The 144,179-nt window shown below is 32.0% G+C and overlaps 5 protein-coding genes across 16 annotated transcripts; 3 read left to right on the forward strand and 2 right to left on the reverse strand.

The window, feature by feature from the left end:
• The first annotated feature begins 38,682 nt into the window (after window positions 1–38,682).
• LOC129291742 (pentatricopeptide repeat-containing protein At2g35030, mitochondrial) lies at window positions 38,683–44,284 on the forward strand. 6 transcript variants are annotated; one of them, XM_054929258.1, is made up of 4 exons: window positions 38,683–38,839; window positions 41,550–41,637; window positions 41,742–41,813; window positions 41,913–44,284. In XM_054929258.1, exon 4 carries the CDS (start codon window positions 42,223–42,225, stop codon window positions 44,128–44,130), a length of 1,908 nt encoding a protein of 635 aa, XP_054785233.1. In that variant the 5' UTR covers window positions 38,683–38,839; window positions 41,550–41,637; window positions 41,742–41,813; window positions 41,913–42,222; the 3' UTR covers window positions 44,131–44,284. The 6 variants fall into 6 exon arrangements, with proteins under 6 accessions (XP_054785233.1, XP_054785235.1, XP_054785234.1 ...); XM_054929260.1 differs by having other exon boundaries at window positions 41,932–44,284; XM_054929259.1 differs by having other exon boundaries at window positions 41,747–41,813.
• Window positions 44,285–47,621: 3,337 nt separating this feature from the next.
• On the forward strand, window positions 47,622–52,033 carry LOC129290450 (elongator complex protein 4). Of its 2 annotated transcripts, none has more exons than XM_054927221.1 (9): window positions 47,622–47,739; window positions 47,985–48,180; window positions 48,293–48,519; window positions 48,597–48,672; window positions 49,244–49,400; window positions 49,843–49,933; window positions 50,049–50,208; window positions 50,382–50,473; window positions 51,649–52,033. In XM_054927221.1, exons 2-9 carry the CDS (start codon window positions 48,048–48,050, stop codon window positions 51,814–51,816), a joined length of 1,104 nt encoding a protein of 367 aa, XP_054783196.1. In that variant the 5' UTR covers window positions 47,622–47,739; window positions 47,985–48,047; the 3' UTR covers window positions 51,817–52,033. The 2 variants fall into 2 exon arrangements, with proteins under 2 accessions (XP_054783196.1, XP_054783197.1); XM_054927222.1 differs by having other exon boundaries at window positions 49,855–49,933.
• Window positions 52,034–59,079: 7,046 nt separating this feature from the next.
• LOC129290181 (putative pentatricopeptide repeat-containing protein At1g02420) lies at window positions 59,080–62,732 on the forward strand. Its single transcript, XM_054926890.1, is given in 5 exon segments — window positions 59,080–59,248; window positions 60,023–60,485; window positions 61,065–61,637; window positions 61,639–61,704; window positions 61,706–62,732. Coding segments are annotated over 4 exon segments (1,461 nt in total). The 5' UTR covers window positions 59,080–59,248; window positions 60,023–60,195; the 3' UTR covers window positions 62,238–62,732.
• Window positions 62,733–70,789: 8,057 nt separating this feature from the next.
• Window positions 70,790–87,511, reverse strand: LOC129290711 (SNF2 domain-containing protein CLASSY 1-like). 5 transcript variants are annotated; one of them, XM_054927601.1, is made up of 7 exons: window positions 87,217–87,511; window positions 85,791–85,890; window positions 85,290–85,540; window positions 82,873–84,399; window positions 82,545–82,691; window positions 80,296–82,224; window positions 70,790–71,397 (listed from the first exon to the last, which is right to left on the reverse strand). In XM_054927601.1, exons 2-6 carry the CDS (start codon window positions 85,840–85,842, stop codon window positions 80,302–80,304), a joined length of 3,900 nt encoding a protein of 1,299 aa, XP_054783576.1. In that variant the 5' UTR covers window positions 85,843–85,890; window positions 87,217–87,511; the 3' UTR covers window positions 70,790–71,397; window positions 80,296–80,301. The 5 variants fall into 5 exon arrangements, with proteins under 5 accessions (XP_054783576.1, XP_054783573.1, XP_054783575.1 ...); XM_054927598.1 differs by having other exon boundaries at window positions 70,790–71,405; window positions 87,217–87,510; XM_054927600.1 differs by having other exon boundaries at window positions 70,790–71,405; window positions 85,791–85,899; window positions 87,217–87,510.
• A 17,572-nt stretch (window positions 87,512–105,083) lies between these two features.
• Window positions 105,084–115,626, reverse strand: LOC129290338 (uncharacterized). Of its 2 annotated transcripts, none has more exons than XM_054927085.1 (9): window positions 115,059–115,626; window positions 113,041–113,150; window positions 112,107–112,175; window positions 111,819–111,934; window positions 111,674–111,728; window positions 110,391–110,511; window positions 106,876–106,923; window positions 106,520–106,614; window positions 105,084–105,625 (listed from the first exon to the last, which is right to left on the reverse strand). In XM_054927085.1, the coding sequence occupies exons 1-9, from the start codon at window positions 115,141–115,143 to the stop codon at window positions 105,524–105,526; spliced, it is 801 nt and encodes a 266-aa protein (XP_054783060.1). In that variant the 5' UTR covers window positions 115,144–115,626; the 3' UTR covers window positions 105,084–105,523. The 2 variants fall into 2 exon arrangements, with proteins under 2 accessions (XP_054783060.1, XP_054783059.1); XM_054927084.1 differs by having other exon boundaries at window positions 115,053–115,626.
• Between the last annotated feature and the right edge of the window lie 28,553 nt (window positions 115,627–144,179).

Raw genomic sequence — 144,179 nt, forward strand, 5'->3', positions numbered from 1 at the left:
GCGTCTCTCTTTCCTTTTGCGTTTCAGCGTTTTCTTTCTTCTGTTTGAAAAAAACAAAAAACTGATTTAAAATAAAAACGAGAAATGACCAAAATGGCCCAATAATTTCTTAAAAACACAAAAACTAAAGCTAAATTAATCTAATTGAACCAACTAAAGTCTTAAAAAATGAGAATAAAATTTTTTCAAGTAATAAAATGTGCTAAGAAATTGAAATTTCAAATTAAAAATAATTAATTTCAATAAAATGTAAAAAATGATTAAAATACTCTTAATGCCAAAACTCAATAAAAATGAGCCTATGATCAAAATCAATGATAAAATCATGCATATAAGAGTCTAAATTAATAAAAATGGTCATAAATATAAAAGAAAAGTGTGCAAAATATGTGATTTATCAAAATCAAAGGATATTGTTGAGAATTTTTAGCCAATGTTCCTATGAAGAAACTTAGATTAGACACAATCTTCTCAATAGGCCCAGTAGGTTGGTGATCATCATTTAACAATACTTGTGCTCGCTCTTCAAGACTTCTTGCATAAATATTCTTGTATGTAGTTTTTTCCTTAAGTTCTTTTTGTTGTTGTTCATATTTTCGTTGTAATTATGTCAACATAATAATATATAGAACTTTTAACATCTAAATAATATATACACACAATAAAAAGAAAAGCTATAAATGACTTACCTTTTACAATATCATTGTCTTCCTCTTCTTCATTGATATCCGTATCAACTTGTTCAAAATCATTTTTGCCACCAAGTTCATTTTCTTCTTGTCTCAAATTGTCTTCCCTTATAGCTTTTTCAAGTTCAGAAATGCTGTGGCATTAACAGCATTTTGCATTATCATGATCAAGCAATCTCCTTCTATGAACCCCCTAGTCCAGTAACTCCTATACATTTCCTTGTTTTAAATTTTACATGTTTATTGGGAAATAGTATATCTTAGTAAAATGGTAGAGTTTGGATTGTTGATTTTTAATGGTCTCTAAAGAAAGAACCATCAAGTGGTTGATTTTTAGAGTCTATTTAATAGAAATAATAAATAGGTATGTTTAATTTATTTTTCTGCTGCTTACAAGTGGATAAATAATGAAAAGGAAAAAGCCTAAGTGGAAAGAAAAAGAGGAGAGTATATAATATTTGAGAGAATTGCTGTTCACATGCTTTCATGTCTTCAAAGTCAAAGGGTTGCAATTGATAGAATCCAAAATCACTTACACGTGTTGAGGTAGAGGATCAAAGCAAAAGCTCTTAAATATGAAAGCAGCCACAGACATTTGGTAGGAACCATTTGGCAGTTAATATTTAAATAAGACGTTTTCTCTGCTTTGATTATAACATAACAGAGTTGGGATTATTAATTTGAACGCGCAATAGAACAAAGATCCCTCTCATAAATCCTTGTTTTTTTCATGTGCATGTGAACAATATTGTACAATTCAGCAGTAGAAAGTCCATGACATGTATAATACATAAAATTCATATCACTTCTATACTTTCAAAGAGAAGCATATCTAACCATATAAATAAAAATCTCCCATAAATTAGATTTGAGGCAGCGATGAGTAAGACATTAGTTCATATGAACAAGAGTTGTACCAGGTTCATAAACTTATAGGTAGACCTTCAATTGGGCCAAGATAGGATCTAAAGTTCTTTACAAATTCAGTACCAACTGGCTTTTCTTTCAAAACTTCAACTTCTCTATCGACAAAAAAGAAAGTTACCCATAAAGAGACAGGCCATGGTATCATAAATAAGCCATTGTATTGTATTTTACAAAGAGTCAATTGGTTTGGTATTATTGAAAAGTATAAAAATGTCGTCAAGTTGAAAAAAGGCCATATTAGCAAGTTATAGAGCAGAAAAATTACCTTAAAAATAATATACTTGAGAGATACATGGATCAAATATTAAATGCTAAAGTTGATTGGATTGATCAATAGAACAATCAAATTTGTTGGATAAAATTCTAGTAGTATACACACAAACATATATCTATAAGAAATTTAATCATTATAGATATGTCATCGAGGGATATTTTTACCATCAATACTCCAAGTTATGAAAAATTCTACAATTGAAATAGCAACATGTGTAACTGTCGGATAGGGAGGCACATCGGAAGATTAAAATTTTTAAAGTCCCTATTCTGATATGGACCGAACGAACTCGTTTAAGTTAAGGTGGATAGAAAGTTACCTTTTAATTATTTGAAGTTGGCGCATGTTTGGATCTCAAGAGCTGACAACATAGATATGCTCCCTCTATCGGTATCCACACGAACAGCTCTCTAACTCAAACAGAGTGCTACTCTCAGCATCCGTTCTTTTTTGAACGTTAATTTTTCTTTCTATAGGGTGTTTTGTGGCTCTCAGAGTGTTTTTGTCATCAAAACTTTTCTAACTCTCTCTCACTTCATAAGGACGTCCCTACCTATATATAGTATATAGATAAGGGTTTTTGTCTTCCACTTAAAAGCTCACAAAAATTTAATTAAATTTATCTCATAAATTTAATCCATAATATCATATCTAATTCGAGTTTATCTTATAAATTCAAATTATAAAACTCACATGATATTCTCTCTTATCATGTTAGTTATTAAATTTAATCTATTATATAAAATTAAATTTAAAACTAACTAACATAATATAATATAATATAATATATATATCACATATACATATTATATTATATATATAGGATATATATATATACACATATATATTTCAAAAATACACACACACACATATATAAAATTATATTTTGAATTTTATGTTTCATATAAATATATATAAATATAAATATATATATATATATATTTAGCAAATAAATATTCAAATATATGTATATATGTATAAAATTTATTCACCCTATATTACATTCATTGAATCTAGACATATTCTAGATTCAATGAACTTAGACATTATAATTTGAGTTAGGTGTTCTTGTGTATGACCCTGTAGGCCCATATGAAATTGGCAGTAGGCTAATTACGCTATTAGCCCACAAGTCACAAGTGGCCTCTAGCAAGACATTGTAACTACCTAATTCACATGGGGATCGATGATCCAATGTAACTTATCATGCAACCATATCATATCCCTTTTGTCACGTGATATTTTGATCAAGTATGAGACATAAAATTGTCATTCTCCTTTACCTGACCGTTACTTTCTCGATCTCTGAGTAGACTGACAGTAGCAATGAAAAAACTCTTTTCATTTCATTGTAGTATGGCCATACATTTTCTCAGTCTTACTTATCGAGGGGCCAAGTAATATCTCTCACTTAATGTGAGGAACAAATTTCATCTTCACCACTCATATTCCTCTGCATGAATATTACTAAATTCAATCATAGCCTTTATGATCATCTGGTTAAAGGTGACTTTTGATTAAGTCAAAGTTCAGTGGTCATCATGTAGGAATTCATGATAATCTTAGGTCAAAGGGCTTAGTGATATAGTTATATATGAGATAAGCTTATGACTTGTACCATGCAGCTTTCTTATAGCGAGTCGGTCCAACACCTCATACTCTTTCAAGTGCTTATGACTTTAATTTGTATCTCTATAAATAATCAAAGTCATACTAGTCTTATTTCATCTATGATCCCTCAAAGATGATCGATCAAGGATATTTAGGACAATCATTATAGTTTCTCCAGGGATACAGTTATCATATTGAACATGCAATTGTTATGACACAAAAAGAGAAATTCATTAAATAACAATGTACATAGTATAATGATTGGCCCTATGGCACAAACTTCAACATCCTCCCACTTGCACTAGGTACAATCATTAATTTGTCTAATTCCCATTGTCTGACATGACGCTCATGTTTCACCTATGCAAGTAGCTTTGTAAGAGGATCAACAACATTGTCTTCTCCTGCTACTTTGCATATTTTTATATCACCTCTATTTTTGATTTCTCTGATAAGGTAAAAATGCCCGAGTATATGCTTGATCTTTTAGTGTGACCTTGGCTCCTTGCTCTGTGCAATTGCATCGCTATTGTCATACAAAAAGTTTATTGGATCTGAGAAGCTAGGCACCACTTCTAGTTCAGCAATGAACTTCTTGATCCAAACAGCTTCCTTAGCTGTATCTGATGCTACTATATATTCAGCTTCTATTGCAAAATTAGCTGTTGTGCTCTACTTTGAGCTCTTCTAGCTTATTGCCCCATCATTTAAGACGAACACATATCTTGATTGCAATTTAAGGTTATCTTAGTTTGGAAGCTTGCATTTATGTAACCTGTTATAATTGGGTCATCATCCAATTTTCCATATATCAAGAATAAATCCTTAATCCTTCTTAAGTACTTTAGGATATTCTTGACAGTAGTCTAATGATCTTCTCCTTGATCTGCTTGGTATCTGCTGGTCATACTTAAGGTAAATGAAACATCCAATCAACTGCACAGCATGGCATACATGATAGATCTAATTGCCGAGGCATATGGAACCTTACTCATGTGATCTCGCTGATTTTGTATACTAGGACACCAGCCTTTGCTGAGATAAATGCCATGAGACATGGGGATGAAACCCCTCTTTAAATCCTGTATACTGAACCCATGCAGTATCTTGTCCATGTATGTGCTCTGACTTAGGCCTATTAGCTTTTTGGATCTATCTCTATAGATCTTAATCCCAAGGAGGTATGTGGCTTCACCTAAGTCCTTCATTGAGAAAGATTTTCCTAACCAAGACTTGACATTCTGCAAGGTAGGAATGTCATTCCCAATGAGTAGGATATCATCGACATCTAGCACTAGAAATATAATTGTGCTGCCATTAACCCTTTTATAAACACAAGGTTCATTAATGTTTTGAATGAATCCAAAATCCTTCATTTCTTCATCAAAACATTGATTCCAGATCTGAGATGCTTGCTTCAATCCATAAATGGATCTTTGAAGCTTGCACACCTTTCTAGAGTCCTTTGGATGCACAAAACCTTTAGGTTGTGTCATGTACATTTCTTCAAGTAGACGTCCATTAAGGAATGCTGTTTAACATCCATCTGCCATGTTTTATAGTCATAATATACTGTAATGGCAAGGGGCATTCTGATTGATTTGGCCATTGCGACCGATAAAAAGGTTTCATCATAGTCTACACCATAAGTTTGGGTGAATCCTTTTGTAACCAATCGTGCCTTGAAGACATTTACTTTTCCATCCATGTCAGTTTTCTCCTTAAAAACTCACTTGCACCTGATGGTTTTTATTCCTTCAGGTGGATTGATCAAGGTCCATACCTTATTATCGTACATGGATTGCATTTCAGACTTCATGGCATTTAGCCATTTCTTAAAATTTGGTCCTACTATGACTTCTTGGTAGGTGGTTAGTTCATTATGTTCAATGAGCAACACATCATGACATTCGTTATCAAAAATCTATATCTCTGAGGATAATGCCGTGTTCTATCAAACTTTCATGGGACTAGTGTTATTTGAGTAGGCTCATTTACTTCTTGTAAATCTTCTCGGTTTTCTATCTATGACTCTGTGCTTTTTTGTTGTTCTCGAACTTTTTCAAGATGTATATTACTCCTACCGGTTCTTTTAGAGATAAATTCTCTTTCTAAAAAGATACCATTTCGAATTACAAACACTTTGTTATTAGTAGGATTGTAGACATATTATCGCTTTGTTTCTTTAAGATATCCTATAAAAAGGAACTTTGTGAATTTAGGTACTAACTTGTCTGAGGCTTATTTCTTAACATAAACCTCACTTCCCCAAATCTTGAGAAAAGACAAACTAGGTTTTTCCCAGTCCATATCTCATATGGTGTCTTGTCAATTGCCTTAGATGGAACATGGTTCAGTGTGAACGTAGCTGTTTCTAGTGCATGGCCCTAAAAGGATGGTGGAAGATCTACTTGACTCATCATGAATCAAACCATGTTTAATAGTGTCCGATTTCTTCGCTCAGAAACACCATTCCATTGTAGTGCTGGAGGAGTTAATTGTGAGATTATCCCACAATTCTTGAGATGATCAATGAATTCTTAGCTCAAATATTCACCTCCTCGATCGGATCGAAGAGTTTTAATAGTCTTGGCAAGTTGATTTTGTACTTCATTTTGGAATACTTTGAACATTTCAAAAGATTCAGATTTGTGTTTCATTAAGTAGATGTATCTATATCTATTATAGTCATCAATAAAGGTAATGAAATACAAATAACCTCCTCTGACAATTGTACTCATTGGTCCACATACATCTATATGTATAAGTCCCAATAAGTCATTAGACCTCTTACTATGCCCAGTAAAAGGTGCTTTTGTCATCTTTCCTAATAAACAAGATTTATAAGTATCATAAGATTCAAAATCAAACGAGTTGAGAAGTCCATCTTGATAGAGCTTAGAAATGCATTTCTCATTTATATGGCCGAGACAACAATGCCATAGGTAGGTTGGATTCAAATTGTTCAATTTGATCCTTTTGGTAGTTACATTATAAATGTCTTCATTACTAGGATGTTCTAGATTTAAAAGATAATGACCAAAATGCAAATCACCATTAGCATAAAAAATGTCATTTTGATAAATAGAACATTTACCATTCCTAATAATGGAAGTAAAACCTTCCCTATCCAATAAGAAAGAGAAACAATGTTGGTACTCAATGCAGGAACATAATAGCAATTGTTTAAAACTAACAAAAATCCACTGGGCAAAAGTAATTCATAAGTACCTATAGCTAAAGCAGCAGCTCTTGCTCTATTTCCAACTTATAGGTCTACTTCACCCTTTATCAACTTTTTACTGTTTCTGAGACCTTGCACATTTGTACAAATGTGAGAACCACATGCAGTATCTAATACCTATGCAGAAGAAGTAGAAAGGTGAATGTCTATAACATAAATACCTGAAGGAGTAGCCTCGCTATCCTTCTTTTTTAGATCTTCCAGGTAGAGCTTACAGTTTCTCTTCCAATGACCCAGCTCATTGTAAAAGAAGTAAACTCCTTCCTTTAAAGGCTTTGCCTTCTTAGCTGGAGGCTTGGTTTACGGCTTGTTTGAATCTTTGGTCTTACCATCTGAGCCTTTACCCTTTTCCTTGCCCTTGCCTTTGCCTTTCTTTTTCATACCCTTTTCTTTCTAAACCATCAAAACAGTGCTAGGTTTTTTCTTAATGTTTTGCTCAATAGTTTTAAGCATCCCATGCAGTTCAAAAATAGATTTCTCTATGTCATTTATGTTATAGTCCATAACAAACTAGTCATAACTTTTCAGGAGCAAGTTCAAGATCAAATCTGTAGCCAACTCCTAGCTTAAGGGAAATCCAAGCCTCTCAAGGTGATCAATATAGCTCTTCATCTTTAAAACATGAGTGCTAATCGATACACCCTCAGCCATCTTGCAGGAGTGTAAGGCCTTTGTGGTCTCATGCCTTTCTTACCTTGTATGTTGCTGGAACATTTCCTTAACATGTACAATCATCTCATAAGCCTCCATGTGTTCCAAATTTCTTTAAAGTTTTGGAACCATGGTAACTAGCATTAGGCATCTTACGTCTACCGAGCCATTGTTATGCTTTGTGTAAGCATCCCTTTGAGCTCTTGAAGCATTAGCTGCAGGCTCCTCAGGAATAGGTTCATCTAGGACATAAGCCTTTCTTTCTTGCTTGAGAACAATTCTCAAGTTCCTGAACTAATTAAGAAAGTTCATCCTATTGAGTGTCCTTCTCAAGGACTGATTGCAACAATAGTGTAACAGTATTACTAGTCGACATGATTCTACAATAAAATACACAAAGTTAATTTTATATCTCCTACTAAAACTAACAACCCTAAAATTTGATTAGTGGGCTAAGACCCATATTTTACTTAAATTTAAGTTGCTTTGGCAGGACGCTTAAAATTAAGTTATTTAGGTAATAACTCATTTACCAATTACATCACATGTAACTCTTAGATCTTTATGGGATTCAATCATTATATGATCTGGCATGTTCAATCCCATCTAATGACTTGAGATCCAAAACTGTTTTGATAGTTTTAATTAAGTCAGACAATAATGAATCTTTGTGAGGAGCACAATTACTCACGCTTGTCTCACCAAGATAACCTAAATGTATCCACTTTAGTGGATCTTACATTTGAATAATCTAGGTTTTAATAAGTATTCATTAATTGACAACATTGTGAATTAAGATTTTGATTAGAGGGTTTGATTTATTAATTTAATAATCATGTAAAGTAAAAGCAATTGTATCTCATACAAAATCATGCATATTATGATCTAATCAAAAGCATAATTAAATGTGACATAATATGGCTCACCTAACCTATGTCCATCTTAAGCTAATTAGAGGACCTCTCTAAGAAGATAAACTACATCAAGAAATCTCATTTATTCATATGAGGGGATTGAGATGAAAAGAGAATGTACATTCAGAGTTTATAAAGAGACGCACGACACGCATGCCGTATTTAAAATTTACAACCTTTGTAAAACTAGAGCCATATGTGTTATCATACCTAAACAACTTCAAGGCAAAGAAAACACAATAAATAAACAATTCATATATAACAAAAGGCTATAAATTGTGAATTAGGTTTTGAAAAGCTTATTCTCTTTGAATGAGTTGTTGCCTCAGACCTTTTGGATTCATCAATCATATTGACAGTCCAGTTTAAATCATATGAGAACACAAACGAACAATAATGACATTGAGAACGCACATAATATGAACGAACATTGGTCATATTGAGAATGCACATCATATAGCTAAATATTAATCATATTAATTTATTTAAATTCATATAAATTTAAATATATATAAAACGAGTTTATAAATATATATATTTCAAAAACATCACATGAAAAAAATATATATAGATTTCGAAAATATCACATATAAATTTTGAAAATTTTAAAGCAACGTTCATCCAAAAAAGTTCATCACATGAAGATTTAAGAACGTAATCAACCAAAACCCAACTTAAATAAAAATTCGACCGAGCTCTGATACCACTGTTGGATATGGACACACAGCGGAAGATTAAAATTTTTAAAGTCTCTATCCTGATATGGACCGAACAAATCCGTTTAAGTCAAGGTGAATAGAAAAGTTACCTTTTAATTTTTTAAAGTTGGCGCACGTTTAGATCTCAAGAGCTAACAACGTAGATCTGCTTCCTTTACCGGTATCTACATGAACAGCTCTCTAACTTGAACAGCGCGCTAGCACTCTCAGCGTTCGTTCTTCTTTGAACGTTAATTTTCCTTTCTGTAAGATGTATCGTGGCTCTCAGAGTGTTTTTTACTGTCAGAATTTTTCTAACTCTCTCTCACTTCATAAGGACGTCCCTATCTATATATAGTATATAGATAAGGGTTTTCGTCTTTCACTTAAAAGCTCACAAAAATTTAATTAAATTTATCTCATAAATTTAATCCATAATATCATATCTAATTTAAATTTATCTTATAAATTTTAATTATAAAAACTGACATGATATTCTCTCTTATCATGTTAGTTATTAAATTTAATTTATCATATAAAATTAAATTAGAACTAATGTAAGATAATATAATATAATATAATATATATCACACACACACACACACACACACATATATATATTATATTATTTATAGATACGAATATATATATTTCAAATATATATATATATATATTATATTATCTATATTTAATTTATATATCATATACATATATCATATATATATATATATATATATCTGAGATCTATATACATACATATATGGATATATATATATATATATATCGAAAACACACACACACATAAAATTATTTTTTAAATTTTATATTTCATATATATATATATATATATAAATATTTATCAAATTAATATTTAAATATATATATATATATATATATAAATTCATTCACCTTGTATTATATTTATTGAATTTAGACATATTCTAGATTCAACGAACTTGAATATTATGGCTCGAGTTCGGCCGTTCTTGCCTGCGACCTTGTAGGCCCATATAAAATTAGCAGTATGCTAATTACGCTAATAGCCTACAAGTCACAAGTTGCCTTTAGCAAGACATTATAACTACCCAATTCACAGAGGGATCGATGATCCAATGTAACCTATCATGCAACCATATCATATCCCTTTTGTCATGTGATATTTCAATCAAGTATGAGATATGAAATTGTCATTCTCCTTTACCTGACTGTTACTTTCTCGATCTCTGAGTAGATTGACAGTAGCAATGGAAAAATGCTTTTCATTATAGTATTGCCATACATTTTCTCAGTTTTACTCATCGAGGGGCCCAGTAATATCTCTCACTTAATGTGAGGGACAAATTTCATCTTGACCACTCATATTCCTCTGCATGAATATCACTAAATTCAATCATAGCCTTTATGATCACCCAGTCAAAGGTGACTTTTGACTAGGTCAAAGTTCAATGATCATCATGTAGGAATCCATGATGATCTCAGGTCAAAGGGCTTAGTAATAGAGTTACATATGATATAAGCTTATGACTTGTACCATGTAACTTTCTCATAGCGAGTCAATTCAGCATCTCGTACTCTTTCAAGTGCTTATGACTTTAATTTGCATCTTTATAATTAATCAAAGTCCTACTAGTCTCATTTCATCTATGATCCCTCAAAGATGACCGACCAGGGACATTTATGACAATCACTATAGTTTATTTAGGAATACAGTTATCATATTGAACATGCAATTGTTATGACATAAAAGAGAAATTTATTAAATAATAATATACATAATACAATGATTGATCATAAGGAACAATTTCTAACAATAACTACACATGATACATACAAAAGCTAACCTACATAAATCCCCTCTATAATTAAATTGACTCTCTTTTTTTGTTTTTGACCAACTGCTTTTGCTTTTTCGCTCTCTTTGATAAGATCAAGAGTGGCACTGATGTGACCATCAAAAAAACATGTTGGTGTTGGTCAAAGATTATTTTATATCTTGAGGGAAGGAATTAGTTAAACACGATGTGTGTCTCAAAAACCCAAAAACTACATTGCTAATAATATTATCTATGAATCCGTATATTACGTGTTTCAATATCACGAGAAGGCACAAGAATTAACTAGAGGAGATACGGCTTAGAATCACTTACCCCTTTCAAGAGATAACCCATGAACAATTGAAAGCTGAAGCATAAGTGGTGAACTCTGAACCAGCAACAACAGCCAAACAATCAAAAAAGTGCTTAAGAACTAACGGCGACATATTGCTTCAATGTGGGCTAGAAGAAGTGATAGCTACATTTCAAATAGAGGGTTTGGGAGCACAAGAAGTCGATGACGAGGGAAAAAATTTTCAAAGGCGTGCAAACGAAGTTTGAAATTTTTGCTGTGACAATTTTTGGGAGAATTTGAAGCATTTTCTTTAAATGAAAACACGTAATTTTCATATAAAATAATCAATATAATTAATATAAATAAATATAATTAATAAAAAATAATAAATGCCAAATACAAGAGAATCCCGTATTAATTAGTACTAGCAAATAAGGAACAATTTCTTATTGTTAAAAAATCAACAACAGTTTTTTTTTTTCCGTTCTTCATTTGAAACAAAATTAGTAACAAGTATAATATTATTATTTTTTCTACAATAGGCAACAATTCTCTCATGTTACTTAGAATTTGTTGCTTAAAGTGGTAGTAAAAAATTACAGTCTAAAAATGTTGCCTATTCTTATTACAGGCAACACTTTTTTGCCTATTACAAAGTAAACTGTTGCCATAGCTTATAAATGTTGTAGTGTTTTGTCAACTTTGTGAAAAAATTTTTAAAAATTTATAAGCTTTCATTATTATTACATTACTCTTTTACAGAGTTATTATTGTGAAAAGGTTTTATTATTGTTTAGAAATCTTAAAAAGATATTTTTCTAAGTGATTATACTTTATAATATCCACCTTAATATTACCAATTAATCACCACAAATAGGTAATTAGGAGTCATTAAACCTCTAAGTTTACCTTAATCAATAAAGATTAAAATGTATAAAATAATTCTTTAAAAATATTGAGACCCCAAAAATCTTTCAAAAACATGTTTAAACTCAAAATAATAAGTATTTGTGCATAGTGGAAACAAATATGAATGCAAAATCACATTACATAATGAAATAAGGGCAGAAAGGTCATTTTTGCCCAAACAAGCACATATGCCACAACTTGTGCACATGTGCCACGGAATGTGGTACAAAGATTTGTACCATGAGCCTTGGCATGTGATTCTTGCACCAAGGCAGACGCACTCATGACAACACAAAGCTATCATGATAACTTTTTTAGTCCAATTTTGAATGTGCACCATTTTCACATATGATATCCAATTGGGTAATTCAAGGGCCCACATGAAGTTCATTTCACAATCTATCTAATGATGTAAAATTCACCTCAATTCGATATTTCATTTGAAATTTGGATACCCAATTTAAAATGACCCACTTTATGCTATTACACTGCATCCAAGCACCTTAAATCATAAACTTATGTCATTAACCACAAAAAGGGGCCTTAACCACATTTGACGGACCATTACACATCCAATTAAATAGTTATATCATCAATCACATGCACAATTAAATTTGGAGAACTAAACACCTTCATTCACATCAAAATATGGCCAGTTTGCATATTTGCACATGATCATCATCTTGGCTAATTTAACACATCATAACAACTCAAACTTATAAACCTACACTTGCATTAGTATCTCAACCCTTCAGCCACTTTTATCACGAAACATATCATAGGGCTAAGATATGATACACACGCAATACAATTGTATAAGTGCAAGCAAAATGATTATGCATTCATATGGTAACTTATAAACATAACTTATACATATTCATTACACAATACAATATAGACCCATAAAATAGCAGCACTACTCATGGCTCGAATCTTTTCCCTTGTTCCTATCTGTACTTGAACTTGTAAAATAATAACAATAGGATGGGACAAAGTCCTAGTAACCAAAATAATATGCAATTATCTATTAACAAGTATAACCATAAATAAATATATAAAACATTATTATAAATCATATGCTTATATACACACAGAGTTATATAATCAATATCACATGCATGATCATACTATCCATCTAAATTTTTACTTCTACCTTTGACTGAATCTGTATGTTACACATTGGACCAATTTTGTATAAACTGATCCAAGTTTACCTTTCATGGGAGAACTATCTGGCCAAAAGTGTTTTATCCCACTTTGAAACTACATACTCCCCCTATTACACATGTAATTGGGGCATTATATACATACTCGTACTTTCAATTGTGGTGGTTTTTGCACTGAAGATTTGATGCCATTATCTTTATGGAACAGAGTTCAGGGTCTTCAGCAACCATAAAAGTTTCAAGTACCTGATGGATCAAAAAGAGCTGAACATGAGACAGAGACGTTGGGTAGAGTTTCTCAAGGATTATAATTTTGAATTTAAGTATTATTTGGGGAATGTAAATGTGGTAGCAGATAATCTTAGTCGCAAGAACTTACATGTGGCCTATTTAATGGTTCGGGAGCATAGATTGATGAAGTCTTTGGTCGAGACTTTGCTGGGTATGACTGTATTCTCCTTGAATGGTCTTAAAAATATGGTTATTTCTAATGAATTTTGGAAAGAGATACGAGATGCTCAACTTCAAGATTCAATTTTATTAAAAATAATTCAAGACATTGAGAATGGTGGGACAATAGACTATTAGTTTAGTGATGATGGGTATGTGGTTTTCAAGGATAGGGTGTGTGTTCCTAATAATGAGTCTATTCGGAAGTGATTGTTGGATCAGGCGTATCATAGTAACTATACTCTTTATGCCAATGCTATTAAGATGTATCATGACATACAGTGTCATTGGTGGTGGCCAGGAATGAAAAAGGATGTCACATAGTATGTTAATAATTGTTTGACCTATCAGAAGGTCAAGATAGAGTACCAGAAGTCATCAGGGTTGTTACAGCCTTTGAAAATTCCTAAATAGAAATGGGACAGTATTTAAATGAATTTTGTATTTGGTTTGCTGAGAATACAGGCTAGTTTTGACTTTATCTAGGTGATTGTAGATTGTTTGACTAAGTTAGCACAGTTCTTACCTATTAAGACCACCTATACGATTGATAAATATCATGAGATCTACATCAAGGATATTGTGTAACTACACAAGGTACCGAGGGATATTATTTCAGACCGTGATCCTTGGTTTACATCGAATTTATGGCAAGCTATGCAAAGGGCTATAGGCATGGATCTAAAGTTTAGTATGTCTTATCATCCATGGACGGATGGATAAACTGAGCGGACAATCTAAACATTAGAGAATTTGTTGAGATCGTATGCCCTAGAGCTTTAGGAAAGCTGGATAAGTATTTGACTCTGACAGAGTTTGCTTATAATAATCATTATCATGCCAGTGTTTAGATGGCTCCTTATGAAGTAATGTATGGTAGATGGTATAGGTTACTTATTTGTTGGTATAAGTCAAGTGAGAAGATACTGATGGGATCGGATGTGATAGATGAGACCATAAAGAAAATCAAATTGATCTAATAAAAGCTTTTTACAGTATATAATAGATAAAAAAGTTATGCAAATAATCATCATAAGAACCTGTCTTTTGAGGTTAGGGATCATGTGTTTCTCAAGGTTTCCCTATTGACGGGCGTTGGACACTTAATTTGAGCAAAAAAGTTATCTCTAAGATATATGGGTCCTTTTGAGGTTTTGAAGAAAGTTGGGCCAATGGCTTAGCAATTGGCATTGCCGACCTAATTAGTGGATTTACACAATGTGTTTTATGTGTCACGATTAAAGAAGTACTAGCTAGACCCATTACATGTGATAGAACCTGAAGAAGTTGAAATTCAAGAGAATTTAACTTACTGAACTGAACCAGATTGTATATGGATACTAAGGATAAGCAGCTTAGAAATAAGACAATTTAGTTGGTAAAAGTAATCTAAAAAGGGATGGCTCCGGGAGATGCAACATGGGAGATTGAGGATCAAATGAGGAAGGAGTATCCATAGTTCTTACCTTAAGTATGTTTCTCTCTTTGATTCATGAGTTAGTTTAGATTTTGGGGACAAAATCCTTATTAAAGGATAGGAGAATGTAACATCCCAAAAATTTTAAAACTTGAATTTATTTTAAAATAAAATATCTATAATTAAATTAAAATTAAAAATAATTTGATAGAAGTCCACAGTTTAAATTTTACTAAGTAAAAGTTTATTTTTATTTCATTTTTAACTATGAAAAAAATTATCAAAGTTGACCTAAGCTTTTGTGCTATGATAAAGAAATGTTAGGCCCTTCTTTGTAATTTTTTGCAATATGTTTAGATCAATTTTTTAAAAGGAAAAACATGCAGAAACAAAAAACAAAAGCAAAGAAGCAACGAACAAGAGTTTGAGAGAGAGAGAGAGAGAGAGAGGAAGAGGAGGAGGAAGAGAGGGAGTTAGGTTCGTATCTAAGAGGTTTTGCGGTCGTTGTGAGTTTGGCTACACGATAGGTAAACTCCCTATTTCAATCCTCTTCCTTCCCTCTTGGTTTTCTTCAGTTTTTGGAAGAGGTAAATTTTGAATTTTGATCCCAAAGGTTTTGTTCTTATAAGCTTTGGTTTTCTTGGGTCCTAGGGTTGAGTTTTTATATAATGCTCTAATATTTTGAATGAGTAATTGGGTGAGAGGAGGAAGTTTTGGGCAAAATTCAAACCTGAAGAGATCAGATTTCACTCTTCAATTTTGTTATAATTGTGTTATTTGAATCCAATAAGATTTAAATTAAGCTTTGATTTTTATTACAAGGGCTAATTGTTAAAGTTGGTAACACTAATTAAAGGTTTCTAGTTGATTAAAAATTATGTGATTTGAAAATTGGCCTAGTGGTGGCTAATAAATGGTTTTGGTGGTTAAGTGATACTATGTAAATGGTTGGGTTAATATATGGACCATTAGGATGGATTATGGCTCATTGACCTAAGTTGTGTGGTATGGGTTATAGTTTTCATTAATGCTATTTACCATGAAAAGTGATGTGAATCACTTATATGTTGTAGGAAATTGTTGGTGAAACTTATTGAGAAATTAAGGAACAAGCAAAGTCTTATTTTTGTTCAAGAGGGAACCCTTTTGGTACAAAAAGGGTTAAGGTAATAGGAAAATATATATTTCTTATTACTTTATTTAGCTATTTTTGAATAAATATTATTAGCTATCATGCATTACATGTTTTAAATGATTAAATGCAATTAATTGTATTTTATAAAGACTTATGAGGTACTGCTTGGATAATAGTACATGTATGTTTTCTATTTGTTTAACAATAATATTTTTATGGAAATGAGATTGTTTGCATGCATTGTAATTATAAAAAATGAAAGTTGCACTTTAGGATGTGTAACTAGGCTAAACACCTTACATAGGCTAAGGAACCACTTAAGGGAGAAATAATATTTGTTATACTACTTTAGAGTGTTGATGTAACCTCTTTGAGGTTAAACCACAATTAACTCCAAATCATAGTTATCCAAGGTTTTAAAAGACTTCCTCAAAAATTATCTCACAGGAATCCCAATTTTCCATTTCAAATCTCAAACATAAGTTAGGGACTCCAAATCAAAGTTTTAAAAACAAAGCAAAAGCTTGAAAATTAAATGGGACCCAAATAATGAGTTTTAAAGCTCAAAAACAAATTCTATGCAGAAAAGGACATGTGCGTTGCAGCTTACGGCTCATGCGTCACGGCGTGAGACGCCATGCGCTGCGGCATATTGCACAAATTTTGATAGATCAGTGCTGTCATTTGACAACACAGGGAGCAAACTTTTGATATGTCCCAAATCTCTGTTAGACGTCCAATTAAGGTGGTTTCACTATTTGCACGGAGCTTTCTCTTAGCTCTAGCTAACGCCACTAGTTTCATACTCAAATTCATTTTCTAAAAAAAGTTGGACACCAAAACCTATTTTCACAAAATCTCTCAAATGAGGTGTACCAACTCAACCATACATGCTAATAGCCTACACCAACCTTCTGACCATACTCAATGGACTCTTGCGGACTCATGCAACACACCACACACAATCAAACACACTTATTTCACAAAATTACCACTCAACCCCAATTTTTCACAAAACATAGAAGGGGAGGAAAAGTTGCACAAAATCAACCATTTCATTCATATTTCTTAAAAATACAAATGTTTTTAATTGCACAAGTATTTTGGCCCTATCTATTAGTTTACAATAAAAACTCACTAACCCAGGGCTCAAAATACACTAGCTAAATACAAAATCATGCAAGTAGTGTACTAAACATGACAATTAATCCTAGTTGGCAATTACATTGACAAATACACATGTAAATAGCAAAAGAGAGGCATATAGAGAATTTACTCCACCAATCCTAAGCCTCAGTATGTTTTCCTAACTTAGATCCAATACACTAGGTCCTGAAAATAATCAGAATTGAGGGTAAAGTACAACCACTCAGTAACCAAGTTTCACTTAACCTTACAGTTACATATTAATTGTAAATAGATATAATTAGGCACATAAACACATATATCACATAACATTAGGCTATGGTTTATAAAACTAACAACCATATAATCGGGCTTGCCACAAAACACCATATCATGATATTTTCTCAAGAACATAACATAAGGTCACAAAATAACAACCATATACCCTTAACACATGTTGGACCACAAAACTAACAATCATGTGGCTGGACTTATATGCATGATCATATGCCAACCTTATATCCTCCTGTTACCTCCGACATAAAATCGGTGGCTATCACATGGCTATGTTCTTCACAGACTAACCTAGCCTTCCACTTGCGAGGAGCTACCAGGCTAGGGTTAACTCACTCATTTATGTAATCCGGTTTTCCCCAATACTAACAACCATGGAGTGTCGTATCTCTAAACTAGCCTCCTCATGAATCGCTGGAGACTAATTAGATTTGAGTCCTTCATAGAATAAGTAGGACAGTCTCAAGTCAACCATGGGATAAAGGCTACCTCCCAAATCAATGGTTGGTGCTAAAGCTAGTTCCCAATTCTAATGGTTACTGCCAATACCACGTGAATTTCAACCAATCTACTCCTCTCCCTAGGCGAACTCCCGCCAATAATCATGCTATGCACATTTCACACATAATATGCATTTTCAACAATCATTTCTCGACACATGAACTCACATAACACATATGCTCATAATTAACTTATATTTCATCACAATTCTCTACCCATAGTAATAAATCACAAGTAATTTTACAAAACATCAAGGGTGATAGAATCAAGGTTTTCTCTTTCCCAAAACCATTTCACAATCAAGTATTTGCCAATATACATCATCAATTTAAACTCATAAATCACATTTCACAAACACAATTAACATTCAACTATAAAAATTAAATTTTTCCCGGTTACCTCAAACCTTTAAGAGGTCAAAGGTTTACCCCTCACTATATCAACTTTCTAAAGCTTCAACAAGCTTGAATGGTGCCAAAATGAACCTCTATTCATCCAAACCAAAAGAACATCATCATTGCTAGAACATAAAACTCTATAAACACTATTTTAACTGACTCATAATCACTACCCATTCATACTCAATGGGCTCATTAGATTCCATTAATGCACATTATCATTAATATCACCTCAAATCATCATTAATGTACATTATCATTAATATCACCTTAAACCATCATTAATGCACATTAACCTCTCCCAACTACCTCATAAATATCAATTTTCAGACATTCAATGCTCCCATGGACAAACCACTTGCAAAATCATCAATGTGGTATTCCAATACATTAGATCACTCCCATTAGTCTTATTTTAACTAATGGAATTGGACCCATACTCCTATAGATCAAAAATCTATCTCTAACTCAAACCCTACCATAAATAATCATAAATAAAGGAGAGAAAGGAAGAAAAAAGTACCACAAGCTTACCTTGGGTATTTAGGAGCTTCAATCTATCAACAATAAGACCAAAAGTTGTGCCCTAGCAAAGCCAAAACTGAGCTCTTCATTTTCCTCTTCTTTCTCTCTTTTGTTTTCACGCAGCTCACGAGCTGATTTATTTGATTTTTAGTCGTGCATTGTAGTGCACGATGCCCTTCGTAATGGCACATGGCACAGAGGAGCCCGTTACATTTGAATTGCCTTTGTGCGCTGTGGCAGATCAACCACGTACCGCGACGTGTGGCACAAAACACAACTCTTTACTTTTTCATCCTCTTTCCTTGCTCGGGTGGCCTATCATCAATACAGACCCACTTCTAGACCTAAATCACATCAATTATGCTAAGTTAAGCCCCTTTAGCTACACACCTCATTAACTCACTAACTACCCTAATTAGGTTAACAAATCAGGGTTAAAATTTTTTGAATGTTATAGTTGAAGTAGTCAGTTCACCAATGGGAGGTGTGGACTTATGATATTCTATGGTACACTACTAGTACTCAGTGCTGCCTTTCATATTGTGGGCTCAGTATACTAAAGTGGTTAGTGGATTGAGTATTCGATACCTCTTAATAGGGGAGGGAATTTGAAATATGAAGTATGAGATTGAGTGCCTAGAATAAGGTAGCCCTCACATAGAGAGTAAGTTGGGCTGTCTTTGGGAAAGAGCTAGCTTCGATTGCTCAGAATTCATGTCAAAGGAGCACAAACAGTTAGGTGGATTCGATCATGCCTTAGGTTATGTTTTGTGCCTATAGAGGTACAAGTGGATATAAGGTTTACCTGTAAGCTAAAGAGTGTTAAGGGGCATTTTGTCAGTCAGAAAAGGCTATACTAGCCTATGTCATGTATTCATGCATTTTAAATGATTAAATTATATGTTATGTTTAATATATTATTCATTTATTTGACTATAGATTACTTTATAATAATAAATATAGATTTCTCTGTTACTGAGACTGTGGTTGTCTCACCTTTTTTTTTTCAATATTTTCAGGTCCAGGTGAAGGATCTGGTAGTAAATGGGGAAAAAAGTAGAGCTAAAAGTTGTTTGTGGATTGTAAAGAACTGCAACTCCTTTCTTTTAAGAAAATCTATTATAATGTATTTAGGATTAAGGTGCCAGTAAAATGTGATTGTGTGTGTGTGTGTGTGAATATGTGTGGATTGTATGGCTTTGTATGAATTTTTGTTTACTTGCGGACTTGTGACTAAAAAACTTGAATATGGTGTGTAGTTTTGATGAATTTATTTAATAGACCAAGTTTTCACTACAAACAAATGTTTATTATGGTATATATGTGATTCTCTAAGCTAATGTAAAGTGGTTGCATTGCGAATGGCGTGCTATAAGCAAACATACAACTTGGATAGAGAGAGTAGATGTGTGGGCCCCACAGGAATCTCTGAGCCAAGTGAAAATATTTAACATGTGTATTCATATGTGTATATGGTGTTTGAAATGGTTTTTGGCCACTTTTGTGTGATTTGTGAATTTCGGGGGCTCAGGGTCCATTTTAGGAAATGGCACCTGAGTAGTCAAAATTTAATATAAAGGGTTTTTCCATCATTTAAAGGGTTTATCAAGTACCCCTAGTCCCATTTGACATATCCAAAGTGTTCCCACAAGTTTGTGAACATTAGGATGGGATTTGGATAATTTTGAAAATGGTTTTTACTAAAAAATTGTACTTTTGCATATGGGTGTCTAAATTTCAATCTGACCGATGGATTTTTCTGAAATTTAGGTCACAAGTAAAACATTTTATAATCTTCATGTGGGATTTGAAATCACCTTGATTGATCATCTGATGGAGAAATGGTGCAACTTAAAAGTTGGTCCAAAGGTGTTGTTATGACAGCTATTTAATGCTGTCATGATAGCAAAGTTGTTGAAGTTATGCTATGCATGAATTTCAATTTGTCCGTTGGATCTTTCCAAAATTTGGTATGGTATGCTAATAGTACTCTTTAAAAGTGACATGTGAGCTCTAGAATCACTTCGATCAGAGGTTGGATGATGAAATGGTGTACTCTAAAAGTTTGTCCAGAAGTGCTGTCATGACAGCAACTTTGTCCGATCTTATAAATTGTCTAAATTCTAATACGACTGTTAGATCTTTTTGAAATTTGGTAGACTACTATTAATCATTAAAATTGATGTGTAAGATTTAAAATCACTTTGATTAGAAGTCAAATGGTGGAATAGAGCTTCTTGGAAGTTGGCCTGGGAAGACTATCATGACAGTAATTTAATACTATTATGACAACAGTTTTTTACCCCGCTTTCACCTAGCTTGCTTCCATACGCTATAAGTAGAACTTGTAAATTTTTCTAAAGGTTTTAAATGTTTATTTTGCAATGGTATATTTGCTTAGTGATTTTAATGATTTGTCTCCTAAATTGGTTTTAGGATCAACTCCTTAACCACACTTAGTTTATTTGAATTGTGTAATTTTTGGGTAACACTCAGGGCAAGTGTTACAAGATATCCCATAGTGTCAGCCCAACTATATGGATTTTCATACTACTTCACCTAAGGTGAACTCTTGTAATGTCTGCTTTGATATTACTAAAACATGCCACACAACACTATCATGATAACCATAATTAAGTAAATCCATGCTAGGTTATCATAATAAGCAAGGGTTTAGGTTTATAAGTAATAAAAATTGGGATCCTAAGAAAATTCCTTTGTAGAAAGTGTTTGAGCTCAAAAAAAACGTTTAAAACATAAATAAAAGAGACACAAAAGCATGGCAAAAGAAACGAAAACAACATACATCAAATGATGCACCCTTGTTGTAATGACAGTAATGAGTTGTCATGACAGAACTCTAGGACTAACTTTTGAAGTGCCATTTTGCTATTTGACATTCAATTCAAGCAATTCAGGTGTTTGCATGTAGCTAGTTAAGCCACCTAACTGTTGGTATTGGTTCCATAATAAAATACTTAAAAACAGGACACCAAGTGCTAAAGTCACTTTCCCCCTTTCAAAACATCCCCAAAGGTGTCCAAAATCACAAACCAAGTACCAATAGCCTTGAAAACACTTAAACTAACTCACATGGATCATAATGCACTTAATAGAACAATTATACTCATACACATACATCTCAAACACAATTTGACAATCAAAACCTCAATTTAACATTAATTAAGAGGTAAGAGCATAGTTTAACATAGCAATTCTATAGTCATCCATAAACATACAATTACCATAATAATGACACTTGCATTAGTATTTTAATCTCTTACAACAATTTCCATCGTAAATACAACAATCTAGGCCGAAATACACTAAAATAACATCATATTATCATGCAAATACACCAAAAAAATGTATGTCCTAAGTTAGCGTAGACACACATGCACACACACATATTTAGTTACCCAATTACCAAATGAATACAACTATAAAATCAATAGCTCCTTTAACTATTGGTCGTGTCTTCCTTTCCTTTGCCTTATCGGAGCCTTTATCTATAAAATATAACCACAGGGGTGAGAATAATGTCTCGGTAAGTAAATAATCTAATTTATCTACTAGTACAATAAAATAGTACATGAGCATGTGAAGTGGTAGATAAAACAAGTTATACAAATACATATACAACATACTAATATAATTGTATCCTAAACAATACATGATCAATACCATCTTATATCCTCCTTATTTTCTCTGACTGAATATGTGGGCTAACCATTCAATAGGACTAAATCCATGTGATCGGACCAGCCCAAGCTCACCAATTATAGGAGGCAACTTGATCAAAGACGCCTTCACCTATCCTTAAACCAAAAGTTCCCCCTTTCCAAACATCTAAGTTGTCATGTGCCTAATCTATTGCAAGGATAGTTTTAGGACTTTCAAACAAGTATGACTGAGCATGAGGGCCTCCAAGGTGCTAACGAGTACTATATGGATTTCAAACAGCAACTACCCTAAGGTGAACTCTCATCCTCTCACAATAAGCATGCTCATATAATCCAAATATGTATAAACATAACTAATCACAATGGATTTCTAAACAATACATTAACACATCAGACTTTATAATCAACTTCACAAATATTTATAGATAGATATATATATATATAGTTATACTTAAAAACAACATTTCAAATGTGTGCTCCATTTCACATAGGCTTTTCAAAAACACTTAACAACATTCATTCTAAAGAAAATGTTAATTTGAACCATAGAGTAAATATATATATATATATATCTTTGCAAACTCATAACTATTCAAACACATAAGTAAAAAGATTAAATTATCTGGTAACCTCAATCCTTTTGTAACAAAAAGGATTACCTTGGCAATTATCAACTCCTTTAGCCTCCACTAGCTCAAAAGGATTCAATCAATATTTAATCTACAAGTTTAAACACTAATCATCAATTTATAAATCTAATAACAACCTTCTAGCCTAAATTTGGGTACCCATAAAGCCCATTTATATGCCGCAGCATGCGGCACAGCTAGCTGCTACACCATTTGGGCCTTTTACTCAGATTTGGCTAACACAAATTCTATTCTAGCTCACTTTTAAAATTGTCTAAAGGTCCGTTAAACTTACTACTATTGAGCTCTTGTTAAAACTTTAAATTCCAATTTTTGAATTTTCAGGATGTTACAACTCCTATCCTTTATCATGATCATGACTTTTACAAACACAATGCACTATTATAGTTTCATAAACAATGCAGTTCACACACTTTATCATATTCAAATTTCTTATCTCTTTATTATTTAGTTAGAAATAATAAGTAATCATAGAGTATTTTTCTCAAATAATTTCCTTTTCTCTTTAGAATTCTAGTTCATACTACTTATATATATATATATATATATATATAATAACATATAAAATTACAATTTAATTGTAAATAGTTAAACCAATCAATAAATAACATGAATTATCCAACTACCTCTACTCTTCTGTTAAAAGGGATTACATGTGATACTTTTGCCTTTTAACTATCAAATACTCAGGATAATCATGAGCCATGCCAATCTACACGATTAAGTACTATATGGTAATTTCAAATTGAACACAAGTACTTATTAGTACAATTAATGCTAACTTAAGCTTTTAATCTCTTCCGTTATGCAACTTAAAGTCCCAACTAACTTCTATAGACTTCGTATAACTTCTACTAACTTCCACTAACACCAATATAAAGTTTTCACAACTTAAACCTTCCTCTTGAGGCTAATTGAGCCAAAGCCTTAAAACTCCATCATCAACCACTAAACCAGTTACAAATTTTTAATTTAACTTCCAAAAACTCTTTTATGGGTATTGGGCTAGAAAAAACTTCTCAAAACCTCACAATTCTATTTCTCTATAAGTCAAACCAAGAGAAAATAAGCTAGAACAGGAGAGTAAGAAGATATTAAGTTTAGCTAATAGTTGGTAGGTCAAAACAAACTCTTAATTGCCTGAAAATTGATACCCTAACAAAGCTTCCTTTTCTTCCTCATATGATTTTTCCCTTTTTCCTTCTAAAATCACGAGTTGATCCTTTTATTAAAAGTTAATTTTTTTACTCGTGCATCACAACACATGGCAAAGTAGGCAAACTCCCTTTTTAACTCTCCCACTCGATCCTAGTCAGCTCTGCATTTTTCCTAATCTGATTATACAATCTTCCAATGACCTAAAATGATAATTAACAATCCAAAATCATGATTAAATTAATTAATCCACTAATTTACTATTTACCCTTAATCGGCAATTAGTTTCCAGATTAAGAATTCAAGATGTTACATACTTACCTAGAGATTTGCCTTTGAAAAGCCAATTCAAGCACATGGTGTGGATAAAACAAGCTTAAATTGCACTTGCCTAAAGATTTGCCTTTAAAGTGGCAAATCCAATTCAAGCAAGATTTGGTTCAAGTACAAGAGTGAAATGACTCATAGAGATCAACCTCATAATACGTGGCCAAAAAAAGTGTGCCCTCTAAGAGAATCAAGTGTGAAATGGAAGATAGAAGCAATATAAAACTCATTCAACCATTTCAAATATGACTTCATGATGAATCAAGTATGATTCAAGTAAGTCTTTAAATGTTTTAAAATTGTGTAAAAAGAATTCTTGTAGCTAGTTCAAGCATAAATAAATTTGAGTTCAAGTGTGAATTTACCTTTAGAATAGTTTGAAGCCAATTTAAGCGTGACTCCATGCATGAATCATAATCTCTCTCTCTCTCTATATTTGCTTGCTTGTTTCTCTCTTACTCAAGTGTGTTTCTTCCAACGGTCATCTATTTAGCTGCTATGCACTCTTTCACTCTCAACTCACTTTCTAAGCTTTGTGATCAGTATCTAGCACTCAACACAATCATTTCTCTTCTACTCCAAATCCCTTTAAACCACATTTAATCCTTGACCTAATTCATTTTTCTTGAGAAACCAAAACCTGCATATGTAACTAAAATATGGCAAGAACTAAGGATATTAGTTAAAGAAATAAAGTTGAGCCCTTAAAGAAAAGAAAGAGAAATGAGGAATTAATAAAGTGCTAGAACTTCTTCCTCCTAACTAGTCAAGAACTCCAAGATAAAGGAAGGAGACTACACAGATTAAAACTATGTAACCTGTAGTAGAAGAACCTAAATGGATTAGAATTAGGAAGGAGTTGTTAAAGGATGCAAGTAATGAACCTCCTAGATAGATGACTAAGGCAAAACCTTTTAATGGGAGATTAATTGCTAAGGAGTACAAGGCCAATTTTGAGAAGCATTTTGCATATGTGAAGCTGGCTAAAAGATACTTTATAAAGTATGACTCTTTCATCAATGGTGATAACTTTGACACTGATGCATATGTCCATCCTTATAAGGGTCTTATGGAAATCAATTTTGATTATTCACCCAAGGTAGTAAAGGCTTTCTACTCAAGTTTTAGCTTGGATAAAGAAAGGAAATCTTACAAAGCCACTATGAGAAATTTCCATATGTTTCTTACTCCCAAGATTTTGCCACACATTATGGGCTTGAAACATCACTCAAATGCATTAGAGATTCAAGAGTTTTTAAGGTTAGAGCAGAAGGACAATCAAAGATTTGACACCTTGAAGGAAAGCTATAAAGCTATATATATGTGGTCAATGAAGTTCCAGATTTTGTTAAGCCTATATTTAGCTTTAGACCTTCTACCTTTTTCCTTCAAGCATAGGATGCTAGCCTGTGTAGCGGCTAGGTTCTTTATAAACAAAAGAACAATCTTTAAAACTTACAGTAAAATTGAAGTGGAAATGATGACCTAGATGATCCAAGGCAAGAAAATCAACATGGGTCATTCATATTGAACAAGATGTTCAATGTAATAACCTCCTTTATTAACCCCTAATTAAACTAAACAACCATGGTTTAACAAAGACTTTCTTAATGAAAAGCAATCTGTATATATAAGATCCCAAAACTAAATTAAAAATATAGTTATGTTATTAATCAAGAAATTAGAGTATATTTAATTATGTGAAAAGATGGCAAAGGAGAAAATCAAATAAAGAAATTGATATAAAGGGAAGAATTTTCATTTTTGGAAAAATGTGCTAGCATACCGTAGCTAAGTACTCCTTCACCGTGATTTACTATACATTGACTCACTCGCTACAACAAACGTCACTTTTATTGTGGCCAACACTACATTGGCATCCTCACTATTACTATTACTACTACCACTTATGCTGCAACTTATGGCATAGAGGCTTTCTTGCTGTGGCTAAACGTGTTATTCATCATAGTGAACTTCACAATATCAACATAGTAACATTGCCAATAGGAATATTATTCCCAAATGAAAATAAGAAATTTAAATTCATGCATAAGCTACTCTAAAACTAATATACCAAATTATGACAAGAAGTAAGGGTCATCAATCCCGTCAATACCTTTACATGGATAGTCTTTCTAAAGACATAAGATCAAGCAATCACAAATACCCAAGTTAAATGATAGGCTTATACAATGGAAACATGATCAAAACATGCACAATCCCTAATGTTGGCAATAGTAAGTATTTAATTACACCAACTAAACAGCTAGAGCTAGACTTTGTTTATGTAGCTAAGTGTCTCTAGACCTTAATGCTTTCACCTTTGCATTACTCTTAGCATTCTTGGAAAAATATTAACAAGTGAGAGTAAGATTATATAATCTCAATAACCAAGACACATAAATTCAATTACATAAAAGTATGGCAAATACAAGCACATCAGGTAGGGAATCACATGTAACAATCTTTCCATATTCAACATGTACAATGAGACTAATGATTGGTAACTAAAAGGTATATAATGCAATAATAATAAATTATGCTTGATCATATGTGTTCCATTCTTATTCCTCTCCTTATATCTTCTACTTGAATTCATAGGCTATCAAATCATATAGGACCAACCCATGTGATCGAATTGGGCTCATCTCTAATTATGAGAGGTGACCTAGCCAAGGCTTTATACTCACTCTTGAGCCATGAATTCCCCCATTCCAAACTCATGGGATGTCATTTTGTCCAGTCCAGGGTAATAGTCAAGAACTAAAACACCGAGGCCTCGCAGTGCTAGTGAGTACCACCTAGATTTCCTTATCATCCTACTCTCTTGGGTAGACTCTTATTCATTCATGATCATGCAACATGCTCATATTACTCAATGACATGTCAAAAATGCAAGCTTGATTAATTTATCTCATAATCAAGTGCATGCTATCCAGTCATGCATAGTTAACCATTACTTAAGCTTTATGCCAATATCATAAACTCATACACAATGCTATATCATCAATATATACTTTACAAATTTTCTCATGCATATGATGTTTTCCTCAAATCAAATACCTTACTCAACTCATAACATCGTACCATAAGTACTTAATCACTTAATCAAACCCTTACATTTTCATACTAATGCTTATAAGTTCACATACCAAAACGTGTTTGTCAATTATAATGGTCGCAATATTAGTATTACATTGTACTTAATAACCACATCAAAAATAATTCAATTGCTCAATAATATATCCACATTCTCATACCAATGCCCATAAATTTACATGTCATAAACAATACTCATTAAGATTTCACTAGTTACCATGTCCTTATCATATCATGCTTAACAACTATATAGAACTTCATTTAATCATTCCATACAATTTATACCATTAACAAGCTCATGACTACAAGTCACATGATTCATAACAATCATTACCAACATGCTTGCATATTTACATCAACATTTTCATTACAATCAATAACAAACAACTCATAATTGTAAATAACAATTATCTATAAGAATTTATCTTTCGGTTGCCTTAACTCTTGGGTTATTACCTTAAGAGTACACTTTGGATTCTAAGGGAGCTCTTAAGTAATCAACAAGCTCCAATAATAATCAAATTTACAATTAGAATAATTAAATCTCATTAATAGCTAATCATTATTAATTAGCCATTTAATCACGAGTAAGGCCTAATACCCTCATTAATCGTGATTAAGCAAAATAAACATTAAAAATCACTTCCAATAACTTATTTAACCTTCATTATACTTAAACTTAGTTATTTAGCATTAGGGTTAAGTCTAAATCACTATCATTAGCTTAATCTAACCCAAAAAAACTCTAAGGTTTCGGATTAAGCACCCCCTTATGATAAATATAATCCAAACAACCTAAATAACACTTAATTAACTCCAAACAACCCAAATAACTTGAACCTAATGGATGTACTTACTTCAGATTCAAACCCTAACCTTAATCACTAGTTAAACATGCTTAAAAAGGAGATTAGAGGGTAGGAGATAGATTAGAAGTATTACTTTGAGTGATTAAGAGCTAGAATTCATTCCCTTAGCATTAAGAACTCCAAAACCCTAGTAGAGCTCTTCAAAAATTGCCCCTAAATCTCTCAAAACTCAATTTTATGTGTATAGTTCATGAACAAAATTTAAATCTAATTTTGGCCATTCACTGCAGCCAAAAGTGCCTCTTGATAGGGCTAACGGTATAGCTTTATTGGCCCAACTTTAAAAATTAATAATTAATTCTACATATTTCTAAAAATTATGAATTAAAACTTTATAGAAAGACTGAGATTTCAAATATCTAATGTGAAAAAAATTACTCAAAAATATTATCATTTTACCTTCAAAAAGTTTTCATTACAAAGATAGCTCATTTTTTATCTTCTTCCAAACCCTAATTGATTATAAATCTTCTTCCAAGGTATTTAAATCCCATAAAAATCTCTCAAAACATTATTAACCTAATTAAATTGAAGGGTAAGAATTTGGGATCTTAAATTCTATGTTGCCATAATAGACACCAAGAAGTAAAGGAGAAAATGGAAAGAAATCTAAACTATCTTACTGTAATCTTTGAAATTTTAAAGAGATTTAATGTCAATTATCTTAAAGGAGTAGTGAAGCATCTAGAAGTATTCAAGGATATTACTCTGTATAGGATGAAATTTAAGAAAGTTGGCAATATTTTTGTGGCAACTAAGGAAGAAGAAGCAGATGTGGAGGTTGAACATCTATAAGAAAGAAGAAGGGTAAGAAGGTAGTAACTGAAGGACCTTCATCCTCTCAACAAGTGCCCCCAAAGCCTCAAAGATCTTTAGTACCTCAATAGAAAATGTCCATTGCATTCTTGTATAAGGTATTGAATGGTATTGAAGGGAAGTTGGATCAGGCAGTACGCCATCTAAAGAGTGACATTACTAGACTTGGTGAAATGATGATCTACTTGAATGACAAATTAGATTGAATTCTATAGCATTTGGGTTTGGAAGAAAATCAGAATGAGGAAGTTGTAAGGATAGATGAAGCTGGTCCTTCAAAGGAGCACGAAAGAGTAGTATATGATGTCTCCTCTTCCTCAACCTCCAGAACACCCACAGCCTTACCCAAGGCTAAAACTCTCCTACATATGGGTTCTCCATCTTCCTCACCTTCTAAACAATCCCTTTTCTAAATGCCTTCACCCCACCCTTTATATGAACAAAACCAAGAGCCTAAGATTCAATCCTAGATCTAACTAAAAAATTAAGACTAACCTACAACTCCTTATACATAACCTAAAATTCAATATATATCTGAGTCTCAACCCCAAAACTAAATCCATCAAGAGAAAGAAACTAAAATTCATCCATTTAATGGCATGCCTTAAGTTAAACTCCCCTCTCCATCAAAATTCTCTAATACACCTACTAAAGATGCATACACTTATAAGGACATTGATGAGATGAGTATTAACAAATTGGTTGAAAAACTCACTAAAAATGTTGGTGAACCATAAACTCCTTCATCCATGCCTAATCCTTTTTCTTCACTTACAAATCTTCTTATAGCACAAATTGTGACCAAAACCTTCCAAAGGAAGAAATCTCAAACCAAATCCAAAACCTATAAACCTACCAAAAAGTCTATCCCTATCCTAGTTGGGGAGACTATCAATAAAGAAGGGGAAACTTCAATTGGCAAGGGTTCTAAAAAAGTGGCTACTGAAGGCTAGTTGGGTTCTGAGAAAGGGAAAGAAGAAGGCAATAGAGATTATGTGTGTTTTGTTAAAATGAATTATTGTCTAAAAAATATTATATTAGAAAAATGTGCATTTATTGTTCAGAAAACTTAATTACTAAGTGGAATATTAATTGTGTGTGTGTGTGTGTATTATCATGAAAAGAATATGTGTGGAAGCATGATTTTTTGTGTGAAAATTTCTTTTGTCTGGAAAACTTTTAATGCATGAATGGTCGAGTTTGTTTTGAAATTTATATGGTAAGGGAATTTTTTGAAGATTACTTATCATGTGGTAAGCTGTCATTAGACCTAAAGAATAGTTATTAGCTTGGACCAACTCACCTTTAGTTAGGAGACTTGGCTTTAGGAACAGTGTATGGAAGGATATAAGGTGTAGTCATGGAAACTTATTTTTGTTTATATTGTATGGATATCATATGTATTGTAAAGCAATAGCATGATTAGTTGCATTGCACACATTGTAGAATTTTATTATTGGGTACTAGGACCTTTGTGTATCATTCCCCATTGTTAACATTTATGCAGGATGAGTTCAGCCAAAGGAGCACCAAATGCTAGTTTTGGTGTTTGAAGCACTAGTTCCTTTTGTTTTGCCTCTTTTTGGGTAAGTAATATATATTTGCCAACCTATGATAATTATGATTATGGTTAAGCATACAGACTCTATATTTTGATTAATTTAATATATGGTGCCATGAAGATTCTTTCTGTCCCTCAAGGCCTTTGATTGACTCAGCATACTATACCATAAGGATTATGACTATCATTCATAGTAGGGATTATTTACTTGAAACATTGATGCTATGATGCAAAAGCAATATTTTAGGGGGGAAATGACTTTTTTTTAGGGGCAAGTGGAAACTTTCCCTATTATAACTAAGATATGTCATTGTGTTAGTGGGGGTAGCTACCCCTCTTGCTTAGACGTAGCTCTGTCCTTATAAAGAGGATTGTTTACTTTTTTTTTTTGCATATGCATATGATTGACTATGTGTATGTTTAATGATAATTTTTTTTTGGAAAATGATATAACTATTTGTAAAATTGTATTGCCAAGTGGGATGAAAGTACATACATACATACATATATGTTTTTTTGTATAGTAAATAAAATGTTTAAAAGATTATCATTTGTTTGGAATTGTGCATTGTGATTTATCTTGTATGTGTGGCTTGCTTGGGCTGGGAATTATTGGGGGAGAAATGTTTTAATTGTCATAGTGACACATGGTACGCCTTTATTGCAATGAGTGACTTGTTAGAGTTCAAACTAACTTACCTTTGGCTAGGTTAGTTAGTGCCGAGAGAGCACTTAGGTCCAAAGAAAGAAAGATATAAGGTTGGTGGTCATGCATATCATTTATTGTTCAAATTAATCTTGTATTGTTTGGAATATGTGTGAATATTTTTCATTATTCCCTACTTAACAATCACATGATTAGTTGCATGATATATATAATTACATCTTACTTTTAATTACTAGAACTTTTGAATCTCATAATTTTTAAGAGAGAGTCCATTCAGAGGAGCACTTGAGGCTAAGTGGTGTGTGTGACACCACCTTTTTTGTCTATTATGGTAACTTTATATGCAAAAATTGTTTGATCTTTTTTATATCATGGTAATTATTTAAAAGAGATTATTTTGCTTCTAATTATTGTGGTAGGAAATTTTTTGTCATGGTAAAGTTAAATTATATGGATTGAAAAAAAATAGAGCGTATAGTCAAAATGCCCTTCAAGCCTTAATTAAAAAGACACATAGTAGATACTATTAGAAAATAATTAAAGTATATCAATATAGTTAGAAAGATAGACAAAAGAATGAAAGAAAAATTTTAGTAGAGTCCACAAACCTTTGTCCCTTTTACTTCGAACTTGAAGACCAACTTATACATCAAAATAAATGTTGTATTTTCAATTAAGAAATTGTATACTTTTACTAGTTTTAATTAACTTAGTATAGTAAGAGTATGTTTGGGAGGATGTTCTATCCCTTAATTTTGCACTTTGTTGTAGCAAGACATTGAAGTATTATGCATATCATGTATTATTGATTGTTATTTATGTGTTGTATTATGGATATATGCAAATGGCCAAATATTGAAAATTAATTAAATTTAAAATGCTATCTTAATAGCCAACAAACATCTTATTAATGTGTTATTTATTCCACACAGGACTTCAAATGATAGGCCCAAAGTCATGATCTTGTCTCGAGAAATCTATTAAACTACAATGTCATGGAATAGTCCACCATAGTGGAAAGAGCTTTCACTGTAATGGATGACCCACAATGTAATAGAGCCTATAGGCAACTAAAAATTTGAACATCATATAGATAACTCAGTAGCCCAATATAAAAGAATCATGAGATATTACACTAATACCCCATTTGGTACAAAGATGTGTGTGTGTGTGTTTTTTTTTTATGGAAGTAAAAGTAGAAGTGGGATGCAAAAATATATGTTGGTGCATATAGAAATGAGATTAAAATTTTGTTTCATATTGTATTTATATTTTGAAAAGACTAAAATATCCTTAATTTAAAAAAAAACATTAAACCACAAAGCACCTGAAGTGACTACCATAGAAACAACTATTAGAGAAAAAACCATCATCCATAATAAAAATTGAGGAAGATGAAAACAATACTCAATCAATAAAGCATTCAAACATAAAATAATTAAAAATCAAATTTCATAAAATCAATTCTAAAAATCATAGAACACATTCAAACACAAATTTGTGACCTCGAGGAGAGAATGGAGATCTGTAGCTCATATTTGAGTGAATGCTAAAGAGAACCAGAGCAGGATTCATAAGCAAGAAAATAATGCAAAGAAATTAATGACAATTATCTCATGCTTTTAAACACACATTCAGGCATGGCCTACTTTAAAAGCACCTATATTCTTAAACATTAGAAAGTTTTTGATGAGTATGGGAGTAAGGTAGAGGAGAAGAAAGAAGATGAGGGATTAAAGAAGAAACAAAGCCAAATGAACATTCTCAAATTTGCAACCCAAATGAAGATTCCTCCATCTATATGCAACCCAAATCTATACTGTAACTTGAATCATAGCTTTCATCATTGTTGCAAGATGACCATCACTAGTGGAGGTCTATTATTAGTGGAGGTAAGGATCGGTGAGAGTAGGCAAGGACATGGAAGAGGGAAGGAGAAGGGAGGGGTAAAAGTGTCTAACCAAGAAATGGAACCCAATTCCATCAAGTGAGGTATGGAACTCACTTCCATCAATTTTGATGGAATTGGGTTCCACCAAAAAATTGCTTCCATCATACCAAATGGACAAAAATATTAGTTCCACTTTCACTTCTATTTCTCTTCCTCCAATTCCTTGCTACCAAACAAGCCATAATACATTTAGCTGAATACAATAAATAAAAATGTCAGGTTAAGTGGCAATACACCAAGATTAGTCTAGTCTTATCTTTGTGTGGAAAGAGCCACAATTATAGGTATTATTAGTGAGCTAAGCTAGAGTTATCACCAAAAAGATATTAGAATAATGGGCAAAGATATACAATCCCAAGCATTGAAGTTGACATCACACACACCATTGAAAGGAAGGGAAAATAGAAAGGAAAGACTGCTGAAAAAAAATTTATATCAATCAAGAGTTAATTGTTGTCAAAATTCAAATGGAAAAAAGCGTGAATAGATTGTTGTTAATTTATAATAAGTTATTGTTAAAACCTGAATGGATACTTACTGATAAAAGACTAACCCCAATTGACAACCATCATTCGAGTTTTGACAATAAATAATTCTTGACTGATATAAAATTTTTTAAGCGGTCCTTGATTGATATTTTTCCTTAATTATTATTTAAATATATTTCAAAAAAAAATTTTGTCTTTTTGTAAAAAGTAGGAGGAAAAATTGTAACATCCAATATTTCTTACACTAAAGTAATGCACAAAGGTGCCTAATTATGGTATTATGTACCATAATGTGCGTTACAGGTGACTACACTCTTCATGAGAAGCCTCCGATCACATAAAGATGAGTAAAGTTAGAGTGTACACTTTACGAGGCAAGAAATTAACAAGAAATGAGAAAAGAGAATTTAATGCACGTTTTACGGTACAAAAAGATAAGTATTTATGTGCATAAGTATGGAAAAATAAATATTATTTTAATGCACATAAATCAAGGACACATTTTACAAGGAAGCCAAATGTTCTAATAGGGACTTATATGAGCACAGTTTTTGGCAAGCAAAATGAGGCAAGGTTTAGCCTGAGTAATATATTTGGAAAAATTATCCATATCAAAATTAATGAAGTACATGTAAAAGCATGCATCTAATAAGCACAATTCTCAATGAATCCAGTAAAAGACAACAGTTGGCCCTATAGTTGAAAAGTGTGTCAAGAAGTCAAAGTAGGCCCCCCACCTAACACAAGATCATGCCACTTGTCATCACATGAGTAAAGATGATTCAAAATTCATATTCATATTTGAATTAAATTAAAGAAAGTGAAAAAATGGATTAAAAGAAGACATCATGCAAGCCAAAATTATCTAGCATGCCATTAATGAAGCTTGCAAAGGAAGTCTAGCGTTTTAAAGTGAAAACCAATTCCTCTTTCCTTCTTCATTTTTCAATTTCATGTAGAACCTTTAGAGACAAAGAAAGAGAGGATTTTAGAGAGAAGAGGAAGAGGGAGATCTTGAAGCTCCCTGCCAAATCTCAAAAGTAAACCATGAATTCTTCAAGTTCTCTTCTATTTCCTCTTAGTTTCCAAGCTTGAATGTGAGTTTTGCTAGCTCAATATCTTTCTCCTTCATGTTGGACGTTGAGTTTAGAGGCTGAAAATGGCAGAAAAGTATGTGTTGAAGATGTGTATGGCATTGCATGTTGAGAATCTTAATGAAAACCATAAGATTAGAAGCTCGCATATGATTTTTATCTTGGGTGTTATGTTGTCTAAATTTTCATTTTGTTTTCTGGACTTGGATGAAGTTTTGGGAACCTTGGAAGTGATATTTAATGTTGATTCATGTGTGTATTTATGGGCTGGAAGTTTCTAAGAGCTTGTATGAGATTCAAACCCTAAGTTAATCTATGAGATCTAAACACAAGTTCATTACTGTCTAGATTCAAGTTTGCCTTATTGCATGGTAGTTTTAGAAATTTGTATTTTGAATCAGAACACAAAATTTGGGACACTAGTAGAAGACGCATTAACCTTTAAAAGAGTCTTGTTTCACCTAAATCAAAGATGTACAGAATTAGTTATGAATTTTACAATTTAAGGCTAAAAGTCTGGAAGTGACAAGAAGAGATTTTTGTGATGATGAACTTTGTGTGCGATTTTGGAAATGTATGTTTGATGAATTGTCCAATTTGTATTTCTGCTATATAATTGAGTTAAAGGGTTTAATTATACAATAGAATCAGGCTTACATGATTCTTAATGAATAAGTTATGAATTTTCAAATTTGGGATTTGAAATCTGGAAAATGTATTGGCGAATTTAAAACATTATAATTCTCGAGTTTATGAGTTGTCTATAGTGCATAGGGTCTATTGGAAATTATTTTTTCATTGAAGAGGACTTCTCAAGGTTTAATTCTAGACCTAGATTATGCTGAAATGATTTTTTAAAAATTAGTTATGATTTTTCAAATTTAAGGTATAATTCTAGAATAGAAATTAATTGGACAGAAACTTGAAAATTTACAAGTCCAAAGTTAATGGACCTTATGTTCCATTATGGGTTTAGACTAATCTTGAATTTTAAGGGCACTTGTTGCCACCTAAAGCTAGTCTTGATGGGCCAAAGAAGTCAAGATAAAGTTAAGTTCCTTTTGAGGCCAATAATTTAAGGACTCCAAGTCATGAAAGTTATATAGTAAAGTTAAGTTATGTAACCGAATGGTATCTTAGAGGTCTAAGGAATTTGTGCAAGTATGTTCACCAAGTATAAGATATTAGTACATGACATATACTAGCATTGACTTGAGGTTAAAGTTTATCTTTCCATGGCTTTGAAATTTATGTAATGGATGCAAATGAATGTATGAGTCCTATGATAGCTCCAAGAGGCCTAAGGATCAAGTACTTAGCCAAGAGCATGAGGCCAATTTTATGATTTCTCAAGCTTTGTCTATGTTAAAGAATGTATATATTTTCTTATATGTTATTGGATAGTGGGATGTTAATGAATGATACCCAATCTAGTCACTTAGAGCATGACAAGCTTGAAAGGCATGCAAGAGAATTTTAATGAAATTATAGGTTGAGAGAGAAGTCTCCCTTAAAGCCATTTGATACTAAGCCAATTGCTATTTAGAGTTAAAGTTGTAATGCCATATTTAATCTTATATACAGTCAAATGTCCATATGCTTGTGTAGGTCACCTGATTTAGTCCCTAACTTAAGTTAGGTTAGGGTAGGCTAGGGTGCATTCTTTAATTATTAAAGAAGTTTTATGTTCATGTTAACCCTAGTATTAAATTTCTATGATAAGATTTGATATTTGTGAACATACCCTAAGGTCAAAAGCTTAAGAGGAATTTGCTGAGACAGATAGCAAATTACTATGAAACTCTTATATTTATTTCATGAGCACGTTATAAGATGATCTACTTGCCATGTATGGTTATGAATGTTAAATTCATAAAATGTTTATGATGATGATGTTATGTTGGATTCTTTGGCCAATGTGATTTTCCATGCTATGATTATGATATTCATAACATGGCTTTGAATGTTTATGAAAAGCATATCATGCTTTAAGTGCTTGAGTTATATAGTTTTGCTACTGAAATTCCCCCAAATCTCATTCCCTCTGACTAACCTTTTAGGTACCAATGGGACTAATAAAGGAAATACTGATGTATAAGTTGGGTGACTTGCAAGCATATAATAGTTTACTATTGCCTAAGTTTTTATGTAATAGGGCGTTACTTAGTCGACCTATCCTTTGGACAATAAGGTGCCATATAAGTTATGGTATAAAGATGTTATAATATTTATTTATAAATTGTGTATATAAGTATGCCATAATGTTATAAGAGGATAAAGGTGCGCGGTAAGGAAAAGAGAGTAAGAGACTGGGCTAAATTAAGAAAGAAAGAAATGAGAAAGATAATGATAAAAATTTTACTAAGACTCAAAGGACATGATTAAGTATAAAAGAAGAGTTCTTTTTAAAAGTTGTACTGGGTTAGATAGTGATTTGACTTTCCTTATCTATCTTCCTTATGTATGCCATGCTTCACAAGAGGTAAATATGAGTTTAATCAATCAAGAAACAAAAGAGTATAGTTTTAAAGAGTAGTTAAGAAAGGAATTTCTTTTAAAAGTTTCACTGTGTGTGCTTTATAAGTACTTTTTTATTAACTTTTCAGTGTTTAATAGAATAATTAAAATATGAAAAATATGATGTGGCAAAAATAATGGGACATAGAGCCGCCAAAATTGAGACTCCCCAACAATTGTTTTGTCCCCTTCTCTTATTTGAGATACGAAAATGGGAGGTAACATTTTGCCTCTCCTTCCCTCCCCTCCAAACCTTTTCCTCCAAATGAGAGGTTATGGAGAGAGGTAGGGGTCAATATTAGTTGGTTTGATTTAATATTAAAATACATAAACTAATTAACCAAACAATATTTAAAGCTTGAACCAAATGAAATAGAACTAGGATTAAATTGAATTTTAATGATTTGATTTGATTAATTCAATTTTGAGCTTTACATTATACTACCTGAATGTATGTTACTTTTTTTTTGGTTCTTTTTTTTTTTAATATTATACCTTGATCTTTGTTACTATTTGTCATCCCTTTTCCATATGACCGATATTCTCAAACTGATAAAAGCATATATTTTATTGTGCATATGTGTGTGTATAATTCGCAGAAGGAATCTAATGATCAACCGAAATTTAAAAAAAAAAATTCGAATCCAACTAATTAACCAAATCAATCAAATCAAATATATTGAATTCAATTTAATTTGGTTTGATTTTCAGTTTTGCTCATCATAATTCTGCTGTATTGTGACTAATTTACTCATATCACATTTTCATAATCTAAAAATGCACCTCCTAAATAAACCTATTCTTCCCCATTGACTATTATCTTCGACCGTTCCTCTCGCGCGCGCGCCATAGTCCCTGACCTGCAGCAGTGTCATCGCAGCCTACGTCTTCGTCGCCGTCGCCGTCGCCGTCCCGGTCGCCACAGGTTTCACTCGTTTCTCCATCACCTGCCTTATCTTTTCTGTTTGTCTGCAGGATAATTTCAAAGTAATCAAGCACTTTTAATTTTTTAAATTTTTAGAAGTAAAATCCTTAGAAAGCTTGATGAACTGAACTTGTTGAAATCTACAACAAATCATAATGTGTGATGTTAAAACGTGATTCATTGTTCTGTAGCCTTGACAAAATTTCCAATTCAAGCGTGTTCTGTGTTTGAGCTTATAGTCTCTTAACGATTATATCTATTGTAGTTATTTGTTTTCCTTGTTTTGCTAGAATTTCCGAGCTACTACCTTGTGTTATTAGAAAACTTGTCCGTTCCCTTACTTTAAGGATGAATAGTTCACGATTCATTCTGTTTTCCCATGGTATGTATAAGAAACAATGCTTTGTGCTTGTATAAATAATATTCTTTCAATCACGGTTCTTCTGTCATAGAGTTGGCGCATCAAAGGCTTTCTTTTTTCTTATTGTTTGGTTAAATCAAGTGTTCCTTCCCTATTCTCTGAGATACATAGTTATTTTAGGGAGAAACTTTCGTGTTGTGCTTCCCTGGAAAATGCTTCATCAGTGGTGTAAATTGAGGATCTTTAGGTTTTTAAACCTTACATGAACTGAAAGGACAGGTTTCTGTGGTTAATTTGACATCACTTCATCACAGAATAGGATTGAATTCCCCTGAAACTGGGTTGAACTGTCATATTCTTTGGATTCTTAATTAAGATTCTCTGTTTTAAATTGCACTATTACAAACCCGTTCAATGTTTGCTCCTTGCCTCCTTCATTTTGATTCTGAAATCAAACCTCATTGTCATCGCTATCACCTACCTCGTGGTCCTCCATTCGCATTGGCATTCTGTCGTGGTCCAGCTCAAGCTTTTGCTGCTGCTCGAAATGCACTGCCATTTGCATTCTGTAGTAGTTGCTGCCTGCTTCTTTCTCTCAGCTCTCATCTGCTTCTTTCCTGCTCCAAGTTCATTAACTTCCTTATTCTGGTTTTATTTTTACTGTGAGATATGGGTTGAATGTTTTCTGCTTAAATGATTGAAAGATTGAAGCTATGGGTGTTTAAATTTTGGCTCTGGATGACTGTGTCCTAAGTTTCGATTGAAGCTCTGTGATTAAAAATGGTACAGCTCTGATTGAAGCTCTGTACGATTGCATCCTAAGTTTTGATTGAAGCTCTGTGATTAAAAATGGCACATCTTTGGTTAAAGCTCTATATGACTGACTGTATCATAAATTGGTAAGTAGCTAATTAGCCGTTCTTCAACACTATATGCTCTAGCCATCTAGTGTCCTTATGATGCAGTTCCTTCTGGGATGCAACTGAGAAAGTTGTGTAGGGGATCATTTAAACTATTCAAGCTCTCTTTTTCTTTAGATTCAAAGCTGATGGATTTGATCATTTTCATTATCTGACTATCACTCCTTTGATGATGCCTGCTATTAGCAATCTGCATATACTTTCATAATTTTGCATCCATTCCTTGCTGGTCTCTGAAGGAAAATTAATATAATACAACCTTAATGGAAATATTTTAGGTAAGTAAATTTTGTTTTTACCTTGTTAGAAGCTTCGCAGGTATGGTATTATTTGTGTTGGACAGATTGCACTTTATTGATACTGATATTTTTTTCAGTTCAATGTCGTATGATTGATGTTTTTGGAGATTTGTTACTATTTTGAATTTTTATCAGAGAATCTAAACGAACATGTAGGAAAATTTCCCCAAGTTTTCTCCTTTTTCTTGCCAAGGTGGCGCGGGAGCCTTGTAAAATATAATCTAAAATGTTAAATTTTGTCATTTAATTGTCCTTTCTTTCTTTTATTGTTTGTTCAAGGGTAACTTCTTTCTTTGTCTTTGATGGATCTTGTAGTTTCATAAATTGTGTGATACTTATATTTCCTCTTTATTTCATCATCTTTTGTCTTTCTCCTTTATCTCTCTTAATGCTTCATATCAGTCCCTTCTATAAATCTAAATGATTCAGATTGTCCAATAGTGGAGTCTAGACTTGTCATTATGTTGATGATTTCACTGCTTCCTTCATTTCCTTGATTTCATGTAATCAAGCACACAAGTAGCATCCATGGTTTATCAGATTGTTGTGCTGTATTGTTCCAATAATTTGGATTTATTTGAAAATTTCTATTTGGATTTATCCCAGGTTTTACTTTAATTTAATAGCATGTAGGCTTTAAATAGGCTTTGACTAGGCTTTAATATCTAAGCCTTTTTAGAGCCTACACATTGTTGGCTTTGAAGCCTACTTAAAAACTTTAAGGCTTGATTCTAGAAGCCTTTTTAAAGGCCTACTTAATATGTAGGCCGGCCATACCTATCACAATTTGCTGGCTCAAGCTTGAGGCCCCTGTTGTGCGCTCAAGCTTGTTTTCATCCCTACCCGCTTTCTTCTCTTCTTTGGTTGAACTCATTCTTCTCGGGGTTTGAACCTTCACTGGCCACTTTTGTATCTTTAATTCACTCAGATCACTGACACTGCCTGTTCTAAGCTCAAGGTGGAGGGGTCTTTGCATTTTTGTCACTCTTTTTCTTCCCCCCCCCTTTGTAGGTTTTTTTTTAATTTGTTATTTTGCTTTAATTCGTCATGCTGATATTTAATGCTGCATCTGTCAGAAACAAGTGTTTGATTCGGGTCTAATGTAGTTGTGTGATTTTGCTGGTTTTTAGTTATTGTTGAAGATACAGAGAAGTCAAAACAAGCCCATGACATGAAAACCAAAAGCCACTTTGCTGCAGAAACATAGCAAGATGCACGGTATGTGGTCTGCATCTCTCTCTTAAAATGCAGAGGATTTGGAAGCCCAACAAAAAAATAGAGGAATGAAAGTCTGAATTGAAGATGACACATTCTTGTGGTAGAAAAGAGAGCATAATTGAAAGAGTGGGAGGCAACCAATTCTTCTGGAATGAGATAGAGAATACAAAACAAAGGTGATTATGACCAGTTCTAACTAAGTCTGGACAGCTGTTGCCTGTCCTAAACTCTAAAGCTTTGGTGCCAAATTGAGCAGAGTTGACTCTTTCATGCAGTCCTTCTTTTTGTCCCTAGGAAAAGAGCAGCAGGCAGCACTGTGTTTGCAGCCTCCACTTCTTTGACCTTCATGGACAATGATGGACATCTTTGAGCACAAGGACCTCTCAAAGTGGGCAAGTTGTGCATCAGCTTTCTAACAAAAGGAATTTCTTTTGGTTGTGTGACTATATTGAGGTCAGGGCTTTTCATAGGTTTAACTTTAGTTGTCATTATCATTATTGTAGTTGGTATATTATTTTGTACACTATAAAATATGGATGCTTGTCTATAAACATGTACGACATTTGATGGGCCATTGAGTTTGAAATGCTGGCAAGCTTTCGATCACCATTCACTTTGATCCAAGCTTTTGAGATTAATAGACTTCTACTCATAAATGGCATGGTTAGGTGGAGATCTATGACCAGTCTTCCAAGTGACTCTCTGGCCATCACATTTCCTGAGAAAGGGGGTGCAAATTTGGAAATGAAACATTCTAATATGTTAATCTCAAATCTCTGCAAGGAAGGCAGGATAGATGAAGCACGCAAGCTGTTTGAGGGAATGGTTGAACGGGATGTTGTTTTATGGACAACTATGATATCTGGATATGTCAAATGTGGGATGATGAAGGAAGCAAGGAGGCTGTTTGATAGAGTGGATGCCAAAAACAATGTTGTCACATGGACTGCCATGGTTGCTGGTTATATAAGGTTCAAGCAAATAAAAGAAGCTGAGAGGTTATTTTATGCAATGCCTTTGAGAAATGTCGTGTCTTGGAACACAATGATTGACGGATATGCACGAAATGATCAAATTGAGTTGGCTTTAGATTTGTTTAGGAGAATGCCTGAGAAAAATGTAGTTTCATGGAATACTATCATTACAGCATTGTCTCAATGTGGGAGGATTGAGGATGCATGTAAGCTTTTTAATCATATGCCAAAAAGGGATGTGATTTCATGGACTGCCTTGGTTGTAGGATTGTCAAAAAATGGTAGAATTGATGAAGCTCGTGCTCTTTTTGATAATATGCCTGTGCGTAATGTGGTCTCATGGAATGCAATGATTGCCAGTTATGCCCAGAATAAAAGGTTTGATGAAGCTATAGAATTGTTTGAGAGAATGCCTGAACGAGACACACCTTCTTGGAATGCAATGATCACAGGTTTCATTCAGAATGGGAACTTAGATAGGGCTGAAAAGCTATTCAATGAAATGCCACAAAAAAATGTCATTACATGGACTGCAATGATGACAGGTTATGTGCAACATGGGCGAAGTGAAGAAGCATTGAGAATGCTTAACAAAATGCTGGCTATTGACTGGATTAAACCGAACACAGGAACCTTTGTGACTGTCTTGGGTGCTTGCAGTGACTTAGCTGGTCTTTGTGAGGGACAACAAATTCATCAACTTATAAGTAAAACAGTCTATCAGGACAACACATGTGTGGTATCTGCGCTGATAAATATGTACTCAAAGTGTGGAGAGTTAAGTGCTGCTAGGAAGTTGTTTGATGATGATTTATCAGGCCAAAGGGATTTGATATCTTGGAATGGCATGATTGCTGCATACGCACACCATGGATGTGGTAAGGAGGCGATTAACCTATTCAATGAAATGCAAGAATCTGGGCACCATGCAAATGATGTCACGTATGTGGAATTGCTCTCTGCTTGCAGTCATTCTGGTTTAGTGGAGGAGGGGTTGAAATTCTTTGATAATCTTGTAAAAGACAAGTCCATCCAAGTCAAAGAAGATCATTACACATGTTTGATTGATCTTTGTGGTCGAGCAGGAAGATTGAAAGAAGCTTATAATATCATTGAAGGACTTGGAGAAAAGGCATCATTGTCTATTTGGGGTGCTCTCCTTGCTGGATGTAATGTCCATGGAAATGCTGATATTGGTAAACTAGCTGCAAAAAAGATTTTTAAAATTGAACCTGAAAATGCTGGAACTTATTCTTTACTATCTAACATGTATGCATCAGTGGGAAAGTGGAAAGAAGCTGCTATCATGAGGATGAAAATGAAGGACAAAGGATTAAAGAAGCAACCTGGTTGTAGTTGGATAGAAGTCAACAATAAAGTGCAAGTATTTGTTGTTAGTGATAAGTCACATTCTCAATCAGAGGAGATGAACTATTTGCTTATTGCTCTACATGCGAAAATGAAGAAGATTGGGGACACACCAGATGATGATTTATTAGTTCATGTGGAATTTGAGTAGCATGAACTTGTATTGCCTGATATTTCAATAATCTAGAATGGAGATGAACTGTGAGAAAGATCATTGGTGAGAGATATTAACATGCTTCTAGCCCAAATATTGTTTGCATTAGTTATGGATATACATACTAAAACCACCATTCTTTTTCGACCAATCAGTCAAAGTTTTGATCATTGCCCCTTTCATTCTTAAATTTTATATATACTATATGTGTGTGTGTGTTATAATAATTCTAACAAAATGTTTTATTCATGAATTATGAATATTATGATTCACTTTTCAGACTCCATACAATGGGAAGGACCCACACTAGGTTTAGGTAAAGATTAGATGGCATGTGCTGGCAGTGATGGCAAGCATGATGAGATTTCATTGACATGGTTCTCAGCACTTTATGACGAAAGTTAAGTTTGTAATGAAATTTATATTTAAATATGTATTTTTTTAAAAATTTAATTTGATAAATTGAAAGTTTTTTGAATTGATATAATAAAAAATACTTTTGAATGTACTATTACTAAAAAAACATTGATTTTTATAATTTGTAGTTTTAGTTATACAAACATGATGCATTAGAAATGTTTAAAAAATATGTGATAAAAATTTTAAATAACATAAAATTTGATATTAAATAATGATAAGAATAAAAAATATATAGCTTAATATGTTGGCCAAAACTTATAGAAATAATTCAATATATATTAGCACTAAAAATCAATATGATTAGTTATTTAGTCTGTAATCTACAATCTGGTCAATTTAAAAGTTAAATACACATTTTTAACTTAATCATTAATCATTATTAATACCCAACATTCAAATGTAATTTTAAAAAGTTACCCTAGAGCCATTCTCAATGGCTTTCAGAATGGACTTCAAATTAGATTTTCTTACCAAATTTTTCACCCAAAAGCATTTTCTAAAAGCTAAAAGCTGTTTACCCAATCGTTGCCTAAGTCATATTTCCCATCTCTTCGGTAATTTCTAGTTCTCTCTGTTTTTTGATGTTGACGGTTCTTCTTGTCTACTTTCTGGACTGTTGCTTGGTTGATGAGGGAAAGTGCACATTTTGTGCTTGGGCTCACTTTGGGTTTAGAATTTAGAGTAATTCAAGTTGTCTGTTTTGTTCCGTCCTATATACTTATTGTTGTTTGCTTGTTTGTTTTTTTTTTTTTTTGATAAAGAAGGCTAAGCCCAATACATTAAAAAGAAATTACACACAGGAGGATTGAAATCCCAATCTATCATAAAAGACTAAGCTCCTTAAGAATTCTGGAGCAACTTCAAATAAAGAAAAGTAAGACATTCCTTCCTTTGCTAGCTTGTCTGCCCCTTGATTTTGATTCCTCAACACATGCTGTATTTTAATTTCCCAGTCATATTATGAATTCCAGAAGAGCCATGCTGCCCTTGTTGCTATATTCTTTTCCCCTGTTAATCTGCTCAACAAGGGTTTCACAATCAAATTCAAGAAGAACCTTCCTAAAGCCAAAATCCCAGACCAGTCAAAGGCATTTCATTATTGCCCATTTCTCAGCTTCATAAGCATTACATAATCCTAGATTATGACAGAATCCCACAATCCAGTGGCCCCTGTGATCCATCAACACACATCCACGCCCGGCAGCTTTGTAAGTAGTGGGATCCATAGCTCCATCAGCATTAACCTTAACATACTCAGTAGGTGGAGGGGGCACCCAACCATCAAAATGATTTTGTGAAATGAGCAACTAAGATCCTCCAAAGTGTAATTAGAGACATAATTTCCCAAGCAGACAAACTAACCATTAAAGGGTCGTGAGGTTTTTTGAAAATCTGGGTCAAAAACTTATTAAGCCCCGCTGTATTTTTGCTTGCCATGGTAAAGCTTGAAGCCTATATATTATTATTGATCATGTTCGAGTTCTGTGAATTGCTACGTTCATGGGCTTTTGGATTAGTTTTGATATGTTATCTGCTCATGAGATGCAGTGATATTTTTAGAACCAGACGCAATAATCTTGTTTTCAGTGGCATACTATCCATCGTTGTCTGGTCACATGGGTTAATGATTTTTTTATCGTGTATCCAATGATTCTTAGTTAGAGGAGAATAATGTTAGATGTTTATAGAGCTATTAACGGGTCCTAAAAGGCTAAGGCCTAAACAGATTAGGCATGACTCCATTTTGTTCAGTTCAGCTTTAGTCTTTAACGCCTCAACTCTATATTTTTTATTTTTTAATTTAAAAATAAAAAACATATTTAAAATCTCAAAAAATTATTACATTTAACAATAAGCTTAGAAAAACAAATTTAAGTCTAACAAAAAACAACATCATCATAAAATCAACCTTGATAACAATCAAATTTTGTTAGCATTATTAGCTAAATCTTGATGACTTTCATTATCATCAGCATCAATATATTTTCATTCTTCTCCTTGTAGAGCTCCATCAGTGGCAAAAATATTAAACTTTTCATATATTCCTTCGTCACTTTTATGAAATAAGACTAGGGTTTAGAATTAGTATAGTATTTAATTTTTTTAATATCAAAATTTTTTAAAAAAATTAAAAAGGACTTAAAAGAGCCAACCTTAGTCCTAAAAGGCCAACCAATTTGTCTTAGGATTTAAAAAGGTGTAATTATTATTTTACATTTTAAAATAACAACTTGCCTTAAATTTTTTTGGTTTAAAAAAGTTGACCCTACAAACTCGACTTTAGTTGATGGCTTTAGATGTTCAGTGTGACTCTAGTCACATTTGCAAAATTACGCATGAGGCTTGTTTGAGCTCATTTGTGAAATTATATTCATTTGATTGACATTTATGTTAAGATATTTGTTTATGTTCAAACATTTGCAAAATAATCAATATTTTTATAATTTATATATACTTTGAATTATTATCTTCACCATTGATATATACTTCTTCCATTTAAAAATATAATATATTTTAATTGAGTGTCATCTTTTAATAAAATAGTTAATTATCTTCAAACTAACACTATATTTTTATATTTATCCTTATTTAATACAACATTTTATTTTAAAATAAATATAAAATAATTTATTTATTATGAATACTTCTAGAAAAAACATATTAACTATACCATGTTATACTAAAAATACTTTATATTTTTTAACATTTAACCTTTCAAAAAATACTATATATTTTTAAATTGAGAAAGTGTATATTTTGTGTTGATATAAAATTATGTGTTAAATTATGTTTTCATCTGCTTTATTTTCTTTAGTCAACTATTTCTTTTACCCGTTCAATGAAGTAGAGGGCTAAAATTCATTTTATTTATTTGAAAAATTTTGAAAGAATATTTAGTATGAGAAAAGGAATGGGAAGGTGAAAAAAAAAATTCAGGAAAAAAAAAGGTGAAAAAATAATAATTTTAAAAGCATATTTAGTATTGTCAAAATTTTAACAAAATTCTTGTAAAAATCTCATAAATTTTTGTAATACTGTTTTACATTTTACCTAAAATTAATTATATCCCCGACTAAACACAACGAGTAGCAGTTCCAGTTCTGTTTCCCTTCGTCGACGAACAAGCATTTCACAGTCGTCGACGCCGTCTACTGTTGTCGGCCCTGCATGGTTGGTCTGGGTCCGGTGAGATTCATTTGTTCTCTCTGCCTTTGTATTTAGATTTGAATCTGTTCCCCGCGGCGGTTATTCTTGCTTTGTTTAAAATTTTTCATTTTAATTTGGCTCTGAATCTGTTCGTTTGATAGTTTGAATATCGACGCTTTTGAATTTGGGAATATTTACGGATTGAGTTGTTTTAGTTATGGTTTTTTCTTGAATGGTGTGTAATTGGCTGTTGTACTTCTGCCATTGTTTATTTGGAGTTGCAGTGCATTGGACTGGCCTTCATCTACTACTTTGCTATAGTTTGCATATAGACTGTTGATGCAGCTATGTCTGCAACCAAGGCTCGAGTTAGTAGCTTTTCTCGCAATGTTCCTAACATAACGTCTTCTCAGAATCCTGGACTTAAGCATGGTCCTAATGGAACAACGTTTTTATCATCTGGCATTCCAGATTTAGACAGTAATTTCTCTCTTTCTCACTATTCTCAAAGCATCTAGAGTACATGAATGTGTTCAATTTATTTTTGTGATTTATGTTTAGTCTCTACTCATAGAACCTTTTCCTTTTCTAGAGATTTTAGGTGGCGGCTTTTCTCTGGGTAGCCTTGTCATGGTGATGGAAGATGCTGAAGCACCTCATCATATGCTTCTATTGAGAAATTTTATGTCTCAGGGACTTGTCCACAAGCAACCACTCTTTTATGCTAGCCCATCTAGAGATCCTAGAGGATTTTTGGGTACTTTGCCTAATCCACGGTCACTTGAAGATGACAAATCTCGTGAACATGATCCTAATCATGTAACGTACTTTGTTCATTTCTTCTGTTACGCATTTATTTTCTTTTATTTTGCTGTTCATGTTGTGTGTAATTTCAGGATAAAGATTTGAGAATTGCTTGGCAATACAAGAAGTATTTTTGTGAGCCACAGCTAAACACTGGCTCTGGCAATGGTAAGCTTGTTTGATCTTAAATACATTCTAATGTTATCTCTTGGATGGTTTTAATTTTGCTTGTCTTGATGAAAAAGCACAAAAGCATCTATTGTCCTTGGTTACTTATTGCTATGCTCATATGGAGCTTCATGCATAATATAGTTATTTTCTTGCTCAAAAAGTAAGAACTTTTACCTTTCTCATGGATTTCTAACCATGAAATTTTGCATTATAAAGTTGCATGTATTATAAAATCAAGTTTCTTTGTTAGTTTTTTGGTCACTGATAAATTGTTTTTCCAGTAGTTACAAATAATATTACTGTCATTTAAGCAAAACAAATTACATATGGTGGCATGTGCTTTGAGAATGAATATGATGCAATTGTCATAGATTTTCTGATTGTACAAAAATGTCAACAATCTATGTCTATCTGAGTGTGTTAAAAATAGAGATGAATCTCTGTCAATATATTAAAAAAAGTAGGAGAAACTGGCAATGTATAACGTACAACCTTGTACTTGCAGACGAGTCACCAATTCAACCCATTACAAATATTAAGCATGCACATTTCACATAATACAATGCAGGTGCCAGGCATGATTACTGTAATGACTTTGATTTGCGGAAGCCTCTGGAAAGGCAATTTTTCAACAGTGCCCTTGTAGATTGTTTCAGTACCAAAGATTTGATGAATCTTACTCTCCTTCAAGACCAATGTGCAACATTCTTAGCACAATTCTCAAGGTGTTTTGATGGTTGAGAACTCTAGCTCTAGTTAGTCCATTTAACATGTTTGATGTTAGAAGTTTGTTCAACTATTCATCCATGTCATCATTTGGAGACACTGCAGGAACAAAAATAATGATCCAAGGATTACGTGCATGACCAGGAATTTTTGTAGGAAATTCTGTTTATCAAGCAAAATAGCAAAGTTGCTTTAAAAATCATTTTGGGCCCAAATTTTCTGCTTGGAACTGTTTCTTCTGTCATTTATTCAACCTGTTAAAAGTAAATTGAAAGTGTAGCATTGCACTTCTGTTAATTTGATCTATCTTGGTGCTGATCCTGGACGTTTCTCTGGCCCTAATTTTTGATAAAGACTGCACCTTGGGATTTCTGAGATTTTGATGAATTAATCATTCTTGATGAACTCTTTGTCTATTTTGAATTTTCTGACATTATATAGTGACATAATCAGACATGAAAGCAGCATTTGTCCAGCTGGTCGGATTGCCATTCAATCATTCTGTTCTCCACAATGTAAATATTCAAACATGGTGAGTATCTATGTCATTATCTCTTTAAGGTTTAAATGATTTTCACTTTTGTCTTATTACCTAATTTTTTATGCTTTTATATTTTTCATTGCCAATGTAACAATTATTACCACAGGAGTGGCAGATGCTTTCCTTTATTAGGTCTCTGAAAGGCTTGACCAGGTCTTCAAATGCTGTTGTTGTTGTAACTTTTCCACCTTCACTTCTTTCTCCATCTTGCTCAAAAAGATTGCAACATATGGCAGACACTTTGTTATCTGTTAGGGCAATTCCAGGTTCTTATTCAGTGATGATCTTTAATTTTGTGTTGTTTTATTATAAGGTTGTGCTATAGAGTGTTTGAAATTTACAGCCGTCGGATCATTCTCATGATTCACGCATGATAATATGTCATGAATAGCCCATCCCTATAAAAGTTTGCCTTAAAGGCGTTGTTATATTGTTTTAGATGAGGACAAGGAAATGGCAAAACTCCTTACTGGTTACCAGGACATGGTTGGGCTCTTAAATATACACAAAGTGGCGCGCATTAATACACAGGTCAATCTATTTAATCCTAATTTTTGATGTATCTAGAGTGCGTCTGTACGTTTAGTTTGTTTACTCTTTTTATGTGTTTGCCTATGGCACACTCTTGTGCTTCGTCACATCTGCTTCTTAAGTTTATACAGTTGTGCCCTGCCTAATTTATTCCATTATTAGTTCTTATTTTTGATAATGGACAAGTGATTATTTTTGGATCTGCATTTCCACTCTGCAAAGATGATAGAAATTATGCATTTTTGAAATGAACTACGGTCTAATTAAAAAACGGATACATGAACTTTGAAATTTAACAACAATACCTCAGAAGTTTAACCTAAACTGACATGATCTCCAGTTAAAATTGACTGCAAGCGACTGCTATATTGAGAAGAAAATTTTAGTTAAAGACCATGCGACTTGCAGTTAATTTTAGTTAATACTTCTTCCGGTCTAAAATATAATCCTTTTCTTCTAGTTATTATTGGTCTTAAACATACGCAACTTAGCAGTTGTAGAATTTTTTTCCTCCATTTTACCTATTGTATTTATTAATTTAGATTCTTGTGTGAATTTACGATTTTTTTTTTCACTCATCACTAGTATTTAGGACTAAGGGTAAAAAAGAAAAATAATATATATTTTTTATTAGAATAGAGATTTTATTGTTATGCAGATTATTTGAAATGTAACAACAATACCTCAGAATTTTAACCTGAACTGAAATGATCTCCAGTTAAAATTGACTGCAAGCGACAGGTAGATTGAGAAGAAAATTTTAGTTAAAGATCATGCGACTTCTTGCAGTTAATTTTAGTTAATGCTTCTTCAGGTCCAAAATATAATCCTTTTATTCTAGTTATTATTGGTCTAAAACACAAGCAACTTAGTAGTTGTAGAATTATTTTTTTTCCCATTTTACCTATTATATTTATTAACCTAGATTCTTATGTGAATTTATGATTTTTTTTTTTCACTCATCACTGATAATTAGGACTAAGGGTAAAAGTGAAAAATAATATATATTTTTATTAGAATAGAGATTTTATTGACATGCAGATTATTGTTGAAAGCTGCATATATTTTGAATCTGGGAGTAATTCCCAAAGCCTGTGATTGAGATTTCTCTTTTTCTCTGTTTTCAAGGCATTCTATCTGAACAAGCTTAATTTACTCTTAATTTCAAATCTCAGGTTCCTCTGATTCTTGAAGCCACCACATTCTCAATAAAGTTGCAAAAACGAAGGTTTTTGGTTTTAGAATGTCTAAATCAAGCTCCTGTTGATGGCTCATCTGGGAATTCGTATGGCACGTCTAGTGGTTGTTCTGGGTCAACTAAAGCTGGGCGACTTGATTTTTAGATGGCACTTGTTTTATTTGCATTCATGTCTACGACAGCTTATTTCCAAGTTGGTGTAAAGCACCAGTATCTAAAGGATTGTTTGGTTTTGTTTTTTATTTTTAGAGCCGAAGTATAAATCTGAAGTTTTCAGGATAGCACAATTGATATCCTTCCGTTTTAAAAGCCGTGATGTTGCTCTCATGCTTTTTAAAATCAAACAATTTTTCTCGTACTAACACAGTTTTCTAATGGTGTTAATCTTGAAAGATGTGATCCATAAATTGTTGCCACATGTTTTGACCATTGCTTTTTGTTAGCTCATCTTCATCTTTCCCAATCTTGCTCGCCTTTATCCTTATCACGCATCACTTCTTCGTTTTAATCTCGATTCATGATTCCTTTGATTTTCATTGCTATATTACTCTCAACTACTATATCTTCTTCTTCATCCCCAATCTTGCTCACCTTTATTCTCATCACACGCTTCTTCGTCTTAATCCCGATTCGTGATTCCTTTGATTTTCATTGCTATACTGCTCTCAACTTTTGCATCTTCTTTTTCATCTTTCCCAATCTTGCTCACCTTTATTCTCATCACACACTTCTTCATCTTAATCTCAATTCGTGGTTCCTTTGATTTCCATCGCTATACTACTCTCAACTACTACATCTTCTTCATCTTCCCCAATCTTGCTCATCTTTATCCTCATCACACACTTCTTCGTCTTAATCCCGATTTATGATTCTTTTGATTTTCATCGCTATGCTACTCTCAACTATTGCAGCTAGGACTTGCTTAACATTCTCAACACCCACCCTTTACGTTCAACACTGCACTTATTGGTCACTCTATCTCCACTATGATTGGCTCTTCACTAAGCTCATCTTCTATGGCCGACGAGCCTCTTTACTAAGCTCGTCCTCATCCATGCTTTCTCAAAGTGAAGTGAATTCAATTACGGATTAGCTTCTCACCCGCTCAACCATATTCAATTCTCTCACAACCTTCTCATCTTTGCTTTGACCTCACGTTTTTTTTTATTCATATATTTAAACGACTTCGTCTGTTGTGCGTCGTGTTTCTCTCCATTCAACAATCTAGAATGAACTCATCTGGATTCAAATCACCTTTCATTCTTCTATGTCCCCATCCGCCATCATGTTCACCCATTATGCCCACTTTCTGAACCTCTTGAACAGGTCATTGATGTATGATGTATCTATTTGAGTTCTCATGACTATGTGGTTGATTTTGGAGGAATTTGCATTTTAGTAAATGTGGAGTATTTAGTGGTTAATAATGAAAATGGGAATTTTGCACTTGTTTTCTGGGTTTGTTTGTGTACATATATTTTTAATTATTTATCCTTATTTATGGAGGAGATTGAGGCGTATTTCTAGCCTGTATGCATATATTGCATACCAGAGTTTCTGGTAGGGCTGCACAAAGGACTGGACGGCACTGGACTTCACCCTAACCCGAAGTCCGGTCTCTTTCATGAAAAAGACTGGGTTAGGCAACCCGTAGTCCAGTCTTGTCCAGTGATAACCCGAAGATTAACAGGACCGGACTTGGTCCATAGGACTGGGAGACTGGTCCTGTCAGTCCAGTACTCACTTAGCTTTTTTTTCCTCTTTTTATTCTATGAGAGGCAATAATCCATTCCAACATAATAAACTCAATTAAGATAGTAAAAATACTTATAATAATAATAAATCCATAATAATTTCTAATAATAAGAAAAAAAATATTTTTGTTATAGTCTAAATTATTTAAATTTATAAACTTTAATAAAAACAGTACTCAAAAAATTCAACAACACTATATTACAATAACAATTTAGAAACAAACTTAATAAATCTTTATGCAATCATCTCCTTAGCATCAATTACACTTTAAACATTTGTCAAAAATAAATTAATTATAATTATAATAAAAAAAATTAATAGGACTGGACTGGACCAAGTGGTCCGGATGCCTGGTCTCTTGTCCAGTCCAACCCGAAAAATAGTCTGGTCTTTTTAGTCCTTTTGGTCCTGAAGGACCAGTGACTATACAGACCGAACAAGACTGAGACCATCTCGGGTTGGACTGGACCAGACAGGACTGGGAGACTTTTGCACAGCCCTAGTTTCTGGCTTGTACGCATATATATATGTATTGGGATTGGAAATCTCTCCCCCCCCCCCCAAAATTCAAGCAAAAAGGGGAAGAAGAAGCCCAGGCAAGTCGTCGTTGATGATGGAGGAAGATGAAGATAACAATGGAGAGGTGAGGAGGAAGATGAAAGGGCACGGGAGAAGATGAGGAAAAACTAGCTTGCTTTGGCAATAGTCAAAAAGTCTCTCGAGCATGTTGCAACATTGTATGGATCCATCTCACAAGATTAACACTGTTAGGTTATTTTATTAATTCATGATAAACTTGTTCGATTTAAAAAAATGTGGAGACGATATTACGTCGTCAAAAACATGAGAATACCAATTGTGCCTTTTAAAGGTTTTCGAGACAAATTTATACTTTAGCCTTATTTTTATATTCTCAAAATACTTTTGTAGAATAGTTTTTCAAAATAAGCTTTGGAAACAAAAGTTTTAAAAAAAAATCTGTATAAATTATTATGTTGAAAAACATATCTAAATGGGTGAAAAAAAAAAGATGAATGAATAATATATTTTAATAATATAGTTGTTATTAATAAAATTATGATATTTTCTGTCTTCTCTCTAGTTTTGTGGAACAAAAAATAATAAAACATTTAAAAGATATTCTAGTTTTTTAGTCTTTCATAATAACTTTTAACTTTTTGTTCTTTGGAATTGATGACAGAAAATACATTTTAAACAATTTTTTTCCTCTTTCTTTTTGTTTTTCAAAACAAAAAATTGTTTAAAAAGAGGTAACCAAACGGGCTCTAAAATTGAAGTCTTGTTGTATATATTTTAGAGCACTGTTTTATTTTTTAAAAGAACTAGTCAAAAATTTGAGTGATGAATCTTGTTATTTGTATATTCAAACCCAATATTTAAGAGTGGATTATTTACTTGATAAACGTTCAGCTCTAGAATAACATGTTTTCAAGAATTAAAAGTTACACTCTTTAAGAATTCCTAGGAACATTATTGGAAAATTATACAGGTTTGAAAGGACCAAAAAAAATTCAAATTATGTCGAAGAATCACTGATAGGCCATTATCCCCTTGTTAAAGAATCAAGTTGTTGTATTTCGCTGTCTTCCTTTGTTATCTTTGTCTCTGTTTTATTCTGCGGTGCTCACCGTTTGGCATTCATCTACTTGGGACCACGCTTAACATTCTAGTCTCTAGTGAGACGTGAAAGCCACAACCCACAAGGGAGGTTAGTTACTCATGAAACACATCCCCTTTTTCATAAAATATGAACGTTGCTGCAAATAAAGTGCAAATGTTCACGAGAGAGTGACAGTGATAACAGTTTGGGCCCTTTAAGTGTTATTTCAAGATTCAATTTTTGAAAGTGTGTATTAAAAAATTACTTAAGAGAAGATGACTCCTTAAATGATATTCAAATTCCTTAAAAGATTAGTCTCATGGATGTTAGTTGTGAGGATGCCTTGTGCCAATAAAAAAGTGCAAATGAATACCACCAATAGGTTGGGTCAAGTGGGAATAATTTCTCATAATATAATGAACCATATTTGAACTTCTATTAAAAGAAATGTTCACATTTAATGTTTAATCATATCTTAAATAAAATTATCTCTCATAAAAGAATACTTGTGAATACTTAAAAAAAAAAAAAAAAGTGGGGATGAACACCATTAGGATCTGATTTTTTTCTATTTGTATTATACACTAATAATTTTGGTCCTAAATTGCCTGTGCTAGCGGGGATGGGAACATTTCAGATTTCTTTTGTCAGCCTTTGGATGATTGACATGGTTGGGGTTTGGCTGTTTGAAGCAGCTGACATGTTTACATGTTTTTAGACATTGTTAGGAGCATTTTATCTAAACTTAAAAAGGCCCAGATTTATTTGTTTAAGTGTGGTTTGCAAACCTGACCTATTTGTATATAAACCATTAAGGAAAGTGGATCAAGTAGAGTACAAAAAGTTTAAAACAACGATACATATGACCTTATTATTTAAAAGGAATGTACAAAATACTTATAAAGAGGGTAAAGGGAGATATGAGAGAAGAAAAGAAAATTACAAGTGGATGGTTAAGAGATGAAAAGATGAGTTTTACAAATTGAGAAGGAGAGTCTCTAAAATGATGTATGTAAATGGAGAAATCTTCTTTATTTATAGACTTTTGAATAACAGTGATTTAATTTAGATTAACTCACTTTGATTAATTTGTTTTTTGAACTTGATATTTTTTCTTTTGACTTTCTTGTTACTTCATCGGTCACATTTTTTTTATAACTTGTTTTTCTTTTTTTGTCTCTTTTCTTCTATTACTTTTTTTATGACTTTCTTGCTACTTTATCGGCCACATTTTCTTTTTCTTTTGTCACTTCATTTCTTTTTATTTTTGTTAGGCATCATTTCCTTCTTTTTCTTTGAAATATCTACTAGCACTTGTTTAAACGACCAATGAAACTCTTCATAATTAGCTTCAAAAATGTCATCATCTTTTACTTTTTGAGTTGAGGACCCCACGTCTGGTGCAACCTAGGATGCTCGAGAATTATAAATTATCATAAATCAATATCCTTTTTGTTCATTGCATGTTCAAAAGTATATTTCAAAAGCACAAATTTTTATTAATTTAAACAACTTCAGTTTGTCAAACTAACTTTTAAAAAAATATATCTAAACACAAATTCTATTATAACAACTGATTTTTATTAAATTGACTTTTGTCAAATAAATTTTGATCAAATTAACTTTTGACAAACTGAAATAAACACACATTAAGGCTCATTCCTCTTTTGTCTTGACAACTACCAACTGAGTCATCAATTTAATCTTTTCAATTAGAAATGCAACTTGTTCTTTAATTTGCTATGGGATAGCTTTAATAGTGGTTTTAATCCATCTAATAACTACTTTTGTGTTGGCAAAGTCTTGATTGTATTTGTCCCACCATTTTACTCTAAATCTTTAAACTAAATAATTGACTATAGGGCATGTGGTTTTTTAATTATTATTAAGAAGCACCAATTCATAACCCATGATACTCTCATATGGTAAAAGAAATAAAATAGCTTTTCATTTTATTTTTTCTTTGAAACATTTATGCCCTTCTGCCACCTTCAAGGGAGTATCTTCTTTACTGTTATAAATACATGAAATCATTCAAAGAACTATTTTGAAAAATAAAAAAAAATCTTATATTTTTATACTTTTTATAGGAATTTTGTATATATGTTCTTTTTTTTTAATTTTGCCTAGAAAGAGCTTGCATTTTTTAAACTCCTACTGTTCAAAAAATTTTCCAAATTATAATTTCCCTTATTTTGTTTCACTATATATTCTTTGCGTTACATAATTTTAAAACTATACTATTTATAATATTAATTATCTATTCATATATCAATAACCATACTTATTATTCCTACGAATATATATAAAAATATTAATTTATTTTTTTATATTTATTTTCTAATTTAAATCATCTATTTAATTAATATATATATACTATCTCTAATTAATTTGTTTATTTTTTTTTTATCTTATTCCTACCTTAATCGTAATGAAGCAGGCGCTTCCCCCCTCCGTTCGCATTATGGGGTGCTGATAAGCTGCAAGGCTCAGCACTTAATTTTAAATTGAATTAATCTTTACCGTTTATTTTAAATTTATTTTTTATATATTTAATATTATATTATTAAAATAAAAATTTTAATATTAAATTTAGATTGTTTTTTTGCTCACCAAGGATAACTTTCATGTTATCAATAATTAATTGGGGCTTTTACATTAATAGCCTATATTATAAGACCAAGTAAAAAAAAAACCTATCATTTTTTAATTTTTAAAAATAACTTTTTTAATATTTAAATTATAATTAATTTATAAAATTAGCCTTTTTAATATTTTTTTTAAATACCAGGAGATTTAAAACGCAAGAAATCTCTAGAATGAGAGAGAAGAAGGAACTCAAAATAAGAGAGATGAATGCGAGACAACAGAGCAGTGTGAATGAGCCACAGTTACAACGGCGAGAGACAAACTCAATGTGAGATTCATCGACGAACGGAGCACACCAGTGGGAAAATAGAGTTATAGATTCATGATTTTTTATTTTATTAGTTGAGGAATTTGATTCTCTATAATAAGTTAAAAGTTCAAAATTTTTTTGACCATGTTTGATCTATTTTGAGTAAATGATTATGTATTTTTTGTGTTACTGATATGCAATACTACATCATTAATATATGACTGTATATCAATTAAAATAAGTTTATATTTAATTGTCTGATTATATTAATCTATGATAGTATATCAGTGATGTACTATCATATATCACTGATATATAAGTTATATTAGTGAAAACTTATCCATTTGTCTATTATTGATATACAATTATATATCAATGATATAGTATCACAAATCAATAATAAAGTTTTTTCTTTAATGTCTATTGTCCTCTTTGTAATATTTGAGAAAAACAAAGAGAAGAGAGAGGAAAACTCTATGATGAAAATAGTGATTCAGGCAAATCATATCAAAAATTTGATAAAGAAAAGCACCGTATGAAATGAATATGATGATCCAGAAAAATTAAATCAAAAAATATGATAAAGAAAATATTTAAAGATGATAAATCAGAAATGAAGCACGCACAATACGATTTTTGATAATAAAAATGAAAGATCTAGTCAGTTAAAGATTATCAAATCAATATATTCTGTTTTAATAATAAATTTATTTTGAGGATAAAAAAGGAAAAGCACATCTAATTAATTTTATGAATGAACCATATCCTAAAATATTCAAAAACTTCATACATAATTTATGAGAGTTGTATTTTTTAATTTTATTGAGCTAATTTTCTCTAACTAATTTAACATTAAAATTATTTATAATTTTATAAGTTGACTATCCAAATATATATTGAATAGTACAGATATAATTGAGGAGATTTAATTTAATATTAATTTTTTTATAATTTTTATAAATTAATTATTTAGTTATACTTTGCACATAGATTTAATGTTCCAATTTCATTATTTTTTATTAATTTTTATTTTAATAATATAATATTAAAAATATTAAAAAAATAATTTTAAAATAAAGTGTACAGATTAATTAAAAATGAATTCAATATCCTAGATGTGCCCGGGGCTGGCGAGCACCCTGTGCCTTCTTCTGACCGCTCCGGCGCTTCCCATATTCATCTCTTCGAAACTGAGAGGCTAAGAGAGCAGAGTACGGCGCGTTGGTGCCTCCTTCCTTTCACCGCTTCTCGTCTTGGTCTTTGAAACTGAGTTCGCGTGGCTGTTCGTCCTTCATTGCTGCTGTTAGTGTTTGTTGTTCATCCTTCATTGCTGTTGTTCCTTGCACTTTTGCTGTTCGTATTTGCATTTTTCTTGTTTGATTTTGTTCTGAAATCTGAAAATAACTGAATCTAGTGTTGTGAATACTTTCTGCTTGAATTGTAGCTTCTAATTTTTACTTCTGCTAATGCCTTCTACTATTCTTGTTAGCTTTGATTTTTATTTTCCCTGTCAATGATCGAATTCCAGTATTGTGAATGCCTTCTCCTTATTCTGATTTGCTTAAAACCATCATTTTCTTCATTAGTTGGTATGCAAATCTGTCTTCTTTCAGTCTGATCTCGTAATCTTAAGGAAGAGGTCACGGTGACGACTCCTTAAATTTCAAGCTCAACAGACCTTAACCGGAATGCAGGGTTCTCTCTTCTTTTCTGTTTGTTCCCCGATGTTATTTTCCTGTTTGGTTTCAAATTAATCAACTCTTGCTTCTTTTACTTTGGGGAAAGAGAATTCACTATGAGGATACATAAGCTTCCTCTTCTGATATTTTAAGTTGAGGAAGATTGATGGCAGAATCGAACCAAATCGCACAGGATTAATAAGTTTTAAAGTTTTTTTTTTTTTAGTTTCGACAAAACTTGTGAAAGACTAATTATTCATTATCTTTGCTTAAATACTTTTAAAATATGATAATTAATAAATGAATAATATATTTATTTTAATATTATAATTAATCTTCTATTAAATTAAATAAATGAATGATATTAAGCTGATTAAGTATATTATTTAATGCGCAGGGGCTTATGTGAAATATCGTTGGCTAGAAGGTAAAAGAAGAGGCCCTGAGTGCAAAGCTGCTGGGAGAATCAACGGGATTACGGGAGCCACCGGTTAGTAGCTTAGCCGGCGGAAGGTCGTTGTCAGAGTTACCTTGGAATGACTTCTAATTGAACCAATCTTAGCCTCACGGATGTTGCTGAGGCCTCTCTCATTTGCTTCGCCATCCAGGTACTATCTTTGTGTCTCAGTCCAATCTGCTTGCTTTTGCTCCGCAAATCCCAATTTGCGTGACGACGTTGAAACAGTATTCCGCATCATCTCTTCCTCTTCATCTCCCGAAGTCCTCAAGCAATCTTTGAAATCAACTGGAGTTTTCCTCTCCAACGACTTAGTTGATGCAGTTTTGAAAAGGGTTAGATTTAGTCATTCCAGCCCCTTGCAAGCTTTGGAATTTTTCTTTTACACTGGCAAAAGACGAGGGTTTTTTCACTCTTCCTTCTCCCCTGGATACTATGCTTTATATTTTTAGGACGAAGTCGTATGTTTGGCCATATTTGGGACCTCTTGCTTGAAATACGACGGAAAGATCATCCATAATAACCCCTCGCACCCTTATGGTTGTCTTAGCTAGAGTAGCTAAAGTGTGTGTCCGTGAGGGGAGACAGTGGAGTCTTTTAGGAGGTTTGTAAAAAGCTTGTTCCAGAATTCAATACGACCTGTTAATGCTTTGTTGAGAACCTTGTGCCAAGAGAAGAGTACCAATCTTAGCCTCACGGATGTTGCTGAGGCCTCTCTCATTTGCTTCGCCATCCAGGTACTATCTTTGTGTCTCAGTCCAATCTGCTTGCTTTTGCTCCGCAAATCCCAATTTGCGTGACGACGTTGAAACAGTATTCCGCATCATCTCTTCCTCTTCATCTCCCGAAGTCCTCAAGCAATCTTTGAAATCAACTGGAGTTTTCCTCTCCAACGACTTAGTTGATGCAGTTTGAAAAGGGTTAGATTTAGTCATTCCAGCCCCTTGCAAGCTTTGGAATTTTTCTTTTACACTGGCAAAAGACGAGGGTTTTTTCACTCTTCCTTCTCCCTGGATACTATGCTTTATATTTTAGGACGAAGTCGTATGTTTGGCCATATTTGGGACCTCTTGCTTGAAATACGACGGAAAGATCAATCCATAATAACCCCTCGCACCCTTATGGTTGTCTTAGCTAGAGTAGCTAAAGTGTGTTCCGTGAGGGAGACAGTGGAGTCTTTTAGGAGGTTTAAAAAGCTTGTTCCAGAATTCAATACGACCTGTTTCAATGCTTTGTTGAGAACCTTGTGCCAAGAGAAGAGTATGACGGATGCGAGAAATGTTTATCATAGTTTAAAGCATAGTTTTCGGCCAAACTTGCAAACTTTTAATATTCTCTTGTCAGGGTGGAAATCCACTGAGGAAGCTGAGGGATTCTTCAAGGAAATGAGAGCAATGGGGGTGAAACCTGATGTTGTATCGTATAATTGTTTGATTGATGTCTACTGCAAAGGGAAGGAAATGGAGAAGGCCTATAAGGTAGTTGATGAAATGCGAAATGAGGATATGGTACCTGATGTAATCACTTATACCTCTATCATTGGTGGATTGGGCTTAAGCCAGAGATGTTTTGAAAGACATGAAGGAGTATGGGTGTTATCCTGATGTTGCAGCATACAATGCCCATAAGGAATTTCTGCATTGCGAAGAGGCTTCGTGATGCTTATAGCTTGATGGATGAGATGGTCAATGAAGGTCTAAGTCCAAATGCAACTACTTATAATTTATTCTTTAGGATTTTTTACTGGTCAAATGATTTGCAGAGTTCCTGGAATTTGTACAGAAAGATGATTGGTACTGGATGCTTGCCAAACACACAATCTTGCATGTTCCTAATAAGATTATTTAAGAGGCAGGAAAAGGTTGAGATGGCGCTGCAGCTATGGAGCGACATGGTGGAGAAGGGTTTTGGGTCCTATATTCTGGTCTCTGATGTACTATTTGACTTGCTCTGTGACATGGGAAAGTTAGTGGAAGCGGAGAAATGTTTCTTGGAGATGATTGAGAGAGGTCAGAAGCCAAGCAATGTTTCTTTCAAGAGAATCAAGGTTCTAATGGAGCTAGCAAATAGGCATGAGGCTCTTCAGAACCTGTCACAGAAAATGGCCATGTTTGTACGGCCAGTCCAAGTTCATGAAGTGCATCGAGCCAGCTGAGACATAAAATTTAGGTGTGGTTCTCAAAGGGCTGCTCCTCTGACAACGTGATTGTTCTGCCTGATAACATGGTACAAAGACACGGTATCAAGCATGTTATCATTGCATTCTAGACTTTTGGTTGCAAAAGGAAAGATGTTAAGACCTTTGACTTAGAGGTGCCAAAGTGGCAGGAAACAAAATTCTGAGGTCAAATATGCCAGTTGCAATATGCTTTCAAACTCAGACTATTCAAGAAACATCTTTTCGATCATTCGAAAGTCATTTGTGTGGTAGGTCAGTTTCATGAGCAGCACAGCAGCTACCTTAACTCTGAAACTTTGTTTTGGAAAAATTAATTAATTAGTCCTTATCTTCTTTCAATGCTAAATCATTGCTGGTTCCCTTCCAATTTATTGAGAGGTAAATTAGATATATATGTAAAAGAAAGAGTGAGACAAGCTTGTGTTCTCTAGAAGATTTTTATTTGAAACCTAAATCTATCCAACTTTGGTCCTTTTCCTTCCTGATTTCTCTCCAATCTGCAGGGTATTGTGCATTGCTACTGGATTTTTATTATATATTTTATAACTTTTGCATGCGGTTCATGTTCAGAATTGCCAATAAGGTGCTTGAAGAAAAAGAAGATAATAGAAGGCCTAAGAGGAGGAAAGAATGAAGATTCACCATGTTCTATTGGTGGGTTATAGGCAATGTTGTGATGTTGTATTTGTCTTGTGGATTCTAAACTTCTAAACTTCTAGGCAATTAGTAGGAAGTACTTAGTTGGTTTAATATTATAGCAAGTATTTGTACTATTTGTATTTTACATTTAATTGTGGAGGTAGCTAGCCAAGGTATGTGGATTTGTAATTGGTAGTTGAGGTAGGAAGGCATGTTCATTGTACGCTTTTTTTATTACAATTTGTAATTTCAATGGAATCAAAAGCTAATCTTATTATTATTGTTATTTTTCTAATTGTGGTTTTTGACTTTGATGGAACTTTAGGAGTTGCACGTCTTAAATGTCAATTTTAAATTTGAAATCAAAGCTTTTCTTTCCTCAACATAAGCTGGACGAGTTGTATGTATGATATTCTAGGAGTTGACTTTCCTTCATTGCAGTGAAGGAAACACTGTAAATCTGAATCATTAAATTGAATTTGATGATTTAGATTTGATAATTTTTAAAAGTAGAGATTAATCTATATCATTAATATTTAATCCAAGTTGTTCATATTTGCAGTGAAGGGAAATCAAGTCTGACACTCGATGTTCAAAAATGTTAAAAATTAATTATTCTAAATGAGTACAAGTTTCTTTATTTCTTCTATCAGTTCTATGATTGGATGCTTACTAATAAATATAATTAATTATTCTATCATTATAAGGGCTGCACAATAATTTTCAAGGAAATAATATGTGAAGCCACATTGAACATTTCTAAATATTCTTCATTACCTGATTACTGGACTTGGTTTCATTTGTGAAGAAACATAGAACATACAAACGGACTTGTGAAAAATAAGAATAGATTGAAGTCTTTGAACATCCAAAAAAGACACAGGATGGAATCAAGAAACTTAGGTCATTCAAAAAAGACATAATAACATTCTAAACAATGCATTTCAGTATCTATCCTTGTGACGGAGAGTGTGACATAGTAGATTGTTGTTGTGAACTGCTTTTTAGCATTGCACGTTCTTTTATTATGACCATACTTTTTGCATGCGCCAAAAAGAAGACTTGTGTTTGTCGTTTTTTTTTTTTCCTTTTAAGTAGAAATTGAAAACTGATGTTCAAAAGAACTTACAACAGTACAAAACCCAATGCAAGACTACAAGAAAACAAAGAAAAAAACTTTCATCAATCATCGCTTTCAATAATAAAAGATAAGAGTTGATCAAAGATGCAGAAATCTTGAGTGATTCTAAAGCTGTATCTACCTAAATTATCAGTAGTACAATTAAAATGATGGTGAACAAAATTAATAGAAGCATTACAAGCAAAGAAAATTAAATCACGACTTCTTTGAATTATATATCCTAGTAACGGTCGTCCTCAATCTGATCTTGGGCTATCAGATTTATTGATGTTGCACAGTGAGTGAAGATATCCAAATTTTTATATCCCAAGTGAAAGCATAATTCGAGTGCTTTGATAATCCCATAAATCTCAGCAATAACAGCAGGGTAATTGTCTATCTTAACTTATTAGGATGTGATGTCTCATCCGTTCCTCCTCTTAATTTTTTCGGTCTTTTAAGCCATTTATGATATGGCGGTGGGTCTGTCCCTTCATTGTCCAAGTCTTAATTCAATGCATAATTAGTTAAGTTAACCCAAAATTCCCAAAACCCACTACTAATGGCATTAGGTCCCAACTCTAATCAATTTCCATCCACTCCTAACCCAACTAGTCCATTGAAATCAATAATAGGGGAATGATATTAATCTCCCAAAACAATGAATTTATGACAATTAGTTGTCAAATAATTTTTTTTAAAAAAAATCATTTGTAAATATTAATTCATATAATCATAAATTTAGAGGTTTTAATTGTAAATAAAAAATTTAAATTATAAATATAACTCTTAATTCACAGTTGGGATTTCTATTTGCAACTAGTTAGATTAATATTTAAGACTAGTTAGATTAAAAAAAGCTATTGTAATCCTACATGAGCAAAATGTGAAAGATGCTGATATAGAGATCGATTGTGCAGATCTTCACTGGTGCTACAAGAAGAATTCAACAAGGGCAGACTGGAGGGGCAGGTGGGAGATGAAGGAAGTTTTAGATGCTTTCGCTAAGTGTTCTGATTTAGTTATTACTCTTTCATCTAGAAAGGGTAATAAAGCAGCTAATTGAATAGATAGATGTGTTTGTAGAAAGGTGTTGTGTCCTTTTGGATGGGTTTTGTCACTAACACCCCCTTTGGTTAATATTTTAACCAATGATTTGAGGTTTTTTTTTCTTCTTTTTGTTAAAGGAAGGAAGGTTGGAGACAGAGAGGTATAGAGTTGTTAAAATGTTGTTGCTGCATAGTTGATGACTATTTCTTTTTAGTGTTGTTTTTGTACTGTTCTATTTTTTTTTTTCCTATTGTTTTTATTGTTGTTCGTCTTGACTGGTTTGATTGTTTTATTTTTTTCTTTTTTGTTCCGGTATGTTTAGTTCTTGATGTATAGATTTTTGAGTGTTCTTTTCTCTTTCGTGGCTTTGACAATTAGTATGTGCATTATTTTTTGTTAATTAATAAAAATTGACTTGTGGTTTGGCCAGAAAAAAATTAATATTTACAAACTTATTTTTAAAAAAAATTGTTGGGAAATTAATTATAAAAAAACTTCTCAGTCTAGAGGCTTAATTGTCATTCTTCCAACAATAATTACAATCATATTCCTTCAATTCATCAAAATTCACGAATTCTCTACTAAGTGTTCATCCTCCAAAACACCCATTTCAAAATCTACCATCAATCAATAAACTAAACCAATTAAATCTCTATTCAGCCTCAATAAACATGACTAAACAATCAAACCACATTTTAATTGGTGAAAATATCATTAACCACTTAAACCCTTCAAACCCTATCCTCAAATTCATGAGCTTAAGCAAATCTATACTGATTAAACCTCAATACAACCTTAGATAAACTCATCTAATCCATTATATCACATCTTAACCGGTAGAAAATCTCCCAAACACGAAATCCACCCTAACCCTAAGTTTGTATTCCTCAAAAACCCCCAAAAGCGTGGAAGATCTAGTTAGATTACTTATCAAAGTAGTTAGAAACTACCAACTCACTCCAAATCCTCCAAAAATCTGTGCCCTAAGAAACCACTCTTGCTGCTTCCATTCTTTCTTTGTTTTCTTCTATTTTTCTATTTTAAACTATCATTTGGTGTTATGTTCGATGAACATCTCAATTAATGTTGCATCTATTAGTGAACCCATCAGGGGAGAGGGGTCTTTCCACTTATTTTTTCTCATTTTTTCTTCATTTTTTCAATCATGATCATTCATTAAAGAGGCTCGCATTTTGTAAAACTAAACTCAAAAAATAGCCTAACATCTGTTATATTTTATATTATGATCATTTTTATATTTAGTTGAGTTTTATATGATAAAACTATCCGCTTGCAAATAATGACATTCTTTCAAATACTTTATTTTTTGAACGAAAACCTTTTTTTAAATATCCGAAGACATAACAACTTCATTTACCCTCCTTCGAAAAAATAACGAGATTAACCATTCTCATATTTATAAGATTAAATAATGTTGATAAGTTTTTACTGATATGATTTATCTACAAGAATCAAAAATATGAAAAAAAAATATAATCATTTGCCTAAAACAAATCAAACACAGTATGTAAAAAATTATGGACATATTTACTTATCACAAAAATCAAATACCTAAATTAATAAATCCATTTTACATCATAAGAAATGACAAGATTAAGCATCCATATATCTATAAGATTAATAATGTTTATAAGTTTTTACTAATATGGTTTATCAGTTATATACAATTATATATTATTGATATATTATCGCAGATCAGAAACAAAAAAATAATAATAATCATTTTTTCAACACAAATCAAACACAATATGTAAAAATTTTTGAACATCTTAGCTTATTATAGAGAATCAAATACCTAAATTGATAAAATAAAAAAAAATCATCAACAATGAGAGAATAATTTTTCTTTGTGGTGATAATTCAAAAAAGTTTCATAATCAATGACAATAAATAATAAATTATGAATAAATAATTTATTGATTCAGTGAAGATATTGTTGAGAAATATGAAGATGATAAAAATTCAATGATAGATAATGCTTTTCAATTTCCACAAAACAAAATTCATGACAACTTCAATCTAAAGCTTGAACTACACAATGCAAAATGCAGAATCTGATGATAGAGTTCCTGTTGCAATGAATGTTCCAGGCTTACATTCATCTACGTGCAAGGAAGCCTAGTAATGATACTTGTTTCCAAAGGACATAAAATTGAACTACTCATGTTAGAACATGTCTTGCAGAAGAGTGCAATTGTTAGAAGAACATGAAAGCAACATGTGTATATCACCTTAATTCATCCGCCCATCAAGAAAGAAAAGGAACGATTGTGCATGTGTGCGAGGATTTGATTTAATTAGTTAAAGATTAGAATAATTTAGTTAATTATAAGATATATATTAGTGGATCAATTTATGCAAAACGTTTTAATAATATATTTGTTCTATGGATAAAAAAAATTACCTCTAATTGATTTTGTGAATGAGCCATATTTTAAAATACTAAAAAATCACATTCATAGTTTATGAGAATTGTATTTTTTATGGCTATTGGGCCAATTTACTCTTCATTGAAATTATAATTAAAATAAATTTATTTAATAAAATAAAATTAATAATTATGATTGAGAAATTTTTTATGACCATCAATACTCATAAAAGTAAATATTAAATTCAAATAAAAGTAGTATAATAGAAAATAAGAATATCCATCGATACTTCTAGCATCCATCAAAAATGTATTTTTATAGTTTATTTGTTCATCATTCTTCTTTTCCTAATGGTATAAATATACATAAATTATAACTTAAAAACATGAAATAAATTTGGGAGAATCACAAAGAGGTTTTAAAAGGACTAATTAATTTAAGTTAGGTCACAAGTAACTCTAAAAATTTACAATTAATCTCTTCAATTTTACAATTGCGTTGTAATGAATTTGCAACTTATTTTCTAAATTTTAACATGATTGAAGCATAAAATTTTATTTTTTCTATTAAAATTTAAAATACAAATTATAAATTTATCACAACGGAGTTGCAAAATTAAGAAATTGAGTTACAAATTCTTGAAATTCTTCATTCAAAACCTAACTTAAATTAATTGATCTTTTTAGGACCTCTCTGTCATTCTCCCAATAAATTTTTGGATAAAAATTGCAACTGGTTCAACCAACTCATCAATTGTTTCTATGGAGAATGATAAAAAGGTCTCAAAAGAATTAATTAATTCAAGTTAGGTCCTAAGTGCCAAATTTTAAAAATTTATAACTCAATCTTTTAATTTTACAATTGAATTTTACAATTGCATTGTGATAAATTTACAACTTAATTTTCAAATTTTAACATAATTGAAGTAACAAAGTTTATTTTTCCTGTTAAAATTTAAAATACAAATTGCAAATTTATCACAACGGAGTTGTAAAATTGAAAGATTGAGTTGCAAATTCCTGAAATTCAACATTCAAACCTAACTTGAATTAATTGATCCTTTTAGAACCTTTCTGTCATTCTCCCAATAAACTTTTGGATAAAAATTGCAACCAGTTCAACCAACTCATCAATGGTTTCTACGAAGAATGATAAAGAGGTCTTAAAAGAACTAATTAATTCAAGTTAGGCCTCAATTGCCAAACTCTAAAAATTTATAACTTAATTTTTTAATTTTGCATTGTGATGAATTTACAACTTGATTTCTAAATTTTAACATAGTTGAAGCATAAAAAAGTTTATTTTTCCTGTTCAAATTTAAAATATAAATTGCAAATTTATCACAACGAGTTGCAAAATTGAGAGATTGAGTTATAAATTCCTAAAATTCAACACTCAAAACCTAACTTAATTAATTGGTCCTTTTGGAACATCTCTGTCATTCTCCCAATAAATTTTTGGATAAAAATTGCAACCGGTTCAACCAACTCATCAATTGTTTCTATGAAAAATGATAAAGAGGTCTCAAAAGAATTAATTAATTCAAGTTAAGTCCCAAGTGCCAAACTCTAAAAATTTGCAACTCAATCTCTTAATTTTACAATTGCGTTGTGATGAATTTACAACTTGATTTCCAAATTTTAACATAGTTGAAGCACAAAAAAGTTTATTTTTCCTATTAAAATTTAAAATATATATTGTAAATTTATCATAACGAAATTGCAAAATTAAGAGATTGAGTTGTAAATTCCTAAAATTTGACACTCGAAACTTAACTTGAATTAATTGTTCCTTTTGGGACCTCTTTATCATTCTCCCAATAAATTTTGGATAAAAATTGCAACCAGTTCAACCAACTCATCAATTGTTTCTACAAAAAATGACAATGAGATATTAAAAGAACCAATTAATTTAAATTAGGTCTCAAATGCCAAACTCTAAAAATTTGCAACTCAATTTCTCAATTTTACAATTGTATTATGATGAATTTACAACTTAATTTTTAAATTTTAAAATAGTTGAAGCATAAAAAAGTTTAATTTTCCTGTTAAAATTTAAAATATAAATTGTAAATTTATCACAACAAAGTTGCAAAATTGAGAGATTGAGTTGTAAATTCCTAAAATTCAGCACTTAGGACATAACCTAAATTAATTTATTATTTTGAGACCTCTTTGTCTTTCTTCCTTGTTTCTATCGCTTTGGGCCGATTCAAGGCCGTAACAACTTGTTCTCTTCCCTAATTTTCTTGTCATTCTAGATTGGACAAGCAACTAGCTCCTAGTCCAACCAATCAAACCTACCAATGTGACCCAATACTTGTAACACTGATCCCAAAATATGTAATTTATTATTTGATTATGGGTAAAAGTGTATTTTTATCCTTACAGTATTCCCTGAGAAGCACCCGGCACTCTATATTATTCATTAGAGCAATCTTGCCCTTAAAGTAATTAAATAGAGCATTTTTACCCTTTCGAAGTCTCAGTTAACATTTCTAACAATTAATGTTAGAAATTTGACGACAAGGGTAAAAATATTTATTTTAATTACTTTAAAAAAAAAATTAATCCAATCAATAATTTAAAATACTACGTGCTCTTCAAAGAATACTTCAAAAACACGTATACCTTTACCCTTTAATTATTAAATCACTTTTAAATTATTAATTCTTTTAAATTAAATTTCACAACTTAATACAGAGTTTTAGCTCCATCACTAGCTTTTCGCTATCATTGGCTTTTCTTAATGTACATAGTGTCAGAACCTAATATTTCTCTTGATTTTGAGCGTGTAGGCTAGGCATTAATTACCATGAAAAAAAGGTCACTATAACTTCCCATATATTGCAAAGATTTGACACAGATGTTCCCAAATTTTCAACTAATAATAAAAGAATTTGCAACTAAAAATCTAAAATTTAAAACCAAAACATTGAAGAAACAAATTAGTAAGAGTAATTAAGAAAATTAACCTTGAAATTCTGTTCACTTCTAGACCTTTGGTCTGTAAGCAATCTTTTTGAACATTTTGGTTCTTTGGGGACGTAACATGGTTGAGCTGGAGTAAAGAAAAGTTGTACGAATATTTTAAATAGGTTTAGATTCAATCTTATCGCATGAAAAACTAGTAATGGAAATAATTCATTTATGTCCTTACCTATCTTTTTTCCTCCTCTAGCACAAGGTAGTAGTAGAAGTCTAGTGCATTATGAAATATAATAAAATTATCCTATCATGGATCAGATACAGATAAATCTATTTTCTTGAAATATTCGATTACATTAAAAAAATAATGAAATATAAACTCAGCCACTGAATACACAGACAGATTCAGAAGAGAAGCCAAGTCACATAGCTTGTATTTGTCTTTTAGGACAAATATTTAGTCTTGCACAAAGCAATGTACTTGTATTATACAAACAACTTCAATACTCGTCGAGTTTCTCAAGCAATGGAGGAGTCTAAAAGCGACAAAAGCATGTGTGAAAGATTTTAGATTCTTGGAAACTAAACCAGGGGAAAAAAAAAGGATTTGTCAGACATATTAAGGGAAAAAGGCAAGAGTTAACCAAAAAAAATCCTGAAAACTAATTATATGGCTCATTGGTTTCCATTTATCACCAAATGTTAAAATGAAAGAATCATCTTAACGAGAAAAGATAGAGTCTAGACTCAGAGACAGTGATTTTTAAAATTATTAGTGACTGAATTGAATACCCAGAACCTGTCTACCTCAATTAAATTTTCAACCAATGTCAAGCAAATATCATGACATGTTCAGCTTAATCTCTGCTTTATTTTTCCTGGTATGTAAATACCCAATTGCTGCTTTACTTTGTAGATACGACTTTCACTCTCCATGAAGAGGCTTGCAAAGCAACAAGCTTGAAATTTTTGTGGCAGTTGCTGGTGGTATTATTATGGTTAGGATAGTCCTGCAAGTCTAAGAAAAGGAAACAATGTCATCAAAGCAAAGCAGCACTTTATTTTATTTTGCTCAAACATCATTCAACAGATTCCAAAATTTTAGAAGGTTAGATCCAGTGATGGATGCAAAACAGGAGACAAATATGAACCAATCCATATATATTCTCATTTTCTCAGAAATGTGGATTCACATTGCATATTAAACCTTCAGGAAAAACTTTAAGCCCGAAATCATCACAAGACTACCAAAAATTAGTCCATATTCTTAATGTGACACTTATGGCATATTTGGTTCAAGGAATCGTAAGGGATGTAATGATATGTAATGTAATCACGATTACCATGAATTTGTTTGGTTAGATATTGGGAACAATGGAAATGAATTTATTTATTTTTTATACTCAATTATATATAAGTAAAAATAGCAAAGACAGAAAAGCCCTTAAAAAAAACCCATCCTTGCACCTCATTCACCTCTTCTCGACTTCTCCTCCCTTTTGTCTCTTTCTCCCTCTCTTTGAACATGATGGGGATTTCCAAAGCTTCATTGCTCTTTCTTTCACTCTCAGCCACGAAGACCATGAATGAGCACTGATGTCCAGAAGGCAAGATCTGAAGGAAAAGTGAAACTACACACCAGCCAGGAGCACAATAATGGTGATAAGAGATCTTCTCGGTGGTGCCAGCGTGGTGAAGAAAAAGGAAACTTCCAGTTCTATGAGATGTGATGACATCCATATCCGCCACTTCATTCCAGAAGGCAGGAGCGCAATGGCTGACAGCAAAGTTCACACTAGTGGTGCTGGTGTAAAGGCCAATGTTGATGGAGAAGCTGAAGGCCAATGATGTTGCTGCAGAAGGAGGGGTGGCAATGGAGAAGGCAAAGGGATCATCTGATTTTTTTTAAGGGTAAAGGTGTCTTCTACTCTCGTGTATTCCCCATTCATGGGTTCTAGCTATGTAATCAGGATGCACCATTTTAAGGGATAATGAACCACACAAGTCAGCAAGAATAGCTTCTCGACAGTGATATTCAAAAATTGATTCTCGTCCTTTTTTGATAGTGGTGATTTGTTGGAGATGGACAAGACAAGCTTGGGTTCGTTGAGAAAATAGTGTCAAGGGCTAACTAGAGGGCGCAAGATGATATGTGTTGAAGAACTTGTGGAATCAATTTTTCAGTTAAAGAAACAATTAGGATAGAAAGAATTAACTGGTCTTGTTGAAATCACTGAAGATAATCGCAGTTAGGTAGGCCAGCAAGAGTTTTTGTTGGAGGTGGAGATATGGAACCATCAATATATCCAAATAGTTGTTGACCGTATGAGTAGGGCATAATCTAAGCTCGCCAAATGAGATAGTTATCCTCAGTGAGTTTGATAGTGATAAAGTGATGAAAATTGCTAGGTGAGGAGGAGGAGGGTAGAGTCAGTGGTGGCAATGGTATCAATAGTGGGTACCAGTGGTGGAGACTATGGTTGCAGGAGAGCTAGCCATTTTAGTCGGCTTCATAGCTCTGATACCATTCTAAAACATAACTAAAGTAGGTTAGCTGCTACAAACAATAAGACTCCAATAGTGTTCAATTTGCCATTGGAACAAAAAAATTTTCATAGTCTAGACCATGTATTCGAGTAAACCACCTTACGACCAAGCGTGCTTTCAACTTGTCAAGGGCACCATCAATATTCTATTTTGGAATGAGTACCCACTTACAACTCACTATTTTCTTTCCTTTAGGTAACCAAACAAGTTTCCATGTCTCATTCTTTTCTGAGGCCCTCATCTCTTCCATGACAGCGCTTTGTTATTCGTGGATGCTTAGAGCCTCTTGTATAGTCTCAGGTACCTTCACCTTATCAAGATTAGTAACAAAAGCCTAATATTGAGGAAAAAGTGCGATGTATGAAACAAACCTCTCTATTAGGTGAAAGGTACATGAGCAAGGTTGCTTCCTCACAGCAATAGGAAGATCAAAATCAACAAATTCACTTACTTGTTCTATACCATCTAGCTCTAGGGTTCCAGGAATTACCCCAACTTCTATGTCACCATGAGTTTCTGCTTCAGGAACTACCTCTGGTTCAAACTCTCTTAGTGCTTTAGGTACAAGTTGATCATTGTTTTTCAATTTCTTTTTTCAAGTGTAAACAAATAGCTCTCTCTTTTGTGGTTTTTCTACATATCCTGCCTGCATGTGTTCTTCATGTCGTGACATAGGAGGAGATGGTGGTGTTGTTAGGGTAGGTGAAAGTAATAGTTCAGGGGTTGGTAGTGGTAGTAATGGCTCACTCAGTGTAAACCATGACTCAAGAAGTACCAATTCTTTATTAGGTTCTTGTCTTCAAGCCTAAGATTCACCTATGTTCTTCCCTTGAATCGAAGGATTAGGATAGAAAGGTGTATCTTCATGAAAGCTGACATCAAGACTAACAAATGTGTTTTGAGACAAGATCAAAGTATCGGAATCCTTTCTGAGTAGCAGAATAGCCAAGAAAGATGCATTTTGTAGCTCGATGATAAGTTTAGTGTTTTGGTGGTTATAGACAAAGGTTGTGTAACAAAACACACGAAGTGAAAGATTAGTTTCAATATGAGATGTGGAGAAAACATTTTGTAATTTGTGAAGAGGGGTTTCAAAAGATAGGATTCGAATGAGCATATGGTTGATTAGATGGGTTGCGATCAAAACGACATCCCCGCAATAAAACTTGGTCACATTGCAAGTAAACATGAGGGCTCTAGTAACATCAAGGATATGATGATCTTTTCTTTCAAAAGATAAATCTCTATTAACACATGAAATCAAAATCTAACTTCATAACATTGATAAGAGAACATAAAACTGATAGAAAAAATAGAAGGAATAAATCTATTAAGATGATATAGAACAAGAATCTCGTTCTATACTTCTCTCAATAGTCACGCTTAGGAGAATCTCCAAAGAGCCAAGTCTCAAAAGTCTGTTTTATTCATGATACGCTTGCTTCTGAGTTGCTAAGCATATTTAAAATGCTAAATACAATCTAAAATAATCAATAAGATCTAGATGACTAGATAATTAAATAAAATTGAATAAAACGTCCTAGAATCTATATCTATATAAAATACTAAATAAAATCTAAATAACTAAATATCTAAAGAAAATATAAATAACTAGATATTTGGATAAATATATAGATATCTACATAAATATCAAAATATCTATATAAAATTTAGACAACTAAATATCTAAATAAAATCAAAACAATATTATTAAATATAAAATATCTAAAATAAATTGAAAATAATATTTATTTATAATATCTATCTTCCCAGGTCACCCATTATCTCAGAACTCTATCAGCAACCCCATTTTGTTCGGGTGTATGGGCACAAGAACTTGTATGAGCAATACCAGGCAAGGAAAGTACTCAATGATGGGTCAAAATACTCAACGCCATTATCGGTGTGTATAATTTGAATGGTGGTGTTGAATTGAGTTTTGATCATGTTGAAGAAAGTCATGAATGTGAATGCAACCTTAGACTTGTTTCTTAAAAGATAAACCCAACAAACACGAGTGTGATCATTTACGAAGGAAATGAACCACGTTGTTTTAGTACGATAGGGAATATGAGATGGTCCTCACAAGTCCCTATGAATGGTTGTGAATGGTTTTATAGGTGTGTAGGGGACTCTTAGGAAAGTAAGATCTATGGTGTTTCGCAAGTTCACACTTCACACTGAAGATCATTAACATTCATATTTGGGCAGAGTTGGAAATAAACGCTGAAGGTAAAGAAAAATTAAGGTGACCCATCCTCTTATGCCATAACATAAAATTATTAACTTTAGAAGTAAATACAGAGTTACCAACAATCAATGAGTTTCCCACTCAAGTGGTGACTTCGAAATAATAGAGCCCCTCATGCTCTTTGGCACTTCCGATTGTCACTTCAAATGATAGGTCCTTAAATACACAATGAGAAGGGAGAAATTTAGGCTAACAATGTGACTGCTTGGTCAACTAACTGATGGAAAGTAAATTACAATCAAGTTTAAGAACATGGAGAACAAATTCCAACATTATCGAGTCAGAATACGAATACTCCCTTTTCTTGCTACAGGTGCCAAGGAACCATCTACAACCTTTACTTTAACATTCCCACCACACAGGATGCAAGTGGAAAACAATTCATGACAATTACTCATTTGGCCAAAGGTTCCAAAATCAGTTAGCTGGAATCTACAACTTTTAACCATCTACAACCTTTACTTTAACATTCCCGGCACACGGGGTGTAAGTGAAAAACAACTCATGACAATTAGTCATATGGTCAAAGGCTCTAGAATCAACAATCCATAGAGATGTATTTCGTGTCGTTGTTAAGGCTTGAAGCAAGGTACCCTTTTTAGCCACTAACACAGAGGACATAGACTCTGATATGTATCCCACGATGATAGCATCAATTGAAGGCTAAAGTACCCTTTGTATGCCAAAAAATAGAGACACATAGAAGGTAAAGTTGAGAGCCACCACAAACAGCACTCTAGAATTAGCGGAGGTGAACTAAGGGTTATAACAACACTGGACGAGACACCCAAGACTAGAGGACTTCAAAATAAGGCTTTTGAGACTCGGGTAATTGGTGGTTCTGGCCAAAAATACTAACTTGAGTGCAACCAAAGGTGTCATCACTCGCCCAAGTTGTCCACGCGCTGCATGCACCGCTTGGCACGTGTGGGCTCCACACGCCGCCAGTTGTCACCAGATTTCTGGGTTTCGCCCATCACACCTTAGGGAGTCATCTATGTCGGCGATGAGAGTCAGGAAAGCCTCTACGATGATTGACATGCATGACCAGCACAACAGATGTGTTGCCATGCAACCCAACTACCTAGAAACCCTAGGAAATTTTTATGAACCCTACTGCTCTGGTACCATGTGGAAATTAAGAGAAATATATTTCTTATTCATATTAAAAAATGTGTTACAATCAATATATATATACAATGTTGGGAGACAAAGTAATAAATGCTAATAACTCCTAATAATCAACAATAATCCCTAATAATTAGGCTAGAATATTTACAATAAATTCAGATATTCCCACAGTACAATATTTGAAAGGATTGTTTGCATATTTCGTTGATGAATAGTGTGCACAGAGTTGGTCATATATAGAGACATGAGCAATACAATTGTGACATGTGTTGCATGAGGAAGGATCTAGAATAAACATATAGAAGTGATGCGTGTCACATGCTGCAAATTAATGTTTAGAATGCTTTCCTCCATGGCTTCCTTCAAGAATCGGTCTATATGCAACAACCACTGGGGTTCGTTCATCCAGAATATTCTCACTATGTCTACAAATTAAAGTGTGCAATTTATGGCCTCAAATAGGCCCCACGTGCCTGTTATGCTCGACTCACCTCCCGGCTGCAACAACTTGGTTTTCACTCTTCTAGGTCAGATGCCTCACTTTTTATTTGCAATAATGCTCATTGCAATGTTTATGTGTTGGTCTATGTTGATGACATTGTTGTGACTGGTTCCTCTGACTTGGCTGTTCAAGACCTTAAAACTGCTTTGAGTCATACCTTTCCTATCAAGGATTTAGGTTCTCTCCACTATTTTCAAGGAATTGAAGTTTTGCCATCCAAATCTGGTCTTATTCTTTCTCAAAGAAAATATATCAATGATACTCTTACAAAGTCCAAAATGTCCAAAGCACGTCCAATCAACACACCTATGGCACCCAACACTCATCCTCTCATGACATCCCTCACTTTAGTGATCCTGCCCCATACCCAAGTATTGTTGGTAGTCTTCAATGCCTCAACTTCACTAAACCAACATTACCTTTGCTATGCATTGTGTACGTCAATTTATGCATAGTCCAAAGGAGTCACACTGGACTACTGTTAAATGAATTTTGCGTTATCTCCATGGTACAGCACACTATGCCCTGCATCTACATCCTTCACCCTCTACTTCTCTATTTACCTTCTCTGATGCAGATTGAGGAGGAAATCCTAATGATCTTCGCTCCACTAGTGGCCCTAATCTCATTGCTTGGAGTTCAAAGAAACAACCTATAGTGGCTAGATCAAACACTACAGCTGAATACAAAGCCATTGCCACCAAAACTAGTGAACTCATCAGGCTTCAAAGCCTTCTATATGAACTTGGCATCTACCTACCTCAAGTTCCTTTCCTCTTCTGTGACAACTGGGGAGCCACTTACTTAGTTGCCAATCCAGTCTTTCATTCTTGCACCAAACACATCTCACTTGATTACCATTTTGTTTGAGAACATCTTGCAACTAAACTACTCCACATCCTTCATGTCTCCTCACAAGATCAACTTGTTGATATTCTCACTAAGCCACTGTCTTCATCTCACTTTGCCAGTCTTCATTTGAGTCTCACTGTCTCACTAGCACAGTTTGACTTGCAAGGGCGCAATGAACCACACAAGTCAACAAAAGAATCCACATCAGCAACAAATAAGAAAATACAAATCACATGACTCACATCACTCTATATGTTTATTCTAGAATCTAGATCCTTCCTCATGCAACACCTGTCACAGTTGCATTGTTCATGTCTCATATATGACCAACTCCATACACACTGTTCATCAAGGAAATATACAAACAATTCTTTCAAATATTATACTTTACTTATGTTTTAGGAAGGGAATTTGGATATAATGTAATCCCTTTTACATTACTAAGTCCAACCAAATATCAAGAATAAGCATGGAATTGAACCAAATGAGCACTTAACTCATTTATGTCCCCACAAGCTATAACCTAAATAAGATATATTATGCTATACAGAAGCCATAACTCTAAAATTTAGGATCCATGGCTATTATGTTGATTTGTATTTTCCAAAACCCCTTAATAAACTTTTATTCATGAGATAATGCATTCTGATGGAAGTGAGTAATATTATTGCCTGAACTTCACTATAACAGTCAGTTTCACGGTTTCTAACATTCCATCATTTTCCACAAGGATCAACGCATAGCAAGGTAATTAAATTTGTTCATCCCACATATTCAAACAAGATGCATGAATCATGTGAATAAAAAAAAAATTCATGAATATCAACTGGCAGAGCCAATCAGATAGAAAATAAGGGTCGAAGTAAAAGGAGATTACACTTACATCTTCTTCACCTGATCTTTCACCCTCAAATTTTTCCTAATCCAGAAATTTACCTCACAAAAATGCAACCAAAAATCCTCCCTCTCTCATCTGAAACAACCCATTTACCCAATATGCTTGATTTTCCCAGCATAGTAAAACAGAACCAAATGGAGAAATTATTTGGATAGAAGTTTATAAGAGAGTGAGGATATGGGGTTCATCTTGGCTTGCATAGAAGAGGAAGAAGCATGAAACTCTATAGTCATTGCTCTTTATATTTATAATTTATGAACCTTAGTTTGGGTTTTCAGAATGTGGGATAGATGAATGAAGCGCTGAAAATGACAATAATACAGCTGGGAGAGGCTTGACCTTAGGGTTAGAGAATTAGTGGAAGAATATTTGACAAATGGTCCGATTCTCCTTTTTTATTATTATTTTACTGAAAAGGAAGATGAGTTCAATAGTGAATATTTAATAATTTAACAGGCTTGAACCAAATAAATTTCTGAGTTCATATATTTTAAAATAAGCTCTACCTAACTTGTTAAGCTCACTCTTTTCCAGTAATTTTTCTCCTAAAATTAAACTGTAAAAATATCATATCTCTAAATAAATTTTCCAACTCATGAACGTGTTATTTATTGGTAATAATTATTTTTATCAGCAAATAGTATTTCATCAAATACCAACATTTGTCTATTTTTAAATTTCCCTTTAATCTCTTCAGGTTAAAAGAAAATATCCCTTAATCTCAGCAAATAATCAAGTAAATAGCCTAATTAAATTAATTTTTCTATTTACAGATATCCACTGCAATTAGCTATTTCTTACCCAGCTAAGTTAGATCCTTTTTTAATTCAATTACATGATTAAGATGCCTAGCTCACTCATCCTCAGAAATAAAATCTCAAGATGTGACCCCTGATCTTTGGATTACTCTGCATCACATGTTTTTAAGGCCATGTGAAAATGATTTCTCAGTAATCAATCAGCTTACGTATAGATGTGGGCTTGGGAAATTACAAGAGAGAGTAGGTCAAACATCTACATCTTGTCATGCATTTATACAAAAACTCAGGAAATGGGTGGACATGCAAACATATACAACAGAACTCAAAGTGAAATGGATAATGAATGGCATGTGATTATCATGAGGAAGAAAAATGGGAAAATTACATATAGATCCTATGAAGTAGACTTATTTACAAATAAATCCCGTGAAATTCAGAAACTACAACTAAGTCCCTTGGGACCTAAGAGTGATTTAAAATTAGGATAAAAAGACAATAATACCCTTATTAAACATATATACATTACATCAGTCAAATAATTTACAACTATTTCATGAGTAATTTACAACTACCACTTTAACTTTTTACAGCAATAACTTCACATACATATGTGAAATTACTGCTGTAAAAAGTTGAAGTTATAGTTGTAAATTACTGATGAATTAGTTGTAAATAATTGATATTACACTTGTTAGTAACAAATAATTGTTTAGCTGTTCATATGCGAAGTTACAATTGTAAAAAGTTGATATTATAATTGTAAATTGCTGATAAAATAGTTGTAAATTAATTATTTGGTTAATGTAATGTACATTTAATAGGGTATTATTGTCTTTGCAGCCTAACTTCAAATTACACTCAGGTTCCAAAAGACCTGACTGTAATTTCTGAATTTCACAAGACTTATTTGTAAATAAGTTTGCTCCACGGAACCTATACATAACTTTCCCAAGAAAAAAAGTGTACCTTGAATCAGTTTGTGGATGCATTTTCATTCTTCATAATCTTATGGAATGAATTGGAGCGGTCTTCTGCAACCATTTCTCGCAATATATCATCTTCAATCTTTTCTGCTTGCCAACGGGAAGGGTCTTGCACAAATTCTTCACTAAAAATCATGTTGGAAACCCACTCTTTCCAAGTTGTTCTTCCATACTTATCTTCCTCCAATGTGCCTGTTGCCAGCAGCTGGTACACATAAACCATCTTTTGCTGACCAGGACGAAAAGCACGTGCAACAGCCTGTTTTGTCTTGGATGGATTCCATTCTGAATCCAATAAAATCACCCGAGAGGCTGCTGTCAAACTAATGCCTTCAGCACAAGATGAAATTGAAGCAAGAAGTATCTTTGATGCTCCATTAGGATCCTCAAACTTATCCATTATCCTTCCTCGTTCAAAGAGCTCTAGCTCCCCAGTAAGAACCAAGACTTCTTGACCTCTATGCCATCCAAAGAACTTCTCAAATAATTCTGTAAATAACCTCACAGGTGCAATGTTATGGCAAAACATAAGAACCTTCTCACTCCTGACAACACGGTAGACCAGGCTCAAAACAAATTTCACTTTTGACCCTTTTTTTAAATCATATTTCCATTTCTCTAGCTCCATCAATTGCTCTATAGAGAAAAACTTCTCAGCACATGCGGCTGTTTTGACTAACCAAGGATGTATTGATCCAAGGGTTATCAAAAGCTCTAACTCCAAAGGATATCCATTGCACCCAGACATTTTCTTCTGGAGTTTATTCAAAATCTCATGCTGTATATCAGTAGTATTCATTAACAATGTATAGATTTGTAAACCAGGAAGATCCTCTGAGTTCCCATTTTCATAAACATCTATAAAACCACTGGTCATCTTTCTCAACATGTTCAGACCCTGCTTTTGCTCTTTTCCATCATTTGAGTCAACTTTTTTAGCAATATTATCCAAGAAGAATTTTCTAGCTCGCGCCTCTATCAAATGACGTGCTTTTCCTGTTCCTTTCGTCTTCCTCCTGTATTTAGGGTCCAGTTTTTTCAACACTTCAAAAGCAAACTTTGGTCTTGCCAAGCAAAGAGTGTTGAAGTATTCGCAGAAATTGTTCTGAAACAATGTGCCCGAAAGTAATATTCTCAATTCTGTTTGTACTTTCATCAAACCTTTCCTCAACCTTGACTTTGTGCTTCTAGGATTGTGCCCTTCATCCAATATAAGAATACCAGGACTTTCCCTCAATACTTTAGCCATGTACTTCCTGTGAGAAAACTTTGAATCCTCTCGCATCAATGTTAAAAATGAAGTATAACCCATGACTAGAACACTTGGATGTGCGTGCCACTTTTGTATCTTTTCCAGGCAATCCAAAATATGCTTGACATCATCAGTAGGCTTTGGACCACCATGAAAAACCACTGCATTCTGCTTGAATGCTCGGTAGGTTCTACGACCATGAATTAGATATACTGGAATAGGAATTTTCCATTTGATAAATTCTTTGTACCATGTGTAAAGTGTTGTCTTAGGAGCAAGAACCAAAGGTCGCTTCCCTGGGAATAACTTCAAGTAGCTAACAAGAAATGCAATAATAAGGAATGTTTTTCCAGCTCCAGGAGAATGAGATATCACACAACCACCTCTTTTTTTGGATGCCGCTTCCATAAGTGTCGGGTCCATAGACCCAGCAATATTTTTCCAAAGAAATTCAAAAGCTTTTCTTTGGTGGATGTGCAACTTCCACCTAAGTTCAGGAATTAAAGCCCACACATTGTCATTTTCTCCAGTTATAGGTTGATCAGGCAGAGCATCAGACAAAAAAAGATGGAAACTATCATTTTCATCAGCCTTTGGCTCTGGTTCTGAACCTTCTCTGCTGTGTTGCTTCTCCTCATGGTGCCACATTGAACGTTCCAACTGCATATTTGACAAATTGTCATATACTTGCTGAGCAAACATAAACAAAATTATCTAACCAATGGCATGAGATTATAATTAACATCAGTAGCTAAATGTATTGATGGGGAGAGCACTGGATAACAAAGAACAAATAAACCAAAGGGTTCCTTTTGGGATCACAGTATTTAACCTATCATTGATTTTACAAATAGAAAACACCTTCCTATGGCATGTTGTGTCCATCTTGATGCAAACTTACAAAAAAAAAAAAAAAACACATGTCAAGACATATCTAGTCATACTAACATGCAAATTCAACAAAGTTTTCAAAAACTTACAAAGGGTGGGAAAACATCTTTCATCTCAGCACTGACAATGCCACATAATAGACAGTAAATTCCAATTTCTTCATTCATTCTATAATCATGGCGACAAAGTGAATCAGTTTTTTCCCAGGTCTCAGTAAAAACTGCAGCACTTGAACCCTGATGAGATAGCTGAACTGTGTTAGCTTTGGAAAAGATCGTGAACAAAATAAAAGTGAACTAACAAATACTAATAGAAATGGGCTTAGACCTCTTTGTTACCGGAAAACTGAAAAACTAAAATCAAACTCACCTCCCCCCACCCACAAAAAAGGAAGGAGGACAGAGTAAATGGCTATACCTCTGTGTCTTCTTCAACATAACTTGATGCCAGTGAAACTTCCATTTCTCTCCACAATATATCTAGTTCATCGGTTTCTTTCTCATCCTCAATTTGGGGTGACTTTGTTTCCCCCTTTTGTCCTAAGTTACTTGTTTCCTTGAATTGTATCCACTGCTCAGTAATAGGTGGCTCTGCTTCAGATGGTTTTGCATTCATATTCTTTAAATATGAGTCTATCAATTCCTTGTAGGCACCTGCACTTAAGGACCTAGCTTTATAAGTTCTTTCTTCATCAGATTGTTTGCCTCTTGAAATTGTTGAATGATATTTTTTCCCTTGAACTGCTTTATCAGAATTTATCCCTTCCCATCTGCTTTCAAAATCCGTATCATTCAAACCAAATGAATTCTTCCTCTTTATTTTAGGGGTGCCAAGATTATAATGACATCGGGAAGCAATATCATCAATCTCTTCAACACAATCTTCAAGACCTGGAATCTTTGAAGGATGATTATAGGATTCAAAAGTTAACAAATCCATATTATTCCTCTTTGGTTCAGGACTGCCCATCACATGATAATGTTTGGTAGGACATTCAACATTTCTTTGTGTGTAATATTTAGAGACCTTGGCATTGGAATCAAAATGCTCAATGTTAATAGGATCACATTCTTGAGGAACAGGAACAATGGCAAGTTGAGATTGAATTTCATTTATATTGACATCACCTGAATTCACCTCCTTAGACTTAGGCCTCCTTTTATACACTTTAAGTTTGTTGTAAGACGTCATCTTATTAAACTTCAGTCCACTGCCATCATCCATCACTCCATAATTTTTTTGCAAACCAATCAGGGATGATAATGGCATTGACAATTCATCATCCTCTCCATCATCTTTTCGAATGTCCATCTTGTATGGCCTGGTTCGAACAAAACCAACATCCAACACATGAGTCTCATCACAGCCAAGGTAGCGCTCAGGTTGTACATTTCGACGTTTGGAACGACGCAAACCCTCAGGATTATAAGATGAAAATGCTTTATCTTTATGGGAGTCATCTGTATTGTCAACCTTATCAGTGTCAGATGAAATAACCTGGGAAACAATGGGTACTAACATGCTGTTGTCTATTCTGAAATTTACAACATCCAACAGGAAGCTATTATCATCCACCCCCATGATTTGATACACAATCTTGTTACCTGCAGATCTCACACAAAATGAAACCTGCTTTAAAACAGATGAGACAATTAACCATGAAATATCAGATAGAAATTTCCCTGAAAGCAATTTAGTTTGTGGCACTGCATGCCAATCCTCAGATGAATCCCATCGATAGTGCTGATCTTCACAAGGACTATGCTCAAGCCTTTGGAGAATAGATATTTGATTTATTCCAACTACTTTGATCTCCTTACTCAGAGTTCTTACCTCAGAACCAACACAACCTTGATTAACATAAACGTTCACATAATATTGACACAAGCACCCAGGTTCATGTGGCTTTCTCTGTATAGAACTTATTTTAGCATCAACCCACACCTACAATGAAAAGAATTCTGCCAATCAAATTTAAATTTCAGTGACGGAACATTTAACAGGACTTTAACAGGGGCCAGGAGCAGGGCAACAATATTGATAAAAACAAAAACAACGATCTAGTAATCTCATAAATATAGACAACACTTTCCCTTATTACAAAACCATTGAATGTTCACTGTATAGATGTATTCTATACAAATAGGTCCATACACCAAGTCAACCCAAAAGCTTAAACATTTAAATGTTTTGTTCATGATTGATTTTTATTGATATCTCCAAGGGACTCTATCTTACCAAAGTGATTCAATCTTGTAGTGTGAACAAAACACAAATGCACCATTTGAAACTGAATCTTAGCTAGAAAAAATAGGGATATAGCAAGGATCGCATTCTTGACCACTCAATCATTCATGGAGAACCATACCATAATACCAACGACCACAGAGCTCAAATCGTAAGGGGTTATGCTGGCTTAACCAATGGTCTTGAGTTCAAGTCCTCCGGCTCTGCCCAGGAATAATGGATAATTGTATAAAAGAAGAAGAAGAAGAACCATGCCATGATTGGTTTTTATAAATGTCTCTAACAACTCTCAAGAAATGAGAAATCAGAAGCAAAGTGACTTTCCAATGTACACTTCTATCAAATAATATAAAAACATTATGAAAATCAGGGAACAGTTGAAATTTTATACAGCAAGGAGTTATCCACACATCACACTCAATGACTCAGAAAGAAACTTCAAGACTTAGAAGCAATAAGGTGGTGATACAATTTTGTATTTTATAATTCAACAAAAAGTGATTACGAAATTGTGCTTTTCAGTCCATGCAGTTCAAGAACCTCAACTAAAGATTAGAAGATAAAATCCAACTTAAATATTCACTTACAGGATTAAGATTATTTTGATCTGAGCCATTAGTTTGTTGAAAGGAAGAAAGTACACATATGTCAATTCCTGGTCTTAAAAAGCTGGAGCAATCTGATACAGTTGCTTTCCTAGATCTTATCCGAAGGTCTGAAATGGGAGCTTTCTCTCTAACCACATGGTTGTTACCTTTAAAATGAAAGACCATTGTTCCTCCCTCAATCGTTATGTACCTCAAAGCTTGCCATGACCCATGGAGAATTGCCTCAAATGCTGTATAGAAATATAAAGGGATCTTAGTATGTTAAAAGAATATTCATTGACATGAATATCTATGATCAAAGAACAACTGGTGATCACATTAAAAGAAGTTAAGTCTATCATGTCTATCCTGCAAATGAAAATCTCCTTTTTCCTTAATTACAGCACTGGAAGGTTAATTCTCTATAAGACATGTAAAACCAGTGCTGCAATTCAAGGAATTGATAGTAATGGATAGAAGTAAAGAAAATGAAAAGCTTACGGTGAGAATCAAATGGATGCTTCAATTGATGTAAACGCCTCTTTCTGTGCATTGTTGAGTTTAATAGCAAATAGACTTGGCGATGTCTTCCAGTGAACTTCTGCAGTAGCTTGAATGTGACAAATTAGGAACATAGATGAAACGGAATTAAACACCCATTGAAGAAGAAAGCTTCATCCAAGTTTGCAGAATGAGCAAGGAAAATTTTTATAAGCAGAAGATTTAAACCAGTTCACAAGTATCTTTCAAGTGCATCAGAAAGAAAGAAAAGAATCATATTCCACTAATTCTTATTCCATCCACTCTTGAGTGGCAATAATAAAAAGTATTGAACTTTACCCTTTACACGTAGTAATTAATTCTTATTCCACCCCTCTTCAAGTGACATACACGAGGATTGAACTTGCAATCCTTTGCTAACACCCAATCCTCATAAATCATAACCATGTGAAGTAGAGGATCAAACTTGTGATCCTTTACCCAAGCTAATTCTTATTCCATCAGCACTCATGTGGAATACACGAGGATCAAGCTAGTGATCCTCTACTAATTCTCATGACAATCACCCTCTAATGGTCAAACCAAGGAGGATCAACTTGCAAGCCTTCACCTACATTAATTCTGATTCCACCACCCCACCCATGTGTGGCACACACAAGGATCAAACTAGAAATCCTTTAGCTAGCACCCCATCTTCCCAACCACATGTGCTAGCTTCAAATGGCATTATACTGATTCTCATCCCACCCTCACTCAAATGGCAGCAAGGGGGCTATGCAAGGAGAATCGAACTTGCATTCCTTTGCCTAACAATCCACCCTCAACCAAAGCTAGCATAAAGTAATGTTCACAATTCATATTCGCCAATGCTCATGCCCATTTGTTAATTCATGTTTTCCAAGTGACATTCAGTACTCCTCTCTGTTTCATTACTTTTTTTGAATTTTTAATTAGAGAAACGAGATTATTTTACATCATCAAAATCCAATTTTTCATTATATTCTTTTCCATTTGTGTTGTGTGGCGGACCCAATGACAATCGAAACTAACTTGCAACAACGCTTAAACGAAAAATCCATCCTTCTTACGATATGAGTTACCCTCAAGTGGCGTTTATAATTCAGGATTGCTCATTCTTATCCCGCCCAGTCCAGATAAAAGAAAGAAAAGGCAAAAGAAACCAATGTTAAGCAAATGGCGAGTGGATTAACATCTGAGCATTCACTTTCCTACTCTCTAGAAGGGGCAATATTATACTCGAGAGTATTAAGAACTTCACAGCTATATAATATATATATTCCCGAGAACATAGTTCATATTCACATACTCATCCACATAAACAGCAAAGCCTTGCACGCAAAATAATAGCTTTTACAGACAAATTTTCCGTTAAGAGTCAAAAGCCTCTTCGTTATGGTTTCTTTACCTCTTTGGACGCAGAGAAGTATGAAAACTCAGAGACTCAAACTGGTCGATCAATCAAATGATCAGCATCAGAAACTTGAAGCCATTTCGATTTTGCAGAAACGAAAGTCAGCCGATCGTACTTGAAAGCAAACAACTCGCTCAGGGTCTAGCAGGTGAAGTTGGATCCTCTAAATGAACACATTGAAACTTAAAAGAGAGACAAAAATGATCATTTCAGTGGCGAAAAACAAAGCAGGCATTAAATGGCGGTGCTAGAAAGGAACTTGAAAAATGAAGAAGAGAGTGAGTCAGTGAGTATGCTGAGAGAAGAGTGAGAAAGTGAACCAGGAAAAAGTGGAACAGAAAGAAAGAAGAAAGGCACGAAGAAGATCGCCTGAAGTGTCGAAAGCCTGAAGAATGCTGAAGTAAGCAAAGGAAGGCCGTCCGATTTGATGGATGAACCAGATGATGCCACGTGTCATAAAGCAAATTTCCGAGATGCTATTTCCTTCCTTCTTTAGCCTTACTTATGCACCGCTTAAAATCTTCTTTCAGCTTTCTACCTAACCTGATTAATACCTTCAATTGTTATGCTGTTTTTGTGCGGGAAATATAAACCAAAATTATGATTCTGATTCCCCATAATCCCCATATAAGGTCATAAAGCTGGGGCAAGGTTGTTTTTCTGTTTTTGGCAGAATCACATGCAAGGCCCGGCAAAAGAACATATTCACACTGCAAGCTTAACAGATTCTGAAATTCCTGTACAAGCCCAAAAGTCTTAAATGCAATTATTTTCAAAATTGAAAGATCCAACTACTCTTAATGAGTGAAAACATTTGTGTTGTATATTAATAACAAAATATATTTAAATAACAAGTAAAGTTTAATTATTTACAATAAAAAATTCATTTATTTACAAGAATTAAAATTCACAACTTAACCAAATAAAATTAACAACAAAATATCCTTAAATAATAAGAAAAGTTCAATTATTTATAAAAAAAAAGTTCATTTATTCTCAAAAATTCATATGGATTTACATTTGTGCTTGAGAAAATTTACAAGTGTTAACCAAATAAAATTAATAACCTAAGGTCTATAAATAACAAAAAAAGTCCAATTATTTACAACAAAAAAATCCCTTTATTCAAAGAATCCATATGGGTTTACACTTATACTTGAAAAAAAATTTAAAAATTAATTAAAAAATAACAAGAAAAGTTCAAGTATTTAAAGCAAGGAAAATGTTTATTTACAAGAGTTCTTATGTGTTAACACTTGTACTTAAGAAGAACATTTGCTAGTTAGCCAAAAAAAAAAATTATTGATAGAATGTCATTAAATAAGAAAAAAGTTCAATAATTTATAATAGAAAATCTGTTTGTTTACATGAGTCCATGTGAATTTACTTAAGGATAGTTTAGTTTTTTTACCTTTGAAAATAATTGTATTTGAAGCTTTTGTGCCTGCAAAGTAATTTAAGAATCCATTGGTTCTGCAATGTAAATATATTCCTTTGGCAAGTCTTGTATGTGATTCTCTCTTTTCTTTTTTATTTTGCCTTCAATCATTGAAAATATACTCCAAACCTCTTTAAATTATTAAGGTATAAAGGAGATTTGTTCTGGTTAATCTCGAGCAAATAATATCGCGCGTGAGCTTGATTTCATGGTGACACTGCTAAATATTTACTCAACAGTTACAAAATGTTGATTCTAGTTAAAGGACAATTTGAAACCAACACCTAGCACAATAGCATTTTTTTTATTAACAGTATTAATATTTTTTCAGGGAGAATCACGTTTATTTGCCGACAAGGATTAATACAAAATAAATTATTATTAAATAGAAATAAAGACTTGTTTTTTTTTATGAGACTTGTCATTAACATTTGTCTGCGAATAAGTTTTTTATTAAATTATTGGATGTGATGCTTTCTATTTTTTTTATTAGCTAGTGTTGGTGAATATTTTTTAAAAAAATTAATAGTGATTCTTTTTTTTTTTTGGCAAACATCCCTATTAATTGTATTATAAAAAGATCATATGAAAAAGAAGTTAAATGCAACTAAGATATATTGATTTTAATTGGAAGTGATATTTAAAAAGCAGTAAGTAGTGATAATTTTTTATCATGTTAATAATGCAAATAACTTTTAATTACTTTTCTTAATCATTATAAAGTAATTAAAGCTTCCATATATTACGTCCATCTTATTTTAGAAGGCACTTTTGGTAGAAATTTAGCACCTTAAAATATAATTTATGAAGTATTAAATGAAAGGTATATTTTAAAATTTATATTTTTGTTTTGACAAAATAAAATTATGAAGTATATTTAATGAATTTTACTTATATGTATAATTTTATTTAAAAGTATTTTATAAATTAAGACGAAGTATTTTTTCATCACTTGTAAATATTTAAACATGACTTGATTATAAATTAAAAGAAGAAGTTATGACAAGTTGTAAATTGAACATTTACAAGTGATGTTTTATGTTTGAACAAGTCATGTTTGAATATTTGCAAATGATTATTTAAATATTAATAACAATTTATCCATTTAATAACCAAAACACATAAAAATGCTAGAAAAATTAATTTATAACATATACTCTCTCCATTTAAAAATGTAAAGCATTTTTTGAGGAGTTAGATGTTTAAAAATATAAGACATTTTTAGTCTTTTTGAAGTGTAATTAGTGCCTTTTTTTTTAAGTGCCCTATTAATAGTGACTTTATATTTATTATAGGGTATTTAATAGAGGTAAATATAAAAAGATATGGTTAGTTTGAAAGTAGGTAACTACCTTATTGAGTGATAAGATTTGATTAAAAATGTCTTATATTTTTGAACGGATGGAGTATTTTGTTATGTAACGTCATATTGACAACTTGTTAATATTAAAAAGATAAGTTGTTAAAAAAATTGGATAGGATTTTAAAAATTGACAATTTTTTTATATATAAATAAACAAGTCATATTTGAATATTTATAAGTAATTATTTGAATATAATCAATAGTGCGCTCATGATTAACAGCAAACCGTATAAACGCTTGAAAACAAAATTATAATATATATTATATTTTATATTATATAATTAAATGGTTTCAATAATTAGTGATAAATTACTTTTTATACAACCAAGGGGTCAAGGGTTGAAATACCCCCGACTCCTTTAACAAAATTTGACTACTTATATCAAAGCTTCAGCCATTAGTGCGATAGCTTTAGTAATTGGCAAAGTAATGCTTTTTTGAAAAAATAAAATAAAATAAAAGAGGTTGGAGCATTTGTGTCATTTCAATGAAAATTTAATTACAATTATGACCTTTGAGTTTGTAGAAAAATTTCAAATTTCTTTGGGTCTTCTTTACCTTATTCTTGCTTTGGGATGCCCTGACTAAAATTCTTGCTTTTTTAAAGGAGGGGAAGCCCTACTTACTCTCCGTGACTCCTAAGAAATAGTATGTCCATTGCTCGAAAGAAGAGATATTGAGATTACCTAGATACAATGATTCGAACGTGAATTAATAGGTTCATATAATTGAAACGTAATAATACATTTTTGGAATAATAATTTTAATTTCTCTCCTTACTTGGATATTCATTAATTACTTACGTCCCTTTAAATTTGTAAACTTATTGAAGACAAATGGACGAAAGTCTAATTCTATATTGGGTTAATGAAAATCATAAATTTTAAATTTAAATTATTAATCAAATAATATCTTAGAACTTAAACTCTTAAAATAAGCATATTAGACACTAAAATATTACTCGAATAGCAAATTACTCCCCATCATGAATTTGCATATACTTTCTCAATTTAAAATTATAAGGTATTTTTAAACCGAACCTTATCCCCAATAAAGTAGTTATTTACTCTTTAAATTAACTCTCTATCTTTTTATATTTATTTATATTTAATAGAATATTTCACTCTAAAATAAATATAAATGATTTTTATTAATATAGGGACGCTTTTAAAAAAAAGACAATGACTACATTTTAAAAGATTAAAAATGTTTATATTTTTTTAACATCAAACTCTTCCAAAAATGCCTTATATTTTTTACCGGAAGGAATAATTGCCATTACTTTTGACTTTGTGGGAATTAGTCAAAGGATGATATGGCACTAATCCCCCTCTTGACATGTAATATGCCAACTGGACTACATAACAGTCAATGTTATATGGATAAATAGCAAGGATAATTTGCTCAGAATTTATAAATTGAGAGAGTTTTTGTTCATTTTAAAAGTTTAGAATTAAAATATTATTCAAATGATAGTTTTAAAGATTCAAGATATTCATTAACCCTTCTATATTTATTATAAAATTAAATAATAAAAAACCGGACATTAATTGAAATAAATTTATTGATGACAATGATTAAATATCCTTATTAATACCATATAATTCAAAATTTGGTAAATTTATTGACCGTTTTTGTATTAGTTGTGAAAATTCCTAATTGAGAAAAATCGAGTATTAATTTTATTTTAAGAGAATTGGATATTAAATGGATTTTATTTTATCAGTATTCTTTTTTTTTTTGCCATATTAAACCTTCTAAATTTCCATAGAATATATTTAATATGTGGCATAGTCTAAACCACAATTTCCATGTTAATTATCCGATAAATTAATAATTGACATTAACTTAAATATTCTCATTATTTAATGATTAATTTTAAAATTAGTAAATTTATGTCATGAAAAATTATTCCCCAATATCTTATTTATTTGTACCAATTGTATCATGTATCAAATTGAATAATACTACTCCCAATCCAAAATTATAAAACACTTTTAAAAAAAATCATCATTTCAAATACAAAACCCTTTGATAAGAATAAATTTTCATGAATTATGTTTTTCTAATATGAACATTGTGTCAATTTTCATATATTCTCTCTCTTAATATTCTTTTCAAAATGAACTATTAAATTAAGGATATTTTTAAAAATTTTATTTTTTTTTAAAAAAATAATATTATAAAATAAATTTAATGATTTTTATTTACTATGCATGATTGTAGAAAGTATTAATGTTAGCTAGCTGTATCATCGTTGTCGTCGTCTAAACAAAAGTTGAAAGCATTTTGCTTTCATTATATTAAAGATTCAAAACTCATAAACCGGTCTCTCCATATTAATTTTTTTAATAGAAGTCAAATTCATTAAACACATAAAAAGATTAAAAACAAAAGGCGCAAAAGAAGTAAATTTTTTGTCGTTGCCTAAGATATTTTCATATTGGCAACTGTAAAATTAATCTTTTTAAGAATTTGAGCGTCACTTAAAAAATGTCTCCTCCCAAATGATGTTTTTTTCATGTATACCTTCAGGAATGATACTTAAGAAGAGTAATTAGACTATTCTCTTAGTCCCATAAAACTGAAGCAACATTGTTGGCTGAAGATATTACAATAAAAAATTGAACCCAAGCAAAAAAACTGAAACGAGCAGCAGCCGAAAAGTAGAAACAGAGATAGGACTTAGGGTGAGTGCGGTTGGTAGAACGAAGACGGGACTCGCAACACGAGAAAAGATAGCTACAAGAACGAGAGTCAGGCCAGCCGGATTGATCGATGGGCAAGTTTGAAAAATTTTAAGACTGGGCTTGAGTGTTTATTATATTTTTTTTTATTTTTAAGTTTATTCAGCTTGTCGAATAAATTTAAAAGCATTAAGTCAAACTTAAATTCAAATAAATTTAGTTCAAATAATCAAATTTTTTAATTAATAAATTAAAATTAAAAAGACAAAAGTTGGAAATCTTAATTTCTTTAAGATGAAAATTGAAATTGATTAAAAAATAAAATAAATAATATTTAACAATTTAGCTAATCAGGTCAATTTGAATAAGCGCCAAAACTTGATCTGAATAAGTTTAATTTAAATTGAGCCTGACTCAACTAAATTATCAATGCTGGAGCGACTCCATTTTGCATGGTTCGTCATCACAAGTGCCCAAAGAAGTCGATGATAGAACACCCACAATGTGCATCGCCTTTAAAAACTATCATGCCATAGATTATGTATATATAACCAGCAGAACTCACCCAAAACGAAATGAGAAGAACAAAGTGACCTCCATATAAAGATTCCCAACATAAGTCATAAACGCCATAGCTTCCAATATGATATAGACAAAAAAAAAAAAAAAACGACCTCAAAATAAGATTGAGATGCTACTTGTATGACATTACTCATGATATGCAAGCAAGTTCTATGAGCATAGCGTGTTTACACTCAACTAAAACTTGCAGACAAAACTAGAACAAGTTATATGAGTTGACCTAAATAATTAATCATAAGGTTGAGTTGGAAAATTTTTACCCAAATAAAAATAAATTTTTTTGCTTAAGTAGATAATCCGTAAATTATATGGAATAACCTTAATGGATTTGATAGGCTCGTTTAACCATATTATTTTTAAAAAATAAAATAAAAAATTGTTTATGACATGACTTTTGATAAATTGATGGGCAAGACTTGGCTATATTGGCTTAATTATTTTTTTTTTCTGCAAATATTATGAGTTAATATTTTTGTATATCTAAAATGTATCATGAAAGAATAGAACTCATTATGATTTTGGTGCATTTTTTTTAAATATCATGAAAAAAATGAATTAAAAAAATAAATGGATACAGGTTAGCCAACCAACCCTCAAGGATTGGATTGGTTGTTATTTTTACGACCTAAAAAAAAAAAAGTTGAACCTAATTCTTTTTTGCTTAACCCATATGGTTTGAATTGGCCTATTTTCCAACCCTACCTACAAAACTCCATAAGTTATTCTAGCTGTAAGAAAACATCGCACCATTTGAGCAGTTTTATAGGTACATGTCCAATATAAAATGAGGAAGACAAGCTAGTTGTTAAAAAAGAAGAAGGTTTGGTACTTAGAACCGCCTAGCAGAATACAGTCAAAAGTAACTCAATATATAAGTATTTTTTTATTGAAAGCAATCATGTTTAAAGCACTATCAACCAACTCACCAATTTTCCCAAGGGATGAAAATGGATGGTTTTGTGAACTAGATGTAGATTTTGTGACTGTCCAGATGAATCGTTAGACCATATGTTTCTTTTATGTCCGTTTACATGAGCTGTTTGGTTTATGCCTCAAAATGTGGTGATTAGCTGACTTCTAATTCTGTACTTCCATTTTTTTAATCATTGATGCTGCACGGACATGCAGAATCACAAATATTTTCAAAATAGGCTACAATGCCCATGGAAGTAATTTCAATGGCACAAAGAAATTGTTCCCTTTTTATTTATTGCAATTGCATCCAGGCCCATCATCCATGAAAGTTACGACTCAACACATTTGGAATCAGTAGCCTCCAACTATTTGGTATTTAATCCTCCGATCAGGGTTGTGTAAAAGTACTTTAATTTGATCTAATCCAATTCAACTTGAAGATAGTCATGTCTTATCCGGTCTTTATAAACACTGATTCTTTAGGATCAAAAAAACTTAAAAGACTAGACTATTTTTTTTATTAGACTAGACAGGAGACTAGGTATCTGGACCAGTTCGGTCTTATTAATTTATTTAATATAATTATAATTAATTATTTTTAACAAATGTTTCAAGTGTAATTGATGCTAAGGAGATGATTGCATAAAGATTTATTGAATTTACTTCTAAATTGTTATTGTACTGTAGTGTTGTTGAAGTTTGTTTAATGTTTTTTTTATTGAAGTTATAAATTTAAATCATTTAGACTGTAACTGAAATATTTTTTCTTGTTGTTGGAAATTAGTTTGAATTTATCATGATTATAAGTGATTTTATTATCTTAATTGGGTTTATTAAATTGAAATGAATTATTGCCTCTCATATAGGAAAAAGAAAAAAAATAACTAAGTGAGTATTGGAATAACAAGATCAGTCTTTCAATCTTATAGATCAAATTCGATCTTGTTAGTTTTTTGAATTATTACTGAACAAAACTAAATTATGGGTTGGCTAACCCAATCCTTTTCATGAAAGAGACCAAACTTCTGGTTAGACTAAAGTCCAAAATTGTCCAGTTCTTTGTGCAATCCTACCTCTGATACAGCACATTCCAAGACATGGAAACTTTTATGCTCAGTCCATAGATGTCAGGGAAAAAAAGGTTACAACTATAGAGTCCGTCTTGGGTGCTCATCAGGTGATGAGATCTAAATCATTCAAATTTTAATATGAATGATCCAAAATTAATGAATTATTTTATATTTATTAAAATAAAAAATTTATAAAAATTATAAAAAATTTAATAATTTTTTTATTATCAATTGATCTAGATTTAATTTGAATAGTTTAATTTAATATTAAAATTTTTATAATTTTTATATATTGACTACCCATATATATTCTATACATTCCAATTTAATATTAAATTTTTTTATAATTGTATATTTTGACTACTAAGATGACTCTGTACAATTTATATTTAATAAAAACATAAAATAAATTTTTAAAAAAATTTTTAAAAAAATTACAAGTTAAAAATTTGAAATCTAAATTATGCAAAGTACATCTAGGTAGTCAATACATAAAAAATTTGAAATTACATGAGACCCTGCAAATTAAATCCAACCCTAATTGATGATAAAAAGATTTATTATAATTTATTATAATTTTTTATAAATTTTTTATTTTAATAAATATAAAACATAAAATATTTTATTAAATTTGTTCCAGATCTCATCATCTTGATGAGCACCATTGCATATCTTCTTCAACGATCACTTGTTGTACCTTAACAAGTCAAAGGCTTAAAGCAAGGACTTTGTGTAGCTGCTCTTGAGATAATTGGATTTGGACTCTTATTCATCAATGATTAGCACTGAATATCCCTTCCCTCAACCTTGCCATTGGTTATCTTTGTTTGTAGACTATCTTACATGCCTATAATTCTTGGAACTTGTAGTTTACCACCTAGGCTACATATACTTCAAAAAGATATTAGGACATTGCTCTCAAACTTTCCACAATTGTATGTAATCTTATTTTAGTATTTTAATCTAATTTTCCTTTTGCAAAATAATAATAATAATAATAATAATAATAATAATAAATCTCTTTATATTTTTGCCATTGACATCTAAAAAGATCTTTGCATAACACCTCATCCACAGAATGCACTTGACATTTGGGAGTTCACAAAAGTCAGATAAATTTTCATCACCAACTCGAATAATCCAAATTGAAACACTATTGGCAACTCCATTTGAGAAATTAGGATTAAGATAGGAATAAAAAATGGTCCAAACATTATGCTATATAACTAATAACTCTACGAATCATGAATCATTTACCCTAAAAGTAGGGTAGCTAATTTGAGTCTAGCCCAAAGAAACTCAAAAAAAATCTTAAGATTAAGTTTAGGAGTTTGTATAACAACCTTTGAAATAAAAGATAAAATAATCGAAGATTAGTCCTAAAAATTCATACAAATTACCAAACAAAACCTGACCAATAGGCCCATGAACTAGAATCCTGCTCTAAGGAACTTTCAAAATATGATAAAATCATTTCTTAAACATTGGACAGAACTCAACATCCTAACATTTTCCAATGAGCTTTTATTATCCATATTGAGGTTTGGACCCTATAAACTCCTGAATTCTTAATTTTGGGATTAATTGCTAATGGGGGTGAATTAGTAATTTAATGTGTGATTAGGGTTTTGGATGATTGAATGTTGTTTTAATCCTTTGGGATGTTATATAGATAGATTATTATGGAAGAATGTTGTTGCAAATTGAAGCGTGTGAGTGCGGCGAGGAATTTCCTCACTGTGCCACACATCACATTTAGTGCTAAAAGCATCGCGGAACATAGCACAAAAAATGACTTAAATGCTCGTGAATCAGTTCATGGAAGGCAAAGGAAAAAGTGGGAAAGAAGCATAAGAGAGTGGAGAAGGAGCCAATCTCTGATAGGGCAAAAGATTTCAAGAGCTCGGCGATATTTTTGACCTGTTACTTATTGAGTAAGTCTCATACCACCTTAACTTCCTATTCTACACTATTTCTTAGTTTAAATTATTAGGAAATTGAATTTGAAAGTTTTAAGGGGTTGATTTCTTATGCCATAGTAATAAAAAAGCTCTTCAGAGTTAAATTAGAATTTTGTGATTGGTTTGAGCTTTAATGATAAAGGTCTAAAGCAGCTTGAATTAGCCAAGTTTAGAAAGAGAAAAATGAGTGAAATTCGGAAATAAGTGTGTTAAAGTTGCAATAGATGTCATGTAGGGTTAGAAAAGTGGAAATGAACTCAAATAAAGGAAATAACAGTGTTTAGGTGTTTAATTATTGAAAGTGGTACTATTAATCAATGTGGTAATTGACTCGGGGTGCCATTATTTGTGTAGATTATTCTGTGTGATGCATTGAATAAGTGAAAAGAACTTGAGTGAATAAGTGTACCATGGGTGACCTTTCTTAAGAATAGAAGTAGAGGTAACCATATACTTTGCTATATTTGTTAACTATTTTAACTGCATAAAAGTAAATGTGTAAATTATGTTTTCATTGTTTGCGAGTTTTTTGTGCATTGTTTTGCAATATGTATGGTTTTAGAATTAAAGTGATTTTAAAATGCTTGTTGAATGACAAATGGTTTTCAAATGAAATGGATATATATATATATATATATAGTGTAATGTGTAAAAAGTGAAGATTTATCTATGTTAAAAGCATGCTCATAGTAGGTGGGAGTGAACAAATTTATATGGTTAGGCTGGCACCACGGGACATCTAGTGTAGCATATATATTAGGACTATTACCATGGTATTAGGATAAGTTGGCACCTATGAGGGGAGTGAATTGAATGATATTTAAAAACTTTTAAAAACTTAGAAGAATGAAAAAAATTTAGTATGAAGGAAGAAGATGAGACATACAGGATTTATACTAGTTTAGCCTCAAACTTGGCTTATGTTTAGTTTCCAAGATCATACTTGATATTTTCAACTAAATTCACAAGCTTTAATAGGTATTTGCCACCTCAGTACAACTCTTAAGACTTAACTTGTGTTGAATTACTCAACAAACCTTGCTACAACCCAGCAAATTGTTACAAATACTTGAAAAATACCTTTTCAAGATTTTTGAGTAATAAAATAAACTTTTACAGAAAACTCTCTTAAAGAGTAAATGAAATTACAATCGATAGCTTATAAACTTATGAGAGCTTTTTCACAATTCTTTTCAAGAATAATAAATGAATGCAAGATATTAAAGCACAATTTGAAAGCTTTTCAAATGTTCAAATGAAGATTAGTTCATTCAAAGATCATTAGTCCTAATTATGGCTCAAAATGAATCACATATAAAGTTTTGATAGTTGATAGACTATTGGAACAGTGATTTTATCCATTGGTGCTATTTCTTGTAAGTGACTAGCAAAATCAGGCATGAAATTGCACTTGCCTTGTTCCAGATATGGGTGTGTGTGTGTGTGTGATAAATCATGCATGAACCCAACAAACTCTCACGCATGGTTTTGCACTTATTCATAAGCATTCAATTATGTGTGCTGAAACTCATATGGAACTTCTTTGCTCTCACGTGTGTTTTTGCATCAATGGATATGCATTCATTTTTATGTGCTAAAACTTATGAGTGATATGAGAAACCATCACCAATTTTGTGTGCTAGAACTTGCGTGGAACCAAAAGGCTATCATGTGTGCAATAACCACATTTAAATTTAGTCTATTCGAGATGACAAATCACGCATGGATCACATTTTCACTTATGTGTGAAATAACAGGCAATAATACACAAACTATTTTAGGTATATTTTCACACGAGGAACTACATATATGTAATATTCTCTTCCTTCTAATCCCATAATTGCTCTAACCCTTAAATAAATGGGAATTTAGAATTTCAGTGATTATCATAATACCAAGTTTTAATAGTTAACAAAATGGAGATCTCAAGTTTACAACAACTAAATTCATTTTTAAAGTCATACATTTAGATAAATCAGAGTTTCATAAGTATGCAGAAGCATGGGATCATTATGTAAGTGGATGTATTTATTTAAGAATTTGAAATAAGAAAATTCTTGGAAAATTTTGAGGCTTGTGCTGCAATTTATCGAACATATGTTGTGGCTCGTGGTACCATGCATCGTGGTGCAATTGCACGAATTTTGACACTAATTTCTGCTATCAATTTAAAGTATTAGGGACAACTTACGACGCGCCCCAAATCTTTGTCCAACCTCTGATTGTCGTGAATTAAGTGTCTACAGAAAGCTTTTTATAAGCTCTAACTAATGGCATTAGTTACAAACTCGAATTCTTTATAAATCAAAAATTGGACACACTTTTCAAAACTTACACTTTTACAACAATTTTCACAAAATCAAGTGTCCAAACCAGTTACCAAAAGCTAATAGCCGCTAACACCAATTTGACCACATGCAAATCATTAAGATTAAATCGTGCAATGCACTATATTATATGAAATACTCACAGATCAAATTTTCACTATCCAACTCCTTAAGTCTCAAAAACATATAAGGGGGAGTGTACCACAATTTTCATCAAGTACTCCATAATCATCTCATAATATGCTTTACTCTTACTTGCATTAGTATTTTGGCCCTATTATAAATAACATATATCATCAACTCACTTTCTAGGGCCTAAAATACATTTACAACTTTCAATTCGCATAATGTAAGTAAGGATCAAATGAGAATTCTTAATTTGGCAATTGAAATTGTCATACACATATAAATACTCAAAATAAAGAGGCCTACTACAATAAGATCGTGATCCTAAGCCTCTGGGTGATTTTCCCTGTCTACACCTTTTGAGCTATTCCCTATAATATTAAAGATAGTAGGGTGAGTACAACACTTAGTAACCAAGGTTCGACAAACCCATTCTAATGCATGTCAATTAGTTTATAACGCAAGTAGCACATAAATAATTCTTTAAACTAGGTAAAACATTTAAGAATATACATCCACACTTTCAAGCATAATTGCTAATTGGGAAACTAATGCCTGTAGTAATTTTTCCATATCAAGAGAGTTGGTCATACAAATCATTGACAGATAATCGAAAGTAATTAAGACTCAATTCATGATTATCATTATCAGGGTCCTAATATAGATCACCATATGCCCTTACTCATTACATACATGATCACACCTCTTATGTCCTCCTTATTCCTCTGACATGAAATCATGGGCTATAACACAATGAGATAGTCTATATTTCATGACTTCCTTAGCCTAAACACTTGTGAGGAGATTACCTAGCCAAGGCACACCCAACTCACTTATGGAACATAGTTTCCCTCATTTCTCACATTATGGGGTGTCATACACCCTAAGCTAGCTCCTTTATTGAACTAGTGGATAGCTAGCTAGGTTCGAGTCTCTCATTGAACCAGTGGGACAGTCCCTCGTTGAACAAGTGGGATAATATAGATATAATCAATCTGGCAAACCATCACACGGATGGGGCCTTACCACGTGAATTTTATCATCTACTCCTCTTTTTAGGCGAACTCCCACCTTTCAAGATCATGCAATACGTATTCATGCAATAATTTATGCTTTACATGATTTATAGAACTTTACATTTCCAGTTTTATTGAACTTCATCATTATGTAAATCATTAGACTTCGCAAGCACATTTTCATGGAACTTCAAACCAGATAAGTCATTGAACCCAATTTCACAATTATTGTACTTCACACTTTCAAAATCACTGAACTCCACTATTTTAAACATTATTGAACTTCTCATAAATATATTACTTCTCAAATCACAAAATCATTGAACTTTCAATAAACACAATACAAAAATCCACCAGTATTGTTCTTAAAGAATTTCACATCATAAGGCATAAAGCTCACAAAAATTAATTTAGTGAATTTTCTAACCAATTAAGCCATATTTGTGTTTCATTTTAATTTAAACTTTTCAATGATCAATTATAAACCCATAAATCAATAAACATATAAAAGCATGAGATAGAATTTTCCTGGTTACCTTAAACCTTTGAGAGGTCAAAGGTTTCACCCCCTCAATTACTCACTCCCAAAACTTCGAAGAAGCTTGAATGGTGTTAATGATAGTTACTCTACAAGCATTTACAATGCAAAATATCAATATTTATATTTGAACTATTTTTCACTAACACTTGAACATTTCTTAATACTCAAGATTTATTCTTGACTTATGTAAAAATACCTATAAGGCTTCTTAGCTTCCTTTAACCCCAATTAATAACATTAAGCTCTTAAATGGTTATTAATGGAACCACATTGTTTCTAACCACTATATTTATAAGAATTTTAGACATTTAATGTCCTCCAACTACCAGTCATCATAAAATCACAAATATTAAGTTTACTTAGCTCAATTTACTCCCATTAACTTTATTTAGGTCAATGGGTTCGGACTTATAACTGCTATGGACCAAAAATTATTATTATAAATCAAACTTTAACTTCTACCATTAAGAAAAATGAAAGAAGAGAGAAAGATTTAAGTAAGGAAGCTTATCTTTGGTGTTTATGAGCTTTAAATCACTCCAATAAGTCAATTTCTTCAAGTCATAACTCAGCTCTTACAACCTTAAATCCCCTAATTCATCTAGATCCATGATAATGATTCATTCAGTTCAACATTTACTCTTCTAATTTTGATTGGGTGTTTGTCAGCTTAGCCGATCCATTGCTTATTGCATTGCTATTATTTTATTTGTGTTTTTAGTTCATTTAGATGTTATTTAGTTAGTTTTTGTTGTACCTTTCTTGATTGAGTATTATATTAGAATGAAGTAATTTTTTGTTTGATTAAAAAAATTTTAAAAAATAAAAATAGTTAAAAGGGCCTAAAGCCCGCAGGGCCGGCCCTGAGCCAGTTATGTTAAGGGCCGAGATTCAAATATCAGGGTCCTAAAAGGAACTCGAGTTTAAAAGGGTTGACCCTTTTAGGCCTGAGCCCTTCAAAGGTGGGCCCTACAGGGCCGGGCTGGCCTTTTTTGCCAGCCCTAGTAATTAGTGTGTGTTTGAGTTTTGAATGATAATGTTAGGAAAAACATTACAGACCCTACAAAGGTGGGTTTGAATCTTATCCAAATATGCCCTATGTTATCTTTGAAGTGTAGGGGAAGAAATTGAAAAACGAACAAGAGAGAAAGGCTGATATGAAATAACAAATTTCCTTCCAAAATATCTTCTTGTGTGGAGAGAAAATTTGGAGAAAAAATGCAATGGGTCATACACCCCATTTTCCCCCTTTTTCTCCTTTCTCACCACTCAAAATAGGAAAAAATTGTTTCCTCCCCATATTTTATTTCCATTCAAGTGGAGTATAAAAGTTTCATTTTCCTACATTTTTTATTTGTGCTTGGATAGTATTACTATTGCATTTGATTTGGGATTTGTAGTGTGGGCCTTATTTGTTTTGTTATGGAGCTTTGCAGGTTGAATTGGGCCCTGTTTTAAATTGTTGGTCTTAATTATTAATAGTGTATTGTGTAAATGTTTGATGAGTTTTGGGATATTGGCCATTAGGTCCCAAAACTCTAAATAATAGTTAGATTCCTAACAAAAATTTTTATAAAATAAATTATAAATATTAATTTAAACAATTAAATAGAAATTTTTGTTATAATATAAAAGTTATATTTAATATTTAAATACTCATTTGTAATTAAAATTCATGGATATGTAATTATCTAGATTGATATTCTAAACTAATTTTTTTAAAAAAATATCAAAAATATAATTATCATTAATTCAGTATTATGGGATCTAATTAACAACTAACAAGTGTGATTCTAGGAGTCAATTTTATTTAGACTTCAAATGGGTTAGAAGCTAGATGGAGCCCTCCGACACCTAAGTTGGTTAGACTCAATATTGATAACTTTATCAACATATGCTGTCACTTGTCGAAGCATCATTAGGGATGATAAAGGTAATTAAATTAAAGGATTTTCAAAATATTTTGACTACTAGCCTTGCACGGTAACTGAGCTCATGGAAATTTGAAAAATGTTTAACTTTTGTTGATATGCTAAGATTCCTGAAATTAATATCTATTTTGATTTTATGAAAGCCTTATCACTCATCGAGAATAACTATCCAAATAAACACCTTTTTTATTAAATTATCAGGAAAATCAAAGATCTTACCATGAAGGACTGAGTGGTCATCTTTGACAATGTCTACAGAGAAACAAATAGATATGCTGACTTACTTGCTCACCAGGCTTTTAGGGATAACTTTGACATTAGGATTTTAGACTGTCCTCTATTGGATTGTATAAACCTAATGATTTTAGACATGACTTGACTTTTGTCCTTTCGCACAATTTTTCCATTGCCTTGTATTTAAAAAAATCCCCATATTTGTGTTTATTTCCTTCTAATTTGAGGTTCTAATAATTAATATACACTCATTTAATGTGGGTTTTATGCACTAAGTGTTAACCAAATTCATACATGGAAAGCTAGTTCTCAAATTTAATTGTTTTTATTATTTGCAAGCCTCTATTTGGCAAGCATATATTCTGTTTCATTTAAAAAAATTATCGAATATATATTGATCTATCAGAAATTGTGTATTCAAATGGCATATTTTATTGAACTGTACTCCTTTATTAGCCTAAGTTACAGCAATTAATATTATGAAAGATGTAATTTATCTTTTTAAAAAAAAACCAACTGGTTCAAACTTTTAACTTGTTTTCACTTTTCATATGAGCCTAAAGACACGATCATATACATTTGAAAGGGCAAAAATTGACTGGTTCGAACATTTTTAAATCACAGGCAACACTACTGGTGGTAGACCAGGAGCCAAATATTCGCCCCCCCTTTTTTTTTCTTGGGCCAATTACCTAGTTTCTGTTTCAATTGGTGTTGTTAAATTTAATTTAATAATTTAAATCAAACTGGCGTGACTTCCAATAATTGTAGATAAACTCAAGCAATTTTTATTTCATCAAAACAGGGGTTTAGATCAGTGTTTTAAGACCTGAGTGATCTGGATGGTTAAATCAGTCAGACGGCCGCCAGAATACAAAAACGACTTGGTTTGATTCATTAACTTGCTTCAAGGATTGGATCATTTTAAATGGGACGGCTTTGACAGAACCAAAATTAACTAGAAACTCAAAATAATTGGACCACTTTGAACCATTTTTCTATTTTACTCCTATTAATTTTTTTTCTTCAATTTAAAAATATTAATGTGAATTTTCTTTCAAATTGTTATAGCAAGCATCATTGCCTAGTTCGATTCTTATATGTACGTGTAGGAAGCATCGCTTGGGAAAGGAAAACTCTCTAAATGGTATTCAGATTTTTCAAGAAATTACTCTTACGACTGCTAGATGTAAAAATATCTTGGGAAACCAAAATAAAAAATTGAGTTCAGGATTTGTTTATTAACATTATATAAATTAGATTGTAGAGAAAATTGAAAACTTATCTGTTTCAAAAGAAAAATAAGATAAACAAAAAATACATATTACAAAAATGAGAAAATTAAAACTGAATAACTTTGAATTAAAAATGATACTTTTGGTATTTTTAATGTTTTATTTATGCATATGCATATAAATATTTTTTTTATTTAATATTATGTCATTGATTTTACTACTAATCTAATCGATTAAATCATTATAATTGTGACTCCCTGATCTTTTTAGGATCCAATTTTTAAAACATTGGTTTAGATTTTAGAATGCATGCTCTAAATAAGTGAGCTACGAATCCAGTTCCAAAGTTTGTAATAATAGTTGGTACTTCATAGCAAGGAAAATTACAAAAGAACATATATTATAAAGGGAAAATATGCTCAATAATCAAGCATATAAACAAACCAGACTTTATTTCCATTTTGATAAAGCAAACCCGCATAGCGAACCCAGGTTATGTTTGGCTGAGATCAATACGAAGTAAGATCAACTTCATGAGAATCCATGGATTAGCAAAGACCAACAACCTCAATTTTGTCATCAACAATTGCATTTCACCCTTGAAATCTCTATGCCGCATCTAAAATCTTGATGACATCACACTTTCTCTTGGTTTGGATTAAGAGAAAAATACGAATAAGGAAAACTAGAAGAGAAAAATTTTCTCCTAGTTTTTTCTCCTCTCTATTATCTTACTTTTCATTCTATCCAAACCAAGTCTAGCTGGCCTCTGAGATACAAGTTTCAATCCTGAATTGGCAGAAATGGCATATAAGATCATTTACAAAAACCTTTTCAACTAACCTAGTACACTCAGACTACGAACTGATATCTCTCTATCGTGTAAGAAGTTTGTATGAAGGCAAATCCTCTAGCCGTGTAATATCTTCAAGGAGAAGCTCTTTCTCCAGCTGATGACGTGTCGCTTTCATCACTCTCTGTTCAAAACGGAAAATAAAATGCAACAGCCGTAGTCACTAAGAATCAAAAGCTGAAAATCTAGGTCAGCTGCTAAGGATGAAAATCAAGTGTATCTATAGATCAACCGTGGTTCAAAAAATCACTATGGTTACACCAAAGTTAACATAAGTCTGAAGGCCTCCGCAAAAATATTTCTCTTCATTTGCAAGAGTTATTTTCTCTGCATTAAGATTTACCCCTCACTGCATTTTTCAAGGTTGATATTCATCCGATCACTTTAGTTTTCTTCCCATACACCATTATCAATAAAAAAACCTCAAAATTTAGCGAAAATCTCTTCCTCATAAGCACCAAAGTTATTAGCCAAGCATACATTCTGCTGGCACAAAATGTACTTCTCGATAGCCTAATCAAATATCAATGCAGCACAAGTGACCAAAAACGCCAAGTTTATGCCCATAAAAACTTAGGTAGTGTTTGGATTGATACACTTGGATTTAAAATCTTACATTTCAAATTCATATATTTAAAATTATTTGTTTGGATAGTTTAAATAACAAAGGTCATTACTGTTAGGTAGTGTTTCAAGGATACATATGGAGATTTGAAATGAAAAAGGTTTAGAAAAGATTTCAAATCACGAAGGAATTAAGATAAAACCTAGCTTTGGATTTGGATTCATAAATTTTTAAGTGCCCAAATTGGGGATTTGACCCAAATCCAAATCTAAATATATCCAAATATAGTTTTAAAGTAAAGGAGGCTAGTATGAAATTGTTGAAACTAGAGGGGTGCTCCTGTAGGATTTTGGAACACTCGGGCAAAGTGAAAAAAATTTATACAAAATATTAAATCCATGTGCCTGTTGGCTCCTATTTCTAACAGAAGCATTCAGACCAGAGAATACTTACATTAAAATCCATGTATGATGCTCGCATGGTAAGCCATTGAAGATCCATCAGCTTAAAAGTTATGCAATAGAGTAGATCAAAAGCCCATTCATTCTCTGTCAGACGACAATGAATGACTTTAGTAAACAGCAAGCTAAGATATAATCCTTAAACAAGGACTCGGAACCCGAAGTGAAAAGCCCACCAAAAAAATATTGTTCTTATTCTTGCAAAGTGCTGTATTACCCACATTGTATATTTGGAAGTCCCATAAATTACTATTTAGATACCAGCATTAAATTATGACTAAATTCAGATCCTACCCCTCATCTCCTAGCATAGAAGAGGGAAGTACAAATACACATAATTTAGGCTACCTGCAAGAAGTCTTAGGAAAGTTGCTCCCACCATTGTCCGTGGCTTGACTGTAAAGCCAAAGCATATTGTTAACAATTAATATCATCAACTGAATTAAGTTCTTGAACATGACAAAATTTAATTCAACTCATTGCTTTGCAAAGGCATAAATCATACAACAGCCAGCATAAAAACATACATTTTCACCTAAATTCAGAAATAATTATCATCATTGAAATTTGTCAAAGAACAATGACAAGACTTCTCTTTTTCTTTTCTTCTTTGAACAAATACTTTGTCACTATGGATGTCACATTCTTTGAGAACCAGCCCTATTATCAAAAAATTCCCATTCATGGGGAGAGTAGAGAGGGTGGATGGGCCATTTTTGGGGACAATCTGGGTTCTGCTCATCTGATTTGGGACCAGACGCTTCTGTCAAACAGCCCTTGCAACTCAAAAATCCTGAAACTGAACCTAAACAGTTAGAAAATAGACCTACTCTCGACCCAATACCTGAAACTGAACCAATGACAAGTTCTGAACCTGAAAAAGATCCCGCTTGAGAACCTGTTTTGCCAATTGCAAAACCAATTTCAGGCCCTATACCTGAATCTAACCCCAGTTCCAGCTATGACAATTCTCAAAACTAAACTGAACAACATAGCCTAGAAAAGCGGAAAATAACAGGACTAGGGCGGGCAAATTGAGCCCAATGGCTCTAAATGACATTCAAGAAGGAATAAAGAACAACTAGCAGCTGAGCAACAACCCATTCATGAACCAGAAAGTGAAGAGTACTTCACTCTTGAGCAAAGACATGAATATGACCCAACTAAAAATCTTGGGAGTTGAGGTGGCCAATAGCCTTGAGAAAAGGGGTAAGATCCTGCACGAAGCATCCCATTCAAAAGTAGTACCCTATGCAAAATTATCTCCACAATTTCAGGCATCCACCACACAATTGGCAGCTGAAAAACTACCTGAAAATTTCTATGAAGCCATAACGGACCAGAAGTAGAGAGAAGCCATATATGGAGAGTTGAGAGCTCTAGAAAAGAATCAGACCTGGGAGGTGACTAGTCTACCTCAAGCAAAGTCAAAAGTTGGTTGTAAGTGGGTATTTACCACAAAGTATAATCCTAATGGTAGCATTAGTAAATACAAGGCTAGATGGTAGCTAGAGGATTTATTCAAACACATGGTATTGACCATTAGGAAACATTTGCTCCAGTAACCAAATTTACTACCAAAGAAATCCTTCTATCACTTGCAGCAAACTTTGATTGGCCCTTATACCAATTTGATATTAAAAATGCAATCCTAAATGAGGATTTAGAGGAAAGCTAATGTGGAATTACCACCAGGTTTGAAGGACGTAAAGAACCCTTCTAGAGTGTGCAAACTGAAAAAGTCATGATACGGTTTAAAACAATCACCTAGGGCATGGTTTGGAAGGTTTACTGGTGCACGAAAGACTTCTAGATATTACCAATGCCAAACTGATTATGAGACATGCCAACAGTGGAAAAATCACTATCTTGATTGTCTATGTAGATGATATTGTCATTACAAGTGACAACAAAGAAAGCATTCAACACTTGAAAAATTCCTTGGCAAAGGAATTTGAAGTAAAAGACCTTGGCAACCTTTAGTACATCCTTGGAATGGAAGTCTCAAGAACCAGAAATGGCGTCTCAGTGTTACAGAGAGAGTAAACTCTAGACCTGCTAAAGGAAATAGGAATCCTTTGAGCTAAATCAGCAGAGACACATATGGAGTCCACTTCCAAGGAAGAATTCAGAACACAGTGGATGCAAGAGGGTACAAGAAGCTAGTGGGAAAACTTGTATACCTTTCACACATGAGGCCTGACATAAGTTTCCCAGTAAGTGTGGTAAGCTAATTTTGCGCAAAATCCTCAAGAACAACACAAGAGTAGTCATTAGAATCTGAGTATCTGAAAATGACACCTAGGAAGGGGCTATGCTTCAAGAAAGACACAACAAGAAAGGCTGAAGTCTTTACTGATCCAAATTGGGCTGGCTCTGTAACAGATAGAAGATCAACCACTGGGTATTGTACATTTGTGTGTGGAAATCTGGTTACTTGGCGGAACTAAAAATTAAAGTAGATCTACAAGTGAAAGTATTAAGTGACAATATGGCCACCATAGGAATTGATAATAACCCTTTTCATCATGACAGAACTAAGCACGTGAAAATGGATTTTCATTTTATAAAACAAAAACTTGGAACCAGCCAGATAGATTTCTATCACATGTCAACCAGCAAGCAAGCTGTAGATTTACTGACTAAATCTCTCACCAGAGTCAAATTTGAGGAACTAAGTAGCAAGTTGGGAATGATTAACATCTAATCTCTATCTTGAGGGAGAGAGTGTTGGCGGAATATTAGTCATAATATTCTGTTGACTAGCCTTATTATATTCTACTCCCTCCGTTAAAAATATAGGTATTTTTTGACAGAATCTGACCTCCAATAAAGTAGTTACTTATCTTCAAACTAACATTATCTTTCTATATTTATCCCTATTTAATAAGGCGCTTCACTCTAAAATAAATATAAAGTGATTTTAATAGGGACATTTTTGGAAAAAATCTAATGATTAAACCTTAAAAGACTAAAAATGCCTTACATTTTTTAACATCTAACCCCTCAAAAAATGTTTTACAGTTTTGAACGAAGGGAGTATTTTATTTCCTTTTATGTAGTAATAAATATTCTTCCTTCATTCTCTTCCAGATTTGCTGATAGCAATTATTCTGTAATGTTCCCTCATTTATTCCTGCTTAATCAGTGGGATTGAGAAGCAAACAAGCTTCTATCCTCTCCCCTATATGTATCACATCACACTCTTCTGTGAATATCATTGAATCATTTCCCCATCTAAATTAATAATTAATAATTTCATGAACTTATTATTCATAGTACATATCATACAGAAAAGCATTAAGATTCAGACTTTGTGTGTGTTATCTCTAGCATTATATGATAATATTAGATAAAAAAAATTTTACAATATCGTTCAAAAATATTTTCTAATCATCCAAAGATATTTAATTTAAATAGATAAAATGAATTTAATTATTTATATTTTGTAGTAGTTGAAAAGCAAAGCAAGATGCCCAGCAATACGAGCAAACCAGAGGTGCATGATTAGATCAGTACAGCTCTGGAACTGTTGTACGGTTCACATGCTTAATCTTCTAATTTGACCTGTTTTTGATCTACCACGTTTCACCAGTTAAATGGTGCAACAGCTTATAGTCTATGATTGGATTACACAGTCGGTTAGCTTGAAGGTAGAAATGGTAGGTTAGCGCCAGTTTTCTTTAAAAAAAAAAAAGGCAACTGGCAAAAGCATTTTCATATCGCTATATGCAACTCATCGCACTGGAAAGCCAAAGTTCAAATTTTGTTTGAGTTCTGATTGGTACAGCATTATATAATTAACATATCATAGCATGATGATGATGAAAGAAAAGGTTGTGGCAATAAAAGAAGCAACAGACCTGCTTCAAGATCAAGCATTTGGATAAGCATAAAGGTGATGTTAACACCAGCAACAGCAAATGGGTACTCCCATGCTGATCGGTCTCCTTCCTGCTTCCATAAAAGGTCTTGGAAGGATTTCTGCAAAGCAAAAATTTTAAGTTTTGCTTCCACGGCAAAGACATGAATAGTAAACACTAGTCAAATTTAAGGTCAATTATAAAATTTTATTATTCTTAAGAAAAATGGGAACTATAATAGAGCATCAGAAAAACATTATGAGTAGACCAATGATCAGAAAAAATGGAAGGATCACACCAAGATGGACCTAATCTTTGAAAGATTTCAAGCCCATGTCCCATCCATACCAAGCCTTAACGCAAAAGTAGATATATCAAACTTGTAGAACATGCATACTCATCAAGAAAGTGATATGTAAAGCGGCTAGGAATTTGAACATGCAAACAGAACACTATATTTGATGCAACGTTTTTCCCCTCCAAATTAAAGCGCGTAATTAGTCCCCAGTGAATAAGAAGGCTCAGATTTGTTGAGTATTAACTTGATTTTTTATATTAAACATTTACTTCTTCAGTTTGAGATCATCCCAATTTTTAATATTAAACATTTTCTATTTCATTCTGAGATCCGAGATGTTTCTGGTATACTAGTGGCATCCACTCCATAGTGACATAGGATGACATCACTTGGTGGTGACTCAACTAAAAAGGGATCAGATTACATTACTGAATTTTAAGCTTTCCTGGATGAAATAAAATACTCGTTAACATTATTTCTTAGATAATGTTCAATCGACATAATAAAAATGAACATCTCAATCAATGTTTTATCCCATACAAAATACCAGGTAAGATACAAGTGCACCTAACAGCTTCTGAATGAACCATTCAAGTAACAAGAAGCAAGGCTGTGCAAATAATGATGACTCAACATTCAAGCAAATAAATAGCCTCCTGCACGATTCTCTTTATCTTCGTTAGTTACAGACATTGTTATGCTTTTAGGAACTAAGCAGCCCTTTCTCATTTTGAGATAAACGAGAAGCTGTTTATTTGCATGGGGTCCCAGATGAGGCGCACTATACATAACTTATGAATAATGCAACTTTGCACCATTTTTATAGATTTATTAATACTTATTAAATTGTTACTTTTTCCAGGTTTTTACATGAGCTACTTTTCAAGCTAGAAGGTCTTCCATTTCCATGCCCCCAAAACAATCTTCAAAGCATAATTTTTTTTTAAAAAAAAAAAAAAAGAGCAAAGAGAAAAGGAGACCATACTGGGAAATTCCTGGCAAAATATAGCAAATTCTCCAAAGATATATACCCACCGCCCCTGCCAAATAAATCGAGAGAGAAATCATTCAAAACAAGATATGGTCAGACTACTGATAAGATCACTAAGTTGGAAGCCCAAAATATCTACCTAAAGTCTGTTGACGGATCCTTTCCTTGCCAACCCATTTCTTTCCACTGCTCGGATATTAAGCCATGAAGTTCTTCTTCAGGAAAGGCAATATTCCATAGCGCCCTTAGAGACTCCTAAAATAAAGCAAAATTACCACATATAAATTAGAGTCTAAGAATATTGTATTGCCCAAACAAGGAATGGACAACACATGAAGCCATGGGTGCACAAAAATGAATTCATCAACACAACTATTAGTTATTGCCACATCACTACAAAGCTTGATATTATTAACGAAAAGGATACCTGGTGCTCAAGGATGGAGCTATCATACGGAACATCTATACGGCTCTGTAGCCTCTGCAAACATTCCTCCTGAGAATCCAAGTTCAACAATATGACGATTTATTGCGACTTATTTATAAAAAAACAATGTTTAATAAAATAAGGTTGTCAAAACAAAAGATATCACTTCTATTCCAAAATGAATACAACAAAAGGCACAAAAATTATTTGAACGGCCCAATCATGTTAATCATGGGAGTCAAGATACCTATGAAATGCAAAAAAGGAAAAAGGGAAGAAAGAAAAAAAGCCATAAACGATGAAAAATTAATTTTGACCAAAAACTGTAGTTCAATAAAATTTGTTCTTCAATTTTTATATAACCGCCTGCAGGCAAGATATCTTTTAAACGAAAAAAAAATCATTCAAATAAAAAAAGCAGAATTATTTTACTCAAGAAAAAAGAATCAAATAAATTCAATTGTATTGTCCTCAATTTTCAATAAATCAACTTTGCAATTGTAAAATTATCTCGGATGCAAACTATACAAGTTTAAGAGAGGATAGGTCACTTGTCCAAACACTATTTATTGACCTTGATGTATATGTTATTCTTCAATCTACAAACTCTATTTATATAAGACCAAAGAACAAAAGGCATGGTCATCGTTCAAAAAAAAAAAATGAAATAATCTGATTCTGAATATCATTGTCTTTCCAAAAAAACCTGAAAGTTGTGCTCCAATAAATATAATAAATCTGAACTCAAGTGAAATGTGAGGACATATTTTTGGAGATGATTGCAGCAGCAGAAAACCTCAAAATTTGACCTCTATATATCGCATATTCTCACACATAATTCATTTCATTGAAAGAGCCTACAGCACAATTTTGTTTTAAAAAAAAACTGTTTCATCAGTGTTTAAATAACAAAATTATTTAACAAGATTATTACCTGCAATGGAGTTAAATCAACAGAGAGACGAGCATCACTATCTCTTCTCTGTGCGCATACGCAAGATAATCCTCTGCCAAGCCATGCTGCTGATCCTGCCACAGCCTCAGCTGTAAACAAATAACTGCCTATAAGTTTATGGCAATAAAAAGTAATAGATCATTCCAAGTGAATGATAGTTCATTGGTTTAGTTTAGTTCGTAAAATGAAATCAGAACTATTCAGCTTATTTAACTACAGCAGCATCTAGAAAACTTTTTTGTTTTATCTTTCAGGGAAAAGAAAAGAAGGGTATAGCGTGATAACAAACTATAATTACAAGGCAGGGGACAACTACAATAGACATTATGGAGAGGATATCAAGAAAGTGAATGGTACTATATGCTATAGAAAGAAGCACTTTCACGTTAATTTTGAAAGTAGGCTTATGTCACAAGGTTTTCAAGGAAATCTGGAAGATTATGAGCTATTATTTGTCGATTTGGTGAGTAATCAGATGGTATGAACCAAATGGAAAGAATGGAGTTTGCCAATCCTGACAAGTGATATAAAAGTAAAGAAAAAATATTAGAATTAAGTACATTATCTAAGAATAGCCTGCCATTAATGACTCCCATCTCTTGTCCCTTTTACCCACCATAAGGCTTTCAAGCCCCAATAAATTATTTAACCTACGATTAATCTTTTAACAGCAGGCATGTGATTCTGATTACCGCAAACTAAGGTAAAACCCAGGCACCACTGTCGATGCGAATGCACAGGCCACAACAACCTCAAACAAAGAGACAAGCATGATCCAAAAACTTTGAACCACAGCAAAGCAACAAGTAAAGCAGTGCTTTTGCCACAACATGATGAATTTAAATTTCAAGCAGCATCAGAGAGGATTAAAAGACCACAACCTCACTTTATGTACAACTAGGGTGGGTTCCATCTATTTCACAAGCCACAACAATCCTCAAAGAAAGAAGCACACGTGATCCAAAAACTTTGAACCAAAGCAAAGCAACTGGTGAGGCAGCGCTTTTGCCAAAACATAATTAATATTGTTAAATTTCGAGCAGCATCAGAGAGAATTATAAAACTACCACCTCACTTACAACTGGTGCGGGTTCCATGCATTGCATGGAAGCAGGGACACAAGCCAAATCTTTTATAGCTTATGAATAGTGCCTCTTGTTAAAGTTTTTACATTATATATAGATATATCGATTTTCCGCTGCCGATGCACTTCGAAGTATCATCTCCACATTTTATTATATAATTCGCAATAAATTATCCAAGATTCTTATTATAGATTTGCACAAGTCAAATAAGTACAGCTGGCGCCTTAAAGTTAGATGTAACAGCTCTGGTGCTCAAAAGAGTGGAATATTCAGGAAAAAAGAAAACAAAAGCGAAAATTACTTCTCCCGGGAAAAAAAGAAGAAGAAGAAGAAGAAGCGAAAATAACTCTACAAATATATCGAGCAAGTTTGAATTGAATCTATTCAATCAAACAGAACGAGTGCGCATGAACCTGTGAGAAGGAAAGGTAAGAGTGAAGTGAGAGAGCCTGCGTCCCCAAATGAGCTTTCGTCAATCGCGCAAGATATAACTTGCATAAATATTTTTGGAATGCACGAAAAAGGAAAAAAGTAAACCAACAATTCCAAATTAAAAAAGAAACACCAATATGAAATAGCCGACCGATGCAATTTCGAATCCCAGCAAACATCATGCAAGTGTAACTTGCACAATGATCAAGCTACTCAATCATGACACGATCTCGATAGAGAGATCCGTACTTGATAAAATTGCTAGATAGAGATAAATGCAGTATTATGACCATTGTCAACATGAAATGAATGAAATCAACACTTCAGAGAGAGTCGCAAAATATACAGAGAAGATAAACAGTGATGAAATATAATACATTTACTAAAAATAAGCAGTTCAGAGGAAGGAGGCGGAAGAGAGAGTCGCAAAATACACGCACACACACAGAGAAAGGATAAATTTAAATTTAATACATTTACCAGAAGTTGAATGATAGGTGTTGCCGCGCTCTAGAGTTTGCGAAATCCTCCTGACAGCAACGAATGAGCCACCTCTATCATCCATATCCTACAATTCTTCACTACACTACAACCACATCATATACAACCAAACCCAGAAGTCACCAATCCCTTAGAAAACCACTCCTCGACAATCCAATTAACTAAAAACACCAATAGTTGAAGCAGAAACCAGATCAAACTCCAAAATCTTCCCAGAGAACCCGCCAAAACCCAAAAGAGCAGCTCCAAAAAGGCCAAAACGCCGAAATCCAGATTTCCTCAGGAAACAAATAAAGGGGAAAAAGAGTAGTGAACTGAAGAAAATCGAACAAATTTTACATGAGAAAGGAGATAAGAAGGATAATAAGAAAATGATGTAGAATGTTGAAGGAGGTGATAATAACTAAGGATTCTGGAAGATCTGAGAGAAGATACATGCCATGGGAGACAGTTAACAGATACAGCTCGCCTTCACTCTCTCTCTCTCTCTCTAACACATCGCTCCTTTGCTTGATCGCTTGGTAGCTTTCTGTGGCTGCTTAGTGAAGGCGTTGGCGTTTTGCTTATGACGAAGAGTGTGGGGTAATAAATAAATAAATTATTTGTCGTATCATTTCTTTCCGTTACTCGAAAAAAATTCATATATTGCCTCAACTAATTCGACTCTATTTTCATTTTTAAAAAATTCAAAACGTTTCTGTGAAGCTGGTAAAAAAAAAAAAGTTTCTGCGAATAATAGAGGGACATATTCATTTTTGTTAATCGTATATATTAAAACAGAAATATTCTTTTAATAAATGCAAAAAGGATGGGAGAGGAGTTTTTTTATCATAGAAGACATTCATCCCCCCCCAACGGTAATAAGAGCATATTCATTCTTGGGAAAATGAGAGAAAAATAAGCTGAAAATATACAAATTAAAATTAAATACTGTAAAATGTAATAATTATTTTCTAGTTTTTAAAGGCTTGTCTATCAATTAGTTTTAATATGAAAAAACTGTTTTACTCTTCTAAAAAATAAAAAAATGTCATCAGAATTTGTAATTTGTTAATTCATTCTAGCCAGTTTTTTTTTTGGAAAGCTAGTTATTTTCTTAAAAAAATTAATAATTGATTTTTAATTATTGGATGTCATTGATAAAAAAATTGTGCTGAATAACTTGTAATTTTCCATTTTTCATTTTCCCAAAAAAAAACTTGTCATTTCTTAAAAGAAAATAGTGTATGATTTTTAGTTATTGAACTTCGTTAATAAAAAAATTTACACAGAATAACTTATAGTTTATTACTCTGTTATAGTCATTTTTCAAAAAAAAAGTAATAACTGATTTTTAATTATTAAACTTCATTGATAAATTTTGAAATAGGGATAGATATGTCATCGCACAAAAAAAAAACAAAAATATCATACAAGTCTCCTAATATTAAAAAAATAATTATCATATTTAATAATATTTAATTGTTATTTATATATTTTGTAAATATTTTTTTAATTATTTTCCTTTCATTCTTAGCCTCAGGCGACTTTTTTTGTTGTTTTGTTTTTAATGCTAAGCGACCAATTTCAGACAAGCATTTATCATTATAAGATGTAAGAGGCATGATTGCACGAAATGGTGGCTACAAATTTCTAAAGTTTATGAACCATTTAGCATCACTAACTCTGAAAAAAAAAAAACCTGGGGGGAGGGGGAATTGCCCTAAAATTTTTACCGTCAAATTAATTGCTAAAAAAGAGTTGAAAGTAGAGTCAATAATTCAGGTAAGTCGAGTTTATTTCAGCTGGGCTCAATTTGGGCCGACCTTGAGCTACCCCACTCTCTTAAAAAAGCTCATATAATAAACCTAGCCTTAATTTTTTTTTAAGGCTAACCTGTTGAATTTGGCTTAAATTACCGACTCTAATTAGAAGAGATTTAGTGTCGAGATCCTTTATTGGCAGTAATTGCTTAGGGTTAAATGACAAAACTATCCTTACTAATAAAAAAAAAGCAAAAGTTGAGCAAGGTCCTTTGCTATCCATATTTTATACAAAATCATTCGCTGTCAATATGTCATAAGGTCTTTTGTTGTTAATAATTTCATGTCAAAACTTAATGCTTTCCTTTCAATGTCAATATGTCAATTTGGAATGCTAGAAGCATGGGTCTTCAATCATATGTAATAATTCTTTTGCTATCTATATATTTATATTTCAATTATATACAAGAAAATGTTCATTTATTCAAATAATAACTTTTAATATTACGAAAATTCTTAACTTAGGGGTATTATGGAATACTAAAAGTAGGGATCTTCACATTTATAACAATTCTTTTATTATACACATTTAAATTTCAATTATATGCAAGAAAATTTTAATTTCTTCAAAAAACAACTTTTGATATTTTGAAAATTTTTAACTTAGAAGCATTCTAGAATACTAGAAATAGGAGTCTTTAGTCATGTGTAGCTATTCTTCCACCTTATGCATTTGAACTTCAATTGTGTTTAAGAAAATTTTCATTTATTTGAATAAAATCTTTTGATATTCTAAAATTTTTTTAACTTAGATGGATACCACATTATTTGAATATTACAAAAGCATATTCTAAAAAAAAATTCTTTTTTCATGAAAATAGCAAAGGATATTTTGAAAACGTAAATGGTTATTCTTGAAAATTTCTTCATTTTTCATGAAAATACCTATGGATATTTTGAAAACATAAATGGTTATTCTAAAAATTTCTTCATTTTTTATGACAAGACCTATGGATGTTTTGAAAAATATACATCCTTAGATAATTGAGCATGGTAAAAATATTGGAGAGGAATATAAGTTATAAATTGATGAATAAGTTTATTAGCACTTAATTAATACTAGCTTTTACATCACATATAGATTTTGTAGCAATTACAATTTATTAGTACCAACTCTCAAAACATCAAAGCAAAATATAAGTTGCCATCAAATACAAGCTATTGCATCGCATAGATGATTTTTCATGTACAATTCATCCCTACAAGCTATTGCAATTACAAAGCCATAAATTATATCTTGCAGAAGTTCTTTTATGTAAATTGCTTTTGTCTAAGACGTTCATGCTCAATTATATATCTTTTTCATCCAACAGTTTACTTTGTAGTATCTGACCAAGGATTTTGCATCACCAAACAATTTGCATGATTGCAAATCTACCAACTTCTTTTGATTTCATTATTGAGGTATGTATTGCAAGAAGGAAAGCTTTTCATGAAAGTCAAATAAGAGATCAGTTAAGGTGTAAGAAAAAAAATATAAACATTCTGATATATATAAAATGTAGCTACAATATTGACTATTAACCTGTTACCTCTATATGCTTTATCATGTTGTTGCATGCAAGTAGACAAATATTTCAAAAAGGTTTAAATTAAAATGGAACAAAGAACACACTTGGGACAAGATAATCAGAACTACCAATGCAGGGAGCCCTATTTCAATGTACTTTACCAAATACATGAATTAAGACAAACACGAAGGTTATGTTTGTTAATCGTTAATTTGATATTGCTATATGAAGGAAGTCTAGCATAAATAAAGAGAAACAGTATCCATTGGGAAAACCAATTGTAGAAAGTCTTGGGAAACCTACACAATCATAACATTAAATTACTAGGCTCTTCAATTGAGCAAATGCATAGTTATCAAAGGACATTAGAGAGTGTAGTTTGAATCCTCTATATTTTTATACTGGCAAAGATTCCCAAGAATCTAAAAAAAACCCAATAATGATTTGCAAGATAGATGCAACAATGAGTGACCCTTACTTGACTCTCATGGATTGTTTAAATCTCTAAAATTCAAACTTGGAAACACTAGAACATGAAATAAAAAAAATGACAAAAGGAAAATCAAATGGAAAGAAGAGAAGAGAAAGGCATTGAACTATGATCACACTACAAAAAGCACACCATATTGGCAAGAGAACTTGCACATTCTTAGCATTTTCATAGATTGGAAAAAAAAATATTTGTAAAGAAGCATAACAAATTCACATAACCAAAAGATTAGCAAATTGTCTATTCCAACTAAAACGAAAACCTTTGCCCCACACAAATGTAATAGCCAAAGGGAACAACCATCAATGGATCAATAAAAGGTTAGATAAAAAAGAGAGATTTAGGTGTATAGAATCTGAACCTTAAGGTAAAAATTTCACCCTCTAACACACTCAAACCTGCCAATTACCGATCGCCTCTATCACCATTGTCACCTCCAATGCTAATTCCCCCGGCTCTCCTAATTCACTGAAACTCTTTAATTTTTGATCACCTCTGCTACTTGAAAAATAACAAAAGTAGGGGAGAAGAGGGAATGACCATGTTCCTTAAAAGCATGATGGTCACACTTGTCATCAACATTGATTGCTCCTTCGATGCCTTAGAGCTCTTGGAATCTTGCCTTTTGCTTTTAGAGAAACCCTAGATGTCATCGATATACTGTCTTTATTCTTCCCTCTTTGCACAAATTTGAAAAGGAAGGAGAGGAAGGAGGTGAGGATGGAAAAGAATAATTAGGTATAAAGGTGGAGATGAATGATGAAGGAGTAGGGAAAGGAGGACGAAGTCATTGCCGAAATTGCAATGGGTTCGAAGAGGAGAGACTAAGAAAGGAAGGGTTTGGAAAGGGCATTTTAGTCATCTGAAGCTCTAAATTAATGTTAGGTGAAGAACGTCAATTTGAAATCTCTCACAAGTCCTTCACAAAATTAAATTTGGTCAAGTCTTTTTTAGTAATTTTGCCCAAAAAAAAAAAGTTTCACTAATAATAATGAAAAATTTTCATTAAAGTTCCTTGAATGTGACATAATTTTAATTGAGGCTCGAAAAATTTTGAAATTTCACTGCAAGTTGAAATAAAATAAATTTTCCAAATTAAATAACCAAATTGCTCTTCCATTATAATTAACATTGCTAAAATAACAAATCAAATTATGGGTTTTACAAATAACGTTAATAAAGTAATAGTCAAGTTATGGGTTTTACAAGTAATGTTAATTATTAGAATAAATGTAACTTCATGTTATTCTCATAATCTTACTTGTAAAAATAGTAATTTAATTTGTTATTTTAATAATGTTACTGGTAAAAATCATAACTTGTTTTGTTATTATATCAATGTTACTTATAGAAATCAAAACTTAGTTAGTTATTTTATAATATTATTTGTAAAAATCATACCTTGAGTTGTGATTTCAATTATATTACTTATAAAAACCATAACCTAGTTTGTTATTCTAATAATGTTACTTGTAAAAACTATAACTTAGCTTGTTATTTTATTAATAGTAATGTTACTTGTTAAAAATTATAACTTGACTTATTATTTTAGTAATGTTAATTATAATTAAAGGGCATTTTAGTCATTTAACTAAGAAAATTTATTTCATTTCAATCCCTCAGGCTTGAAGTGAGATTTCACATTTTTTATGTCTCAATTAAAATTATGTTACATCCAAGGGGCTTTAATGAAATTGTTCCAATAATAATTGCATTTTTTTAGTTTTTTTTCCAACATTAGAATTTGAGTGTGTGTTTGGTTTTCAATTTATGATAAAAGTCCATTTGGAGATCTAACTAGTTATTGGATTTGGCAAAAGCACATTCCATATGTGCTTTAAATATACTTCTGAAGGTTACCAAAATAGGCATTCAATCATTGACTTTTACCCACATTTTATCTTATCTTTTCCACTTAAGCTAGACAAATGGTATATTTCTTTTTAATTTCTTAATAATCTATCAAAACTAAAAGAATAATTTTTTCATATGTTGCTTTTTAAAAAATGAAATTAGCTAGGGATTTGTAAAGAAACTAGATTTCCTTTAAATTAAATAAGGTTAAATTGATATCATATAAGTTCAAGAGTTAATATATAATTTGAATCCCAAACTATAGGTTTAGGGGTGATTAAATCTTTAAATTTTTATTCGGTATATTTTAAACCATAAATAATTAAAGTTAGTGTAATATCGCTCCCACCATTAAATTACAACAAGCGTTCATTATTTTTCTAAAAAATAGGGCTTAATGTGCAATTTTGATCAAATTCCACTCTCCCTCTCTCCTACCATTCTCTGAGAAAAATTGCATATTATGCCCTACTTTTTTAAAAAATAACGAACATTTGTTGTAATTTAATAATGAGAGCGAAATTGAACTAATTTAATTGTTTAGGATTTAGAATGTATTAAATAAGAGTTTATAATTTAAATCGCTTTTGAATCTATAGTTCACGGTTCAAAATTATATATTAACCCTAAGTTCAAAGGTTCAAATTCTATAGATGAAAAAAAATCATGTTTAGTAATTAGACTAAATAATGATCAAATTCAAATTAGTTGCTAATATTAGAAGATGTTAGAAAGTATACTGTTTATGGCATATGAACAAATAGGCTCTTTCACTTTTTTAAGAATTAGACTGGATTATATGGTTGAATCAATTGAATTGTCGATTGAAGTCATCAATGACTCAATTTGGACAAAAAAAAATCATTTTCAGGCGGAGAGAGGGAGGCTAGTAGGGGCCACGACCCCCCTAACTTTTTGATTTTTTTAGTAAAATTTAGGAGTTATTTATTTTTGACTCCCATAAGTTGGCATATTATAAAAGTTATGAAACATTAGATGAAATTTTTATTTAAATTCTATATGTAGTTTTTTATGAATGTATAAAGCAACTATTTTGGTAGCTTAAAGATATGGTTGTCATATTTTTTTGACCAAAAAAGTTAATTTTATTAATAACCAACAAAAAATTATACACATAATCTACTTGTTTTTAACAAGATAATGTTATATATGCTTTTAAATTATTAATATAATTTTATTTTGTTTTCATTTTATATTTAATGAAATAAATTATGAGAATTATTATTAACAAACTTTATCAAGCATTGCAACAAAAATCTCAAAATATATTGAATGTTGTTGCTTGATATCTATTATAAAATCACCCATTCAAAAGTTAAGAGGTTTGGTGAAGATGTTCTTCTTAAAAAAATACTTTTTTTAAATAATCAAGCTATTGAAATTTATAATATGAATGGTTTTTATTTCAATCTTATTGACATAAAAATTTTATAACAATTGAACATTATTAATGTTGATACATTTATTTACTGTGATTATCAATTGAAAGAATTAAATAATAAATTTAATAAGCAAGTAATAGAGTTTATTACATTGAATAAAATTTTAGATTTTAATGATGTATTTAAATCATTTAGTGGGCATAGGGATGATAAAATTTTTACCAAATTAATGATAATTTATATTGAGAAGGAAATTGTTAAAACATTTATCATAGACATAATAAGTAATAATTTTTATACTATGAAAATTGATGAGAAAAATTTAAAATATATATATATTGTTATATATGTGTAAAATTGAATATAAATATATATGTTAAAATATTTATATTATATTGGTTATATATATAAATTTCTTTTAATTATTATATATACTTTGTCATTTAGATCCCCCTTAATAAAATTTTTTGCCTTCACCCCTGTTTTCATAGTTGAGAGGGTTGAAATGGAGTTGGGTGTCAATTAGCTAAAAACTAGAATTGATCAATTTTCAAAAAAAAAAAAAATCAAATAGGTCTAACTATAATATAAAAAAGGATAAAAAATTTAGAAAACCAAAAATATTAAAAATTAGATGATATTAAAAATTAACTTTATTTTTAAATTATTCACATGTATATAATATGATTTGGGACTATTTTTTTAAGAAATATATTGACAATTATATATGCAAAAGTAGATACTAGTAAATTTACTCTTGATTTAACCAGGATCTTTCTACATATGACAAGTTGTAAAATTATAACTTGTAATTGTAATATTGTTAATTTATATTCATATTGTGTTATTTTATTGACAATCAGACATATTGTGAATTTATTTCTTATATATTTTATAAATGCATCTAATGTCATTTTTTAATTTAATTTATATTAAATTATTATGTCATTGGTCTAACTATTTATACTATGAAAATTGAGATCCACTAACCTTTCTGAATTAATATTCACCCAGCTTTTAAAACATTAGGCTCCTCATACTTTTGATATGTTATATTATTTTATTGATGTTTTATCAATTAATTAATGTGGAAGAGAAGGAGAGGAACACAAGGGAGAAGATAGCTCAAACCTTAGCATCATTCAATAACAAAAGACAAATAAATGATCGAAGAGGTAGAGTTTTGTCACTAACCCTAATTAATAAATCAAATCTCATATATATATATATATATATATCAAATGTATAATTCTAAATCAAATTGAAAGCCTATTCCAAATCAATCAAATCTAAGAAAAAATAATAAAAAAATAATTCTAAATTGTTAAAATAAAATAAATCTAATTAATCCCGTGTTTCATCATTTCAAACAAACCAGCACGGGAAAAAAAAAATCATTCCAACGCACTACAAAATTTCCAAACATAGAAATATGAAATTCATGAGAAAATGTCAATTAATTATTAAAAAGAAGAGACTGTCAATTAATTAATGATTTCTGAATATTAACGATGATAATATGAGAACATATAATCTAGTCAATTTTTAAAATGAAATAAAAATTGAAAAGAATAATTATTTAAAAATTATTTACTTAAGTAAATCTAAAAAAAAATTTGTGGTTTTCAAAATGTAGTCCTAATTAGTTCAGCCCAAAAAGAGCCGACAAAAAAAAAGTATGAGGCTATTATACTTTTTTGGCCATAATGAGACTATTATATTCCCAATTTCCAAACTCCATCAATATAAAATTTTTAAATATATTTATGTTTTGAATGTATAGGATGTCTATGATAGTTAAATATTTTTCAAAATAATTTATAAAAAATCAAGGGAAGTTTCGTGAGTGAAAAGAAATTAATAACTTTTTAACTAAAGTTTTGAATACGAATTATTTGATTAAACATTTTTTCAAAAAAAATATAGCAAAGCAACTTCTCTCTACTAGGTATCCAAACATGACAATAATGGATGGTCCTCCCATAAAATATCTATAAAAAATTTGATATGAAAAAAAAAAGAATTATGCCAAAATATTCAAACAAGCTTTGGCCCGTGAACTCATGCTATTTGTGGAGCCCCTTTAATCAAAGAGGTGAAGAACAATGGTCACATTATTCACATGGGTTTGTTGCCAAACATGTCCCAGGGATTTTATCCCAAAAAAACAGTCCAAGCGGAATAATATTTTATATTTATATCAATTTTTTATTTCTCAATGTAAGAAATAAAAAGGCTTTTATAGATAGAGCCTATATTATAGAACTAACTCAAACAAACAGCCCAACATTTATTATATCTCGCAATATTATTAGTTTATTACACTTGTCAATGATATATTGTTATACATCAATAATAAACCTTTTATAAATATTTAAATTTTTAATAATAAATTTCTTATACATTAATGTTAAATTGCTTGTATATTAATATGAATCGTTACATTCCTCAATTTTTAAAAATTTGGTCCATATTTTTGAATACAAGATTTCTTTAATAGTGAGCCAATTTATCCAGAAATAATAAATTGGGCAAATGAAGTATCAAAGATGGGAATTGAAGCAACTTAACCCTTATAAGCTTAATAGAGCTTAAGCATGATAACACTTAAAGTCGAGAATAAGGGCCGTGTCAGAAAAGTTAGGCTTGGAGGCCTTGTTTAAATAAGAGTTTGGACTTTAAAAATTAATTTTTTTTAAAGTAATCAAGCTTGAAGGCCTGACCTTGATAAGCTCTGTAAAAAAAGACTCGAGTTTGGGCGGCCTTTCAAGCTCTAATAAGCCTGATTATCTTACACACACACACGCACATACACACGCATGCGCACACACACATTTGATTTTTTTTACCTAACATATGTGTGTGTGTGTGTGTATATATATATATATATTTGATTAACAATGACATAATTTGGTTAATATTTATTATAAGTGATAAAGAAGAAGTTGTAGAGATAATTGACATTGAATCTCTACCTCCATCTTCAACAAGTGAATCTACATATGAAGGATTTAATATTTTATTTTTAGATGATGATAGGGAGGATTTAAATTTACATTGATAAAGATTTTAATTTTCATCTTAAATTTAAATTTTTAAATCTTTGTTAAATTTTATGTAAGACTTTGATTTATTTTATGTTAAATTTTAGAATATTCTATTTACATTAATTGTTAGATTTTTTTTTTTTTGAAAGAGGGCTTAAGAACCCAACTCTGAGCTTTTTAAATAACGATTGAGCCTCAAAATCAGGTTCAATTTTGGGTAATAAGCTTTAAGGCCTGAGCCCTTAAGGGCCAGGCTTATAATGGCCAAGCTTTGAAGGGTCGAGCTCGCCTTGATTCCTTCCTTTAATAACACTATTTCTTTTAAATTTGTCTTTTTTAAAGCTAGACTTGAATTATTAGGACTCAGGGCATAGCCATAAAGTCCGTATTTTTTTTCAAAAAAACCAAATTAATTATGAAATATATTTTAAAAAATTAAAATTACGCATTTCACGTTTAAAATATGAATAAAAAATAAAAGACCAAACGAATGTTCTAAGGTGTATTATGAAAAATCACTCAATGTTTAATTATCATCATCATCTATAAATAGATTATTCAACTTAATTGTTATTGATTGGTCTTTCAACGATTTGATACTTTAGTGGTTAAAATTTGACTATTTAAAGCGGAGACAAAGTGAGGAATTTTTTAGATGACAAAAAAGAAAAAAAGAACAAACATATAAAAAATTAAAAAGGATTTTCAAACTAGTTCCAGCCTGGCCTTTTTTTTTTGCAAGGTTTTTAAGCCTAGCCTGAAAACTTTATTACTCATTTTTTAATAATTTCTAAAATCCAAACTTATATAAAATATATGAGAAAAATTGTTCATTTTGAGTCCCCACTACATCATTATTTAAATTTGTATCTCTCGAATTAGCTAATCCATGCAACGCGCGGAGTTTTAGCTAGTTACATGAAGAAGAAAAGTAGCATTGATAAATTTAATAGATCTCCACAAGGTGTTCTTTTTCTTCTTTTTCCTTTTTTTTTGGGTAATTGAACAAATATATTAATTAAAAAATAAGAGTACAAAAGAAAAAAAGTTACCAAAAAAATGGTTCCAAAAAACTCGTTTTCTTGATATTAATATAAGATGAAAAAATGATAGAAAAATTATTTGAAATATGCAAATGATAATGATATTCAGAATATGATAATTTTTATACAAATCCCTTGAGACTATGCTGACATTAATTTTTTTTAAAATGATTATAATGCTCCTAAATGTTAAAAATATCAATGATTACTTTAGTTTAAATAATGACCACTTTTCTTAGTAATAACTAAAACATGATAGCAAATGACAAGTAGGGGCAAATCTAGCCTTAAATGTTAGTGGGGGCCAATTGTTGGAAAACAAAAATATATTATTAATTTTAAATTTTTAAGATATATCATATTATGTTTTTAAAAAATTAATTTTATAATTAAAAAATATTAGATAACAAATTATGTATAATTATATTTTTTTAAAAAAATTAAGACACTCCATTTTTATCCCTATAATTTTAATAGTTTTTTGAAATTTAAACAAGACATGATGATACTTCCTTTAATAATTAATAAGGGTATGATTGAAATATTAAAATATTTTTTAAAATAAAAGAATATAATAATTTTTCTTAATTTACGTGAAAGAATGTTGAGAAAAATATATAAATTAGAGTGAAGGGAGTACCACAATATAAGATGTTTTCTAAAAGTTTTACTTGATTCAAAATATATAAGAATTGTGGAGTTTATAATTATTTTCCAACTATACCCCTACTTAATTTATTACTTCGTTTGAAAAAAATTATACATTAGAATTTCAATTATCATTATTAAGACACTTATATAAAGTATTTAATGAGAGAATAATTTAAAAACTGTGAAATTTTTTAAGAGACTAAGATTTTAACTAACTTTTTTTAAAAATTAGGAAATAATTACCAATGCTATATATTATAGTTTAGAGAAAATATATACATATATATATATATAATGGAAAAATAGCATCCAAGTACCACTATATAATATTTATATCCCACGAGGACTAAATAATTTCATAATATCACAGCAGCCCTCTAGTCCTTTTGACATATGAATTTCACATGCGAAAAGACCAAAATGCCCCTTAATTAAAAAAAACCCCACCATCGCTGGCGCCGACCATCAGAACACCACCAGCCGTCAGACCTCTACTGACAACGAGGTCACTATAGCCCCTGTGGCCAACGAGGTCGTCTGAGCTCCAGCACTAATGACATTTTATTTCAAAACAGAGGTTTTTAGGTGACCAAGGATGATAAGTAGTAAACTAACCACAAAACCACTTTTATGTAATAACCTAATGTGTGTTGTTAATTTTTAAATGGAACTTGTTATTTTAGGAATGTCACTTGTTAATCTGACGTGGACAATTACAAATTGGGAGCTTTAAAACTTTACTCATTTTGCTTGTTAAACGTCTTAATGTCTTGTTGCCAATCACAAATAAGTTGTTATCAAAATCAAACAGATACTTGTTAGTGAATGACTAATATATACTAACCCTTCCTATTAATTTTTCTAACAAGTATCAGTTTGGTTTTGACAATAACCTATTCGTGATTGAAAACAAGACATTGGGACCTTTAATAAGTAAAATAAGTGAAGTTTTGAAGCCTTCAATTTGTAATTGTTCACGTCAAATTAACAAACGACATTCGTAAAATAACAATAATTTATTTAAAATTAAAAAAAATTCATTGTGGTTTTAACAAGTTAGAACAAATGATAGGAAGGGTTTAGTCATTCGTTGATAAGTATCTGTTTCATTTTGACAATAACTTATTCGTGATTGAAAACAAGATATTGGAATGTTTAACAAGTAACATAAGTGAAGTTTTGAAACCCTCAATTTGTAATTGTCCACATCAGATTAACTACCAACATTTGTAAAATAACAACAATTGATTTAAAATTAACAAGAATCTATTATGGTTTTAACAAGTTAGAAAAAATGATAGGAAGGGTTTAGTCATTCGCTGACAAGCATCCATTTAATTTTGACAACAACCTATTCGTGATTGACAATAAGACATTAGGACATTTAACAAGTAAAATGAGTAATGTTTTGAAGCCCCAATTTATAATTGTCCACATCAGATTAACAAGTAACATTTGTAAAAGAACAACAATTCATTTGAAATTAACAAGAATATATTATGATTTTAATAAGTTAGAAAAAATGATAGGAAGGGTTTAGTCATTCACTGACAAGTATCCATTTGATTTTGACAACAACCTATTCATGATTGACAACAAGATATTAGGACGTTTAACAAGTAAAATGAGTGAATTTTTGAAGCCCCCAATTTGTAATTGTCCAAGTCAGATTAACAAGCTATATTCATAAAATAACAATAATTCATTTGAAACTAACAAGAATCTATTATGTTTTAACAAGTTAGAAAAAATGATAGGAAGGATTTAGTGATTCGCTGACAAGTGTCTGTTTAATTTTGTCAACAACCTATTCATGATTGATAACAAGACATTAGGATATTTAACAAGTAAAATGAGTGAAGTTTTGAAGCTTCCAATTTATAATTGTCCACGTCAGATTAATAAGCAATATTCATAAAATAACAAGTTCTGTTTAGAAATTACCAACACACATTAGGTTATTATATGGAAATGGTTTTGTGCTTAGTTTATACTTATAATTATTTTTGCCATATATATTGAAGGGCTTGGTGGCCACTTTTTAGGTGGCCAAAGATCATTAGATCAAACCTACCTTTAGCCACTAAAAACCTCAGTTATGAAATAAAATGTCATCGGTGCTGAAGCTTTGGCCACCGACGACCCCGCTGATAGCACGGGCTCCGACAAACTTATCGAATCTCTCTCTCTCTCCATATGAATGTGTGTATGTAACTAATATAGGAGATTATTTTAATTAGGAGGGAGTTATGTGGAGACTGAGTGTGATGGTGTAAGCGGTGAGCAAATGGGTAAGGGAAGCTGCTAATCCTTACTCTTGTTATTTATACAAAGGGTATTAGGTTGGAGGGCCAAGGCCCCCTTGCAATACGCACAGTTCCGCCCCTAATGACAAGTTTCGTTTAGTAAATTTTTTAAACATCGATCCATTTCTTTATTTTTTATTTTAAATTGGGGTATTAAAGTAAATTCACAAGAGATATTAATGTTAGAAAAGTCCAAATAACTTGAAAAAATAAACCTAGTTGCCTCAACATATTTAAGGGAGATTTTTTTATTATTTTCCCATATAAAATATAAATATTGAAATTTATAACAAGTTGTGTTAGATTAAAGAAAAAGAAGTTTGGTCCCCCCAAAAAAAAGAAGAAAAAGAAGTAAAGGATTGGTCACTATATGATGCATGTTAGGGTTGCACAAAAGACTAAATGACATTGGACTTTAACTTAACTTAAAGTCTGGTCTCTTACATGAAAAAGATTGGATTAGGCAATCTATAGTCCGGTTTTGTCCAGTGATAACTTAAAAATTAATAGGACCGGACTTGGTCTATAGGATTGGGAGACTAGTCATGTTAGCTCAGTATTCACATGGTAATTTTTTTTCCTTTTTCCTCTATGAGAGGAAATAATCAATTTCAACCTAATAAACTCAATTAAGATAATGAAAACACTTATAATCATAATAAATTCATAATAATTTCCAATAACAAGAAAAAAATATTTCAATTATAGTTCAAATGATTTAAATTTATAACTTCGACAAAAACAACGCTCAACAAACTTCAACAATGCTAAATTACAACAATAATTCAGAAATAAACTCAACAAATCTTCATGCAATTATCTCCTTAGCATCAATTACACTTGAAGCATTTGTCAAAGATAAATTAATTATAATTATATTAAATAAATTAATAGGATTGGACTGGACCGAGTGGTCCAGATGCCCAATCTCCTGTCCAGTCCAACTTGAAAAAATAGTCTAATCTTTTTAGTCTTTTTGGTTTTAAAGGACTAGTGCTTATAAGGATTAAATAGGATAGGATCATCTCAGGTTGGATTGGGTTGGTTTAGACCGGAGGACTTTTGTATAGCCCTAATTGCATGTAATAAAAGGTGGATATTCTTAATAATTTGTGATTTTATAGCCATATAAACTTGATCCTTTAGTTAGTTGACATGTCTTTTTGTGAACAGTAAGTTGATATTTTTAATATAACAAAACATTTTTCGAAATCTAAATCTTTCATGTTTCTTTGTTAACCAGCCAGTTTGATTTCATTGAAAGAAACGGATTATGCAATTAAAATTTAACATATTTATTTATATTATTAATTTGGAAAATTAATTATATTTTAATAACTTTAAATTTTTGTTTATTTTATCTGTGCATATTCATTTACATTTCTTTAATGGATGTTTAGATAAAAAAAACAAAATATCTATTGACAGGTTTTTATTTATTTTTATTTTTAAGAAGTCATTATCTGATGCCATCATTCAAAACAAATTTGTGATTTTCAGAAATTGAACTTACATATATGGCTAGATAGTTCGCCAATCATATTTACCAACTTAAATTAGTGAGTTGAATTGAATATTAGTTATCAACAAAACTTGTTGATTGATAACTTTTTTTTTTCCTTTTATTTACAATACTTGAATCTGAAAATGAGTGTCCAATTTCACATGATGCAACCACAATACAATTCATTCTTTTGACAAATTTGTTATTAATTCATATTAGATTGTGGTCAAATTCAGAGTGGGGTTCTCAAGACATGGGTGTGCAAACCATAAAAAATAATAAAAAAATAAATAGTATTATTGTTAGAGTTAAGAGATTTTATATAATATATATATATATATATATAAAAGGTTGGCTGGAGACATTTCTTAACACTAAAATTAAAAAAAAATTGTATGTCTAAATAAATAGATAAGGACTTAAGGGTTCTTGAAGCATAAGCATTACTATATGCTTTTGAAATATGATTATTACTCAAAATGGAGTTAAATGATAATTTTATTCTTAAACTATAGATTCAGAAATGTAACATCCTCCACCTCCATGAAATTCCTTAAAATTATTTTTGAGTCTAAGAATAGGATAGGATCGCGATTACCATATTTTAGACAGTTTGGGCTCAGGGAAGAAATGTAGCATCTTGATTTTTATTTCTAAGATCTAAGTGATGTTGAGAAGAAGTTATTTCATGATAATTAGAATTTATCCTGTGATTATTTGAGTAAAGAAAATTTATTCAATAAATATACAAGGATATAATTTTTCAAAAAAAAGATAAAGAAATTATAAGGTTGAACGAGAGTAAATAAAAGGAGCTTAACTTGTTTTCCCTAATTAAGAAATTGTGTTTAATTACATTTAATTGGAACAAAATACAATTGAATATAATTTTTAGGATTTTAAAATAACTTGATTAAGTGTAAATAAATTATAAATGAGGATTTACGGAATTTTCAAAAAAAAAATCATATACATATAAATATATATAATATGAAAATAAAATGGGTAAAATTAGATTAAAAAATAAAAGTAGAAAATAAATAAATCAAGAAAAAAATAATAAAAGTGTTTCTTAAAAAAGGAAAAAGAAAAGAAAACTAAAAAAAAAGTAACCAATGGTGGATTAGCAAACAAGGGTATGCATGTAGCCTTGTTCATACTCACTCTTTCGCATTCCTTTAGAATTTTTTTTAAATTAATTATTTAGTTTTTATAATTTTAATCTACTTATAACTCAATATCTGAATTTTGACTCATTATAATTTAGTCTCTAAAGTTTTCACTAAGTTATAAATTAGTTTCTGAACTTTACCTCTTATAATATAGTCCTTATTCATACTCACTCTTTTGCATTCCTTTAGAATTTTTTTTAAAAATTAATTATTTAATCCTTATAAGTTTAATCTACTTATAACTCAATACCTAAATTTTGACTCATTATAACTTAGTTCTTGAAGTTTTGACTCGGTTATAAATTAGTTTTTGAACTTTACCTTTTATAATTTAGCTCTTAAAGTTTTAACCTATTAAATATTGGTCCCTATATTTAAAAATAAAATTATAAATATTCAAAATATTTTAAAATTTATTACTAATATTTTAAATTATTAAAACCTTTTACTCTTTATAAATGTTAAAAGTTAAAATATTTTTAACTTTATAATTTTATTTTTTTTAAATATAGGGACTAGTATTTTAGAGGTTAAAACTTCAAGGACTAAATTGTAAGAAGTAAAGTTTAGGGGTTAATTTATAACCAAGTCAAAACTTTAAAAATTAGGTTATAATGAGTCAAAGTTAAAGGATCAAATTATAATTTGGTCAAAATTACAAAGATCAAATGATTAATTTTTTTAATTACTTTAAATCACACTCATAAGAAAACAAAATTATGTTTTTGATAATTTTTTCACATGTTATTTATTGATTTTTTATTTAATAATGGATATTTATTAGTATTAATTCTTATATGAGCATGAAAGTCATTTTATTACTCAAAATAAATTTTGGCCCCTTGATTTAAAAAATGATCATTGCAGGTCGATTAGTTATTAATTTTTTTTTGGAAAAGTCGCTAGTAAATCTTTTCTTGAAATTGAATTTGTGCTCGAAAATCAAAGGATTAGAGTTCAAGCTTATAGCTATAAAATCTCAAGCCTATGTGCTTGCGCCTTAGTCTTTCAATTCTCTAGCACAATTTTGACCTTAAAGAGGGACTTACTAGCAATTTTTTCAAATTTTGTTGCAGTTATTGGCTACTAGGAAAAACTATGGAAGAAAGAATATGAGAGGAGAGAAAATAGAAAAAAAAAGTGAAGATTTCAAGGGATGTGATTTTCTCTCCGTATACTTGGTTGACCAAGAGAAAAGAGGGAGGGGAGAGAAAATTATTAATTTCATATGAATAATAATAGCCCTAGCTCAGCAGCTCCTTATGAGTAAAAAGTTAGGTTAGTCTGAGTTGTGGACATAGCCATTGAATAGCCACCAGCTTCATGTCGGAGGTATCGAGAGGATATAAGTTTGGCATAGATCATGTATTTCTATTTTAGTCACATAGTTGCTATTATTGTGGTTCGACATATTGTTCATTAGGGACATATGGTTGTTATTATTGTGGCCCTAAGATGTATATTTTTAAATATATGTGAGGATTTGCATTTAAGCTCGACCATATGATTGTTAGTTTTGTGGTCAAGGCTACCTTTGAAGTATATGCATAGGATGTTTGTGAAAAGGTTTATAATTGTTATTTACATCTAAAATTAATTAATATGCAATTGTATAGGCTAGATTGACCTTAGTTACTAAGTAGTTTTACTTGCCTCTTATTCTTTAATATTTTAAGACCTATCCATCGGATCAGGATCGGGAAAAATCACCAAAGGCTTAAGATTCTATGTAAATCCTATCAGTAGGCTTCTAAATTATATTTATGTGCATTTGAAATTGTTAGTTTGCCAACTAGGATATCATTTAATTCATTTTGGTTACTTGGACTATTGTTGAAAAGATCTATATATTTTTTGCCCTGGGCTATTGATATGTGATTGTAAAACTATGTAGGGCCAAAATACAAGTATAAGTAAGGTGTTGTGCAATTGGTTGACATTGATGATTTTTTTTTTTGTGAAATTATGCAAATATTAGTACAAAATATGAAATTTAAGGGATACTTTCTACATCGGTTGGAAGGCAAACGATGTAGAAAGCTAAGGCAGTGGCATTTTTATAATTTTAATAAGGTGTAGTATAGTTTTTACAACGACTGAAGAGGCAAACGCTGTAGAAAATACTTTCTACAGTAGGTGAATAGTCACCTGCTATAGAAAATAGACTTTCTACAACAGGTGGAGAGCACCCGCTATAGAAAAATGACTTTCTATAGTGGGTGCATAGTCATCCGTTGTAGAAAGTATTTTAAATTTTTTTTTCTCCCGCTCATTTTTGCTTCAGCTGTGTTTCTTCCCTCATTTAACTTCTGTTCGATGCGTGCCTCACTCCTTCATCTCCTCCTCTTTGGGCCTTTAGTAGTCACTCCTTCCTCCTCTCCCTTGACTAATGCCCCTCCCCCTTCTCCCTATTCCTTTCACAACGCCCCCTTCAGCAAGCTATCCCTTCCCCCTTCCCCTCCCTTTCTCGCGCCCCCTCCCCCATCCCCCTCTCCCTTCCCCTGTCCCCCTTCGGTGATTCTCCCCTCCCCCTCCTCCTCCATTTCCTACAGCCCCTTCCCTCTGTGCGCCCCCTCCACTCCCTCCCCATCCCGTGCCCCGTCACCCCTCCCCCTCCCCTATCCTCCTCCCCCTGCCGTTCCCCCTCCCCCTCCTCCTCCTTCTCTATCGTGCCACCCCTCCCTCCCTTTTCCGCCACTCCCTTCCTCCTCCTCCTCTCGCCGATTGCTCCTCCTCTTATTGCTATTGCCACCCTTGATGGATCAGGTATGCCTCTTAATTTTTGCAAAGATAATTTTTTATTTGATTGTATTTTTTATTAATTTTTTAATTTATTAGGCTGATATGTATATATATATATATATGATGATATTGATATTGATTGTTGTTGGGAGTATTGTTGGTAGCTTCATAAAGCCTTAGGTTGTTGTATGATATCATTAATTTGGTTTAAAATTGTCAATTTTCTCTATTAAAATTTTCTATAAGTCTTGAGAGATTCAATTTTTAGGGAAGACTTTGTCTAATTTTTTTTAAAATTCATTCTTTCCCTAAATTGTTTAAATTTAGTTGTTATTGTTATTGATTGTTGTTGGGAATGCTGTTAGTGGCTTCATAAAGCCTTAGATTGTTGCATGTGATCATTAATTTGGTTTTAAATTATCAATTTTCTCTACTAAAATTTTCTAAAAGTCTTGGGAGGTTCAATTTATAAGGGAGACTCTGTCGAAATTTTTTAAAATTCATTCTTCCCCCTAAATTGCTTAAATTTAGTTTTTAAGTATTTAGGAATTTAGATTTTTGAAATAGTTTAAAGGTAATAACATTAGCTATATTATTTAGGAGTTGACATGTGGATCCTAGTTGGATAAATGCTAGACGAATGAGTGATGAGTATGATAATGGGGTGAAGAAATTTTTAGAATTTGCTAAGAAAAATGTTGTTGACAGTAGTGCAAGGTCCTATTGTCCTTGTATTAATTGCTTGAATGAGAGGAGATTAGGTGTTGATGAAATAAGAGAGCACTTGATTTATGATGGGATTTGCAAGAATTATAAGGTATGGATTTGGCATGGTGAATGATTGAAAAATTATAGTAACACGTCTCATATGTGAAAGTTGATAATTTGAATGATGAAATAGATATGCATGAAGATTGGTTAGAGGACATGATCCTTAATGTTAGGAAAGAAGCTTTTGAACAAGCACATGAGTATGATAACTTGGGCACTGATGCGGAGAAGCCTCTATACCCAAGGTGCACTAATTTTAGTTTGTTATCTAGGGTGTTAAAACTAATTACCTTAAAGGCAAGAGTTGGGTGGAGTGATCAAAGTTTTACTTGGTTGCTAGAGTTACTTCAAATAATGTTGCCAAAAGGCAACATACTACCAAATTATTATTATGATGCCAAGAAGATCTTATGTCCGATGGGTATGAAGTATAAAATACATGCATGCCTTAATGATTGTATGTTGTATAGAAAAGAGCTTGAAAGAGAGGAGAAGTGTTTGAAATGTGAGGCACCACTGTACAAAGAGAAAGGGGCTCCTGCAAAGGTTTAATGGTATCTTCCAATTATACTAAGATTCAAGTGCTTATTTGCAAATACCAATGATGCGAAGAACTTGATATGGCATGCAAATGAGAGGATATCTGATGAAAAACTTTGACATCCAGTCGATTCTCCTCAGTGGAAGAAAATTAATCAATTGTTTTCTGAATTTGGCAATGAGCCAAGAAACCTGAGGCTTGGACTTTCTACTGATGGAATGATTTACAACCTATCACCTTGGTTGTGCATAAAACAAAAGTACATAATGCTATTCATGTTGATTTCAAGACCAAAACAACTTGGAAATGATATTGATATTTACCTAAGACCTCTAATTGAAGATTTGAAAGGGTTATAGGAGGTAGGTGTGGAAGTGTTTGATGCAAATTGGAAGGAAAATTTTAAGTTACATGCTATGATTTTGTACTATAAATGATTTTCCTGCATATGAGAATTTGTTCTGCTATAGTGTGAAAGGTTATAAAGCTTGTTCAATTTGTAAAGAAAGCACAAACTACCATCAACTTCAACATGAAAGAAAGACAGTCTACCTTGGCCATCGGAGGTTTCTCAGACGAGATCACCTTTATCATAAATTGAAAAAAGCTTTTCATGTCACCAAGAGCACAATCATGCTCCAGATGCTTTGACTGTGGATCAAATATTTGAACGGGTGAAAGACATCAATATTGTCTTTTATAAGACTAAAAAAGAACATAGGTGTAAAAAACATATAGGAAAAAGGTCTATCTTTTTTAACCTTTCATATTGGCACAATCTTAAAGTGAGGCATTGTATTGATGTTATGCACATAGAGAAAAACGTGTGTGATAATATTATTAGAATGCTTCTGAACATACTAGGTAAGACTAAGGACGGTGTGAACATAAGATTGAATTTGAAAGAAATAGAAATACGAGAGGATTTACACCGAAGACTATAAGGTAAGCGAACTTATTGTCCCCCAGCCTTTCATATATTGTGCAAGTTTGAGAAAATAAGTTTCTATCAGTGTTTACATGGAATTAAAATTCCTTTGGTAGTATTCTTCAAATATTGGGAAGCTTGTGTCTGTGAAAGAGTTAAAACTGATAGGCTTAAATTCTTATGATTGCCATGTCTTGATGCAGCAACTATTACCTTTAGCTATTCGAGGCATATTGAAAGAAGATTTAAGACTCACAATAACTAGACTCTATTTCTTTTTCAATGCTTTATGCAGTAAAGTTATTGATCCCTGTAAACTGGAAGAGTTAGAACAAGAAGCTTGTATAATCTTGTGCCAACTTGAGATGCACTTTCTTCCTATATTTTTTTTAACATTATGGTTTACCTAATAGTGCATTTAGTGAGGAAGGTAAAATTGTATGGCACCTAGTTGAGAGATATATGAAAATACTAAAAGGATATGTCAAGAATCCATATTGACCTGAAGCATCGATAGTTGAAAAATATGTTGCCAAAGAGGCCATGGAATTTTGTTCTGATTACTTGTCAAGTACAAAGTCAATTAAACTTGCTAAATCTCGTCATAAGAAGAGGCAATTAGGTCAAGGCACATGTGAAGTATCAGTAAAGAGCATGAGTTATGATGAATTATAAGGAGTATATTTATATATTTTGAATAATATTGATGAAGTTAAAGATTACATTTTCTTCTCACAAAAAACTTCTAAAGGTAGAAAACTATCGAATGAGAATGACTGAACAAAAGTTGTTGAAAGAGCATATAGGATTTTTGTAGATTGGTTCAAGTAGAGAGTTTTGAATGAAAGTAGCGTTTCTGATACAGTTAAATGGTTAGCAGGAGGTCCTAACTTTGATGTTATATGTTAGAGTGTATATGATATCAATGGGTATTCTATACAAAATCCTTGGATGAAAAGAGTACAATGTAAAATAGTAGGGTTATGATAGTAGCTAAAGCCGTTCACTTCTCTAGCTCAAAAGATAATAAACTTAAATTAGCAGCAAGGACTTATTTTGGGGTTATTAAAGAGATTTGGGAAGTTGATTATATAAAATTTAAAGTTCCTATTTTCAAATGCAAATGGGTTGACATTAATAGTGTTCATGATGATAAGTTAGGATTCATAATGGTTGATCTTAAAAAACTAACTTATGGGGATAAGCCATTTATCATGGCAAACCAAGCTAAACAAGTTTTCTATGTGATAGATCCAGAAAATAAAAATTGGTCAATAGCACTGAAAGGAAAAATTGTGATTGATAGTGATGATAATCAAGAATCAAGCTTTAATATTTATGAAACCCCTACTTTCTCATTGGGGCTACCAATTTTGAATGTAGTAAATAAAGTAGATGACGAACATACCACAAGAAGTGATCATCATGAAGGGATATGGGAGAATATCCCTATATGAATTTAGTTTTTAAATTAAAGTATGTTTTTTTAAGTTCAATTAAATTTATATTATGTTTTTTAATTATCTTATATTTGTTTATTTTTCTAATTAATTTAATTTATATGAATTAATAGGAACATGGAGAATTAGAGTGAACATGGTGATGACACTCAGAGCTAGTCCACAACTAGCTAGCCACTTGGTGATGAGTCAAGTCAGGGCACCCTTAGTGAGAGCCAATCTATGAGGAGAGGTAGATATGGCACATGATTAAGAGATCTGACAAGTAGGAGTGCTGGGCATAGGTTACCAATCCAATTTGATTAGAGATGGAATCCGATAGGGAACACAAGGCCAAGTTTGTTAGTTTTCTTAACCTCCTATCTCGTACCAAGCCCTCTATTGTATTTAAAGACTGGCCTGATGTGCCAGAATATATGAAGGACCATATATGGGAAAGTATTCAGGTATGAAATTAATTTATGCATGTAGTTATATATCATTGTTAAATTATTGATTATCATCTTGTGTTTCAATTGCAGCTCACGTACAATGTTCTTTCTAATCAAGATTGCCAACACAAGTTGATTTCCTATTATGGAACATGTTAGAGAAATTTCAAGACTGATCTTGCTAGGAGATATATCCATATCGAGGTGCCAAAGGGTCAAGCTCGTCTTAATCCTCTCGACACATACCAATTCCTTGATGAAGATACTTGGCAAGAATTTGTCAAGATTTAAACTTCTGAAAAGCTTTGATCTATTGATTTCTAATTGATTTAAGTTTTGTTTAGTTTTACTTCAATTATAAAATTGAAAATTCATTTTTTAATAGGAAAAACGAGCTAAAGGGCAAGAAATTGCTCAACAAAAATCAATGCTCCCACACGCTGTCTTGTGGGGGTTATGCTAAGGCTAATCCTTCCATACTCCTTTCTCCGCCATCTCCCATCTCTTGAGAGAAGAAATGGAGATATGGACATTAATACAAAAAAGGAGGCAAAAAAGGCTATACAAGCGAGATGGCGTGCAAGATTGCTGAGAGGATTGTAAGTAATATTATTATTTCTTGTCCCTTTAAATTTCTATACAATTATATATAATATTAATTAAGATTGTTATTTTTATGTTACAGGATGCTTTTAAGGAGCAATAAGCCTAAGGAAGTTTCATTTTAGAGGGCAAAAATGATATTTTGACGGTTGCAATAGGAAAACTAGAGCATCTAGGTTGTGTGAGGGGCATTGGATATGGTGTGGGTATAAGAGACTACTTTGGAGCAGCTTTTCACCCCAACTCAGGAGGTGTAGTGACTAGAAAAGAGCTTGAAATAGTAATATCCACTGTGAGGTAGCAGACTAAAGAAGAGTTTGAAGCTTCATTCACAGCCCAGCTTTTATAAATGAAGGAGCAAATGAAGGAAGAGATGATGAGCATGATGAGCTCACGACAAGAGACGCCTACTAAACCAGTTCATACATCTCCTGGATTTCATAGCACAAAAGGGAGTAATATTCTTGAGCATGTGTTAGAGGGTCCTTTTGGTGACAACATTGGTGAACCATGCGAGATGTTTTTAGAAGATCTTGATAGACGCTTGGTTGCTCTTAGTAGCATTTATAACTTAGGGTCAACCATCCACTATAAACAAATTCAAGATTATTAAGTAAGAGTGGTGGTTGAAGATCCAAAAGTGCCAAAAGCATTGGTTCCATTCCTTACTGATGAGCTGAAGACTGTAGCAGAAGCTATTGGCAAGTTTATCTTGTGGCCCAAAAAACCTGTGAATATGGTTCAAGCTATGGTATGCAATTTTATTATGTGGCAACTTTTACTAAAATATTTTCTTACTAACTATTTCTTTCTTTTTTATTATATATAATAGCTTCCCTTGCCGAATCTCTCAAAACTTCTAGAAACCTCATTAACTCCACACTAACTAATGATCTTAATGGCGTATGATCCATTATTCAAACTCAAAGATTTAGAAATGGATTTGGAGGTTGTGGGTAAGAAAGATATGATAGTGACAATTGAATGAGAAGATTTGCTTCGACTTTTGTCAAATAATTAGCTTACCATACCACACATTGAACTATTTTTGATGTAAGTTTATGTTTCTTTAAAGCAATTAACTTAATTATCAAGTCTAGTGATCTAACACAATTGCATTGATGTAGGTACCTTCATCATTTGTGCATCATATCGGGCAAAGGTGATAAGTTTGGATTCCTTTGCCCGCATCACATGATAGAGAAAGGGAATACTTTAGAGTTAAGGGCCCAGTATCTCTAGTAAAGAATATATGAAGTCAAGAAGGATGTTTTTATGGCTTTATATGTGCTCTTGTAAGGATTAATTTGTAATTAATAGATTTACTTTAACTTATCATATTTTGCAGGAACCATTGGCAGTTATTTGTTCTTTCAATGAAGAGCAACATTATTGTCTTCTTATGTTCCCTTCATTATAAACTTGGGAAGGAAATGAAGAAGACAATAAACTCGTAAGTATATTTGTGCAAAAATATTTAATATAATTTACACTAAATATTTTAGTTACTAACTTGGTGATCTTGATCATAGAGCAATGAAAACATATCAAAATATGGTCTTGCAAAAGCACGGACATGAGCTCAAGGATCCTACATGGATCTAGCCAAAGGTTATGCTATACTTTATGAATATGTTCAATTACTAAGATTTTTTGTTGATTTCTTATGATTTATTCTTATACAGAGCCGTAGACAACCAGTGAAGACGAACTTGTGCAGCCTATATGTGATGAGACATATGCTCAACATTATCACATTGGGCATGACTGAATTTACATAAGAGATAAATATATTTTTAAAAGTTTTATTTTATTATATTATTTGAGAGTACATAATAAGCCTCTTTTACAAATTATATTTTAGATGTTTGACAATTCAAATCCATTCCCTGAAGCCAAAATTGAAGACATTCGCATACGTTGGATAACTTATTTTGGGAAAAATTTGTGAGTTTTATAGAAAGTTTCATACAATTTAAGAAGTTTGTTAGTTGTAGACAACTTTGAAAACATTTGTTGACATAATGGTTTGTTTTGGATAGCTCAATAGTTTTTAAATAATTTATAGATAACTTTCAGTTTTGGATAGTTGTTAATTTAATTTTATATTAAAAATTATAAATACATTGTGCTGTTTAATTTGGCTGTGGTAATTTTTGTATAGAGAGTAGGGTAAATTTAAAAATATGGATGTTTATTTTAAAAGTAAAATATACTTTTTACTGTGGTTATTACCATAATCGATGTAGAAATTACTATTTTACATCTGTTAATGTAAAAATCAGTATAAAATATTAAATTTTCTATAGCAGTTGGAACATAATCACTATAGAAAGTACACTTTCTATAGCGGTTGGGGCTGCAACCAATGTAGAAAGTACTTTCTACTTTCTACATTGGTTGCAGCCCCAACCGCTATAGAAAGTGTTGCAGTTATTAATTTTTGAATTGTTGATCTATTTTCTACATTGGTTATGGTTAGCTAATGTAGAATATATATTTTTTTATAGCGGTCGTATAACCGATGTAGAAAGTTAGATTTTCTACATTCCCTGTAACAACATTGCCTATTTAATAGCTGTAAAAAGTCATTTTTAATCGCTAGAAAAAGTTATTTTTGTAGTAGTGAAATTAGCTCCCCTTTTATGGGATTGAGTATTGAAAATTTGATATATGTGTGTTTAGTTAGTTGCAGTGTATTGCACGGGTCTATAATGGTCTACTGTATGTGGTATAAGGGTTGATGTAGGCTTTTGGTTTTTGTGTTATGGTTTGAACACCCAAATTGTGTGTTTATGTAAAAAAAGAGTGATTTTACAAAGGGTATCCATTTTTTGATAGAAAAATGTTTTAGTTGTGAAATCAATGTAATTAGCTAGAGTTAGGAGAATGTTCTTTGTATGCACCTAAATTATTTCAATTGAACGTTGGATGGAAAAATGTGATGTGTCGAAACTAAAAAGTTCATCCCAAGTACTGTCATTTGATAGCTATGTGTTATTCTGAAGTGTGCAATGTGCTGTGGCACATGGCACAAAGTCAACACACTGCGATACATCTGCAACATGTCGTGACGCACCTCTCTACTACACTATTTTGGTTGTTTTTCAACTATTTTACAAATGCATCAAGTTACTCAGGATCCTATGGTTTCGCATATGTTTAAACTCAAATTAGGTGTTTAGAGAAAGTCTAATGGTTTATTTTTGTTCATGAAAACTTGGGATTCCTATTTTTGAAAATTGTACAACTATGAAATTTATGAGTTATCTCTTAACTACCTTGACTTTCAGAGATTAAATGTGTTTAAGTAAGGAATATTACAACTTGCTATCAGATATTTCAACTTGGTATCAGTTTCTCTTGTTTTGAGAACTAGTATGTGGTTTGTGTATAAAGAGTTGAATTTGCTTGTGAATTGTGCATTTGCATATAGAAAGTTTAACATTATACATATGTTGTTTTTTTCCTTGAGTTAGTGCTAACTCTTTTCTTGTAGGGGAACTTCCATCTTTAGGAAGGAAGAATGGTGCAAACAAGGAATATGGCCAGTAATATTCTAGTAATTGTATCAAGACAAGAGTGGGAAGTCTTGGTACAAGACGAGGATATAGTCCCAAGTAAGCAAGAGCAAGTTGAGTTGGGACAAGGCTCGGAACAAGTTGGGAAACAACTAAGACCTTCTACGGGCAATGATGATTTACTACTCGAGTTGAGAACAATGCTGAAGAGGATGAGAGAAGGATTGCTGAATATGAGGAAATTTTTAAGAAGAGACCAGGAGAGACCAATAAGACTGTGGAGAAAGTTAGAGGCAGTCACAATAAAAAGAGACATGATAAGGAGGGATATGGCTACTCTGATGATGATTACTATGAGAAGAGTGAACAAGGAGGCCGAAACTAGTGAGGCTTAAAGGGAAAGAGTTGGAGAGCTCTATTTATTTGGCTTTAAAGAAGTTTACTTGTACAAATCCTAAATCTTTTGAGGATTCCAACTTCCATGGAGAATAGAGTCGTGGAGAAATGGATTGATTAGCTAGACACAATCTTTTGGTTCTGACTTGCACATCTGAGTAGCGGATGCTCCTTGCCACATTTATACATGAGGATGTTGCCAGGCAGTGGTGGAAAATTGTTAGGCTAATGGATGGCTCTTTGATGACATAGAATGAGTTTAGACTATAAAAATTGAGATCCATGAATTTTTTTTGGTTTAATATCCATCAAGGCTTTTAAAATATTAGGCTTTTTATATTTTGATATTTTATATTATTTTATTGATGTTTTATCAATTAATAAATGTGGAAGACAATGAGAGAAATACAAGGGAGGAGATAGCTCAAATTGTTAACATAATTCAATAAAAAAAGACAAGCAAATGATCGAAGTAGAGTTTTACAACTAACCCTAATTAATAAATCAAATCTCTCTCTCTCTCTCTCTCTCTCTCTCTCACACACCTACCTTTACTAAATGTATTTATCATTAATTCTAAATCAAATTTACAATCCATTACAAATTAGGTAAAGGTGCATATTTGGCTGTATACTATTTTTTGAAGAGTATTTGGTAGCCTAAACTATTAAATGGTATAAAATAAATTACGAACTTTCAAAAATAGAGCATCCAATAGCCCATTGTTAACTTCAGCTGACGAATGTTATGTGGGGTCCACAATGACACGTGGCATGGCATGTCAGCATGGTAAAGGTGCAAATTTATCCACGAACTATTCTTCAAGAAGCACTGGGTAACCTCTACTATAAACAAAAGTGCCATCCAACAACTTCACCTCAATTTTGATCAAACATCGTTTATTTTTATACTTATGAGGCCCCA

The sequence above is a fragment of the Prosopis cineraria genome, unplaced genomic scaffold (assembly GCF_029017545.1).
Source record: "Prosopis cineraria cultivar Desert tree isolate PC_DT_omini unplaced genomic scaffold, ASM2901754v1 PC13, whole genome shotgun sequence".
NCBI lineage: Eukaryota > Viridiplantae > Streptophyta > Magnoliopsida > Fabales > Fabaceae > Prosopis > Prosopis cineraria.

Bases quoted from the DNA above. Each gene is read 5' to 3' on its own strand.
- LOC129291742 (XM_054929256.1), top strand. From the start codon at position 42,223: ATGCTGGCAAGCTTTCGATCACCATTCACTTTGATCCAAGCTTTTGAG.
- LOC129290450 (XM_054927221.1), top strand. From the start codon at position 48,048: ATGTCTGCAACCAAGGCTCGAGTTAGTAGCTTTTCTCGCAATGTTCCT. The intron at 49,401-49,842 runs GTGTTTTGATGG...GACATTATATAG, and splicing joins TTCTTAGCACAATTCTCAAG to TGACATAATCAGACATGAAA. The intron at 49,934-50,048 runs GTGAGTATCTAT...TTATTACCACAG, and splicing joins AATGTAAATATTCAAACATG to GAGTGGCAGATGCTTTCCTT.
- LOC129290338 (XM_054927084.1), bottom strand. From the start codon at position 115,143: ATGGATGATAGAGGTGGCTCATTCGTTGCTGTCAGGAGGATTTCGCAA. The intron at 113,151-115,052 runs GTATTAAATTTA...ATTTGTTTACAG, and splicing joins TCATTCAACTTCTGGTAAAT to CTGAGGCTGTGGCAGGATCA. The intron at 111,935-112,106 runs GTATCCTTTTCG...GCTTTATTTTAG, and splicing joins GCTCCATCCTTGAGCACCAG to GAGTCTCTAAGGGCGCTATG.
- LOC129290711 (XM_054927601.1), bottom strand. From the start codon at position 85,842: ATGCACAGAAAGAGGCGTTTACATCAATTGAAGCATCCATTTGATTCT. The intron at 84,400-85,289 runs GTAAGTGAATAT...TTTTCATTGTAG, and splicing joins ATCAAAATAATCTTAATCCT to GTGTGGGTTGATGCTAAAAT. The intron at 82,225-82,544 runs GTAAGTTTTTGA...TCAAATATGCAG, and splicing joins AAGATGTTTTCCCACCCTTT to TTGGAACGTTCAATGTGGCA.